Below are 144,179 nucleotides of genomic sequence, written 5' to 3'. Positions count from 1 at the left end.
ATACATTCTCCCACACCTTCAAGAGCGAAGTCGTTGATGATATCGATTAGCTTTGTCGTGCTAGTCTCACAATGCGGCGTAGTACTCGTTTTATCTCGTACTGAGCATACACAATTAAAATCACCGAGAAGAATGAGTATACGATCAGTACTACAATACTCACTAATGCGGCAGAAAAAAATCTAGACGCTGTGCAACGTCAGTTGGAGCATACAAACAAACCACGCGCCATTAATTGCCGGCAAAAACAAACTCACAAACTATAAAGCGGCCCGATGGACAGCTCATAACCGACTGTATAACAATCCCTAAGCAACTACGCACAAATGATACACACCCTCCTGACGTCCCCACCGCATGACTGACGTACACATTATAATGCGCCGAGAACTGGCGTAACATGCCGTCGGTCTGGTCCTCGCCTTGAACTTTTGTTTCCTGCACTGCGATTACATCTAACTCTTGTTCTATCACAATACGATACAACTGATTTTGCCTTCTTTTAGTCGCTAATCCACGTATACATTAATTGTTCCTACGCGCAGGGACCTTTCCAGCAACACAATTTTCCTGCCGGACGAGACCGCCGGCAAGACGCCCTGATTTCCCATCTCGACGCTTTGTGCAGTCGCCATAGTGGCGTCTAATGGTACATTCAACTGAGCCAGCCTGGCACGGTGGCAGTGCAGCGGAAATTACGCTAGACACCGCCCGAGTTTCAAGCTTCGCTCCTGCCAGACAAACGTGCGAGTCACCAAACGGGAGTTTGCGACTGTAGCACCCTCTGCGAGATACCGTATTTTCTCGCATACAACCCGCACCAAAAATTGAAAAAAAAAGTGCTTAAGAAGTAGCGGTGCGGGTTATCTGCGAATATTCGCGAAGAGAGGGGATGGGGGTCGGCTTCACGGCAACGCGCGGCCTGCCGTGCAGAGTCCGCATTGTCCGCATGCCTATCGACATCGACGTGTGTCATGCCAATAAGAGGCCAACACAGGTTATTGCCTGATACACATTCATAGTCTGGTTAGACGCTTTTCGGCATGGAGGAAGAAAAATGCTTTTCGGCATGAGTGTTCTCTGCTTTCTCACGCTTTTCGCACGAGTCAGGGGCCGTTTTGTGTACGCCCAGTTTGCACAGTTGGCCAGCCTTAGGCATCATGAATGTCTCTCGGCGGCAGTCTTTCACATTGAAAGAGAAACTGACGATCATAGCCGCTGCTGAAGAAATCGACAACAGAGCTGCTGCGGGATGGTTCCGAAGACGATTACGTCTTCGAGAGCGGCGATGAAGCCTCGGATGGCAGCAGTGAATCGGACGACAGCTCTGACAACGTTGCGGCGGTCGTGTTGAAATAAATTTGTTTTGAAAACGAAATGATGGCTGCGCGTAGTTGTAACTTCCTAGTCCTAATTTTTCAGGATAAGCGTGCGGTTATACGCGAGGTTATTTTTTTCTCTTTCGTGGAGTTCAAAGTTACGGGTGCGGGTTATATGCAAGGGCGGGTTATATGCGCGAAAATAAGGTACATGCCAAATGCGAAATTAAGCAGACGACGCTCTATTACACAGGCCACTTATCCCTTGGTCTCGCCGCGATTTGCAGACGTGAACAAGGTCAAGCATTTTATTGATGACAGATGCTTGAAATATGAAGTGACGAATGACTCTTGCCATTCGAATGATTTTTGGGGTACTGGGACGAGCCTGCAAACTGCGCTGGCAACCCCTTGCATGTACTCCGACTTAGCCTTAAGTGTTCACCGTCAGCGTTGTGGTGTTTAAAAAAACCTGAAGTGCGCCTTTACGTTCCAGGAATACGAAAAAAGACGGACCTGCCTACCTTGGCCTTGAAGCAAGCAGCTCTCGATTGCTTGCACACTTTCTACTCTGACCGAATCCACATATATACGGATGGCTCTTCCACTCAGACCAGCTCCACCGGCGTAGGGGTTATACCATCACGATCAATGAGCATCACATACAAGACTTCTCACGTGACATCATCGACCACTTCGGAGCTTGTTGCCCTCCGAGGTGCCATTGATTATATTAACAACCAACCGGCTAATCGGTGGGCAATATTATGTGATTCAAAGGCGGCCCTACAATGTGTTTTGTCAGCTCTTCGTCGCGGGTCCTGCCAACAGCTCGTCTCGGAGATACGAGAAATCGCAAAAGGACACGACGTCGCGTTTCAGTAGCTGCCGGGTCATTGCGGTATCTCCGACAACGACCTCGCCGACGAAGCTGCTAGGAAAGCACACGAAGGAGCAAATCTTGTTTCTGTGCCTTTATCGAGGACTGACGCAGCCCAACACCTAAGCAAGCTAGCGCACAGTATGACATTGGAGAAGTGGCATGCAACTGAATTCACCCAGCATCGATTGCATTCTCTCGACCCATCTATGCAGCTGCGGCTGTTGCCTGGATTTCCGCGAAAAGAGGAAACAATGCTGTGCCGCTTACGCTTGGGTGTTGCATTCACCAATGCTTACACGTGTTTCATTGGGATGGCTGACAGCGCCGAGTGTAATGCCTGCGGTGTCGATGATACTATAGAACACCTACTATGCTACTGCCCATCTTTTCAAAACCAAAGACATGACCTCTGCAACGTTCTCAATAGGCTGGATAGAAGACCGTTCACCTTGAGCAAGATCTTGGGACCATGGTCTCGAATATCACAGCTGCAAAAGGCCACAAAAGCACTGCTGCGATATTATTGCGATAGCAATTATATGGACACTCCAAAGCAGATTTCTGCCGTCGCCGTCGCCGTGAGGTTCCGTATGACGCCAACGTGAGGTATGACGTCAACGTGAGGTTCCGTATGAGGTTCCAAAGGTGGGCTTGGTGGCTGTGCTTCAGCGCAGACCACTAATCCGCTGCATTTCGCCATGCAGGTACACGGTTTCATCACCGGACTTCTTTTGCCCGCAATTCTGCCCTTCCCCCAAGCCACAGCCATCCCAGCAACCTGTCCCAGCACGCCGAGGAAGAAGTTAGCGGCGGAGCAGGCGGACGCATCTCACCTCGGCTCCGTATTTTCTTTCTTGAACTGCGGTGTTTTTTGAGTCGCACCTTAATGAAAGTGCGTCGACCGGATGCATGAAGTTGTGCGGACTACCGGGAACCCAAATTCCGAGGTAGGGGACCGCTTTTTCCGAATTTAGAGGACTTTTTTGTGCCCGAGAGGAGCGCCCGCCGCTGGGCCTAACGTCGACTTCGGCCTTGGCCGGGGGAGCGGTAGGCCCAGCCCGAGCCTCGGAGACGCCGCCAGCGGAACATCGAACCATTGGTGATTACGCAAGTGAGCCTTGACCCAAAATGACTACCGCTATGCGTGTAGAGGTGGACGGCATCGAAATTTCGCCGGACCAGTGCACAAGAGCGCAAGGCTGGAAAACTGCCGGCGAGAGAGTCAGGCAAAAAGGCATGGGCAAGCTAGGCCTAAATCCCGTACTTCAAACGAGCCAAGATGGCGCCAAGGCCACGGCTGATGTCAACAGCCGGAGCAACAACCTCGGCGGTGGCGCCCCTGGCAGCGATACACGTCACTCAAGGGCGAAACGTGTAAACAAGGGCAAATTGTTGAAGGGCGCGCGCATGCCAGACTTGTCGCGCGGCGACATAAAGATCGTGTTACGACCACGAGGTGGGCTCCACGTGAGCGAAGTGACCCGCGTTGAACTAAGTCGTGCAATTGCGGCGGCGGCACAGATCCCCGCTAATGAAGCAAGTGAAGACGTCGTGTGCCTCAACCTCCAGCAGAATATCGTCGTGGTGAGCACCTCCAAGAGAGAACACGCCGATCGATACGCTGCCGTAGGAAGGATCGACATACGCGGCACGGCGCACGAAGTAAGTACCTACGAAGCGGCCCCCCACGGCACGGTGAAGGGCCATAAGGGGCATCCCGCTCGAGGATACGGCCCAGGAGATTCAGGACAATGTTGTGCACAAGCATAACCCAACGGCCCTACAGGCAAACCGAATCGGTAAGACCCGATCAGTCGTCATTGCTATCGAAGGGCACAAAGTACCCAATTACGTGAAATACGGCAACCTGCTCACGGAGTGCACGTAGCACAGAAAACAAATCGACGTACACCTCCAATCCCCAAGCCCTTGAGCGATGGGAGACCTTGTTATCCAACCCCGCCCTACCGATTCAGCTCGCACTGACGGACAGGGGCCAGGAGCTGCTGGGACCATATGGGTCCCGTAACTAGGGAACCACCCCGTCTGGTGCCTGTGGGCACCACCAATATATTTTGGGCCCAATAAATGTTTATTCATCATCACCAGCACGCCCGGCGCGAGCCCTTTGCCTGTTCCTGCCACGACCGATTCATCGTATCCAATAGCGCCGCCGCCACCCTCTTTGGATCCGAATTCACCATGGAAAGCGCCATCGTCAGCAACATCGTCTACCACGTCAGCTATAAAACCGCCCCTGTCTTCCCCCGCGCCTTGTGGGCTTGGTGGCTGTGCTTCAGCGCAGACCACTAATCCGCTGCATTTCGCCATGCAGGTTAGTGGAACGTATCATTCTTCCGGGAAAAAATCTAGCAACTATTTTCTAATACAGCTACCAAGCCCACGGTGCTGCGCTACAACTGTTGTCTTTTTCTTCTTTCTGGGGTTTTACGTGCCAAAACCAGTTCTGATTATGAGGCACGCCGTAGTGGAGGGCTCCGGAATAATTTTGACCACCTGGGGTTCTTTAACGTGCACTACAACGCAAGCACACGGGCGTTTTTGCATTTCGCCTCCATCGAAATGCGGCCGCCGCGGCCGGGACTCGATCCCGCTACCACGTGTTCAGCAGCGCAACGCCTTAGCTGACTGAGCCACCCCGGCGGGGGCTACAATTGTTGTCGAACGTGTTCATGCAATGCAGTCATTGTTGCTTTTGTCGGGTGATATTGAAACGAACCCTGGCCCTCCCGATATTGATGACGTAATGACTGAGTTAGGAAAGCTAGCTGCTGGCCAGTCAAAACTAATTACCGAAGTACTAGACCTAAAAAGCAAGCTACTGACAATACACAAAATCTTATCGGACCTAAGTAAGCGCATGACTGATTTAGAAGGACATTATAAAGCAATTTCATCCCTACGAACCGACCTAGATACCATCAGAACAGATGCCTCTCAAATGGCAGGCCAGATCGCTCGCCTTGCTGCACAGATGGATGATGCCGAGAACAGGTCACGTCGTAATAATCTAACATTTTATATTATCCCCGATCCTAACTCAAAATAAACATTTGCAGAATCTGAAAAAATCATCATCCGCCACTGCAATGAACACTTGAACATCGTCGTTGATCCCAATCACATTGAGCGTGCGCATCGCCTTGGACGCCATACAGAAGGCCGTGCTCGGCCACTCATCGTAAAATTTAATCAATTCAAAACTAAAGAATCTCTCCTTTCTAATGGCCCAAAATTTAAGGGAAGCAATTTCAGCGTCGGTGAAGATTTCTCTCAGCCCATCAGATTTGCTCGCAAACACCTTATCGCTTTCGCCAAATCGAAATCCGCACCATTTTCTCTGCGCTTCAACACATTGCACATTGGTACCAGACGATACGTGTTTGACCATTGCACCGAATCTGTTAAAGAAATATCGTAGCAATTGCCAAGTCATCAACATGTGCATTCCCGCCCTCGGCCCGCCCCGCGATCAAACTTGTTGCTTTCCGCTATCTTTACTAACATACGCAGCGTCATCCCAAAACGGGACATTATTTCTAATCTGGTCTCGTCATCTTGCAGTAACATTCTAATATTAACGGAAACATGGCTTACAGTAGACGTAACGGACATCGAAGTGCTCGCTGACCTACTAAATTTTCAACTGTTTCGAAACGATCGCAGGGGCACGAGGAGGGGAGGGGTACTTGTCGCCGTGAACCAAAATATATCCTGCACATCTGTAAACATTGTGTCCGATCTTGAAATCCTATGGCTTCAATGTCATGCCGCACCTAAATCAGTTCTGCTAGGCGTTTGCTATAGACGTCCTCATAGTAATGCAGACTTCTCTTTCAAGCTGAATAACATCCTAAGTGAAATAACGACCAAACACCCCAACATGCATGTAATTCTATTTGCCCTAGCAAAAATTCTAATAGAAGTTTGTATTAGTCTAATACAGTTTTGTATTAGTTGTATTAGACTAATAAAAATTTAATAGAAGTTTGTATTGGTCTAATAAAGTTTTGTATTAGTTGTATCAGTTTTGTATTAGACCAATAGAAATTTCTATTAGTCGTACTGATTTACCTATAAGACCAATAGGCCCTGTGTATTAGAATTATTAGTTTTATGCAGTGTTGCGTGTCTACTAGTATCTCTATTAGGCTAATAGGTCCTATTGGGCTTATACAGATTGTTGCTGGTCTGATACAACATGTATTGCTGGATTCCACAGCTCGTGTTTGCTGGTGAAAGTTGATGAAAAAAAGTAGACTAGCGGACCGCTTGCTTGCATGGAGAGGTGTTTCTATTTAATCACTGAATAATTAAAATCCTGCTGTACAAATGTGCAGCAGACTGCGTTTGCACGTTTGCATTAGTGTCAGCGCACTAAGCTAGTGAAACTGCATCTCTCGGCGACATATACAAAAGCGACGTGCGCCTACATGGTCTTGCCAATTTTGCTTCACTGAGTCTCGTCGTCACGAATAGTCGTTGAGGAAACAGCTAGTGTTTACAGCACAGCGAATACTTCCCCACGAAAAAAAAAACGAAAAAAAGAAAAAAAGACGAATTACCAGCTGCAATCTCCAAGGCTGACGTTTCGTCAGTGTCGTATTTTCTGTTGAAGTGCGCATAAAGTAAATGTTAAACTTTTAATCTAAATTGCTAACTTGATATCGCATATAAAAGGCCGTAATATTTATTGACATCAAAGAGCAGTATCGCAGAGAAGGGAACACGGCGGTTATGACCCTTTTCGTGGCGATCCCGTGGGCGCTGCCATATTTTATCACGTGGTGACGCGTCCATTGCTTGCCTCAACTGCCTCCGTTGCCTCCTTGTTTACAATGGAAGTGTATGACGCCGGCGCGGCTTAGAAAACCTCTGTTTTCGGAGATATCGTAGACGGTGACTAGGTGGACGACACAAAGCTTTGATCACAGCTTGAGAGAACATGCAAAAGCTCTTTCGGAGCTGATTGAGCTATGTCCAAACGGCGCAGGCAGTTTATATGGTGCTTCTTCTAAAAGCGGGGCTAAATATGCATTCCAAGCTTTGCGATTATGAATTCAGTCAGGATTAGTGTGTTTTGCTCTTTGTTCTTTATTCGGCAAATATTTTGAAGCAGTGGCTTGTCAGTTTCTGACTCAGTGAAGTTCCTCGGTGCGGCCACTATCTGATTATTTTCTGCCTAATCGCTCGCGGGTGTGCTCAGTTCCGAATCCGATAGATTTGTTCTTGCTGCGCACAAGGCTTGAAACGTAGCTATTTTGTACATTGTAATACCTTGTAGAAAATATATATTACAGCTAGTAACTTGCTTACTCTTGTGGACCGTCATGAAACATTCAGCTTCGACCATTGGTGCGCCATAGGTGTAGTCCGTCATTTATTGTGTGTATACAGTGCGCATATATTCAAGTGTGCGTCCATTCACTTATTCTTGATACGTCGGCGATAGAGTGGGCGTAAGTTTTCCTGCCATTTGGACAGATGTGTATAGATAACGTGCGCGAAACTTACTATGACAGGAAGCGGCGCTACTCCCTTTGTCATTGTTTAACGAGTGGTACTCACTGTTGCCGACGTTCTGGGGATGAAGCCCGTTCTTTAAAGGTTAGCGATACAAGGCTGGTGGATGAGCAAATTTCTGTATCCTCGAGGAAAGCCGTACATCACGAAGTGCCGGTAACACGTTCGGACAGTTGCAGCAGCGGTCCGCGAACTTCGCCACACAGATTCATTCTATTCCTTAACATAACAGTCACTATTTTTGCAGCCAACTACTGCACGCCTCTTCAATCCACATTATTCAATCTAGCATAATTGGAGCACAGTGTGTTAGCGAAAACTCAGTTGCATTTCCTACAGCTGATCGCACAGAAGCAAGGTAGAATCTGTAATGGTTCGTATTCGTGCGCGGTCGCTGAGGAGAGGTATGACGCGCCGCCGTGAGCGCATCTCGTTTCTCTAAACTCTCCCCTCCGCGCGCGCTTTCCTCTCACTTCTCCTCCGGATTTCTCCTCCTCACCGGGCCGGGGGCGCTGAAACCCTCCAGTGGGCTGCAGCAGATGATCAATGCGCGCTCTTGTTTATTCGGCCCTTTCAAGCGTTGTATGGGAATTTATCCCTTGTGAAACTGTCATGACGAAAGTACGTTTCCGATAGAACGTCGTGACATTTTTTTTTTTTGAGGACGCTTCGATAAATAGAAGCGGAAGCGCTCCGAAAAAATGAGTATCAAGCAGCGGCTGAGCTGTTTACCTCTACGTCGCCACTTGGATAGTCCGTAACGCGGAGGTGTATTGGCTGCATACAATATAAGCAGCGTAGAGTATAAACTAGAATTTGGTTCACAATATTCGCTCTTAAAAGGCTCACAGAAGGTAACCAAGAAGAAATGTGATAGTTTACTTAAAGTGAATTCGCCAAAATGAGTGGGCCGAAAGCCTTTGTACCAATGCCACTGTGCAAAATACGTGCTGTGTTTGCGAAACAGCCAACATAGAACTTTACACACGCGCCTGTATTCCGTCACTATGAAACGACGAGAAATTACATTCCATCACCTCTGGGAGTAACCTAAGTCTCTCTCTCTCTCAAAAAAAAAAAAAAACAACAACAACAAAAGGCTGATTGCTTACACGGAAACTGCTAAGACTGGCACTTGATAAGTAACTTACAGACTTCAAGATGGCAAGTTAATCAGAATTGAGGGAGATTATCAGAAGCGCGTGGCTTGTACTTAATGAGCATGCGCGAATAATACATAATACCACTTATCTACATATATATTGCGGTTCATGCCTTCGCAACATAAAGTACGTAAAGAAAAAAAAATGCTCGCAGTATTGAAACTTTGCAAAGATACAATAAGCACACAATAAGAGTAAAATAGTTCCTTGGCTTCACAAGTATCAGGCGCAAGGATCACACGCACACACACACACACACACACACACACACACACACGCGCACACACATCACGCACACACGCACGCACATACACAAACACGCACACACACACGCACACAACTACAAAATATGAGTTACAGGCATTAACTCACAAATTACATACATTTGAAAACTAACGCACGCGCGAAAACACAAAAAGCTTTGTCACGGCTCGAAGAGTCAACGAAAATTTCAGCCGACTCACTTAAAAAAACTATATGCACAGTTATCGGTGCTCTGTATTGAACTGAACGAAGAGTCCGGCTATGCGAAGAGCATTAAAATCTTCATGCAACTTCATCCGCAAATATGAGGAAAGCTGCAACATTCGCCTCGCAAAGAACGGCGTGCTTAGAATTAAGGGGCGAAATCCCTTCTCCAGATGTTATGGAGCCACTGCTTCCGACGCACGACCTTCCGTTCACCTCGGGGGATATAAAATAAGGCTTGCCCTTTCTCTGACCTGCTGCTGCATTGAAACGCGCAGCAGCAAGGCATTTTCACTTAAAACGAAGCTCAGATTCCTACGAAAGGATGGAAAAACTTGGGAAACACACATTCGGAGCGGCAGGGCGACCACTACTTGGACTGCTCATGGCGAGCGGGAGAAACCAAAGGCGCGCGAAAGCAAGTTCCGCGCAGTTTTCGTGACGTCAGGGTCACCTGACCGGGTAGTCTCGCGCGCCGCAGCCATTCAGCGTGGCGGATGCGCTGCCTCCGCGAAAGAGGGGGAGAAAAGGAGGAGGTTGACCGCGCCGGCGAGGGTGTGGCGGCGTAGATCAAAGCGTGTCGCTACTTTCTAACATCAAGGGGTTTTAATGGCACGCCGCCGTGAGCGCCATCTCGTTTCTCTAAAACAAACTGCTCCGCGAAAAGGGTCAATAAAACTGCGACCGTAGTCAGCCGTAGTTGCGCACAGCACGTGTGCCATGGCGGCTGCCATGTCAAGGCGAGGCGTCACGCGAGGCGTGCGTGTTAGTGAATGAACGAAGTGTTTTTAAAAGCAACCCGTGGTGTTAGCGCCTGCGCAATCTCATTCGTGCAGTAATATATTTGGATAGTTTTATCTATGGATGCTGTTAATACTTCAAAACAACGCAAGGCAACTGTTTTACCCCTGTGCTTCGCGGCTTTGTGCATCTATCAGCGTGCATCGATGTGCAGCGTTTTCCTCGGCGCCGATTTACTATTTCGAGGTAATTATACTTCTTATTTATGCTTCTGTAGTACAGTATGAAGTGTTTTCTTCTTCTTTTTTTTTTTAATCCTGACGGTGGACGTAAGTACAGTGCCGTCGGGCCGATTACTGTGTGCGTTGCAGCAATAACATGCCTGTTTCCGACAACGCTGTGCAAGATTTCTGTCTAGAGTTCCTTATATCTGTCTACAGTTTCGATGGAACACACATGTTATGTTGATTTTCTGTGCTTTGTAATTGTCCTGTCATGTCAGGTAACATCATTGTTTATTATGATAAATATTTTGAACTAGCATATATCAACTGTCCTAAAATATTGGCGAGCCGCATTTATTCTAAGTTGGAAGCAAATATTGCCAGCTTAAAGGTTTCGTGGTAGAACAAGCACCCCTGCTTTCAACTGTCTGTGTATCTATATGTGTGTATTTTTGTGCCCGGGTTTTTTTAACCACTTCATCAAAAGGACGTCCTCTGGTCGAAGTCAACGAAAAGCTCTCTCAATCAAGATTACTGACCTGACGAAGATCTCGAAAGAGGAATCTGTAAAAAGATATGCTGTGCTAATAAATGCTTGTAGCAATTTTACCTGTTTTTCGTTATCTGGTGCATTGCAACATTTTCTTTCACAGCAATAGACCTATTAGACTAACACTAATAGGCCTATTAGACTAATAGACTAATAGACCTACTAGACTAATACACTAATAGACCTATAGACTAATAGGCCTATTAGACTAATACACCAATATCTATTATACTAATACACTAATAGACCTAATAGACTGTATTAGTGTCAATAACCTAATAGGCTATTAGTTTTTGTATTAGAATTTTTGCTAGGGTGGAGACTAATTTTCCCGATATCGATTGGTCAAGCCGGCCTGCACCAGCGGCTACATCAAGGGAATCAAACGAGTTCCTTGAGGTGTGCCTCAACATTAACTTATTCCAAATGCTCACAGAACCAACCCGTGTTACCGGTAACTGCCAGAATATTCTAGACCTTGTCTTAACAAGTAATCCCGAGAGCGTGTCATCTATCGCGTATCTTCCCGAAATCAGCGACCATAAAGTCATTCACGTCGACTTCGTAATTAAACCCGTTTTCCCTCCGACTGTTAAAAAAAACTATTCGTTTGTATGATAAGGGTAATTACGAAGCACTTAATCATGAACTGAAGCAATTTTACCCCTCTTTTGAAAGTGCCCTTCCTTGTCATAACGTAGGCGAAAACTGGCTGATTTTCAAAGAGAAACTACATAATCTGGTTGGCAAATACATTCCCCAAATTAACATTAAATCTAATTCAGCACAACCCTGGTTCAATAAAGCATTGAAACGATTAGAAAACAAGAAAAAACGTCTCTTCCGCGCAGCTAAGTCCTATAACACCCCTGATGCAAGGAATAAGTACAAAGCCACGGAAACTGCTTATTTGGAAGCCATAAGTCACGCTAAACGCTCATTCTTTTATTCTGATGTACCGAACGTGCTTAAGAACAACCCCCAAAAATTCTGGCAAGTCATAAATCCACAGGACACGCGCACAATTACCTTATCCAATGAGTCAGGTGATGCCCTAACCGACGCTGAATGCGCCCACGTGTTTAACACCGCCTTTGCATCAGTTTTCAATCAAGAAACTGAACTGTCATTTTCTATTATGGAAGCGAACTTTGAATGTACCATGCCACCAATTACATTTTTCCCATCCGGCATTTCATCCCTAATAGACAAGATCAAACTTTCATCATCAGCCGGTGTGGACAACATTACGTCAAAACTTCTGAAAAACACTAAACACATTTGTGCAGCATATCTCTGTCTACTATTTTCACAGTCAATTTCAACAGGCATGCTGCCTCCAGATTGGAAACATGGAAAGGTCGTTCCAGTCCACAAATCGGGTAACAAACGCTCCCCATTAAATTATCGCCCCATCTCATTAACCAGTGTACCCTGCAAAATCTTTGAACATATGATCTACACACATATCATGGACTTCCTTGATGCTAACCATTTTTTTCACCCTGCGCAGCATGGCTTCAGGAAAGGTTTTTCCTGCGAAACGCAGCTAGCTATGTTTGTTCACGACCTACATGTTAACCTCGACTCAAACTTCTAGACTGACTCAGACTTCTAGACCCCTCGAAATGTAAAATTACTAGCCTATCAGTCTCTCGTCAGGACGAAACTAGAATACGCATCCCCCATTTGGAACCCGCCTCAAGTATATCTTATCAATCAACTTGAATCGCTTCAAAATCGAGCTGCAAGATTTATTCATTCTAAGTACTCTTACGAAGTCAGCATATCGGCACTGAAAACAGAATCCGGTTTATCATTGCTTGTATCTCGTCGCCGCATTGCTAGTCTTTGTCTTTTTCACAAGTTTTTTTACAGCTCGCTCGGCAAGCCACCATATATTATTGCGATAGCAATTATATGGACACTTCAACCGGATTTCTGCCGTCGGCGTCGCCGTGAGGTTCCGTATAGATAAAATCTTCACCGCGCGCCGTATGCCCGAGCGGAAGCGTGCGGGGACGCGCGCTATCACGGAGAGCGAACGCACTCAATCTCCCACGCGCAAGCAACGAAGCGGGAAGCCACCGCCGGAGGGAGCGGGGGGGGGGGGGCACTTCTACTGTGCCAACAAACGCGCTCGTCGCTCGACCGCACGGTCTCTTATCTCTCCCACGCGCAAGCAAGGAAGCGGGAAGCCAGCGCCGGAGAGAGCGGGGGGCGGGGGGGGGGGGGGCGCACTTCTCTGTCAACAAGCGCGCTCGTCGCTCGCCGCACCGTCTCTTATCTCCACACGGCTCTGACCTTTATGCACTGTGCATTCGCCGCTCAGTTTCTGTTGAAGCGATAGACCGCATATGGGCTTGCTGCCAGCGTTTTCACAGTCGTTGTCTGCAGTCATTCAGTGTCATCTATTCATGTTTGTTTGTGCGCGCTCACACCACGCTTGTTCATTCAGTTAGTAATAGTCGGGCCACATTTTCCAACGCACGCTACACATGTAATGCTGCCCGGATCGGCAGTGCAGCGCTACAGGTGTGTCCCTTCGCACGCGCGCTGCCCACGCGAAGCGCTTCTCATCAACACCACCGTTTCACACGCGCCTTCTCGTGGTCATCGAGTCTCTCTTCATGTCGGTCTACTTACGCCGCAGCACACCTGCTTACTTAATCAGCTCATGTTTACTACAATTCATATTGCTACCAAAGCCGCTCACCTTACTTCGTATGACATTGCTGTGTTGCTATCGCATTCATTGCTTCGCCCTTAGGGCGAAACTGTGACATTTTTCTTCCCCCGGCACGCATCTCCAGTCGCACCGGTCACCCGCAACAAGTTGCGCGCCCGCGTACGCGTACCGTCACTTTTTCATCTTCATTCTTTTTTCGTGCAGCAACAGACTGGAATGGCCTTTCTAATGAAATCACAGTCATAACCTGTCCGTCCACATTTTTGAACACCGTAACAAATTGCCTTGTAATAAAATGCATTGTAATAAAATATGGCTTTCAATTTTTTTATGTATGTACCCACCCCTTAAGTAATACCCCTTCAATGGGGTCTTTAAGGTAATAAAATGAAATGAAATGAAACGGCTATGAAATAGTCGCCGATGATAAGTGGTTCTTGAGGGAAAGGGAAAGGTTGGCGCTATCTTCTGCAGCCCTTGAGGGAGCACGAAACGGCTATGAAATAGTCGCCGCGCTCCGGACGCTGTATGAGCGAGTGAAAGGGCGCGAGGGACGCGCGCTTTCACGGGGAGCGAACGCACGTCGGAGAGCAAACGCGCGTTCTGCGCCGTGCTCCCTGATGGGCGGCAGAAATTTATTTATTTATTTATTTATTTATTTATTTATTTATTTATTTATTTATTTATTTATTTACAATACCCTCAGGGCCTGTGAAGGCATTGAAGAGGGGAGTGGATTAACAAACGAGATAAGACAAACATAACTGAATTGTTTACACGGGTGAAAATAGCGCAGACAAAAAAAAAAACAATGCAGTAAGAATTCACACAGCAACGCAGTAATCCTGTCGTTATATAATATTAGCTAACGCGCTACGAAAAAGTGAGTTATCGTTGATGGACACAATATTGGCGGGAAGGTGGTTCCATTCAGTGGATGTTCGAGGCATGAAGGACTGCAAGAAAGTGTAAGTGTTAGACCTATCGATGCCAACTTTATGATGGTGATCCATGCGATGCGATAAGTAATGAGGTCGAAGAACGAATTCGTTGCTCAGCGTAGAATGATGATACAGTTTGTGAAACAGGACTAAACGTGATATTTTGCGGCGTGACGATAATGATGGAAGTTGAAGGTCGGACTTCATGGCTGTAATGCTTACGGTTCGGCTATAGTTAGAATTAATAAAACGAACAGAGTTATTCTGTACAAGTTCAATGGCGCTAATTAATTTTTCGTGGCATGGATCCCATACAGATGACGCATACTCCAATTTTGGACGAATTAGAGTCTTGTACAGCAATAACTTCAAAGAAGATGGAGCGCTGGAAAAGTTACGGCGTAGATAACCAAGCATGCGGTTTGCGTTTTTAATTACGTATTCTATATGGGTTGTCCAGGTGAGGTTGGATGAAATAATTAAGCCCAGGTACTTATATGAACTTACTGATTCTAAAGGAACGTTATTCAAATAGTATACATGCGGGGTATTATTAATCCTGGCTACATGCATAGTTTTACACTTACTAATGTTAAGTTTCATTAACCAAAGTTCACACCAGTTAGCAATCGCAGTAAGATCAGTCTGAAGAGAGTTAAAGTCGTCAGAACCTTTAATTTCGCGGAAAATAACACAATCATCGGCAAAGAGGTGAATGTTAGAAGATATTTGAGAGGGGAGGTCATTAATGTAAATTAAAAAGAGTAATGGACCAAGTACAGATCCCTGAGGTACACCAGAGTGCACCTCAGTAAGTGAAGAGTTGTGACCGTTAACTGAGACAAATTGCGAACGATTAGTAAGAAAGCATTCAATCCATTTTAAAACATTAGGATCAATGTTAAGATGACTAAGCTTATGAAGTAGTAGTTTATGGCAAACCTTGTCGAAAGCTTTGGCAAAATCTAAAAATATGCAATCGACGAGTGATGATCGGTCGAGAATGCGATGGAGTTTATGTGTGAAAGATACGAGTTGAGTTTCACATGAGTATGACTTACGGAATCCATGTTGTGCAGGTGTAAAGGTCAAGTTAGATTCAAGGAATTCCGTCAGCGGTTTAAGTATGATATGTTCTAGTAACTTACAGCATGTACTTGTTAGAGAGATGGGGCGATAATTATTGGCCATGGCTTTGCTGCCTGACTTGTGAAGAGGAACCACCTTCCCAATCTTCCATTGTGAAGGTAAAGTACACGTGTCAACAGATTGCTGAAATATCTTCGCTAATATGATGGAACTATATGCGGACGTATTTTTCAAAAATTTTGCATTGACAGAGTCAAAACCGGGAGAAGAGTGATAGTCGAGATTTTCAATAAGTTTGGCAATACCACCAACGTCTATGACAATGGGGAACATGATCGGGTAGTCATAATTCTGTGATTCAGGAAGGTGAGAACTAGGAGCAAGGGAGAAATTTTGGACGAACGTATCGTTTAATAAAGTTGGGCATTCTTCGTTAGAAACATGTTCGCCAGAGGAGCCCTGTAAAGTAATTAAATTATCCGATGAAGGGTTAACTACGCGCCAGAATTTACGGACGTTTGTTTTCAACATAGATGGCAAGGAATTAGATACGAAATAATGCTTAGCGCTTTTTAAAGCAGTTATGTACGCGGAAGAAGCTAGTTTGTATATCATCCAACGCGAGTTAGTAGGGCATGCCCTAGCTGCTCGATAGAAGCGTTTTTTTCTGTTAGAAAGGCGTCTGATATGTGCGTTATACCAAGGGGCGTGAGAATTGGAAGTGATGGTGCGGCTTGGAACGTATCTATCAGTCAGATCTTTTACTTTGGATGCAAAGCTATCCCAGTTAGTCTGAAGAGTACGGCGGTGAAAGTTAGTCAAAAACGTGTCTAAAAAGGCAGATAATTCGCTATTGATAGCTTCGAAGTTGGCTTTCTTATAATCTAGAATTAGTTTTCTTTTTTTATTCGGCTTAGGGCAAACCACTCTGAGGTTGAAGTTTAGTAATGAATGATCGCTTATACTCGGTAGAAAAGTCATATCTGAAGCGAGATCAGGTCGATTAGTTAGAACTAAATCTAGGGTATTTGCACCATGGAAGGTGACTCTAGTAGGACGTGTTACCAATTGTGATAAAGAGAAAACAGAACAAACGTCTAGAAATTCTTTAGCTTGGGTTGAAAAGGGTAATAAGGTAGGAAAATCATTGGTCCAAGTAATGTTCGGAAAATTAAAATCGCCCAGCAAGAATAAGGGTGATGAAGGATATAGTGTACAAACAGTGTTAATGACGTCGTGAAGGTCGCTATTAAAGGTAGAAGGATAGGAAGGGGAGCGGTAACATACACCGAAGATCACTTTGACATGACCTAAAGTTATTAAAGACCAGACTATTTCTAGATTAGTGTCGATTGTGATGCGGAATGAAGGAATGTTGCTTGAAATAGCAAGAAGGACGCCCCCTCCACGGCGGTCACTTCGATCACAGCGGTAAATCGTGAAGGCACTTGCATCGTGGAAAATCTCAGAATCTTTTATATGTTCAGGAAGCCATGTCTCAGTTAGTGCGACAATGTTTGCGGAACAAGAGTCAATTGCTGATGATACGGAATGAAATTTATTAACCACACTTCTAATATTAGTAAAAAGAACAGAAACAGGAGCTGCTGCTGAATGGCCACCACCCCTCTCGTTTACCTATGTAGAAGCCCGATTAGACGAGGCAGCATCGGCATTAACGGTGCTTCCATTTGAGTTGCTTTCGTTAACGCTGTTGGAAACGGGGTTATAAGTGTAGCATTTATGATTTAGAAGCAGTTTATTGTACCGCAATTTAAATTTTGGAGAGCCTTCCTGACTGTTGCCAAATTCTATCAGTTTTCTACGTGCGAGACGGGTAGAGGCCGAGAAATCTTCACTAACATTGATGTTGTTAACCTTGAACTCGCTGCGCATAGAAAATATTTTTTCTTTTATTTTGGAGTTGCCGAACTTAACAATGACCGGGCGGCACTTATCAGGCGAAAAAGAACCTAGTCGATGCGCGCGATGAATTGAGTCTGCGGAAAAGGTGTCTAGTGCCGATTTTAAAAACGATGTTACCTTAAATTCAGTATCCTGCCAAGATTCCTTAGCGTCTGGAATACCATGAAAGATTAGATTGTCTCGTCGTGATCGGTCTTCTAGTTCATCGAGGCGCAATTGCAAGTTGGTATTTTGCGCTGATAGATTATGTACAGTAGTCTCAATAGCATGAAAATTCTCGACCACTTTAGCTTTTTCTTCTAGATCGTCTATTCTTTTATGAATACTGGCGATTTTGGTTTCCATACTCTTCTGACTATTCTTAATAGCTTTGATATCTGCGGCAAGTTCAACGTGATTTTTCGAAGTTTGCAGAGAACGAGTGTGTACGTCCTTTAGTAAGCGAAAAAGAGTATTCATTTGCTCAGCAGGATCATCCGGCAGAGAGTCGATTTCCGCAAGTGATTCAGATCGCGTGTTGGGACCAGGGTTGGATTCAATGTCCCCAGAGCACAGTAATAAGAGCGCCATAGAAAAACACTCGCCAACCGTTTCACACAACACCCGTGGGCACGGGAACAGTAAAAGAAAGGGGTCATCGCATTTTCTTGCAAATAATGGAAAGGTTGCACACACCTGCATCGTACAAGGATGAGCATTAGGCATCATGCTGCAAGGTCTGCTCCCGTGCCCACTGAAGGTGTAGTTGACAGGCGGTCCACTTATATCTGTCGTCGAAGATGATGCCATGGTTGATGCGGCTGGCAGTCTGTAGGCGAGCACCGCCAAGGAAATCGGGCTGAATAAGGGCACTGCATCGTTGTTATCTTCGGTGGCGTTCGATGCTCCGAGAGGCGTTGAAACACGTGTCGAAACACAGGATGACGTTGATGGCCAAATCACGAAGAGCGCAAACAGAACCTGCATCGTACAAGGATGAGCATTAGGCATCATGCTGCAAGGTCTGCTCCCGTGCCCACTCATTAAGCGTCTCTTTCCTCCTTTCCATATATAGAGAGCAAACGCAACCTTTTCCGTCGCGCGAAAGGTTGTGGGGGGACGGGAGGGAGGGATGGGAGGCGACGTTTAGCTGCGGCATCAAATACGTATTTATATAAAAAAGCCGCGCGCGTTTGGTGCGACAACAGTTCTGCGCGTTGCTGGTGCTGCTGCATGTCCAAGTTTATACAGCTGATAAAACTACTATCCTTACTCCGTATAGCTCTCTACTAATTTGCTATCGCAATTGGTGCGTCGCCTTTCGGGTGAAACAGCGACAAATTTTTTTGAAAACTACAGGACTGAGTGACCGTCTATTGGATCCCGACTGATTTATCATCAGTGATAGAACTGAGATCTGTTGCTACGTCGGCGATATCAACAGTGGACTTTCTATTCTTCTCTTAATCTCTCTCTCCCCTTTTCCCTTTCTATTCTTCTCTTAATCTCTCTCTCCCCTTTTCCCTTCCCCCAGTGTAGGGTAGCCAACCCGGCTCAGTCCTGGGTAACCTCCCTGCCTTTCATTAAATCATTTTCTCTCTCTCTCTCTCTAGCCTTAAGTGTTACGGAACTCAAAAGAAACAACGGAAACGAATCTTACAGCATCAAACGTAGAAACTGATGCTGCAGCTTCATGTGCAGTGCTCACGGATTAAAACGCGACAAGCAAATTTTGAGTAGAACACTCCTTCTGTGCACTCCTTCTCGAGAGTACCATGCCATGTTGCTTCGAATCTGGTCACGAAAGGTGACGCAGACTCTGATCTAAGCGTACGAGTCGAGATTGCGCCGATGTCACACAAACTATACCGACGGTGGAAACAAAAGCATGCGCATTGGTTAGGCCTAAATTGTCGCGTTTCAATCCGTGAGCACTGTACCTCATTATTGTATGACGCCGCTATATCGGTGATGAAATGGTTCGCCTTCGACGGCTGCTCTCGTCAGAGCTCCTAATTAGCAGCGCAGATCAATTGCGTGGTCTTCGTTGACCGATGAGCTACTGGATTCTAGCAGCGAAAATAGTTTTGCGCGAGACACGCAGAGGCACGGCTTACATCGTATACCGCCTGCTACAAAATGGCGCCTGAACCGAACGGCTCGCTTTTCGTCGTCTGCTGCCGCGCGCTGCTCGGCGGGATCACACCGCGCTCCACCGTCGATCTCCGCGGTGGCACGGTGGCGCGCACTCGTGTCGTGTTCGCTCCAGCCGAACGTGCGACACCGGCCGAGTGCACTGAAAACGGCACGAGTGCCGTCAGCCGAAGGTACCATAAGAGTTCACCTCTTTGCCGCCCCTTGTCAGGGACGACGCGCGCGTCCGCACGGCGCTGCGAGGTTTCTTCTTCACCCCATTCGCTTTCAGCGAAGCTTCGACCTGCAGGCCTCAGACGCTGCTCCTGCGACACCGCAACCACGTCGTCACGGCGACGCTCTGCCGGGGTTGCCTCCGCGCCAATCTTTCCCACAGTACTTTCGTCGACCGCTGGCTTTATGCTTACTGCCTGCTGCGTTTGAGAAAATTAGGAGGCATTGGTTTGAGAGACGCTGGTCGCGTCCGAGGACTCTCCCGTGGGGCTCTCATCCTGGAGCACCGGGCCAACGCCAACCGCGTTCGTTGTAGTAGTCTCTTGGTGCTCCCCGACGCTGGACACCGTCGTGGCCGGCGTCTGCAGCCCCGAGACGTGGTCATCCTTGTGTGCTCCCTGATCGGTTCCGCTCTTTGTCAACTGTCGCGGGTGCCGCAGCTTGCTCTGCCTCTTCCTCGTCCATGACAATAAGCTCGCTTTGGTCTACAACCGTAGATCTGCCCACGGCTTTGGCGTAGCTGCGAGTACATGCCTCCTGTCCATGGCCAAACGCATAACATTCGGCGCACTTCGGTACTCTGCAATCACGCCATATATAAACCGTGTGCTTGCAACTAAGGCGAAGAGGGGCTCGTCCTGGCGCCACAATGAGCACTGTACCGCTGCCAAGCCGCATCTGGTGCGGTATGTGGTCCAGTGCGATACCCTCTTTCAAAAACAATCTCACAAACTTTGTCAAAGAGTCAGCACATTCGAAGCCCTCCGCTTTCCACCTGTCGTTGGTCTCCTCCTTCACTTCACCGCATTCACTGAATGTCCTCCGAATGTTTGTAACATTCAAAGCCACCCAATGCAACTTCAGACGCACCTCTTGCCTGTTGGGGTCGATGACGATGCAAAGACGATCCTTGACGACCAACCATCTTGATTCTATAAGCTTCTTTTTAGCTTCATCCATCCGCAGGTTAACGAGCCAAACGTGGGACATCTGGTAGGCACCTATTACAGCAACGTCCTTGATGACGCCGGTGTCTTGCAAGGGCTTTCGAAAGTCTTCGATGCGATATGGACGACCTGAGATGTTGCAGTGCAGCATGACTGCACGCTTCATAGCTTCACCTGATGAAACGTTGGGCAGAATAATCCTGTAGTCCTTGGGCACGGAAAACGACAGACACCACGTCCGTTGACGACTGCTGTCGCAGCTCGCTCGGAGCCAACCATCCTGCGTCCGCACGCGTCCGTGACCGGGAGCAGAATGAGCCACGCAAGCGCTTGCTATCAGCGTCAGAAAAACGCCCTATAAACGCACCCTAGACAGGCGCGCAGGCGCAGACGACCCGCGCCTCCGCCAGTATGGTGGCGCCATCTAGTTAAGGCGCCTGCAAAAGCCGCATGCACAGGCGCAGATTAGATGCGATTCAGACGAGGCGCGCAATAAACGCGATCCCGATGTGAGATGTGCGCCACGCATTCTCGGTACCTCTTCGGTACACGTTATGACGTCTCCTCACAAAGTACGAACCGCTGCTGAAGAAGCAAATCGTGCGCGGCTACAACCAAGCATCATCGGGTTCCACAGACTGCTGTGCAGTGAGCATTACAAACCGCAGCTCGACGTCGACGCCGGGCGGACAGTTGAGATCGCTCTCGTCAAAACGAGGCGAAGAGATTTTGCCGCGAAGACCCTGTTGTGCGTGGTCGCGAAATTGCTACTCAATTAAGCCGCTCGCTCCACCAGCTTACGCTGTGACTGTGCTGCGTGTGCCGCGCAGGCCTGTGACTTTTTTGTTTATATTTTTAGCAATTTTGTCATTTTAATGTTTCATACTACCTAAGCTTTACAAGCCAAAAATATAATTGTAACTTTTGGAGTAGAATTGTAAAACTTGTGGAAACATTAGCCCTCTGTAGAATCTGTTTTGCAAAGATATGATGCAGTATTGATTTGTACCAATGAAAATACAACTTGCACACCCATGAAACACAGATTCCAAAAGCAAGCTACGGTTATGCAAAACTATGTTTTCACACATTTTTATTCATTTATTCAGCTGTTGCAGCACTAGCCAACAATTTCCAGCCTCCAAGTGCTGCAAGTGAAATGAGATCAGAGAATATAAGATACTCTTATATTCTCTGATCACTTAGCACTGTAAGCACGGAAAAGTTTCCGTGGCGCTGCAAGCAAAAATAACGAGATGGTCACAAAAGCTTGAGAAGCTTACGATCACGCTGCGCATTAGAACGTGTCCATAAACCTACCTTCGTTGGTACCTGAATGCTCTCACCAGAAGAAGAGGAGAAAAAAAAACAGCGGGTAGAATTCGAATTTGTTTTAGTTTATGCTGCATGTTAACGTTTGATGACTGGTTGATATTTCGCTGAGAAACGTTGATGTCTATTAAACAAAGCTAGATGTGGTTCACATAGCTTGAATGAATTCGAGGCCGGTTCTACGTTGGCATTTCCAAACGCATGCAGAAATGCTCAACAAGGGCACCTTCGTGTCTAAAAATCAGAACGAAGTCCGGATTGGTCCGTTGGCAATGTCCAGCACGAATGACCTAAGGACGTCCGCAGGAGAAGTGGATGTTAAAATTGGTCCGATAATGATATCCACTGGATGTCCCCTGGACGACTGCTCTTGGACTTGGACGTCGGGATCTTATCCGGACGTCCGAGGAATTTTCAATGCCCATAGGGGACATGCGGGGCAAGTGGAGAGGAGAAGGAAACGGCTGAACACCTGATACTTTTCTGTAAAGCGCTTCGCCCTGCAGTTCAAAGCAGCAGGATTTTTTTTTTTTCAAAGCATTTGGGTTTAGGGACAGAGGACGCAAAATAGCCTTTAATAGCCAAAATAGCCTTAAATAGCATTTAAGAAATAGCCAAACAATATATATTACTAGTTACGGATAGGTGGCGTAAGCAGCTGCCCGATTTAAAGGGTTCAGCCTTATCCATTCATCAATCACGGGCGGCGGGCGGTACAGACGGCTGGTGACCCAGCTCACGGTGCTTACGTGGTCGGTACCGCGGTGAAACCACGGTCGGCACAGCCCTTTGGGTGCGCTTTTTAAATGTTGGTGCTCAGGCTCTATCTACATTACCTGTCGCCTGTAATGCCTGCAAACATACGCTGTTCTATAATTGAGGTTAATGGCCTTCGAGATTGGTATGCAGGCGTAGTAGTAGATTTCGGAAGCCACGCAAGGTTGCGCCCAGTGGGTCCGCCAGCCACATGTGGCGCTCGCGACGGACACCTTTGAGAGGGAAGGGCAGCCGGTTTTCCGCTCATGCGGCAGGCTTCTAGCATCTTCTAGCCTTTCTAGATTTCGTACCACTCAAGTCGAAGCCGCGTCCGAGACAATCCTTGCTCTGTTTCAAGAGAAGCGAAAACTGGGAAAGTTTGTAGTTTAGTGGTTTAGTACGTTGCAGTCTCTGCAAGGCGTATTGCAGAAAGTTTCCTGCTCTCTTTGGTGAGTGAGATTCCTTGTGCAAAGAAACCGCATATTGTGGCTGTAAACGAATTGTAGTGAATGGTTGGGCGCGCATGCGTTTTGTTTCTATCAGCGGTTGTTGTGACGGCTGTAGACTCGCGGTCGGGAGCGCAATGCACTCACGGTTCGTGCAGGGGTTTTGTTTGTTTTATAGCGGCAGCGTTATGCTCCTTTAAGACAGTGAATGCATTGTTGGGTGTACCTTTGCTTTTGTGATGTTTTGTCGTAATTGCTCAGCGTAATACAAAATCGGCTGTTGACGAACTACCGGTGGGAACATCATGGAAGGCTGCTTTTTCCGTGAACACATTTCGTACGCTAGTCATGAACGTCAGAACCAAGTCTGCTGCCCTGAATTACGTTTGTTTAAATGGCTTATGCGGCCGAGCCTTTGTCGACTGGGAGTTTTTGTACTCCACACTCGGGTCTTTGCTTGCTAATCGTGCATGCTGCAAGGGACGTTTACATAACTGACACAGTTGACATTTCGAAAGGAGAAGCTCTGTTCACATGTTACGTAATTAGTTAGCGGCGAGCGAATGAAAAATCACGTTTTTTTTTTTTTTGATAGCCTGATACGGGTTACCGGAGGATTCGCTGATCTGCTTATTGTTGTTGTTGCTGCTGTTGTTGTTGTTGTTGTCCGAGGACAACAACAACAACGGCAGTTGTCCATGGCCCATACTCAGGGATGATCTAGTTGCTGGGATATGTTGAGGAACACTACTTGAGATGAGTTTTTCTTCGCCCTCAAATGCTTGAGTTGGATATATTGAATTGCCGCTTGCCTTTTATCATCGAGGTGCTTGTTTGATTGCGTTCTTTGACTTGCTTCAAGGCAATCATGTGCGCCGCCGTTGCAGCTGAGATACTCTGTCAAAAATAAATAATCCAACATGCGTGCGGCATTTCGCAAGCATAAAATAGTGAAACTATAATTTGCACTTTGTGTCTATGCGCGTCAGTCACGATGCGTGTGGCACAATAATAAAAAATACAGGTTGTCGTGAGTACCTGCCATATTTGCACTGTGCACGTTTGGGATCAAATGGTACCGGGCTTCTTTTGTGTCCATGGCCCAATGCAAGAAGGGGAAGGAAAAAAAAAATCACTGAAAAGCCGAATTTGTTTTCGCACTTTCAATACAGACTGAAGAAGGGATAGGCGGCAGCACTGTATCGATGATGTTTCCAATGTAAATTTAAAATCTTCAGCTGTCATCCTCTGCCTGCACTGACTGCATAAACTCGAAAATGTAAAAAATTCGGAAAACATTCCTGCTTTATTTCTGTGTGTATTGTTTGCTCACTCACTTACAGCAGGCTGCATGCCACCCGACTAGAAAATGGGAAAGGTTGTTCTATCTGCAAAACAGGAACGCCATGTTAAATTACCGCACCAGCTGCATAATAAGTCTTCTCCGTGAAATTGTGAGCCATTTGGATGCTAATATTTTTTTCCATTTGTTGCAGCATGAATGTCGGGAGGCTCTTTCTTGCTAAACCCAACTAGATTTTGTTCATGACCTGCAAGTAGAACTTGAGCGTAATCAACAGACTGACATTATTTTTCTGTACTGTTTATAGATAGTTTTCGTTGATGTCATAGTGTGGCTGTCATCTTGGGGTAACAAAAAGTAACAGCACAACAATGCAACAGGCGCGTCTTGCACTGAATTACATTTTGATAACAGTGATAATCGAGTAAAAAGCAGTCAACGTCAGAACGCTAAACTATGTACGGAGAGCTCATTTGGTGCACTGACATGATCGTGGCCACCATGTCTGGGTGCTAGCACGGGGAAGAGCTGCGTCTGTGACGTCACATGAAAGCTACTGTAAGGAAGCATTTGACAAAATTTCCTCTTGAGCAATGAACTTCCATTTAATCTTGACATCAGCAAGCAGCACATTCTTGGTGAGCCGGCAGAATGGTCTTAAACACTCGTGCACAGCTGTAGAAAGACAGTGCATTATCTGAGTACTGTATTTTCCGTTGTACAAGTCACACCCTTGTATAAGTCGCATCCCCCTAAGAACAGCTACTTTTGCAGAAAATCTAATATATGTCGCACCTTTGTATAAGATGCACGTGTTTCATGCATTGCGGGTTCACACGCATGCATCCTCGTCACAAAATGCCATACTTACCCGACTCTGGCGTACTTAGCTACTACGCACAGCTGATGTACCGGAGATGTGAGCTGACCAAGACATAAGGTAGCCAATATCAAAGGTGAGCTAGGGACGATATTGGGCGAGCATCTTGCCCTCCGAAAGTTCGCTTGCACTCGGGTTCTCTCGTGATGGGCCGGCACCACGCTTTCGTCAGCAGTTGTCAGCACAAGGCAGAAGTGCAAATTGGAACATTGCCTACTCAGTGATACGGGAGCCAAAACAAACATTCTGAAAGCAAGATGCTTGCGCGGGCCAGAATCATGCCACGTTTCGACGCATACAACTTATTTTGCATTGTCTGCACATGCATAGACACGTAGAACGCTAGCTTGTACGCGTCGCCAAGCTCACATGCTCCGAGTGCTGCCGTGTGACACCTGCCACCTTCAGTAAATTGCATATATGAGTTGCGCCGTTGTATAAGATACAATGACGAAAAGTTTTGGGGGGAAATGTGTCTTGTACACTGGAAAATACGGTATATGGAGTCGGGGATTCCACACCGCGAGGTAAAACAACCAGATGTGGAGTGGTCATTGTCAGGTAGGACATTGTCTTCACGTAGGAGACATGAGGATACGGATGCGGGCCCCTCCTCTCTTAATTAAATCTGGATGCTCAAAAAACTTCACATTCTGTAACCTGCGACGCCTCCTTAGACTTCTGGCGATCGAGTATCGCGACGTCGTCGGGCAGGCACTTCATCAGCACGCACTTGAGGACTACGTTGTATTGATCAGGTGAGACGCCCAAATTGGTCAATGCAGAAACCCGAAACTCGACCTTGTTGTAGAGCAGCAGAATTTTTTCGACCACTAATGAAGACTTGACAGGTGACAAGGCAAGGAGGTCATCAGCATGCTTTTTGATGAGCAAGTCGCATGGACCAAATCGCTCTGTCAAAATCTTGATGGCAATGCTATAATTTTCTTCAGTCAGTTAAATGCCCTCGATGGCTCTCTTGGCTGTGCCAGTCAAATATGATAACAGGTATTTAAATTTCTCTATGGGCAAAAGCTCTGTGTTCGAATGGATTGGGGCACTACAGTGATCCCAGAAGGACTGCCAATTGCGAAGTGCTCTGGAAAACGTAGGAATTTGCAGTTTAGGCAGGACCACTGTGCGATGGCATGGCACGGTCTCGTGACTGGGAGTTATTGTCTCTGCTGATAAGTGAGGTGAAGAGTCCCTGACCTCGTTTTCTGCTGAGGTCTGACCACTACTGGCGTCGGCATTCGATTAAATTGGATCTGGACTTGAGGTACTCGTCACTGTCATTTGCTTGGCAATCTCTCGAAGAAAAAAATGCGCTCGGGACAGCATGTAGAACTCCTTTTGGTCGTATTTTGGTGCTGCCTTGAGTTCTTCCTCATAAGCGTTGTTATTAGTGGCGTCGAAGATTTGCTTGTCGAGGCTGAAGAGCTCCGCATTTTTGTAAATAAAGTAGGTAACTGCGAGTCCAACTGGGAGGCATCGGCAACAGAAGCCTGCAGCTCATCGGTCAGAAGCGTAATAGTTTTCGTGACAATGGCCCTGGCGACGCCACTGTTCTTTCGCAGCCACTCTACTGATGCCATCGAAGCTAGAAGACTTGGAAGGGTTATGACCAGCGGATTTTGGCACCAAAAGGAATGTCGTGTAATAAAGGCCCGAGCCGTAGCCCCAAGCACTTGTGTCTTTGTATTCTTAAAGCACGAAAGCTTGGGAAAGTTTGTGCGACATGATAAAATAACTGTACAACGCTGAAGAACAAGGACAGATGGGACAAGTGCTGTTACTGAAATTAATTATCAAACGGCAAAAAAAGGAAACCACCGTTAGTTTAGCGCACATGTGCGTCCACTTCTGCAGACGCTTGAAATTCATCCGGTTATGGTACCAGATTTTTGCAGCAGATTATATTCACTAGCTAGCAGACCCAGTAACGGTTGGCTGAATGCCGCCTTTTTCTTTATTAAGAAGGCTTCCATAGTCTTCCGTGTTAGCTTGTTATCGTGCCTGTAAACTGTACCGAGGCATCCAAAAGAACCGATTCACACCCGCATACATGGAAGTGCAGTGTAAAGTGAGAATACGCGGTACCCTTTAGCGAGCTATGGTGCTCTCTGAGCCTAATCTTTAAACTACTCAAATGTTTTATTCTATTGCTCATGCCTTTCCTCTTCTTCCTTGCCTCCTCTTCCTCATCGCCACCTGTCAGCAATGATCTTCGACACTGATTATGCGGTAATGTTTTGCAAAACACTAAACAATGCTGGATGGCCAGCTATCTGAAGATTTTTTGCGTGACATTGACTGCCACAGTGCAAGAGATCTGCAATTTTCTTTGTCAGTTGGGTTAAAGCTTTAAAAAAAAATGTGATGATCCCATTGAACTTTGTACAGGGCATATGAAATAACCTGAATGCTTTAGGACTCTGTCATTTTTTTTTTGTCAAACTGAAATGTCTCGGTACCCTTGTATATATTTTGCCTATCAACAGCCTAAGATTGGAATATTGTGGCATGCTTAAATCTCGTAAACTTAGCATAGGACTTCTAGTGGCCAGTTTGAGTAAACTTGTGGAAAATCTTCCTGGTCGTTTTCAACTAGAGATTCAACTAGGGGATGTCTAATGTTGTATAATTTTCATATGATGTCATTATTAATCCATAAATTAAAATAACTCCTTGGAACCCCAGTGGACACAGCTGCCATTAATGCACCTGTCAATTGGCACTTTTCGAACTTAATTTGCAAACACAGAGATGGCTGCAGTTTAGCCGCACACCTCCGAGTTCAAAGCAGGAAGGAGATGATGTGAAAATAAGAAGCTGATGAGGAACTACTCCACCTAAGCTTTAAAGTGGGAATGCTTTTTGTGGATAACGCAAGGCCTTTTAATGGCTATTAAGCATCATGCTGGTCATCGCAGTATGCATTGATCATTTGTTGACTGCGTGTGTTTGTGGGCTGCAGGAACAGCTTGTGGGTGCTTCAAGACATGCGGCATGCAGTTTCCACCAGAGCTGAGAGGTAGCCAGCCCTTTCTGACCTCAGGTGAGCTTTTCTGTAGTGTTTGCAGAAGCAGCAACTGGGTGGGTGCAAGCCGCATTATTTATTTTATGCTGTGTTGTATTGTTCACATAGTCTTTCCAGAGTGTGTTTGAAAGAAAAAGATGGGTTATCAAGCTGGAGAATATGCTAAACTGCTTGATGCCCAAACCACAGCGTTGATGATGTGTGTTGGCCTCTTGAGGCATATATGCAGTTCTCCTCTTCCTCACCTACAAATGTTGACGAGTTCTTTCCAAATGTTTTAATGCAGTTTTATTCTTGGTTTAATTATCCACAATTAACCAGCGTTGGCCAGACATTACCATGGCCTGCAGCTTTTTTGCTTATTAGAAGCAGGCAACTCCCCCCTCAAGTTCTCACTTTTGTGACACTTTCTGCCTCGCCAAGTGTTTGCTTTCACTGAAAGCAAGCTGCCTGCTGTTTACAAATCCAATTCACGAATATAACTGTTTGAACCCAAAATAATGTGCCTCATGAGCCTCGGCACTAGCCTGCTTTTGCACCCTATTTCAGGAAAAATGAAGATGCAGCGTGTAAGATAGGGGTGGGCTAATATTCGAATTTTCAATTAAAAGTTGAATATGACGCGCTAACTATTGGTATTTGTATTCGGAAATGAACTACATATTCGGTATTTCGAATATTGGAAACTAACCAAGTATTTCGCAAAATTACAATGTTAAAGTGTGGTTACTGTTCTCCATCTGCTAAACAAAGTGTTGCAAGTTATCAGAAGTGAAACGACAGAAGTTTTCGAAGTAATGCATAAAAAAAATGGGTAATGCAAGCTTTGTTGTTAGTTTCGCAGTAAAAGCTTGCATGAAAAACAGTAAATTTCTGTCATTTAGTGTTTTTGGACTTCCTACAGTCATGTCACAGTTTATGCTACAAACCTTGGTGTCTTCCTTGCAAGGGGTCCTTTTGCATGTGTCTACAGTAAGTCCTTCAGCAGCTTCGTTGTTTCTTTGTCCGCAACTTCTGATCTTTTTTTGGCAAACAGTTTTTTTAGCATTCTTGGAAAGGTAGTCATACAGCAGCCATTCATTCTTAGAAAGCTTGTTTGCAGCAGGGCTCTAAAGATGTTGAGAGGTTATTGTTGTGGCTTTTTTAATAACAGCTAGTGACTTTGTGTTTAAAGCTGATTGTGATTGCTCCTAATATAAGAAAAAGTTAAATTATGGGGTTTTGCGTGCCAAAACCACGATCTGATTATGAGGCACGCCGTAGTGGGGGACTCCGGAAATTTGGACCACCTGGGGTTCTTTAACGTGCACCTAAATCTAAGTACACAGGTGTTTTCGCATTTCGCCCCCATCGAAATACGGCAGCCGTGGCCGGGATTCGATCCCGCGACCTCGTGCTCAGCAGCCAAACACCATAGCCACTGAGCAACCACAGCGGGTACCCCTAATATAGAGTAGTCTTCTTTTTTTTTCTTTGCTAGTCGGTACAAGCAATGCCTAATTATTCCGAAGTAAATATTCCAGGTGTAAATCTATCATCATCAGTTTCTAAATTGGTAATTTAAAAATACATTTGTACAGGATGAGTGTGCAGTTGGAGGTCCCAAAGTTAAAGCTCTCATGGGACCTGCTAACAAGAAGTAGTCAGGGGATGAGTACGTTAGTCAGCAGACAATTGCAGATTGTGCGATAAGAAATACATTATACAAGATATGCATGATAATTATGGCAACAAATAACAATAATTACAGGTCATTTAAAACAACGAAATCATAAGTAGGAACACAAAGATATCTAACCGATAAATTGTCGAATAAGTCAACCTTAAGATGTCGACAAAATGAGTACAGTGTACATGATCTTAAATCAGAAGGCAACATGTTCCAAAGGGACATTAAAATCTTGCTTTCGCTCGGTTGTAATTAGTTCATACTTTAGGTAGGAGCAGATTATGGTTTGAGGAAAACCTGTTGTTAGTATTCACAAGGCTACCTAATATTAGTAAAATGACCTGCCGTGGTTGCTCAGTGGCTATGGTGTTGGGCTGCAGATTAGAGGTCGCAGGATTGAATCCCGGCCACGGCGGCCGCATTTTGATGGGGGCAAAATGCGAAAACACCCGTGTACTTAGATTTAGTTGCATGTTAAAGAACCCCAGGTGGTCCAAATTTCCGGAGTCCCCCACTACGGCATGCCTCATAATCAATTATCATGGTTTTGGCACGTAAAACCCCATAATTTAATTTTAATATTAGTATAACTCGAAATACACAATCCATGATTTATAGGATGATGATCAGTAATTTATGATTAACTATTGGCATAGAGATAACATGTTCAGGTTACGAAAAATGGGGGCTGAAGGAGATGAAAATGAGTTGAAGGTGATCAGTCTTGCAGCTTGCTTTTGCAGACGTTCAAGGTGGGACCAATACGTATTGCCTCAAGAATAGGCAGTACGACAAATGACTATGAATAAATGCGTGGTATAAAGAGACCAGGATTTCTGTTTGAAATGAAAGTGAGACGGAGTTTTTATAATAATGTCACGTAGTAGTGACGCTGAAGTAAACAGTCGTAAAACTGTGTATGACGAAACTGATTCTTTATTGGACGAACCTGTGCCCACAAAAGCAAGCTACACTCAAAGCACAACGAAAGCGGCGAACACAGTCGGCGGTCGTCGAAAATCTGATCAGCGGTGAAACGCGTCGGCTTTTATACCTGAGTCATCGAAGGTTCCAGAATAATCCCTGGTACGCGCGTGTCTTCCAGAAAGTTCCAGACAATTCGCGTCGCTCATACAATCAGATAACATAAGCGTCGGTGAAAACAGGCAACAGAAAGAAGCATCGATAACGTTCTAGAAACTTCCGTTATCGCTCGGCGTCCTGCGCCGAGCGATAACGTTTAACATTTGCTACCCGGTGGAAAGCGGCCATCGGCGAAAGATAAACATGTATACGTGTCAATAACATGAATGCCGAAAGAAGCTTTAGACTAAGTAGGCTCATGGAAATTTAAATATTTATCTAAGATGACTGCAAGAAATTTTGTAGACTCAGATGTATGAACACGGTGTCCATTAAGTGTCACCACTAAGGAAGAAATGGTTCGCAATAACTGAAGTGAATGAAATACCATGAAATTTGTCTTCGATGGATTAATATGTAATGCGTTCATTACGCACCATGAGTAAACATTCTATAAGTCAACATTTAATAGATGTTGAAGCGTAAGTGAATTCCTATGTGGCAGTAAAAATTGTGGTGTCATCAACATAAAAGAGAGAGTATGTTTTAGTCTAAGTCGTAAATTGCTAATGGCTAACAAGAACGAAAGGGACGCCAAGATGGATCCGTGGGGAATGACTGTTTTAGTGATTTTTTTTTGGTGTTGAAAGACAATCATTTACCTGAAGAACCTGCGTCCGATTAGTAAGATAGCTTCAAATCAGTTGTAAAGGTGGTCCAGATATGCCTTAACAATCATGTTTATGAAACATGATGTGGTGATTAGTTCTATCAAATGCTGTTGTATCAAACAGCTCCAAAGAGTAGGCTCTCTTTTATTGCTTATGTAACTCTATCAGTGAAAGTGATTGGTGTGACTTCAGTAGAGAAGCCTTGTCAGAAACCGAATTGTTCATCAGATAAGTTAAATTTAGGTAAGTGTTTCATGAAACGGTTGTAGATTTGTTTTTCGATTACTTTACTAGAGAATGGTAAAATGTGAATTGGGCGATAGTTGTTAATGCATTCACAGTCACCTTTTAAAAATGGGATATATTTTTCCTGCCTTCAGGCTTTTAGGAAACACAGCAGCGGGAAAATGTTTGTTGATTAAATTGGCCAAGATTGGCGAGAGTTCCTTCGATACAAGTTTAATTTTGGAAGGGGCAATTTGATTGACCTGGGCCAGTATTCTTTAGTGATGAGATAATTTTGTTAACTTCCTCTGGTACTGTGGGATACAAAAAGAGGGACTCTGCGGAAGACTGGGCAGTGGAAGTTCTGACTGAGTGGTTTTAGCTGTATCTGCTGGGGCGGCTGAAGTGAGAACTGAAAGTGTTACTATGTCATTATGATGCATGTAACTGTTTTATTAAAGGTTATGTCGGTTCCAAGGGTGTGACTAAGGTTCATTGGTGTTAAGAAATGCTTTCATTGCTTTTCAGTTCTGTCTCATATTGTTACCGTTTTCCTCAATGTTATTTTGATAATACTTGCATTTAGTGTGTGTTTCAGGGCAGCACCCAGTATATTACTATAAGTTTTTAGCCAACACCTTAGAGTATTGTTGAATGGTTGTGCTTTAAGCTTCTTAGCGAAGATTTTTTTTTTATCGAATGCATTAATCCTTTAATGATTCAAGGATTCCTAGGTGTACAAAACCATTGCTTCACAGTAGTTTCAAAAGAACACTGATACATTCACTTATCTTAGCTGAAAAAAAAATCAAGTCCTTTTTTTTTCCTGATACACATTGTTCCAGTTAGTCTTCCGAATGATACCAACAAATTTTTTATAGTAGTCAAAAACAGTATACACATTATCTTTAGTATGGTGACTGTGTTTGGAGCCAACACATTTACAACATTTGTTCACCATAATGTTAGAAAAATTATCAATGATGCAACCTGAGTAACCAGTTGGATAGCTTGCCCAATTGACGTCAGTACCCCAGCTACGTAGATTGTAATCAGGGTAGCAGCCCCTCTGCGATGGGTAGTGATGCACATTTTTAATATCTTATTAATATCTTATTACACGCTTTATGCGGAGCACTTAAATGTGTCACTTAATGATCAGAAGGACCTACCCTAATGACTCGGTATGGTTGTACACAATCGTCAAAATCCTTTGCCTTGAGTCTAGTCCAGTGATCTTCATATAGTCCAGAGCAGCCCTTGTAGCTGTTGTTGCTTCTGTGCGGTCACACATTGAAGACAAAAATGTAGTACTTTCAGAAAATGTCAGCCTGCCAATTGCCTGCTAGTGCTGGGCACAGCAAATCAGCCAGAAAGGTGAAGGAGGGAAATTGACATGTGTATAAGTTGATACACACAACCAGCATGCATTGGTCAGTTGGAGACTACAGCGTCTGTAGATTTGTACAAAATTGAAGGCGATAATTAGGAGCAGTCGGACTGCCACAACCACTGCTGCCAAAGTGATCAAAGTATCTGAATATAATATTTAACTGATCAGCATCTGGTATGTATCTGCATCTTACTATTCGATGGTCAATACTTGCTATTTGTATTTGATTTATATTTGAAAAAGTGGATATTCTCCCATCCCTAGTTCTAAGCATGTTACCCTAGTTTTCAGGTCCAGGTTTTATCAAAAGGTACTTAAGAAGGTTCTGTGGTATGTTTTAAGAAATATGTGGACTATGCCAGGCATTAAAATGCACTAGCTTAGAAATCTTTCCTAAGCAAAAGCGTTCTAATGCACCTTGTTTAGGTGACGACGAAACGTCTTCAACAAAGAACAGCCTTCTCCTCCTTTTTCTTATTCCTACTGTGTTACGCTAGTGCAAAGCACTGCCTACAAAATCACCCCCATTATCATACAGAGCTTTGGTATCAGTGCTGCAGCAGTCGTATAATTTATCGCCACGAGATGTTCCCACTGCCTTATCCGTGACGAGATCTCTCCGTCATGTTTTGTTAGGCCTTGCTGTAAAGCCTTGCTTGTTTTGAATAAATGATGCCGTCACTATTGCTAAACATTACATCTTACACGTCACAGTACCAATTTTTACCTATACTTCATTTGGCCATTATTGGGCCAATTAGTGACCAACATGGGAAATGTTAACATGACCCGCCGCTGTGGCTGTAGTGTGCTGTTGAGCTTGAGGTCGCAGGCTCGGTCTCGCGATGTGGGCAAAATGCAAAAATGCTCGCATACTTATATTTAGGTCCACAATAAAGAACCCCAAATGGTAAAAATTTATCTGGAGTCCCTCACTGTTTTGGCACGTGATACCCCAGGCCTTAAGCAATATTAATTTAAGTGGTAAGACCTCAGTTTTAGTGGAGACAGTCCTGCAACGCTTTCACTGAAGCCACATATACAGAAAGTACTAAAGCACGTAAATGCACAGGAAGCTGAGTTATGTCCTTCAAGCAGTGCTGTGGCTGTAGACTCAGTCAAACTGGTTATTGTAGGCTCTTGACGGTGAATCCTCCCGATACTTAGGTAAGCAAAGAAACATGGATAGATTGATTCATTGCTTGCTAGCTGTGTGCCTTTATTGTGGAGGTACAGCTGCTTACTGTAAAGACCCAAATACAAGGGGAAATTTGGGGACCATGAAAAGTAAACAAAAGTTTATCTGCCTGTAGTTACTTTCAGATATAGTGCAAATAAGTATGCTAGACTAAGTTCATGAAATATTCTAAAAAACGTGGAATTGATTGCTATTGTTAATGATATCAGAAATAGTAAGGGGAACAGTCTGAAGTTTTTCTTTCCCGCGAAAACACTTAAACACTTAAGGTAGATGTTCCTTTATTCTGAGCAACGGGTGGGTTTGGCAAAAGCATGTCAGTTTTTATTGAAGAACTTAAAGTCACTCATGGTTGTTGATCCTTTCCGTGTAAGAAAATCTTAAGAAGTTGCTGATTGTGTGAGACACTATGACGGTATAGATTATGGTTTGTTGGTTGACGTTGAGGATTTGTTTTACTCGGTACCTCAAGATAAGCTCTTAGTTGCTGTTAGGAATTGTATTGAAGAGAGTGGCGAATGGCCATTTCCAAAATTCTGCTTGCTTGTCGATTCATCATAGTTTTATCTTAGTATAACATTTGTTGTTTTTAACGGTCAGCCTTTTCTGCACCATAGAGATGTGTGTATTGGTTCTTTTGTGGCTCCGATTTTATGTGATATCTTTTTAGCGATATTGACAGGGCGCTTGATTTCGCTTTTAATGCTGAGAAGGTTCTTAAGGTGTTTAGGTACGTCGATGACTTTTTAATTCTTTCAAAGAGACAGGGCAGTTTCACTTGCCCTGGAAGTATTTTAGATGTTTTTATGCAAGTATGGCAGGGTTTGAGTTTCACTCATGAAGTGCCGAGCACTGAGGGGTTCCATTTCCTGGATCTCAAACTGAGATTTCGCATAGGCCATGTTTGCTGGTAGTACCTCCCACAGGTCAAGAAGGGTCTTTGAACTCTGCCCACTCAAAAATAGTAAAAAAGGGCATCGCATTTCAATGCCTGCATGTTGCGCTCCATAAGTCGTGCCCGCATACAGTACAGCATACCTTCAAAAATCACATTGGTGGCCTGTTGACAGCGAGATTTCCTGAGTTGCTTGTTGGTGCAGTGGCTGAATCTCTCCTGTAAAGTTAAAGAACAGAGCTGGAGCAAAAAGTGTTGAGACCCAGCGACAGACGGCGAGACCCTTAGTCATGCCTTATATGCATAAGCTTTCGCACAACCGGAAGAAGGTTGCCAACAGGCATCATATTCCTGTGGTCTTGACGGCTTCTAATAAGCTTTCTAGCCTCTGCCCTCAAATTTGCGGTGACAGCAAACCAGGCATGATCGCTGCCTTATAAGTCGTACGACAGGAATGGTATACTCCGCTCCCTTGTTGTGCGGAAATGTGTACATCGGCCAAACCGAATGGTGCATCAACGATCGGCTCAGGGAGCATGCGCTAAAAGTTATGAAGAAAGATGACAAATATGCACATTTGGTTGCCCATATCACCACGTGGGGTTGCGAGGCACGATTTTATGAGACTACCATCTTGGGCAAATCTGCAAACTACACGGCTCGAGTGGCTTTAGAAGCATTCTTTATGCACAAGAATTTAGCTATATAAATAAGCGAAGCGTGTATTCTTTTGCACAGTGCCAAACTGGACTTCTTGAACTCACTTGTCTAAGGCAGTATTGTTCACCTTTTTAGGTTTGTTTTTATCACCTTTGCATGGGGGAAGGGGGCATGACACTTGTGCACGTGGTTCACCTTATAGATCGGAGGGTGTGTCGATTGTAATAAACAGTTGGTAGTAGCGCTCGTCCACGTCTGTCGTGTCTTCTTCGTGTGTATGTACTTATTTGTGCCATATCTGAAAGTACCTATAACGTTAGACCAACTAGCCCAACAGACAGTCCTTCAGAACACTTGCAGCACTTTGATAATTTTTCTTTTGTTGTTGTTAAAGGGGACTGACAACTGTCCAGGTGTGTCTAGAGAGTACTGTGCTGATTGAAAGATTGTGACTCACAGTGATAAGAACAAGTGTTATTCTATCCCTTAAATAAGGAATGATATTTTTAAACAAGCGCTGAAAGCCACGCAAAAATGACACAGGTGATTTCTTGCGGTGAAACATTGTAATAAACCCTTGAAAACCGTGTCCAATCAAAAAAAAAAAAAAACATACAGAATTGCCGCACGATTGGCTGCTCGAGGCACTTTGCGTGTATTCGCTGGCTTCTTTCATGCTCGGAAAAACGCTTATGGAGCATGTATTGAGCAATGGAAAGCTGTATCGGGAGTTTTTCATGTTGCTCTACAACTTTCTCATTGACACTTTGATAAATAGGACAGTACTTCTCGAGTTAGATAATTAATTACAATTAATTAAATCTCAGTAACGAAAAAAATACTGGCGGTGTACTAGAAACAATACGCACCAGGTTTGCTTTGCGTAACGCTGTTCCTCTTTGTTTAAATCGTGCTGCGTGATAGCTGGGATACCCTGTATAGGTAATTCGATATATAAAATAAAAATGGTATACAAAATTTTTCAAGGGGATTTCACTGCTGTCTGTTATATGTGGGTTCGATATATCCGAGTTCGACTGTATAACAAAGGAAATATAGAATGTGTCTCCCTGATACCAGCACGTAATGAATATATTCTTATAGGGAATATTGGGCATAACAAAGGTATGGTCGTGCTGGATGCATCATGTTCAAATGTTGAATGATGTTCAACTGTACTGGCAGCAGGCATTGATCGGTAGCTGTCGCTATGCTCCTGCAGGTTTTCAGCAGCCGGAGCAGCCCTGGGGTGCTCCATCTACACTGCCTGTCACTCATGGTCCACCATCAATGCCACCAACTGTGCCGGCAGCACCAGTGCATAGCGGGTATGGCCCTCTGTCTAGTGGTGGCTGAACTGCATGGCATCTCTTCCTATTTAAATGCATATGTTCAACCCACTGTTGCCCAGATCATTTATTGTTTGTTTGTTTGAGGAGAAGCATTGCATTTCATGAGCACTTGTGTATGCGGTTAGGATGTCCAAAATTTATTTCTCGTACTATTTGTCTACTTTTTACAAAAAAAAAAAAAAACTAAATGGGTGTCTAGTGTGAAAGAATGCTTTCGTATGCACATTTTCTCAGTCAAGTTCTTTGACTTCCGAACATCTCGCAGTTGGTGTTGTATGAGACGACAACTGCAGTGTGTGCACCCAAGTGGATGCAGCCGTTTAAGTGTACGGTCTTGTTGGATGAGCAGCTCATTATTTTCCAGATCAGAAATGGCGGCAAGCGAACATGTTTTTAATGTGATTGGCATTCTTTGGGCACTTACCCTGTTTGTGGTATCTTTGGCTAACTGCTTTCACGCCAACGTGGGTAACTGGAATAGTCCATGGGCTAATGCATCGGGCTGCTGTGCCGAGGGAACCGGGAGCGAAACCAACCGTTGGACCTACTTGCGTCACTAAGGTCCATCGGGTATGTGCTGCTCTTCAGTGAACTTCTTTCGTGCCAATTTAAGTCAACTTGATTATTTCCCATTGAGGCAGGCCCTTTCATCTGCGTCTCCCAGACGGTGACAGTCCCCGACACCGACGAGACGGGCAAACAAGCACCCCAACTCAGCAGTGCGTATTCTTTGGGTGCCTCCCCCGATTCCACCCCCTTCATCAGCGGCCGCCTACTTGGCGACGCGGCCCGACATCGGCATTGACGTTCGGACAAAGAAGCTCACTTAGAAGCGACCGACCAAAACCGCCACTCTTCGTTAGAAGCGGTGATTAGCGTGAAGGCCATTCTCCCGACCCTGGCAAGATGACCGTCGGAGGGCAAGAAACAAATCACCGACTTTCTTGGAAGGAGTGTCAACCCCCTGTTTCCGGATTGCCTTGTCCTTGCTTCGAAGGTGCAACATTAGAGGCAGAGTTTAGTGAACAATACGACCCCTCTGATTGGCGGCATCAAGGTCATCTGATTCCCTAGTCGGGTCAACTAGGGAAGACGAATGTTTTATAAGGAGACACCCTGCGTGCAGTGGTATGTAAAATGTAAATATGTAAAGTAAACCCTTTTTTCTCTCGCTCTTACTCCCGGACGTACTCATCCCTCTGGCTGAAGGATCACCGGCCTAAACGCTACCAGAGTCTCAACAGGAGGCAGAGCGCACGTATGACAGCAATCCTGAAAATAGTTTAGGGTCGGAATTTCAAGGCGGTGTTGCTACCCATCTTTCATTTTTGTGTCTTTTCTGCTGACCACACGTCTTCTCACGATAAAAGTGACTTTTTTTTGTTATGCTTGAAAGGTAATTCACAAAGACAGCTCAGATTGTTCTCTTGCTTTAGTGTTCCTTTAAATGCATAGATTGCGAAAAGCTCGAAATGAAGGGATAGCTTGAAAAGTTACTTCGTTATAACTAATGTTTACTGTACTTCTGTTTCCTTTTAGCATTCTTATTATCGTAGCACTGCTGGTAGTTCTTATCACTTCGTGATTGTCATCGGGCTGTTTTATATGCCCAGTGCAGGTCAAAGGCCTCTCCCAGCAATCTTCTTTTATTTACCCTTTGTTGCAGCGGCAGACTTCATTTTACTCCTGTAGGTTTTCTAATCTTATCACCTGACCCACTCCTGCCCTTCGCAGCCATTCCGTCGCTCCAACAGACTAACCACTTTATCTGCTCCATATAGTGACAATGACATGAGCTGGTGGACCGTAGGACGGGCACTGCCTCCTGTGAAATTGCAAGAACAAGGGCAGCTTCACCTCTTGTCCGTCATTATTTATAAAATAGCATTTGTTTTGCTAGCCTCCATCATCTGCCTACATAAAAACATACCTGCCAATGTTTACAATTTTATTGTAAAATGCCCAATTTCTAGCACTCATTTACGGTTGTTGTATTAACAAAAATATTTTCAGATTTTTCATTTGTGTACAGTTTAGGGTAAAACCTAAATTTCAAGGAGACTAATACAGTTGCTGAGCGATTTCTTATGGCCCAATTTTTGGGCCCATCAACTACATAGAGCAACCCGTGTGGCAGCAATGTCAACTTATAGAACCAGTGTATAACAACAACCAAATTGTCGACAGCTGTTACATGAATATTGCGTTAATAAACTTCATAAACATTTTTGCTCGTCTCTAGCGCAGATCATTGTTGATGCGACTAACAGCAGAGTGCCAGTTCACAACCCTACCGAACAAAGTCTGTGAACATTTACTAGACAGTCAACATATTGATTATCAAACAGTTTTTAGTACTATTTCTCACAAAGTTTTTGTATTTTCAGGCTTTCAGTGTAGTGTTTCAAATTCTAAGTGTGGCAGTTCTGTAAATATATTGCATAACCTGCCCAGATCCACTTCTTAAAGGGACTCTAAAGACAAATGTTAGTTAACCTAAAGTGATAAATCAATGCTCGAGAACATCTAAGGCATCAGTATTATTGCGATGAAAGCTTTAGTAATCAAGAAATTGAGGTGAATGCAGGACACAATTTGAGACTCCCCCGCGAAATGTACTAGCCCGATGATGTAGGCACTCCTCATTATGATTTTGTCACTACAGTTAAACCTGCTTATAACAAACCTCCATATAATGAATTCCTGGATATAACAAAGTTTTTCTATTCCCCGCCGTTTCTCCATAGAAGCACATGTATTTGAAACCTCTACGTAACAAAGTGGCAGCGGGAGACTCCCTCGAAATATCGAATTTTCCCTGCCGACAACCTAGAGATTTCACCCCAAATTTTGCCATTTTTGCGCAAGCAGCAACCGGAAAGCACCTTCTCCGCCGCAACGGAACGCGTGCTTTGCGCTTGGCGCGCTCCAATTCACGGCAACTGCGAGGTGAGAGCACACGTGTGCGTGCGTGCGAGCGTGCGCGAGGCGGGCCTGCATCCCTCGATGTCACAAAAGAGCGTGTAGTCAGGGCGCGCGTGGCGTGTCATGCTAGCCAGTGAAAGAACACGCCGGCCCCGCGGCAACTTCAACAGAGGGGGAGAGCGCATACGCTTCAAACGGGCGATGCGACCAGCGGCGCCTAGACGTCTAAGCGCCTGACGCCGTACGCGCCCAGGCGCGATGCGGCGCGTGCGGATGCTTTCCAACGCGTACGTCTGGTTGGGGCTTAAAAAATATTGACGAAGCAACGGTAACCAGAGAGAGATACTGGGCGCGCGGCGTGTGTCACGCAAGCCAGCGAAAGAACACGCCGGCCCCGCGGCAACCTCAACAGAGGGGGAGAGCGCATACGCTTCAAACGGGCGACGCGGCCAGCGGCGTCTAGACGTCTAGAACATCGACGAAGCGATGGTAACCAGAGAGAGACTGGGCGCACACAGCGTGTCACGCAAGCCAGCGAAAGAACACGCCGGCCCTGCGGCAACTTCAACAGAGGGGGAGAGTGCATACGCTTCAAACGGGCGACGCGGCCAGCGGCGTCTAGACATCTATGACGAAGCGACGGTAACCAGAGAGAGAGAGAGCGCAGGCGCCGAGCACCGTGGCGCCGAGGCACCCTCTTACCCGGTGAGTCGAGAGATAGAGAGATTAACTAAAGCGTGAGCTACGCTACGACGCACTCGTGTCGCTCGCTCTGTTTCCGACGCCTCGTGCTTGTGCGAAAAGACACGAGTTCCAAGGATGAGTGCTACGAAGAAACGCAAGACATTGACTCTTGAGGACAAAATGACCATCTTGGACGCCGTTTTTAGAGGCCAAAAAAAAGAAAGTTGTAGCTGCCAAATTTGTCATCCCAGCTAGTTCTTTGTCAACAATTTCAAACGCGAAAGATGCGATTCGCAGCGCTGTGACGCATGGCACGGACGGCAAGAAGAAGAAGTTGAAGTCATCATCATACACCGACGTCGACAAAGCTGTGTTCACGTGGTTTATGGACATGCGGGCACGAGACGTACCCATCAGCGGCGCTATTTTGCAGCAAAAAGCAAGGGATTATGCTTGCATCCTGGGCTGCGATGATTTAAAAGGCAGTAACGGGTGGCTCGAAGGTTTTAAACGCAGGTACGGGATCGTCGGGAAAGTGATCAGTGGTGAGTCCTCCTCTGCGGATAGCGATGGCACCGACTCATGGATCCAACACAAGCTACCAGGTATTTTGGAGCGCTACGAAGCGTCGGATTTGTACAACGCTGACGAAACGGTGCTTTTCTACGAGTTGCTTCCGAACCATACCCTTACGCTTAAAGGTGTCTGTCTGCCACGGCGGTAAGCAGAGCAAATGCCGTTTGACTGTTTTACAGTGCGTAAATTCGGACGGAAGCGACAAGCGAGTCCCGCTGGTCATCGGCAAAAGTGCCCGACCTAGATGCCTCAAAGGAACGCACAGAATGCCTGTAAAATATGTGGCGAACAAGAAAGCTTGGATGACGCGCAACATATTTAGTGAGTGGCTGACGGAGTTCAACAATGACGTCAAGAGGCAAGCACGCAAGATTTGTCTATTCATAGACAATTGCACTGCACACCACGTAGATGGGCTCGAGCTCTCCAACATTGAACTGCAGTTTTTATCCGCGAACTGCACATCGCTCATCCAGCCCCTTGATAAAGGAATTATTAACAGTGTCAAGTGCTCATATCGTCGGCGACTAATCCAAAGACTGCTCCTGAACATTCGTCTGCAGCCAGATACGAAGGTAGACTTTCTACAAGCAGTTGAGATGCTTGAAGCGTCCTGGCGAGAAACAAGTGCTGAAATTGTTGCGAACTGCTTCCGCAAGGCCCGTATATCAACAGAGGTTCAGGTGGTTCAGGCTGAGGGAATAGACGCCAGAGAGGAGGAGCCTTCATGCCCGCCCGATCTCGCGGAAGCTTGGATCTCACTGCGTACGAATGGAGGAGTCCCGGACGATGTGCAGATTTGCGATTTTTTATATGCGGACAACTGCGCTGTCACAATGGAGGAGATGACGGATGAGGTTCTGGCAGAAACTATCCGAGACCGCAGTGACGACAACGGACCTTGGGAGGACGATTCCGCAAGCGCAATGCCCTCCGCGACGGAGGTGCTGGACGCCATCGATCTTTTACGCCGCGCCGCGGGCTCGCTGGACGATGACGGAGCAGCATTGTGTTCGTTGATGTCGTATGAACGGTCAGTGCTACCGTTTATCATTAACAAACAACAAAGCAAAATCACGCAGTTTTTTACCGTGAAATAAATGTTTTGGGTGAGCTCTGCCGTCTGTTACCCTTTTGCTTACTTAAAGCGTTTCATTTTCGAATTTTCGTGCCGAACCTGCATATAACGAAATCCTCTTTATAACGAAGTTTTTTGGGAATTTGTCAATTTCGTTATATCCAGGTTTAACTGTAGTACTCAATGACTTGTCATAAAAAGATCATTGCATTGCATTATTAGACAGAAGAAAATGCTACTTGTCCAGTTCTATTCAATTTTTAGAAAAGGAGCTCATTGACGTTACCCTTGACAAAGATGCGGGCAGTTGAAAGGTTTAATTTTCGCTTGACACTGCGCTGTCTGCGCTTTCACGTTTCAGTACTTTTGTTGAGGCATAGTGCTTCACTGGTATTGCTGGCTCGCGAAACTTGCACAAACTGGAAGTAATAGAGAATACCACGTCCATGTGATGTTGCGGGATGCCCGAACCATCCACACCACTTGAGCAGCTGCAGCGGCAAATCTAGAACTCTGTCATAGCTTGGCTTCTCCATGGCCGTCTGATTGCATTTTGCATGAAAAACCGTAGCGTCGTCTGTCGGGCGCCATTTTACTTACCGATAGCATTAAAGGGCGGTGATGGTGTTTGCAACGTCATCACTCCCCGCTCAGGGCGGGCGATTTGAATTGCTGTAAAGGTATGCACTTTTTCTGAAATGCGACTTTCCCTTTTCAGACGCAATTTTCTCATAAACGAAGTTTTTTTCTTGGTACAAAACAAGCGCTGCGAGGTTTCAGGAATTATATTTTAACAGTCCATGTTGACTTAACATTTTCATTTAGTTTCCCTATAAAATCCAACTACCATGAAAATTTTGACCTTGTAACAAGCCCATTTTCAGATTGTATAGACTTTCAGGCAGTGCCTATGCAAACATTTACTTTTAAAGGGGCCCTGAACCACTTTTATTTGAAGTGGAGAAATACATTTGAAGTGAAAATAGGCTATTTCAGAAATACTTTGCCACAAAAAGTACTTCAATGCGTTCAGCAGAAGCGGAGTTATTGGCAATCAAACACTGCCTCCGCTGTGCTCCCCTTCCTTCTTCAATGTCTTGCACTGCGAAGGCTACGGCGGAGTGGGGCGGGGCCACAACACTCCGCCTTGGAAACCTCACCGTGGCGCGCAGTTCAAATTTCATTTTGGACTTGTGATTTTGGTGCCTACGAACCACTAAACGTAAACTAAACGCAGTTGTCCTCAGCGAGCCGCACTGTGCTTAGCCACTGGACTCGTGGCGGCACCTCGCGGCGGCCGCAGTGTAGCCCACCGCAGTGACCAACAGCAGCCATGTATTGGAGTGTGCTTTATTACGAAATAAAGCATGCAGAAAAGAGCGAGGATCATGGGGTCTTTTGAAACGAGAGCGTTTGAGAGAAAGGTGACTTCGCGTTCTGCTTGCGAGCTCCACGGACCGCTTACGACAGCAGAACTTGGCTGAGATGTTCACGACATCGTATGCTACCTGCGGACTTATGTTATTTCACCAAGCCCAAGGAGTGGTTCAGGGCCCCTTTAAAATATGAATAGAGGGGTCACAAAAAGCTAGCAAAAATAGATCTTTGATGCTGAAAGAGCAAGAAATGCTGCCATTACTGCTCGCTGGGAATGACACAGAAGCTGGTACGCTGAGAACCAGTGGGGCTCCTCGGCATGACCTCCGAGATTAGGCGGCGCTTGTGGTGCGCTACACATCTTGGAGTCAATGTCCTGGGATTTGTGCCACATCTGCTAACTACCAGGTGCAGGCGTTCTCTGCTTAGATGTCATTTAAGGGCTGCTCATAGGAAAATTAGGCAATCACCAATCCTGCAGCTTTGCAAGGACAGCTTCAATAGTGTATCAGTTTAGCTAAAATGAAGGTTCGTTACAGTTGGCCTTTAATGTCCACTGTAATATCAGCTATCTGCAGTTGCTCTTTGATCCACAGATGTCTTTCCGTCTCTTAAACATTACAGCTATTATTTTTCATATCAACATTTGTCCAACAGTTTAGTTTTCAGCTTCTCAAGTTGTTTGCCAGCCTCAGGTTTCTTATGCTGGCATTCCAGAGATGGGATACAGGAAAGCTGTGTTGTGTGTCCAGGTTTCCCTTGTCTGCCACGCCACCTGGTACACTTCCACCGTGGCCATCATCCTCCCCTCCGCTGGCGGCGTTCACCACTGCACCCACCCCATGGGTGCAGACAGTGCCCGATGCCATGCCATGGGGCACCTACCCGACTCCTACCGCTGGTGAACTACAGGTAGGGGGGCTGCTCAGCTGTGCAGCATTCACCAAAGAATGCATTAACCATTACTTGATAGAAAAACTCCCCTGTATCCTCGCTGTGGATGTTTATGAAAGCGTTGCAACCGGGGATTACTCGAATGCAGTCAACTTAATTCAACCCTGATGGGACGAATGACACTGGTTGAGTTATCCGGCAGGTTGAATTAAACTTGAGGCACAAAAGAACAACACACAGATTCACCGCTGATTAATGTGGCAGTATTTGCTTGATTCTAACACGCTATAGCAGGGGTTCTCAAGTACGTTCATCCCAGGGAACCCTGCTAAGCTCCATAAAGTGCCAAGGAACCCCCCCCCCGAATTAACCGAATGTCGAATTATCGAGGGTATCAAGAAAAAAATAAATGCTTCACTACGCCAACACGCTTTTATTTACTCAATGAATCGTGAAATCTTGTTTCTATTTAGCACAAGACCAGTGCGGAAGCTGAAATTGTCTTCATCTCATGACTGATTAGCGCTAGCAGCGGCGAAGGCGTCGCGACATCCTTCGCGGCGCGCGTTTTCACCTGAGACGCGCTTTCCACCAACGGGCGCACATCCCGATTATTTTTTCGCCACTCAGCTGCTGGCCAACAAATTGTCCGTCCATCGCGATGTAGCCGGTGATTTTTATCTTCGACAGCTTTGCACTGAGTCAAAGCAAAACTACTGCTTGCCGCAACCGCTGCGGACGAAACCGCGGCTGCTATCGACGCGATCATGGACGGCGACCTTGCAGTTCAGAAGGCAGGCGGCTGACGCATGCACCAAGTCAAAACGAAACTACCGTTCGCTGCAAGAAGTGCGGACGAAACCGCGGCCGCTATCGACGCGATCATGGACGGCGACTTTACGGTTCAGAAGGCAGGCGGGCGACACACGCACCAAGTCAAAACGAAACTACCTTTCGCTGCAAGAAGTGCGGACGAAACTGCGGTCGCTATCGACGCTGCCATGGGAGGCGACTAAGCAGTTGGGAAGGCACGCAGCCGACGCGCGCATCGAGTGAAAACGAAACTACTATTTGCGCAACCGCTGCAGACGAAACTGCGGTGGTTATCGACGCGATCAGAGATAGCGACTACGCACTTACGGAGGCACGCGGCTAGCCGCCAACGCGGTGTTACGCGCGGCGATAAACGCAAGAATAAAGGCTTTAAAGGCTCAATTAGGCACGAAGCGCTTCGGCGTTGCTGTCAGTCACGTGCCGCGTACGATAGCCGCTGAGGACAACGGCGATGCGGTCTGGCGATTCGGTTGGACGCTACGCCGTTCTTGCTCTTCTGCGGCGCGCATTTGCGGTGCTCCGCGCATTTTTTTTTATTCCTCCAACGTATAGTTCGGTGCGCACGTTATCGGCACCTACCCTATCTACAAATAGGAGAAAGGCGCATGGTGGTAAGCTACGGCCTCTGAGATTCAAGTACGAAAGCTTAGGCGTGCTGCCCGTTCTCAGAGATTGGATGGCTATAAGCTGCTTGCGTATTTATTACGCAGTTCGTGCGTTGCTGTTACGCACTGTGATGTGCTTTTGGACACTCGGGCATCGGTAATGAAGGTTCTTTGGATAAAGCGCACCTCGTGTTCGCCGTTTTAGACGCTTGTCAAGGGCGGGACCAGGGAAAATATATCAGTGGCTCGCGGAACCCCGAGCATGGGCCTGCGGAACCCGTAGGTTCCGCGGAACCCACTTTGAGAACCCATGCGCTATAGAATCACACAAGCACAAACTTTTTATCTGTTGAACATAGAAAACATAGAAATTCCATTAGAACTTGTAAACAAGGTAAGAAATCATAGGTGCACCCCCCCCCCTTTTTTTTTTAAGCAAGAAAAATGTAGCATGCCCCCAATTCTGGCAGTAAGAAGACGAAGAAACTAACAAACTTTACCTTTAGAGAATTAAAATTTATTTACACTTGTCACAGACATCACTTTATCTGTTAGCAGGCTGTTTCATGCATTTATGCTCAGTGCTTTATGAATGACTGAAGTGCCTTTTTTTCTTTGCCTGCAGGTCATGCGATTTTCAGCTGGGGAGGCTCCCACATGGGCCGTGAATGAGCGGCGCTTCCGTAAACGGCACCTTCCTCCTTTACTGGGTGGTGGGTGAGTCACGGTTTTGTATCTTTCGGTGCTGAATGCATGGCACACTCTGCTTACTTGTTGTCTTTTTTTATGCAGTGCATTTTTTTGCCAACTTTAGATACTTTGAGTATATCTGTCTAGCCCCTTACACTGATCCAGTGACCTAAGTTGTCCATTAGCTTGGTCCACAAGGTATGTGCTCGTGGTTTCCTTAATTTGGATATACTTTATCAGGATATGCACGGCATTACACACATGACATTAATGACATGACATTAATGACAGCTGGTAACTCTTTGCAGAACCCCATATGATGCTGGATAGCCAGCTACTTGCAAAATGCTTTGCATAACATCAGTTCCCACAGTGCATGGGATTTGCTTAATTTGATTAAGCGAGTGCTTTCTTCATTTCCTTTGGCCGTTTTCGTCGTTGGTGGTCGATAGTTGGACTCTGCAAGAAAAATATTTGTTTTTCCCTTTCTCGCTCACTGGCTCCTTCTTTTTCTCGCCCACTCGTTCGCTTGCTCTTATGTTCGTTCTGGGTATCCATACACAATTTTTTTTTCCTGGGTTCTTGAGCATTACATGCAGCAGCAGACATTAACTGCAATAACATCTGCTTTCTTTAGATGTCATAGCATAGCATCTAACTGCCACAACTTAAGGTTTTATTGTATGAGAATTTCATCATCTTGTGAAGCCAACAGACAATGAGGTGCTGAGAAAATTGAAGTTTCTTAAAAATTTTACTGCTAAATTACTGAAGAGACACGTTGAATTTGCAATATTGTCGATATTTCTGATAAAGGAAAATGGAAGGGAAGGAATAGAGCACGTGGAAGTTGAACCCACAACCTGCCTTACCAATTAAGATTAAGCAATAGCTGTCACCTTGTCTTGGCCCGCTTGTTGTCACCCTTTGTGGTGTACTTATGTACAGTGGAATCTCGTTGATGCGATCTTCACGGGAATTGGAAAATAAAGCATATCATCCGAAAATCGTATCATCCAACGTATTATCCAACCAAATTGTATTATCAGGAAAAGAAAGAAAAATGTATCATCCTGAAAAACGTATTACGCAGAATCGTATCAGCGAGGTTCCACTGTACATGTGTTCATAGCCTAGCCTTGGGAGTGTTAGGCAGCACTGCTTGACGCCATGGTGGAAGATGTGAAAAATCCATCAAACTGCCCTAGGCCATGCACGATCTGCATTTGTCCACGCGTTTCTGGTAAAACAGCAAATGACGAGCTCAGTTCAATGGTGGTGCTTTTTATTCATTTGTAATTTTGATTTTCTCACTGGTAAGGAATTTTTTTTTCTTGTATAGTGCTGTTAAGGTTTATTTTTGCCATGAATTGTGAAAATTGCGTTTTAGTAAATGCTTAAAAGCTTGCTTGCTTTATTTATTCATTTTGTATTATTTTCTTTATTTATTTTATTTTTATTTATTTTTTCTGCGGGATTTTGCAATAAAAGAAATTTGGCCAATCTTGGTCAGATTTCAGGATGATGGGGCAGCAGAGCAGTGGCTAAAGTCAAATCCTAGGGGCTTGACCAAATATCAAGCTCCCCCATTCCCATTGTTTTTCTTGCCAAGTTCATGTTTAGTGCCGTTTGAGGGATGCTGGTAAGCCTTAACATTTATAGAGAAGTAAAATTGTTGCACAGAAGTGAAACTTGGCTGTTATGCATTATTCCTAAAATTGAGTCTACTTTTCCTACAGACCTAAAAATAGTTAGTGCTGGAGCAAGGAAGCCACTGGGTTTGCAGTACAGTGGAATCTCGATGATACGAATCTCACGGGGTCACGAAAAATATTCGTATTAGCCGAAATTCATATCATCGAAACACAATTAAAACTAGCTAAATTAAGGGGGGACGCGGGGATCAGATCGCGAAAATTGCGAGAAAAATCGATTTTTGAAAACCATGTGTTTGGGTATCTGCAACGCCTAATCTACGCTGCATCAAAATGGTTTGGCTGAAAACACACTGAAAGTGCCTGAAAAAGTTTAATTCGTCAGTGCGCAGGGTGAGAAAGCAGCTTTAAATTGCGCAAAATCACTGCAGTTCACGAAGCCATATCTCGTATTTCCCGCCACCGAGCGCCGCCATCTTGGTATCATTTGAAAGCTCAAAGTTTCGCCGTTCCGCTTCTCAATTCGTCCGTCGTCACCAACTTGTAACAAACGCACAAACACCAAAGAAGCGCGGGTCTGCGATAGGTAGTCACACGGGCCCTCCGATAAAAGCGGGCCTCCGATTGGCTGCCGTGCTGAAAGGCATCTCTCCATTGGTTGCTGCTGTGGCAGGGGCAAGATGGCAACCGCAGTTGTCTGCTTCGTAAACCACGCCGGCGTCTTCACTTGACACACAGAATTCGGATTACTGAGAGCTCCCAGGTTAGTGATGGATCGTCGCTCGTTGGCGAATAAACTTTGGACGAAGCACGCCTTCGGAATACGGAAGCGCTCCTACGGCAAGAAAAATACGGCGATTAGCGGGAGAAGCGGAGGAGCACCCGACTGAACGAGCGCAACCTTGCACCGTGGATTACGTGTCGCGCTATCTTGCACCGTGTGACTCCAGCAGCGAAACCCACAATCGCCCTGTGCCATCGGCACCGATAACGCAGCCATCGGAAGACGCGCCAACGGAGGCTCCCGAGCCTCGGCGTATGGCCGCGCGAATCAGCTGAGATCGTATCTCGATAGACATAGCTCGCTACGACTAGGCAAAATGGCGCAAAAAAGAACGCGGCCCGAAGCACGGCAGCCACTCCGCCCGATGGCACGCGGAAAAGGAGGAAAAGCACAAAAGCAACAAAAGCGCCACCGCTTCGAACTCTTCGCGTCCATTCGCGGCCTCCGTGCTGTCTGCCGTCGCGTCCGCGCCTCCGCACCGAAAGAGAAAGGGAGAAAGCGCGTGACTACGCGCTGTTCTCTTTCGCGGCCGTCGGTGGGGCGGCATTTATTCGTATCAACCGACGCGGGTCGAAAATCGATTCGTAACAACCGTTTTCTAGCACGTTGCAAAGTAATGGGGCTCGGCCGGGACCGCAGAAAAATTCGTATCATCCGGAAATTCGTATTAGCCGTGATCGTATCATCGAGGTTCCACTGTAGTTGGCGCATGTTCACAAGCAGGAAAAGACACACCATTCAAATGCTTCTCCAGCTTTAAAAACGGATAAGTTTTTAGCTGCTAAACTGCTGCACATTGCAGCCAAATGCAGTGTGTTGTACATGCAGTGGCAAGTGTTCCTCAAATGTCAGCCCCAAATAAAAACCACCATCGGAACATTGTAATATGAGAAGGCAAGTGTACTCGCACTTGGTTTACTTCCACGAAACCGTAGAGAGCAGTTCATCCAAAGCCAACGAATTCCATGTCTTTCTTAAGTGGAAATGATTGCAGAATTTGGATAACATGTTGCCACCAGCTTAGTATGTCAAATGCTCATCTTTTGAATGAGCTTTTGTAATGAAAGTAGTGCATCATTGTTGCAACATTACAAACTATGCGAGAACTTGTTCTGTTGCTTGAAGTAAAACTGTTTTAAAGTAGCATGTACAAAGTGAGACACAGAAACACTATGGAGACAAGCGTAGTATTGGTGTCTCCCTTTGTCCACATTACTTTGCGCAGTCTTACCTGAAGATGATTACCAAGTGGCCCAATACAACATATTATTAATGCGAGAGCATTCTTTGGCTACCCTACCCAATTTTAGTGGTATGGTGGCTATGTTGCCGTGATGCGATAGCCATGTGAAAATAATTAACCTTTTAGCTCTTGCATAACTTGGACAATCATCATAGATGGGTTCTAACGGAATTTTTATTCAGTTACCTTATTGACTCTTTTCCCGGCACTCCCGTGGGCGCTGCCATGTTTGATCACATGGTGACGTGTCCATTGCTTGCCTCAACTGCCTCCGTTGCCTCCTTGTTTACAATGGAAGTGTATGACGCCGGCGTGGCTTAAAAAACCTGTTTTCGGAGATATCGTAGACAGTGACTAGGTGGACGACACGAAGCTTTGATCACATCTTCAGAGAACATGCAAAAGCGCTTTCGGAGCTGACTAAGCTATGCCCAAACAGCACTAGCAGCGTATATGGTGCTTGTTCTAAAAGCGGGGATAAATATGTATTTCAAGCTATCCAAGCTTTCTGATTATGAATTCAGTCAGGATTAGTGTGTTTTGCTCTTTGTTATTTATTCTGCAAATATTTTGAAGCAGTGGCTTGTCAGTTTCTGACTCAGTGAAGCTCCTCGGTGCGGCCACTATCTGATTATTTTCTGCCTATAGTTATATTCGTCTGCGGGTGTGCTCAGTTCCGATAGATTTGTTCTTGCTGCGCACAAGGCTTGAAACATAGCTGTTTTGTACATTGTAATACCTTGTAGCAAATATATATTACAGCTAGTAACTCGCTTACTCTTGTGGACCATCACGAAACATTCAGCTTCGACTATTCGTGCGCCATAGGTGTAGTCCGTCATTAATTGTGCGTATACAGTGCGCATATATTCAAGTGTGCACCCATTCACTTATTCTTGATATGTCGGCGATAAAGTGGGCGTAAGTTTTCCTGCCATTTGGGACAGATGTGGTTAGATAATGTGCGCGAAACTTACTATGACAGGAAGCGCGCTACTCCCTTTGTCATTGTTTAACGAGTGGTACTCACTCTTGCCGACGTTCTGTGGATGGAGCCCTTTCTTTGAAGGTTAGCGATACAAGGCTGGCAGACGAGCAAATTTCTGTATCCTCGAGGAAAGCCGTACATCACGAAGTGCCGGTAACACGTTCGGGCAGTTGCAGCAACGGTCCGCGAACTTGGCCACACTGATTGCAGCCAACTACTGCACACGTCTTCAATCCACATGATTCAATCTAGCAGGATTGGAACAGTGTGTTAGCGAAAACTCAGTTGCATTTCCGACAGCTGATCGCACAGAAGCAAGGTAGAAGCGGTAATGGTTTTGTATTCGTGCGCGGTCGCTGAGGAGAGGTATGGCGCGCCGCCGTGAGCGCAATCTCGTTTCTCTAAAACAAACTGCTCCGCGAAAAGGGTCAATAATCGCAATGGCAATGGTGCGGGCTCTGATGATCGGCTGTTGCATAGCCATTGATGTGAACGGTATTTCAGGGGGCATTCAAAGACGGTGGAAGTTTGTGTTTTATTCGCCTAACATTTTCATAGTGTCACTTGTGAGAGTGGTTGTTGAGTTTTAGCTTTTTCTCTTTCGCGGCAGTGATTTCCATGCTTGCCTTTCTAGGACTTTATTGTGGCAGTGATTTTGTTGCACTGAGCTCTATGGAACATTGACGATAGAAAATGATGAAAACTTTATTGTGTCACAAATTTTGTTGAAGCGGTGTTCACTAGGCAGTGATTCGATTGTATCAACATTACCTCAATGAGATGTCTTACCGAATCTGTCATGCAAAAGTTTTTTTTTTTTTTAGGTGAAGGTCAGAACTATTGCAAGAAAAAATAAAGAACTCGCTAAGAGTATGGCCCTCAGTTATGTGTTGCTTTTTTTAGGTCTATAAGTGTATGCGTGCCAAGCTTTTGCTTTTGGCAGGTTCCCGCCGAGGAAGCAGATCATCACTGAGGAGAAGATTGCGGCACAGATGAGTGACCTCAGCCTGGACGGGTAAGGCAGCACCTTCTACATTCACTGCAAACCAATCCAGTTTGCAGCCATTTATTACGAGAAACCTCTAAAGCTTTTACAGTCACCGACCGATTTCTCGGACATAGATGGGGCGGCAGAAATGTTAGAATTGGGCAGGCTGATCAAGTGCATTTCAATGGTAAAATCAATGTAGTTGTGTTTTCAGAACGCTGGCACAGCGAAAAATGTATTTACATTTTTTCTCAGTGTTGCCCTTCATTAAAGTCATATTTACTTAAAATTTCATTATAGTCGAGGCCATGAGTGCATTTTGCATTCTCACATTGCACATCCCCGAAGTGCTTTGATTGCAAAGTACAGGTAATGGTACGTGACGCAACATTATCGCTTTAGACTGTACTGCACAGAATCAGTTTGGAGCTTTATGGGTTTTATGCCCACTCGCAAGCTTTATGCCCACTCGCAAGCGGTCGTCATTCCAACCTGTGCACGTGACTTCACCTTCGATCTTCTGTAGCCTATGGATATGTATCGGAGGCAATATTCCTGCGATGGCTTGCCACCCTTGCCGGCTAGGCGTAACTAGCCCCACTTTGTTGTGAATCGGCAACTAAAGTTGTGATTTGGCACCGAGTTGACGAAAAAAAACTTTTTCAGCCATCGTACGGCGCTCGAAAAGCCGAGGAATTACATTCACGTGTGGCAGGGCATGGGTGACAGCCTGAAAGGTGGCAACACTGTGGCCATTATGTTTGCAACATGTATGTGTGTCCAGATGAGTCCAGAAAAATGGAGTGACACACCATGTGGGGTTAAAATAATCAAGCAAATCTGGAAATTAAAGAATCAGTCTATGACCATATAGATTTGTTAACCCTCGATATAATGGCTGTTACAAAGTTATGGATATGAAGAAAGTGAAAAGGGAAAAAATACAGCCCTAAAGTGACTTGGTACACAGAGAACTACACAGAACAAGTTCAGAGTTTCAGCTAGCTGGTTTGTTGAATGAAACGCTGCTCTCGTTCTCAAGCGGTGCAGAGCGTGATGTAGCCGAGTTGCCTTCTTAAAGGGAAGCTTTTACGCCTGCTTCCCCGCGATTTGGCGTGTTGTCATCTGTCTTGCTGAGTAGACGCTATTGCTCAATAAAAAGAAGAAAAAAAGAAAGAACATTGTGCAAGTGGTTTTGAACTTGGTTCTCCCAGAGTAGCAGCCCGATGCTGTACCCACGAGGCTACAGAAACATGCCTATAAAGAACAAAAAAGAAAAAAAACTCTTGCCAGCTTCCCCCATGCAAACCACAACATTCAGGCACTTGATGCATGAGTTGCATTACGTGGCAAATATTTCCTTGTAAAAGTGACAGTGCATGCTCTTCTAGCTGACAATGACAACAAAAGTTTTATACCTGAAAAAGAAGCCCATGCAGCTGCACCTTCATTCGTTTGAAGCCAGATATTCTGCACCTCAATTTTACTGTGTCAGTGGCACAACAACTGACTGGGATTTGGAGGTTGCTTTTAGTGAAGCGGTTTCTTTGTGGCCTGCTTAGGTGCTGTGGCCTGTGGTGTGTTCCTTCCTCTAGCGTGTCTTGATTTGAGTGTTTTGAAGCTGAATAACACTTTGCTTTGCAAGGTCCGCAACCGTGGCTGAGGACAGCTACGGAATAAATTTGTCACCAAAGTTATTTTTCATTGTGCATCTCTTATCGTGATGTGGCAGTTTTGCCTTGCTGGCATATCAGAGCTCTGCTTGTACGGATTCCCACAGTGCATGGGATCGGCACGATCATTCTGTCTTCTTTCTTGCCCTGGGCCGGTATAATGTAAAACTATTCCAATCTGTTTTTATTCCAAATTGGCCATTAGCCCTTCGCGATTGGTCAAAATTGCTCGGGCTCTGCCCATTTGGCCGTGGCGCCCGCCCATATGGGCTGGACTCGGAACCATTCTGACCTATCGCAGAGCGCTAACGGCCGATTTGGAATAAAAACAGATTGGAATAGTTTTACATTATGCCGGCCTTGCTTTTCAAAACTTTTTTTTTTTCATTATTTTTTTTTACCTCTACTCGCATATGTTGTTTTCCTTAGCCTTTGGGGATGAGAACAGAAAAACAGCATCAAAGGAAGAAAGAAAAACAAAAATAAAACGAAGACCTCTCACTTACATAGGCCTGTGCCACTTGGAAATTGAGAGAGATGTCAGTAAACCTACTGGTTAAAAGTCTGTGGACGAATGTCTCATGTTGCTTGTCCCATATCATTTCTGCACAGTACTGCAGTGAGAGTACTTTAGTGGCTTACCCAGCATATTCGTTGTTCTCTGCTTTGTTCTTGTTTCTTTTTTTAGTTCAAATCAAGGTGAAGTAACCTCTTGTGATTGTATGAAACCTAATGTATGTCTTCGGTGTTATATGATGTTGTATGACTTTGTCTTTCACACTAGTTCTTTTGTGTCTTATTCCGGCAGCTTTATAGCTCTTTATCTGTGTAGTACCTGTATTCTGTAAAATTGTTTCGTCATTCCTTTCTGTAGGCCTTTGTTGCAACTTAATTTGTTCTGTTAACGTTCTGAAGTCTGATATGAATTCATTATTGTGTATAGTCACAATCAGCCTATTTTATGTCCACTGCAGGACGAAGGCCTCTCCCTGCGATCTCCAATTACCCCTGTCTTGCGCCAGCGTATTCCAACTTGTGCCTGCAAATTTCCTAACTTCATCATCCCATCTGGTTTTCTGCCGACCTCGACTGCGCTTCCCTTCTCTTGGTATCCATTCTGTAACCCTAATGGTCCACCGGTTATCCGTCCTACGCATTACATCACCTGCCCAGCTCCATTTCTTCCGCTAAATATCAACTAGAATATCGACTATCCCCGTTTGTTCTCTGATCCACACCGCTCTCTTCCTGTCTCTTAACGTTAGTCCTAAGATTTTTCGTTCCATCGCTCTTTGTGCGGTCCCTAACTTGTTCTCGAGCTTCTTTGTTAACCTCCAAGTTTCTGCCCCATATGTTAGCACCGGTAGAATGCAATGATTGTACACTTTTCTTTTCAACAACAGTGGTAAGCTCCTAGTCAGGATTTGGCAATGCCTGCCGTATGCACTCCAACCCAATTTTATTCTTCTGTAAATTTCTTTCTCATGATCAGGGTCCCCTGTGAGTAATTGACCTAGATAAACGTACTCCTTTACAGACTCTAGAGGCTGACTGGCGATCCTGAATTCTTGTTCCCTTGCCAGGCTATTGAACATTATCTTTGTCTTCTGCATATTAATCTTCAACCCCACTCTTACACTTTCCCGGTTAAGGTCCTCAATCATTTGCTGTAAGTCATCTCCATTGTTGCTGAATAGGACAATGTCGTCTGCAAATCGGAGGTTGCTGAGATACAGTATAGACCGCTTATAACATAAGTCGCCAGAGTCGCGAATATCCGCACTATAAGTGGTACCGCACTATAACCAAAGCAACAGTTTTCAAGGCCCGCACATATGCAAAACGTGTGCACCGAGCCGCCACGCATATGCGACAGTCGAGGAATGCGGCTAGAACGTTTGCATTCAATTTACAGTCGAATCTCGTTAATTCGAACCAAATCACGCAGCGGCGCCTCCGACCGGCATTGCTCCGGCACCGACATTGAGAGACCCCTCAATGTCGCACGCGAACGAAAAAAAAAATGCAGCGGAAATTTTACCCTCTCTCAAATGGCAAGGTCGCCGATTCTGCGTTGCGCCGGAACATGCGTGTACGTGCCGACGTCTCAGCCACACTAAAGTAGCCACGTGTAGAAAATGGCAGTGAACCCTTCTTTCTCCTTTATGCTTCCTCTACTTTCTAGTCACGTGTTGACCCTGCACGCTGCGGCTACGGCGCAGAGGGAAGCAGCGGCGCTGTCCCAGGCCGGCCAACGAAACTGCCCACGCCGGCAAACGCCCGCTTCCCGATAAATGCAGAAAACGAAACTTCGGCGAGCTGGCGCCAGGCCGGCTGGAGCGGCGGCGTGTGCACGGCGGCGGGTGCGCACGGTGACAGTTGAAAATGAGGGAGCTACGAGGGAGGGCGAGGGGAGCCACCGAAGCGGCGGAGTTGCCGAGGCGAAATCCGCTTCCCTGCCGCCCTCCTCCCTCACATTCCACGGTCTCCGCGTGCGCCCTTCGCCGTGATGTGCCGGCGCCGCCCGCTCCCTGAAGTTTCGTTTATTGCCGTTATCGTGAAGCGAGCGTTGGCAGTTTCGTGGCGCTCGCTCGCTATGCGCGCCGTGATATTTCACGACTCGCACTCAAGATTCTGGTTTCAGCCTCACTGGCTGTTCGTTCGCACTGCGTGCCCTTCTCCTCCACTTCGTCTCTCTTTCTTCCTCGAGCACTCCTTGGGGCGCCCGTTTGAGGGAAGCGTTCGCCGTCTCCGCTGACTTCCGCACTCCCAGGCAGCCGCACTGTAACCGGTATTTCGTTTCCCGCAACTGCACTATAAGCGATACGTGTATACATGGAGTGCTATGGGAAAATTAATAGGAGTCTGAAAAGACCGCACTATATCCGGTCCTGCACTATAAGTGGTTACATAATAAGTGGTCTATACTGTATTCGCCGTTGATCCTCACTCCTAAGCTTTCCCAGTCTAAAGGCTTGAATACTTCTTCTAGGCATGTAGTGAATAGCATTGGAGAGATTGTGTCTCCTTACCTGACCCCTTTCTTGGCAGGTAACTTTCTACTTTACTTGTGGAGAACCAAGGTAGCTGTGGAATCCTTGTAGATGTTTGCTAAGATATTCACGTATGCCTAACATTATTGCTTGATTACGCAATGCCTCTATGACTGCTGGTATCTCTACTGAATCAAATGCCTTTTCATAATCTATGAAAGCCATATAGAGAGGTTGATTGTACTCCGCAGATTTCTCGATTACCTGATTGATGACATGGATATGATCCATCGTAGAATATCCCTTCCTGAAGCCAGCCTGTTCTGTTGGTTGGCTGAAGCGTATAGTATTGTACCCTAAACGCAGTGCTGCCTGGGCTTCCTTCAAGCTGTCTAATTACAGCTTCTAGATCGTCATCCGGACCATTCCTGTTGAAATAAAGTGAATGGTGTTTGTTGCCTCCTCCCAGTATGGTGGCCAGCAGCAGCAGTGTCGAGGCGACGGAGGAGGAGAAGCGGCTGCACGTTCTCTACCCTGACCTGGAACCCTCGCCCGAGCCACTGCTGCCACGGCCTGTGCTCGAGGACCTGTAAGTGTAGTCAAAGGAGGAGTCGAAATTGACAAGCTAGCATACTAGCTGCCAACTTTCACGATCTTATCATGAACTGCCTGATTTTTAGAGCTTGTTTATGATTGTTGCAATAGCACCAATAAAATTACAAGTTTTTATTGAGCAAAAGAGGCATTAAAGCCTCACAAATTCATTTGCTGACCAATTTTTCAGGGCCTGATTTATTGAATCCATTCAAATATTATAATGTACACACAGCAGCACCACCTACTGCAGAGAAACAGTGCAAAACTGCATCAGTTATTTTGCCCTTTATTGTATGAATATTTCATGAGGTTGAACTTTGTGAACACGGTTGATCTCCCTTTCTTCAACTCTGACGAGGCAGGCGAAGTTATATGGCTGATCAAAGCAGGAAAAATGTCAAAACACACTGCTGGTTCATTTGGCAGTGTTTCCCTATTCTACCATGCCGCTGAATCGAATGTGCAGCCACTTTTTATGTAAAGTAGACGACTAACATAGAAATGGCATTAGAAGGAAGGAAGGAAAGAGTGGAGGAGGAAAGGCAGGGAGGTTAGCCAGTTTTGCACAACCAGTTTGCTACCCTACACATGGGAGCGGGATGGGGGAGAATGAAAGATCGGGAACTTGTAAAACAAACTAAAGATCTAATGCGCATCCAACTTTTTAACAAGAAAGATGTAGCGTGTGACCATCTCCTGTAATCGGGAAAAGTCGAAACTAGCAAACTTTACCTTCACATAGCAAAAATTTATTTACCTTTAATGTCAGTCGTAATTATATCAGGTAGCACTTTGTTGCTGTCTTTGAATCGTGACACGACATCCTCCGTACAATCCCTTGCGCATTTGGTATTCTCCATTAACCAGACGGCTCCGCAGCACTCGCGAAGGGGATAAGTGGCCCACGCTTAGACTAACCACTTTGCTAATTCGTCCTGCAATGCATGCAATTCTCTGTAATCCCAAAAACACATGATGTGATTTTTTGCTGCTAGCTTAACATGTAAATTAATTTATCTTTTTAATGAGCATGTGTAATCGAAGATTGAAAGCAGTGCATCGTTGTCATGTTATGCAGGAACTGCTCCTACTATGCACAGATCATTCTGTAGTTGCAGCTACAGAGCCACAGTGTCTCTTCAGAACAAAGACTGAATTTTGAATGAGCATTCAGTGGCTTAACAATTTTTGATAGTACTATTCTTACTTTTTTGCTTTGACTAGTATTTTTTGAATTTCTCGAGAATGACCGGTGGTTAGGAAATGGCTTTGTTCCAATCTGTGTCTTGGGATGAGGTCGTGGCTCCTTTGCTCATTGATTTCTTGGTGGGCCTTGGCTTACGGAGGCTGCTGGGGTGTTTGAAGCTGATGCTTGTGGTGTGGTGTGTGGTCGTGGAAGTACTTGAAGCTCCGTTGCGGTTTGCAGTCCAGCCATCTTAGGAGTGGGGAGCACCTTGTGGGAGCTAATGGAAGGCCTAAGCAATTATGATGCCTGTCCGGAATGTCTGGTGCCGAGATAATGTCCCACAGACTTGGCAGTACAGGGTGCCTATTGACATAATGCTAGAGCGTATCTTTGATTGGCATTAGGAAGGGTTAAAAGGGCACTTTACTTCGAGGCCAACTTCTAATTTCAAATTCAAAATTTAAATTCTGTTTCAAATTTCAAATATGTGTGAAACGCAGAAATGCTTTTAATAGAGAACCGCTGGGCTGATATGAATTAAATTTGTTGCATTCAAGAGAGAAAATTTAATTATGCCGACTGTAGGAACCAGAATTTTGATTTAGGTCCTCATGCTCTTTACGAAAATTGTCAGAAATTCATAAGCAAGAAAATATTATGCAGGAAGTTCACCAGTCAATAACTGCATGAGAAAGGAAACAATGCAGTTCTGTAAACTTATCGGTTCTCTTGTATCTTTCGCAGGCAAGTTTGATGTGTGAGTTTAGAACTTCTGTAATTGTTATAATGTTTACGAGGGTTTTGCAAAAGTCCTACTCAGAAAATGGAGGTGTATTTCAGAGCTGCGCATAATACGTTGATTTGGTCCACTGTAGATGTATCATTAGTGCAGTGATTGGAACGCTCTTTCCTATCCTGAACCTTTTTTTTTCCATCCTTGGTTGCGTCTTAACATTACGGAATAAGATGAACCAAGTAGCACAGCAACAGGTATTGATACATCAGTGCAGTTTACAGAAATGTGATATCGTTTTTTATTGCCGCGCTGTAAACTTAATATTTGAGTTTCTTGGAATTTTACAATTTTAACAATTTTGGCAAGAGAACTGGTGCCCTAAATGAAGAACTTTCTGCCTATGGTCAGTGGATTCGAACTTTTTCTCTCTTCCATGTTCCTTCGTTCATAAAGATTGGTGCAGCGAATACTGAGCTAGCAGTTTTTATCTGTTGCCATGTATTTAGACGCAAACCTCCTGAGTCAAAGCTCTTTCTCAAGTTCATTGCGCTCTCGTTGTTGCTCTGTAATGTTACACAAAGTGGAACATAACATCACAAAAGCCAGGACACTGAAATAACCAGGTAGGGGTACTTTCTACAGCTTTGGTATCGGGACACTTACCCACGAAATTTTAATGCACAAATTGCACTACTTCGACTAAAAGGCTGAACTGGCATATTAGGAAAAATTTCAGTGATTTTCGCCTAGCTTGTACCAAAATGGCTTTTATTAATTTATTGCTATTTTTTTTTTCAGTAACGACACAATAGATGCCTGAATTATATTAATCTGCTTATTTTAGTGCAGCAACCAAAAAAAGCAAGTGCACTTGAGCTAGAGAAGCAAAAGCAAGGAAAAAGTGCCACCATTGCGATGCTGTTATGCACGGTGGGGAATCTCACTAGGAGGGCCCCTTGTTTCAGAACTTGTACATCAACAGGCCGAGAACCAGGCCACTTTAGTTTTCTTGTGTATCCTGTGAGTGAGAAATGTGCATGCTGAAATACAAGAACCTGGCGCAAGGCCTCTCCTATGGTGTCTTGCGTAGTCTTACTGTTGCTTTTGGGCATTCCGTATCACAGGAATGAACAAAAATGGTACCAAATTTCCTGGAAATGTGGCATGCAGGCAGCCACACTTCCAATGCAAGCATTCGAGCAGGTCTTAATAAACACAAAAACTACACACGATGCCTCTGATGATGATTTTTATTGGCAATCCCTTTGAAATGGGGCAATGACAAATAATCACTTAGGCTGCTTGATTTAATCAGGTTTTACAGCCTCTAGCATTTTATCTCTCTCTCCTTAATCTTTTCCTTCTTCATGAAAACCTCTTATGTTGAGTAATAATATTAATGAGTGCTGCCACCTATGTTGACAACTGCAACTGAAGCAAACTGATTAATATATTTCGAGGTGTGTTTTCCCATGACAACTGAAATCGTGATTGCCTATATTGGTATAAAATACTGTGATGACTATACTCATTAACAATAGCGAAAGTGTTAACACAATCAATGAGTCAGTCAAATAAAACGAATGAATGAAGTGTACGAGGCTCTCGCTTGTAGCCTTCCCAGCCCTCAAAATAGCCTTGCAGATTCGCGATTGTCCTGTGTAACACCATGTGCAGCCGCAAGCGGACATCCATGGCCGTGGTGCTATGGCAGCCCCCCCTGGGGCACCCCTCCGTCCAGGATGGAAAAAGTAAGGAGAGCAGCTCGGACGCCCAAGAACAAGAATTGGGGTGAGGGACTACACATCCCCCTACTGGACACATTCCCGTGCTAGCACGTGTTAACCACAAAGGCACACCAAAAGGTGCACGAAAGCATAGAGTTTCCAACTAAAATCACTAGAGGGCAACTCTGGCGCTGTGATCATTCAGCTACCTGTGTCAGAATGATGGTTAGTGAGTGGATGTGTCTTATTTGTGTACTTGTGGATTCAGGCGTATGGCTTTCTTTACTATCGTTTATGGCTTAAAAGATACCTAAAGCTAGCGCCTACTCCGCCTTGTCTACAAGACATTCGTAAGACTGATCCTGGAATATGCCAATGTAGTTTGGTTCCCTCGTACATTGACTAACCTAGCAAAACTGGAAGGAGCCATAAAATGTATATACATAATAAGTACAGGTGCACGAACTTAGACACTCATTTTCTAGCTGTCTCTAGTCTAAAAACGCCGTCAGGTAGAGCAGAAGATGCACACCTAAAGTTTTTATACCAACGCCTTCATAACAACTTTAATCTAGACACGTCGAAATACATCTCGTTTTCCGAATCTCTAACCAACGTCAAAACCATACAAATAATCCAGCTGAATATTCCTACATCAATGAAACTTTTAAGCAATCTTTTTTTCCACTCACTATACTAGAATGGAATCAACTGCACCCGTCTATCACAAGTACCAAATCATTTTCTGACTTCGCTCGTACAAGTGAAGGTACTAGAGGAGTAGAGTTGTCCTAACCACCTGCTATGCCACTTCCCCAGAATCAGTGCTGGCTCTTTTATTCTTTTTTTTTTTTTTGCTTTTTTTCTTAAGCAATGTGAAATAGCTGTGTTTAATACCTGAATGCACTTGAATCTCCGCCGCCAGGTACACTAGTGTGCTGGCATACACTAGTATGAAAAATGCATTTTCTATACTTGTGTAACCAGTTTTTTTTCCTGCATTCAGTATACCCTGGCAAAGTGCTTATAAAAGTGCCGAGCCTTGGGTTTTTAAGACTTTACAATAGCTGCTAGCCACAGGACTGGTTATGGATGTTAAATCGGTTGGACAGAGACAGGTACAAAATTTGAAAGCCATCGCTTTCTTTGTCTACTTTCACGAGTTTCGTGGTCGTCGTCGTTCGGCATATGTCGGCTGGGAGAGATCGAATAGGCACTGCAAGGGGGAGCAAATTGTGCTGTGGAGCTGCAATGTGGTGGCATCAGTTTGAGTTGCGACAGCATGCGTGTCTCTCAAGATCATGCCACCTGCTTCCCTGATCTGAGTGCCCTTTGTTCTGAATTGTTCAGTATGTTTTAGACTCTGTCTGAGCAAAAAAAAAAATTTTTTTGAAAAAGGTGTGCGTCACTTGTTGCTTGTATGAAGTAAAAGTTTATTGCAAGTCATAAACAAAATAACAGAATTTCACATGAAAAATCTGTATATTTCTTTGCGCTTGCAAAAGAGGTAGTTTAAAGGGGCCCTGAATCACATTTCTTTGAAGCCTCAAAACTTCTTTAAAATGAGTCAAAAAGTCCTAGCATGAGCGTACATAATTCAAGCACAGTATTTGCCTTCCCCATTCGCCTTCAACGTCCTCTGATCCGAAGGAACAGGAGCGCCAGTAGCGGTATAGTAGTAGGGTCCCGTGTACCAACAAGCAATGCGTCCTATGGTGTTACAGCCCATTGCGGTGCCCCACAGCGGCCACGGTATTTACATGCTATGCAGCAAAAAAAAAAAAAAAATTATGGGGTTTTATGTGCCAAAACTACGACATGATTATGAGGCACGCCGTAGTGGGGGACTCCGGAAATTTGGACCACCTGGGGTTCTTTAACGTGCACCAAATTGAAGTGCACGGGTGTTTTCGCATTTCGCCCCCATCGAAATGCGGCCGCCGTGGCTGGGATTCGATCCTGCGACCTCGTGCTCAGCAGCCCAACACCATAGCCACTGAGCAACCACGGCGGGTGGGTAAGTGGGAAATCTGCGGTACTGCCCCGCTGTCTCTGACGGCCGCTGACGCAATCAAAATTCTCATCAATCCAGAGAGGGCAAGCGAAGGAACGGAAAAGCGAGCTGTTTCAAAAGCGAGAGTTCAAAATTTCGCTGAGGTGTTCACCTTGGCGTATGCTATTCGTGGAATGCGTTTTTTCACCAAGCTCAAGGGGTGGTTCAGGACCCCCTTTAAAGGGAGTGTCAGCCAGCACAGATCTATAGTGCTTATTGTTAGTTCTACAATATGGCATCTGCAATCGCCTCCAAAATTCTCGGCACCGTGTGTGGCTTGAAAAATTACACGAAGCACAAGGAATCTCGAACACCGTAACTATTAAAAAAAAGATGCCTTGTTTGAACATTCAAACCAGTTTTGCAAGTGCTTCGGATGACATCCGTTACCTGAAGTCTGAAGTGTTCATTATATGTTGGACTGGTGGTTAAGCCTAAAAATGAAAGAAAGAAAGGGGGGGGGGGGGGCACGTTTCGTTTGTATGAAGTCAGTGTTGATGGTGCTTCAGCAGTTATTTATTGAAAAATAAGTTCATTTCTAGAAAGCAATAGGAAAAGCAGAAATTTTTGATAAAGTTGCACTATTGTTTTTCTCCAACATACAAAAGATCTATAGATTCCCAAAGGTTTCTCACACAATCATAAAAATTTGAAGAAATCAGTAGACCTACTGATTAATCGATAGCTGTGGCAATACTGCTTTGTTGCCCTTGAGATTAATTTACATTAAAATAGCTCCAAAATGTGTACTTAGTCCTGCTGAGGTATTCGAAATGGATACCTCAAATTAATATCCATGGGACTCGTCGTGGGTACACACCCGAAGGGGAACTGGGGAGGCAGCTTCAATCTTCTGGCAGATGATGTGCACATTATTGTCGGTAAAGTTTGGAGTAAGGCGACATTTTGCTTCTTCAAAGCGTCGGCATTCATTAATGACGTCTTGCACTGTGGATGAGTTCTCAAAAACCAGGAGTGTAAATGCGTCATCCGCAATACCTTTAAGGATGTGGGCAACCTTTTCCGCTTCTGGCATCTTGTCATCGACATTGCGACAAGCGCGAGCACGTCCTGAATGTACGTCACGTAGGACTCGGTGCAAGTCTGAGCTCGGCATGCAAGTTCTTTCTGTGTAGCACGACGGCGGTCCGATAAACTTGCCGAACAGATCGATGAGCTTTTACTTACATACCTCCCAGCTTGTAATTTCCTGTTCGTGGTTCAGAAACCACACTTGTGCCATGACCGCCAGGTAAAATATGATGTTTGTTAGCATCAGTCGGGTTCCAGTTGTTGCTAGTGCTCACCCATTCGTACAGTTGAAGCCAGTCTTCGACGTCCGTGTTGTCAGAGCCGGAAAAGGCGCCTGGGTCCTGCGGTTGTGCAAAGATGACGGGGCAGTTGGGTGAGGCGCGTTTGGTGACCTGCCCGAAGCATTCTCGTCCTCGCCTTGGGCTGGCATTGTAGATGCAGCCAAGGAGCGTCCGCTTCGTAAATCTTTCTTGATACTTGAAAAACCCGCACGCTCCACCAAAATGTTACGGGGGAAACGACGCTTGACAATATATTTACACGATACTATATACAACGGGCAGAAGACAGGCATACAAGATGAAGCTTGCGCGCGTGACTATCGGCGATCGTCGTCTTCGTCAGTCCAGTCATCATCGTTCGCTACTGCAGTGCCTTGTAGCAATATTAATGATATAAATGTAAACGTAGCTTCGTAAATTAGGACCTTTGCCGACGATTGTATAGGTACTTTATAATAAAATATGTACTGATAATGACAATTGCAAAGTTCAAAATGATCTGAACCCAATACAAACATGGCATAAAAAAATGAACAACACTAAATTTTAACAAAACATTATGTGCTAGGTGTTCAAGAAAAAGAAAAAAATCTCACCGGGCTCTCCTACTTACACCCTAAATGGCTTTCGGACTTCATATATCTTGGCATCTGTTATGCTTCCTTTTTATCCTGGCATAGACACGTTGACTATACTGTTGCTAAAGCATAGAAATCCCTAGGTTTTCTACATCTACATCGAAACACGTTTTCATTTTCTCAGATTTCAAGAGACCTTTTATATAAATTGAACGTAAGATCAATCCTGGATTACTTTTCTACCGTGTGGGACCCTCCAACCACTGTTGGCAAAGATAAGCTTGAGAAAGCACAGTCCATGGCAGAATATTGCGTTTTAAACGTGTCTCCTAAAGACACTAGTTTCAGTGCCACTAACTCGAGGGTAGTGTTGAGTTGGTAGACACTAGAGAACCGCAGAGCAACACTTTGTTTAAACCTATTGCATGGTGTTTATTACTCAAACATCGGTATTTCATGCCAATCTTAATCTTATATTTTTGTACCCCACTATATTTCCTGATGCGTTGATCATTGTAATAAGATAAGGAAATATAAATGTAGGACTACAGTTGCACTTTCTTTCCGGAAACTATTTTTCGGTAGAATCGACTGCATTCGACCATTGCAGCCATTAATATCCCAGCACATTTTTGCTCCTCTTTGAAAATGCAGGCAAAGTACTTACACGAAATATGCTGTGATGGCAGGTGTTCTGCATGCCTTTATGCTGATGTACACCTGTAACGGCTGTCCTCTGTACCATTGAAATATGCAATGTTCTCACCTTCTTTTTCGAGGTTTGTTTGCATGCATGCTGGAACTTTCAATTCATACTCAGACGCGTTTTGATCTTTTTTCTTAGAGGTAGCCAGGATCACCTTGATTTTTGTTGCTGCATTCCTGATGTTTTTTTGTGCTTCCTGCTGTTACTTTCTCTTTGTTTATTCCATTTTACATTTTTGCGTGTGACATATATTGTTTGTGCTACTTACATCTGCTACTATGTTTGCACTCCGGGCAACAAAAAAGAAAAAATCTGAGCCATTGACAAAAAGTGCAAAAGAAAAAGTTGAATTATTTGTACTTATAAAAAAGAAACCCTTTATTGTTCTGTATTAGATGACGGACAGTAAAAGCATTGTTGCTGAAGACATTTCTATTTTCTCTTGAAGCACCTGCATGTCTGGAGAAATCCGGCTAACTGCGATCATTTTTGTTGGACCGTACCATTGAAATATGCAACGTTCTCACCTTCTTTTTCGAGGTTTGTTTGCATGCATGCTGGAAATGGCAAGAACTAGGAAAAAGTAGAAGGGCAGTCTGCGCTTAGTGAAATTGTAAAATTCCTGCCGTGTGTAGTAGAAAATCTTTGGCTCAGCTGTTCATCTGTCTGGTAACTGGGCCAGTTTACTTCTGTTCAAAAAAGGTCCCTCTAAAGCATGATGCGTGCCAAACAGATCGAGTAACGAAACTCTCTCTTGCAGGAAAACAAAGAGAGAAGAACAGGAGGACACCAACATGGATCTATGACAGCCATTGCCGCTCCTGGAGAAACCTTGTGGCATACCAGCGGCGACATGCTCTGGTCTTGCCTTGACAGGTGTAGCATGGCAAGGCTTTTGCAAGCCAGTCACCACACATACAACAAGCCAACAGCATACATCATCACCTTTAATTACTGGCACAAGTTGTTGAAGCCATGACAGCATACTGCCAACCTGCTTGGTGCAAGGAAAGGCACTTAAATTCAGGTGTACTGACTAAACATTGCACGCAAAAAAAGGAATAAAAGCAAAATATTGAATAATACTGTGGTTGCAACACGATTTCCTGATGCATAACCCTCCTCCCTCCATCCAGGAGAGAGTTCCACAACATGAGGAAACCAGGTACAGACCACAGACAACTTTTATTGAGTGACAGATGTCTCGTAATATGGCCTCTTTTCATGCATGAAATGTGGGCCCACAGGCTAGCAGCGCACTAACCGTGTGCCAGTCAAGGTAAAAAAATAGGCAAGCACCCCGCCTCTGTGATGGTGATAAATGAAATGATGGGCCACTCGGTTGGCAGAGTAGTTCTTGAGCAGGCTTGGTCTGGAAAGGAGCTGCTACCACAGCATCCACTCTGCTCACTGCACTAACAACACTGCTCAGGCAACAAAGTCGTGGAATGTTGGTGCCAGACAAGGTGGCTAGGCAGGTGGTGTCAGTGCCAGGACTTTTGGCCGCACACATACAAACATTGCAGCATTGTGAATCCGAACCTCAGAAAAGAAAGAAAATGGCGGCAGGAATCACAGAAACAAGTGACTTGGAGAGTGTTCACGACGTCTCACGCTAGGCTGGTGAGCTTAGGAGCAAATGTATGCACCACCACTTGCACAATGGATTGGCATAAAAGCCATTACAAAGCCTCATGAAGACAGCTATATACGTCAACTACCACTGGCGAGAATTACACCAGGGCGGCACTTGAAAAATCACCGAAATCTTACATCGTTAGTTTCTCGCCCGCATTAGGAGGGACGGGCTCTCGCTTCAAAAGGTCTCACTGCACTCCTGCAACGACCATCGGGCATCATCCCCGCAAGACTCTGGTTGTGCTGCCACCGGATGTGGAGACCTGTCCACGGGAGAGTCTTGAGCGCGAGGCTTGTCGTGTCGCCATGCACTGATCATGGAGTGGCCATGCCAGTCGTACTTAGGGTCCCTGCAGGCTTTGAGCCAGCAGTGCAGCCAAGGCCTGGTCACTGTTTCCGCTGGCCTGCCTCAGGGCAGCGACCACCTTGTCCCTCTGAAAGCCCAAGGCGATCAGCTGGTCCACCGTGGCTGCCGGAAACTCTTCGCTACCACCTGCATGAACCCATGGGTTGGTCAGCCACGATGTGTTTCAAACCTCCCAATAGACGGCATCATATATGTGGCAGCAATATCTCTGGTCTTTTTGCACTTGAAAGTTTGTGTAAGTGAACTAGTGCTGCAGAGTTCAGTAAGACACACAGTTATCAAAGACAATCATATGAACAGGACTATACCCCAAAAGAACTACAGTTAAACCTGGATATAACAAAATTGACAAATTCCCGAAAAACTTCGTTATAAAGAGGACTTCGTTATATGCAGGTTCAGCACGAAAATTCTAAAAAGAAGCGCTTACCGTATTTACTCGATTCTAACGCGCCCTCGATTGTAACGCACACCCGTTTTCCGTGACGAAAAGAGAGGGGAAAACATCCTTTACAGTATTGCGCAGCTCGTGCTTTCATACAGAAATACAACTATCGCTCAAGATTTACTCCCAATACACTAAAGTTGCGATGAACAAGAAAGTCCCAGTTTCACATGTTGTTTCGCAGAAGCGCGAGGTGTCGAAAACGAAGAGCGAGTGAGACGATGGCGTCGTAGGATCGTATAGTGTCACCTAGTGTCAGGTGAGTGAAGTGAAGCGCAGAGACTTGCGCAGTAACCAAAGAGTGGCGCTGCCAGCGCATTGTTTTTCCTTCGGCAACATTAACTGGAAAAGGAGAGTGCCGGCTTGGCGGGCTAGGCGAACTGCAGCAAGCGGCGGGATCAGGTTTCAATGAAGGGAGGGGGAAAGGTCACGCCTGCGGCAGCAAGATCGCAGAGTCGAGGGATGCAGGCCCGCCTCGCGCACGCTCGCCTCGCAGTCACCGTGAACTCGAGCGCACCAAGCGCGCCGCCGCCGCTTCGTATTCCGTCGTGGCGGAGAAGGTGCTTCTGGTTGCTGCTCGCGCAAAAATGTCAAAATTCGGGGCGAAATCTCTAGGTTGTCGGAGGGGAAAATTAGTTATTTCGAGGGGGTCTCCCTCCCGCTGCCACTTCGTTATGATGAGGTCTCAAATACATGTGCTTCTATGAAGTAATGGCGGGGAATATAAAAACTTCGTTATAAGCAGGTTTAACTATTATAGGGGTCCTGAACCACCGCCTTGGCAAAACCCCACAGTCGGTGGACTGCATATGGTGCTATGAACATCTCGGCCAAACTTTGCAATTGTACATGGTGCGAGCAGCTGACCTTTTTCTCAAATGCTCTTTTCAGCAGAAACCTGCTCCTCATTCTATTCTGGACGTGTTGTAATACAGCAGATTCCCACACGCGGCTGCTATTGGCCAGTAGTCAAGCCCTCAGTGTTTGGATGGATTTGCTTCTTTCTACCGTTAGTGTACAAAAATTTTTCGAATTTCGGAAGAAGCCGACTATCGTCTGCTCACGTTTGGCCCCGGCCACTTGCGTGGAAATTCAACTTTGGCCTCCCTGCTTATCGGTGTCATAGCCGTTGGGTCTTGGTAATTTCGTCTAGTTTTGAACACTCAACTAGCCTCAAACCACGCGAAACTTGATGATGCACGGGGTTTTTGTGGTGCAAGGGCCAGGGATGACCAAAGAGTGCCAAGAAATGGTATGGGGAAATCGATGAGTAAAATGTAACAAGGCTGTATAGAGGCCTAAAATTTTCCTGTAAGTATGTAAAATACGCAAGTATTAAAATAATGTCAAGGATGAGTGATGTGAGCTATTACCATAAAATATATTCTAAAATGAATAGGGCACAAGAAAAATGGGCCTATTCACTAGAACTACCACCTCGCGGAGACCATTGAGCGAAACCCGAGGTCAGACCACACGCACGCTCACTTCTGGCCACTCCTGGTTAGACGTCTTGGCAGACTTTGCTTCGCATTGAGCTACTAATAGTGCTTCCAAATGTACAAGTTGGATGTGGCTACTATCCCGTTGGTCAAGCCGGTGCAGGACAAAGCCAGTCTGCACCATGTAGCACTGCCAGACTGGAGCTATGAGTGCGAGCGTGCACTCAAGCCCTGCCGTGCACAAAGCAAACGCTGCGCATACACACTACAGTTACATGTAGCAGCGGTCTGCTACGTAGCATAGATACCGCGACCGCTGCGACGAGTCTGCTGGCTGAGAGCACTGTGGCTTGCCGAGGGCAACCGCATTTGGCGCATCATAGGCGCCAAAATCGTAAATAGTGGCATCTACATGATCATCCAAAATAAAATTTGAACTGCGCGTCACGGTGACATTCAGGAGGTGGAACATTGTGGGCATGCCCCACTCTGTCGTAGCCTTTGCAGTGAAAGTCATTCCAGAAGGAGCGGAAGCACCATGCCCCTTGGGGGGGGGGGAGTTTGATTGCCAATAACTCCACTTCTGCTGAACGCATTGAATTGGTTTTTGTGGCAAGGTATTTCTGAAATAGCTTATTTTAACTTCAATAAAAGGTGATTCAGGGCTTAGTATATAACCTACAGAGAATATAACTGGCTTGTGTTCGAGCCTGGATTTTCTTGCTCGTCTTCGTTTCTTACTTCTCGGGAACCTGTGACCTGCCTCTTGAATAATATACATATCAGTTTGCACGCGATCCTGTAAGAGTGATCGTCCTTCACAGCGTGCGACGCTGCAGCACAAGCTGAATTATTCCATTTGTTTGGCAGATGGAACATTGGGCACAGAGCGAAGCCGACAAGAGTAGCTTGTAACACTGTGCACTTAGCCTGAGCTTCGAAACCAGTGGCAGTGGTGCCTGTATATTTACAAGTGCTGCCCAACAATCATTATGCATAGTAGACAATGGCTATTTTAAACCGGTTCTTCTCACACTGTAGCCCACGAATACCCAAGGGTCGTCAAGAGAAGGAAGGGGTCCGACCACCGGGACTGCCAGAGCACCCTCGAAAGAGTGAGGAAGGCATAAGGCATTTTCAAGTGCTTGTCACGAGTCCTTACTTAGCACATGCCAAATTTTGTCAGGCAACTAGCCCAGCATCATAGAACTGCTTAGAAGGACTGCATTCTACTAAACATTACTTTTTGTGGTAGTGATTATGGATTGTGAGATACATAAATGGAGCCACTTGAGAAGTGGTTAATTTCAAGCCACATAACGTTTGAAGACGCCCTCTTAAATAGTTTGTCAGCACCTGGACAATGAATGTTCACACCAGTGGTCCTGTAATGCTTGCTAATTCCAAGGTCATTTGTCTCTCTTACCAAAGCCCACAAAAATAAGTTGCATTTAGAAAGCTAGCATTCCCTTCTACTCTTTGTCTACGTGCTAGTATATCTATATCATATGGAGGGCTCCATTGACAATGAATATAATCGGGAATCTACCATTCCACAAACACTACACCTCCATTGGTCTCGACATCAACTGCACTAATCTTCACGGCAAGCATCTTGTTACATGCCAGAGGCTTGAATATGATGTCAACACCTTGACGAACTTGTAAAATGCCATTATCAGGTCGACACTACTTAGAACAGACCTCAATCACATATTTTTACCAATAAGCGAATGTGCAATTTATTAGCAAGCATAGACCGCTTACAGCATAAGTCGCCAGATTCGTACATAGAAGGTTTTATTCAGTTGAAAGACATATACAGTAGAGCCGAGCATTTCATCTGAGCCCTTAGCATTACTGCTAGTCATGGGCTCGTGCAGTTTATATATATACAAATAGAATAACTCACTATATATAACCGTATAGCATACTCCCCACTATAACCAAAACATTTTTCAAAGGCTGCACAAGTGCGAAACATATAAACCGAGCAACTACGCGTATCCGAGAATAGAAGCATGCAACTGGGATGTTTGCGACAGTTTACATTTACGAACATTGAAAGGTTAATGTTCAAGGATCCGCGGTCTTCGCATGAAACAGACCATGTAACAAAAATTTTAAAAGAAAAAAATACGACACAGAGGAATGTAAGTAGGCAACTAACTTTTCAAAGCCCCCTGCTCGATTATTCAAAATTCCCAGTGGCCATGCCGCTAACTAATGTAGAACAGCAACGGGAATTTCAACACAGTACAGTGTCTCATTCGATTTCTCGTACTGATCAGCATGCACGCAATGTCGAAAACATGGTGACCGCAAATAGTGACCAAGCTCCCGCCATTCAAGTGTTGCTTGTGCCACTCGTGCCCTCACTTTCGTTATCAAGGTGGTTGCTCCATTTTCCAAGTGCTGTCCACTGCGACCCGTTTCGTTGATTGCCTCGGCACCTAACCGCAGCTTCGGTTGCCGACTATCGATGAGGTGCGCTCGTTAGGCCTAGCCGGTGGGGGTGGCGAGCAGCGTGCCGTCGTGAAAAACTCACCCTTGATATGTTCATACCCGTAGACGATTATATCTTAGAAAGAGCTGGCATGTGATGTAAATAGTCACGGCTAGGTGGTGTGTGCCACCACCTGATTTAAAGGGTTCAGCCTCATCCATCCATCCATCGTTAAGGCTCTTTAGGACCCGTGGGCTTCCTCTGCTGTGAAAGCCGCACCAAGGCGGTAGGCGTCAGCTACGAGCCTGATATTTTGGTTGCTATTAGCCAACATCGTGATAATTAGGGATATATTAAGTACCACATAGCCACAAAATAGTACCGCAACGACTCACCGCACAGGGAACGCGTTTGCCGGCTGTGAATACGGGTATTTTGTCTATATCCTTCTAGCTCACTTGGTCCGCGCTTACGTGGCTGTTTGAGTAACGCATTCCACGCACCTACTTCATTTAGTTATTTGTGGAATGAGCAACGTGAACGTGCTGCAGAAGAAAATAAGCTGGAGATTGCGATGACAACCAGGAGAACATGGAATAGATAGCTAGCTCATGCTAACGCTTTTACACTCCATCGTTCCTTTTCTTTTATTTCATGCATTCGTTTTGTTTTATAAGACTGCCTCCCGCGCTTTGCTGTTTCTTTATTAAGGCGAAATCCAGAACTGGCTCTTAGGAAGCGGAATGTGTCCGTCGGCGGGGACGCGGTACCAAAAATAAATACAAACCATGTAATTCTCACGTCTCGTTCACTTGGCATATATACCTAAGTATAGCGTGGAAAGGCACAAATGTACCTGTGACTAAGATGACTGATGGGTCATCGCATTAGTAACTCGACATACTTGCATTCACGTCACGATTAACAATAACAATATGACGTGTGGTGCAAACCTGCATTCTTCGGCCAGAAATCCCTCTGATGGTGCGGGTGTGACGATAAGAACGTGTTGAATGCCAATATCGATCTCAACGTATCGAACTTACCTATATATCATGAAGAACTGAGAGCACAGGTAAAGGGTAATAATAGTAATGATGATTTCTGGAGTTTTACATCGAAAAATCACAATATGGCTATGACAGATGCCGTGGTGGAGGGTTTCGGTAATTTCGACCACCTGGAGTGCACCTAAATCTATGCACACGGGTGTTTTATGCATTTTGCCTCCATCAAAATGTAAGCCACCGTGGCCGGGAATCAAACCCGTGTCCTCGAGCTTAGCAGTACAACCTACCAAAGCCACTAAACTGCCACGGCGTGTATAGGTAAAGGGTACGCGAGAAATATACGCGGCAAAAAACAAGACAAACCAAATTAAATGAAACGCTAACAGTGCAACATTGTGTATGTATGCCTCATTTCATAATTATGAGCGAACGTCAGAAAACGAAGGTGATGCATTACGGATGTGCAACTCGTCTTTCGCCTTCTTGTGTTGCAAGAGCGCAAACACTAAGCGAATTTTAACATGAAAGTAACTTTAGGAATATTTATTGCGTATGCTCGCTGGTTCGTACACAGCGAATATACTTACTGATCAATAATTACATACTTGTAGCTGCATAATGAAAGAGGCAATTAATCACCAGAACATAAAATTTGCATGTCTTACTGTTATTGAAGGTAACTATTTTAGGGATATGTGGAATCAATAGTGATATTTGTAGTGCATCAAAGACAGTAATTTACAAGACAATATAATGCAAGCACAAACATTGTCATGTGCCATGAATGCTCGTTAGTTTACATAAAAAATCACAATTCAAGCAATAACTATGATATCATGAGAAGTTACATGATGTTGGTAATTTCAGAGGAGATTCACGGCTATTGCAGCAATAACTTTGACAAAACAAATCAGTAAATGGCTGGGCCAGTAGTAGCTATCTATTCAATTTAATGGAGAAAAAAGATATATTTGTTTACCTATTTTTTATGTTTGTTTACCTATTGGCTGTTAATGGCTTTACCTATTGGCTGATTAATGGCTTTTATTTCGAATGTCTGAATTTGAAACAAGCTTTGCTCACGGTGAACCTTAAGGTACGTCGTGTGCAAAGTTTGTATTAAAGAGATAGCATACAGCAAGAATTGTTCGTGTACGCTATCTCTGAAGAGAAAGAAGCCAACAATATTGAGGTGTAAGGGCCGTCTCTGCTCTTTCTTGTTTCCCTTACACCTTCTCACTGTGCTCTGTTCATAATAAAGTATTGTCGAGGCTAAAAAATTGTCGAATAAATAAATATGCATGTGGCTGTAAACCATTACTGACCGCGAGTGAAAAGTGCTGGTAAGCGAAGCAGTCACTGCACACACGTAAGTATTTCACTTGACTGTGCGAGTAATTACCTTTTTTCCTTACTCTTATTCTTGCAAGCATAGTGCTATTGCTTGCGTACCCATGCAAATACCGTTTTTTACGTTATTTCCTTGCACGGGCTCATTTAGCGCGTTTCTACACAAGCACAGTTACCACATTACTGTTCCCCAACTCTAGCACCGGAGCTAGGCTGCGCGGATGAGTTTGACACGTTAGTTTTTGCATTCTCTTGCTGCCCAAGCACAAAAACAATGCTCAAAGATGGGTAAGCTCCACGCAGAACGACACTGATGAAATTAAACAGACTGAACGCAAAAACTTACAGTGCGTATCAGATGACCCTCGCTTTCCGCGTGCTTCGCGAAAAGCTTACAGGTCCGGAGCAGCTGCGGCGTGGCGCAGCAGTTTTTAGAAAAAAGCCCTCACCGGGGCAGGCGCTTTGGACACTCCCCTATATTCCAGGTCACTCTCACCAGGCCCGTGCCGTACCTCCGCCATATCGTGTCGGAGCTGTTGACGCGGCCGTACAGTGAACCACAAAAGTTTACGAACCACGAGGTCTCAAAAAACGTCCAATTCCCCAGCAGCCTGTAGCAGTAGCCAGTAAAACTGTATACGACAATGTTGTTAGCATAGTCTAGTCAAGGCCCGAAATGCAAATACCAGGCTGCCTTGTGAGACTGCAGAGATATCCAGCTTTTTCTCAGATTTCATGGCCCGCAGTATTTCATAGTTGACTGTACATGCGCGTGCATTTGTCAGTGAAGTGCGGTCACGTTGCCTGGCGATTGTGATTTCCACAGTACTGGCAGGTGTTCGCTAAGTTGACTTTTCGGGCTCGCGATGCGAGATTGAAGGCGCACGACACTTTTTATCGCTAAAAATACTCTGTCATGCCCATTTTCTGCGCACCTTTGTGCACCAGCTCAACGGTTTTCAAATTGCACCTATGTCTTAGATTTCCCCGCGACTCAGAACGCAGAAGAAAGTCGAGAAGAACCTCGTTCGTCTAAGCCATGATGCTTAAATGTGTGCCTTCGTGTGAAACTGTCCTCAGTGAATTTTCTGACGTACTACGCGTTTACCGTTTAAGTCATTTAATCAAGGAGATGAGAAGACTGCTCAAAACCAATGCGTCATTTCCAACAATCGCATCCGCTGAGCAACCAAATCTTAGAAAAATGTTCTTGGGGAGTTTTCTCTTGTTGCGGCTCAGCATTTACATTTACACTGATTATACCAGCCAGGCGTAAGAGGATGGAATAAAACCAGCGCAGCTGTAAACTTGTATTGATATGTTTTCACGTTTATAAGAAGCATATGACTTGAGCTTTGCTTTGTCAAAGCTATCATGCTGATGTGCATGGCCTCCTGTGGCTTCAGGCAGGTGAAAGTGTTGGTGAGCTGCCTTGAATTACATCTCGGTTTCCAGGCTGTCTTCGTCTAGTGTTGATCAAGTGACAGCTATATATTTTGGCAATAAGCATTCCGTTTCTTTTGGCGAGGTGTGCCACATGCTACATCTTTCTAAAACTGCTGTGCTCATCTATGGGTCATTACATAACAGAACGTAATTAAGGCAAATGTGTTCTTCAGGAAAATATTTATTCACTGTACTTATACAAGCAGGAACTACAGAATTGAATTCTTAGGTTTTACGTGTGAAAAACACTCCCCACAGGATCTTGACTGTGCCCCCAATGCATGGGACATGGGCGTTTTTGCATTTTGCTCCCATCGAGGCAAGGAATACTATACTACAGGCAGAAAATTTTCACAAGCCAAACGCACAGGCCTATACTTTAGGCTAGATGGCTGCAATATCGGTGTTCATTTATCAGTGTTTAAAGGCCGTAGATTGTGCCTTGCTATTGCTTGTCACTTATTTTTTAAAAAAGTGTGGTTTTACATGCCAAAACCACGATCTGATTATTAAGCATAGTGAGGGACTTCAAAATAATTTTGACCACCTAAGGTTCTTTAACGTGCACCTAAATCTAAGTACACGAGTGTTTTGCATTTTGCCCCCTTTGAAATTCGGCAACCCTGGGCGTGATTGAAACCGCGACCTCGAGCTTGCTTTTTGACACTTGCAGAGCGGGTTGTGCTGAAGTAAGACTGTTTACAGCCCACGTGCTCTTTATCATTCTTACCTTTCACATGCACTACTAGTATCTCGATGAATACAGTACCTTCACTTATTGGTAACGCTGTTGTATTCACCTCGTTTTGTCCTATATATTTTCAGGTCATTACGCAGCTATAGTTTTACAGTCAAAAGTTGCATCAGCCATTGCAAAGGACAATCCCTAAAACCTAAAGTATACACCATATGTGTCAACTTTGTTGACACATATGGTGTATACATATGACACAGTAAGAACAACCAGTTACCTGCTGGGCTCACAACTTATTCTAGTACTGCTTTACTGTAACGTTCCACCTCCGTTTGAAAGGCGAGATGTGAATATTGCAATGCATGTAATCGTGCCAACTGCGAAAATTATAACTTTTTACACTGGCAACTAGCGCAGAACCTAAATTTTGCTGCCGTCAAAGGATGCCTTTAGTGTTCCGACACAATATGGGGACGCAACCGGACGTGTCACCACCCTGTACGGAGAAGCGTGGTATCGAGGCACCCTAGGCTGATGATGATTGATTGGCATCCCCTTTCAAACAGAACACTGACAAATAGTCACCTAGCCTGCTTGATTTAATCTTGTGTGCTATACATAGTTTTCATTGTAGCATTTTTGTATACATCTTCTTAATTTTAGAGCGCAGCTCTTAGGCGCCCGTTCCTGCGTTGAGCAGTGGCATCCCCCGTCAAAACCGAGCTAACGAGCACAGCAAAGGATGAAAGAGCGAACACTAAGCGCAGCGGGGGATGAAAGACGGCGATAGTGAAGATAGCCCAAAAAGGCGGGTGCAGAGGAACTATGCAGCGGAAGAGGAGGGTATGGCAAAAGCGCGAGAAGAAAAGCGTAGCGCCGTGCAAGATGGCCCTTGTGGCGGTGACCGCAACAAGATGGCGCCAGAGTAGCGCGCCGTCGTCTGTTCATTGATGACGCCATAAGGCATGCGGCGAGCGCGTCCATCTATACTGTATATTGAAAGAAAGTGCTGCATGAGCGGAGCTCTGTCTGCGGCAGTTGCTGTGAATCGCGCCCACGAGTCACCCATGTGCTGCCTCTCGCGATCTCCCAATTAGCGACGCAGTCGCGCCACACTTCGCTCCGTTTGCAATGTGCCGCACGAGACATTGTGCGCGCCAGCCGCACTACTCACAGCATTCTCTTCCCGGTATAAACTGTTAGCATATCGCTAGCGCCCTCGCTCGGGAAGCGCTCTTCATGTAGTGCACTAGTGGGCCTAACGAAGCTTGGGACCCACGTAGCAGTCGTCTGGTCGGTGAAGGAAGCAGACGTGTGGCTATGCTGGTGGGAGTTCGCCTGTGTGGCAAAGTCAGCCTGTGTGGCCTTGTAACTTTCTTTTATTCTTCCATTAAATCACCCCTCTTCTCCTACAACTTGCACCTGCATCACTGACGGAAGACAACATAATTCAGAAGTGGGATTTCATTCAGTATTCCCGTCACCACCGAAGACTGAATGTGAGTTGGGTTGTTAACCCTAATGGAACGCTCGGCGGAAAGAGTCCACCACAATGGCGGAGGAGACCCGGACGCTGACCAAGGTCCCATTATGCATGTAGGATAAATCAAACCTTAATTCGCTGTTTTCCAGTTGTCTTTCTATGCGCTTAAAATAAAGCGTGAACAACAATGGAGACAAAGCACATCCTTGATTCAGTCCTCGGTGAACTTCCACTTCATTACATTTCAACTTTCCCATACAACTTGTACTCTGTTTTCTTTACATATCTCCCTCAGCAGCTCCACGAAATCGTCATCTGTGCCTTCGTGCTAAATATGCCATAACAATTCCCTATCTACGTTGTCATAGGCTCTCTTAATACAGTAGAACCCCGCTGTTACGTTCCCGGGTGCTAGGTTTTCCCAGCTGTTACATCGTTTTCGACCGGTCCCGGCACAGCTCCCATAGAACCCAATGCATTGGTAACACCGCTGTTACGTCGCAACTGTGGGACCGTTCCCACATCATACGTTGCGAACTGCCACCCCACACCGGCCCGAGCGGCCATTTTGACTTTTCATGTCGCTTGGCTTGATTGCTTGACGATGGCATTGGCCACCCAAAGTGCCGGGGGCGCCACTTATGACGTATTTTCGGTTTCCGCCAGCAAAAGTGTGGTGCTTGAGATCCGCATTTGCTATCTAAAGATCGTGTCCATGACGCATTGCGGCCCTAAAATTGGTTTTGGCTCATAGATGTTCCGTATAAAGTCCGAGGGCGATAACGCCGTCTCCACACGCCATATGCTGTACGTGCGAGTGAAAGCGTGCGAGGAGACCGACGACTGCGTCTAAATCTCGCGCGCGCAAGAAAGAAAAGCAGGAAGGGAGCACGCCTTCTTCCGTTGCGCTCGAGGCACCCGAGGCACCGGCAAGGGAGCGAGGGGGGAGGGATAGCTGACAGCGTTGTGCTCTGGCATCAACTACGTACTGTGCGGCGGCGCGCGGTCGCGCGGGCCGTATCTTGAAAGCGATCTAACGTTGGGGGCAGAGTCTACGCAGTGTAGGTGCGTCGGTGGCTCGTAGCTCTGTGCGTGCTATGTGTTCTCGGCACTCAGTTTGCGTTGAAGCGATAGACAACAGCACGAAGGTCACTTCACTCGCTTCAGCAGCGACGCTTAAATTCCTCACGCCAGCGTTTGACAGCGCGTGTTCGCGCTCATCGAGTGTGATGTGTTCATGCTTGCCTGTGGGCACTGACACCATGCTTGTTAATATAGTTAATAAGCGAATGTTTACAAGTTTATATGGACGATAAAACTATTATTCTTACTTTGTATAGCTGTCTACTAATTTGCTATTGCAATCGATACTTCGGCTCTCGGGCGAAACTACGACTTTTTTTCACACGTAAGAATTAAAATAATATTGTGTGCAGTTCAACACTACTCCCATTTCTCAATATTTTCTTGTTTCCCGGCTATTGCGTTTCCCGGCTCTTACGGTTTTTTTTTTACGGTCCTGTGAAAAACATATCAGCGGGGTTCTACTGTATCTAGAAATGCTACTCATAAAGGTCTATTCTGAGCTACTGAAATCTTTGTGCACTGAGTTAGGAGAAACGTATACTTCAAGTGTCGTCCTGGCCTGAACCCATTCTGCCTGAACCCATGACTCGCGTAGAGTTACTGTATGTATAGAACTCTAGGCTGATGAGGATGATAATTTAATGGCATCCCCTTTGAAACGGGGCGGTGAGAAATAGTCCCCTAGCCTGCTTGATTTAATCATGTATGTTGTTAGTAGTATCCGTGCTTGACTGTATTGTCTTGCTGCTGTCACCACAAGTAAACATCACTTGATGTCCCATTAGCACCGATAGAATGCAATGATTGTGCACTTTTCTTTTCAACGACAGTGGTAAACTCCCAGTCAGGATTTGGTATATAACCTGCTGTATGCACTCCAACCCGTTTTTATTCTTCTGCAAGTTTCCTTCTCATGGTCAGGGTTGCCAGTGAGTAATTGAGCTAGATAAACGTACTCCTGTACAAACTCCAGAGGCTCACTGGCGAGCATGTATTGTTAATTTCCTTGCTAGGCTTTGTCTTCTGCATATTAATCTGCAACCCCACTCTTGCACTTTCTTGGTTAAGGCGCTCAATCATTTGTTGGAAATCTCCAGTGTTGCTAAACAGGACAATGTCATCTGCAAACCGAAGGTTGCTGGAATGTTCGCCATTGATCCTCAACCCCATACCTTCCCAGTCTAATAACTTCAATACTTCTTCTAAGCATGCAGTGAATAGCTTTGAAGAGATTGTGTCTCCTTGCCTGACCCCTTTCTTGATAGGTAATTTTGTCCTTTTCTTGTGGAGAACCAAGGTAGCTGTGGAATCTTTGTGGATATTTGCCAGGACATTCACGTATGCTTCCTGTATTCCTTGATTACGCAATGTGTCCATAACTGATGGTATCTCTACTGAATCAAATGCTTTTTCATAATCTATGAAAGCCATATAGGGAGGTTGATTGTACTCCGCGAATTTCTCTATTACGTGGTTGATGACATGGATATGATCCATCGTAGAAAATCTCTTTCTGAAGCCAGCTTGTTCTCTTGGTTGATTACAGACAAGTATTGCACTGATTCTATTGGAAATTATCTTAGTGAATATTTCATACAATATTGAAAGCAAGCTAATCGGCCTATAATTCTTCAATTTTTCTATGTCTGCAAATGAATATTCTTGGAGCTGTAGCGCCCATCTACCCAATTGTCCCACGGGGTCTTTAAGTGACGAGAGCCAGCACAAGGCGTGGTGATCGGCAACCACGGAAAATGTGCGGCCGCACAAGTAGGGGCATAGCTTGGCTTGCACTGGAGGCACAATGCTAAAGAGACAGCGGAGCTGATGGGCACCTAGCTAGTACTGGCTTTTGGGCTAGGCTAATTACTACCAAGTCATCCCTAGCATTTTCCGGAATTTATTGAGTAATGATCAATTATCGATTAGCTATTTATTGGCTATAGCAAGGTATTTGCCACATATTTAGGCTAGGATAAGCACTACCAAATCATCCCCAGCACTTTCCGGAATTTACTGATTATTGATCAATTATCGATTAGCTATTGATTGGCTACTGCAAGGTATTGGCCACGTATTTGGGCTAGGCTAAGCACTGCCAAGTCATCCCCAGCATTTTCTGGAATTTACTGATTATTGATTGATTATCGATTAGCTATTGATTGGCTATCGACTGGCCATCGATGACTGACTAAGCTTTAGTCCCAACCATGCTTAGCTAAATTTAGCCAGGTTCAGCTTCTTTAGTTTACAGGAGTATGTGCCATTGCATTTGGACCCTTTCTGTACTACCGCCAGGATCGGCCCATATTTTCTGCTTACGAGTCACAGATTTACGGCCGGCTTAACAGCTCCGCTGTTAAAATTCCTCTCGGCGGGTGACAGGAGGTGGCTGGCGTATGCAATCCCGCGCCCTGCGTTAAGTTGCCATTGAACGAGTACAGCCCAAATTCCATGGCCACTGGCATCCGTGTGAAGTTCAGTGGGAGCAGATGGATCATAATGAGCAAGTAATGGTGGAGTCGTGAGCAAGCGTACGAGGGCGGAGAAGGCTTTGGTCTGAGCAAAGCCCCATGTGAAAGCAACGTCCTTCTAATGTAAGTCGGTGAGTGGGCGAGCAGTGTCGGCGAAATTCTTGATGAAGCGATGGAAGTACGAGCAGAGTCTGTCAAAGCTTCGTACATTGGCGGCAGAAGATGGAACAGCAAATTCTGGACAGCGCGAATCTTGTCAGGGTCGGGTTGAACACCAGCGGCACTGACGAGATGGCCAAGAACAGTTATTTGACGACGTCCGAAGTGGCACTTGGATGTTCAACTGCAGGCCAGCGTGACGAAAAACAGTAAGAATGGCCGACAGGCGCGTTAGACGACTTGCGAAAGTGGGTGAAAAGACTCTCACATCGTCTAGGTAACACAGACATGTAGACCATTTAGAGTCGCGAAGTAAGGAGTCCGTCATTCTTTCGAAAGTTGCCTGGGCAATACAAAGACCGAACGGCATAACTTTAAATTGGTAGAGGCCGCCAGCTGTTACAAAGGCAGTTTTCTCGCGGTCCATGTCAACTACAGTATAGACCAGTTATAACGTAACCGCTTATAGTGCAGGACCGGATATACAGACTCCCGTTAATTTTCCCATAGCACTCCATGTATACACGTATCGCTTATAGTGCAGTTGCGGGAAACGAAATACGGGTTACAGTGCGGCTGCCTGGGAGTACGGAAGTCAGCGGAGACGGCGAACGCTCCCCTCAAACGGGTGCCCCGAGGAGTGCTCGAGGAAGAAAGAGAGACGAAGTGGAGGAGAAGGGCACGCGGTGCGAACTAACAGCCAGTGAGGCTGAAACCAGAATCTTGAGTGCGAGTCGTGAAATATCACGACACGCATAGCGAGCGAGTGCCACGAAACTGCCAACGCCAGCCAACGCTCGCTTTACAATAACGGCAGTAAACGAAACTTCAGGGAGCGGGCGGCGCCGGCACGGCACGGCGAAGGGCACACACGGAGACCGTGGAATGTGAGGGAGGAGGGCGGCAGGGAAGCGGATTTCGCCTCGGCAACTCCGCTGCTTCGGTGGCTCCCCTCGCCCTCCCTCGTAGCTCCCTCACTTTCGACTGTCACCGTGCACGCCCGCCGCCGTGCAGGCGCCGCCGCTCCAGCCGGCCCGGCGCCGGCTCCCCGAAGTTTCGTTTTCTGCTGTTATCGGGAAGCGGGCGTTTGCCGGTGTGGGCAGTTTTGTTGGCCAGCCTGGGACAGCGCCGCTGCTTCCCTCTGCGCTGTAGCCGCAGCGTGCAAGGTCAACACATGACTAGAAAGTAGAGGAAGCATAAAGGAGAAAGAAGGGTTAACTGCCATTTTCTTTGCGTGGCTACGGTAGCGTAGCTGAGATGTCGGCCAGTACACGCATGTTCCGGCGCAGCGCAGGATCGGCGACCTTGCCATTTGAGAGAGGGTGAAATTTCCACCGAGTTTTTTTTTTCGTTTTTTGTTTTGTTCGCATGCGGCATTGAGGGGGGTCTCCTAAGCTTTTACTCTATGGCGGTGCCGGAGCAATGCCGGTTGAAGGCGCCGTTGTGCGATTTGGTTCGAATTAACGAGATTCGACTGTAAATTGAATGCAAATGTTCTAGCCGCTTCCTCGACTGTTGCATATGCGTGGCGGCTCGGTGCACATTTTTTTGCATATGTGCGGGCCTTGAAAATTATTGCTTTGGTTATAGTGCGGTACCGCTTATAGTGCGGATATTCACGACTCCGGCGACTTACGTTATAAGCGGTCTACACTATACCAAGATTTGCCAATAGCGTGATCGAAGATCTATAGATGAAAAGTACTTGGCTCCGTGCAAGCAGTCCAAAGCGTCATCAATACGCGGCAAGGGGTAGACATCCTTGCGCGTGATTTTATTGAGGTGTCGGTCATTGACACAAAAGCGACAACTGCTGTCCTTCTTGACACGGAAAACAGGGGACACCCACGTACTGAAGATGGCTCGATAGTGCCTTTAGTCAACATCTTATCGAGTTCTTCTTGTATCACTTGGCGTTCGGCATGTGAAACACGGTACGGACGTCAGAGTATCGGATTGTCGTCTCCGGTGTAAATACGATTGGTTACCACCGATGTGTGGGTGAAAGGGCGGCCGTCAAAGTACAAAATGTCGTGGTAAGTTCTCAAGAGACGGTCGAGGTCAGCAGCTTGTGCAAGAAGAAGGTCAGGTGCAATAATCTTGCTAAGATCGTCTCTGACACGAGCAGGCGAATCGGAGATGCCTGTAGAGGGCGACGGAATTGCTGCGTCAAAAGCCAATATCTCGCAATCGTTGACAGGCAAAATGACGGCCAATGACATGCCTCTGGAAACAATTTGATGCGAGCTGTTAAAATTAAGGAGAGGGAACGAAGTCCGAGTGCCTGTGATAGCACGGTATGGCGAACGGCGAAATTATTTTCAAGCAGCAAGTCAGTGGTGAGACATAGCACATAGACACCGTCAGGAACAGATGGAAACGACATGAGAGTGACGTACATAGTGGCTTCAGGAGACAGGCAGATGTTTTCGGGAGAACATAACCGTGGCTCTGTGACAGGTGGACTATAGCAGCCGTGGGGCAGTTCAAGCTGAATGACACTAGACGCGCAGTCAAAGAGGGCTGAATAGGACGACAAAAAGTCTAAGCCGAGTATAACGTCGTAGGGGCATTGTTCCAAAACAGCAATTAACACAGTTCTTAGGCGCCCCGCGATGCCAATGCGAGCAGTGCACAACCAATAACGGTAGGCGTTCCTCTGTCGGCAACACAGAGGGTGCGTGATGCAGTGGGTGTGAGAACTTTGTTCAGGCGTTGGCGCAACTGGGCACTCATCCGGATATCTGCGCGCCAGTGTCAATGAGTGCTGGGACACAGACGCCATCGACTACAACGTTCATCAAGTTCTGTTTGGTTGGCAATATGATCGATCCAGATCGGTTAGCTTAAATTTCAAGACCTTAATTGATTTTTTGAGTGATTCGACCTGTGCAGTTCGTTCTATTTCAAGAAGGTGCATACATAGTAAGATCAGACATTACTTTTTATATGCTGTTTTGCTGTTCCTTTATTGCAGCCATTTCTACTGCTAGTTTATTTTGCCCTGCCAACAATTCCTTCCGCATTTCTGCAGTTGAAGGGCCTGGGTTAGTCTTCACATCACCACACAAAAGTAGTGCATACACAGAGAATACATCAGATGCAATCATAATACACTGTTTTGAAAAAGATCTATTTACAATATATACAAGAGCAGCAATGATACATAAACAATATGGCTGTCGAGACTGATTCCACGTCCACGTCAAATTGTCTTCTGACTGGCGCCACTTTCGGTTGGACCGTTATATGTTTATATTTATATATATGTATACACACACACACACACAGTGGAACCCCGATTATACGATTTTGTGGGGACCACGCAAAATCGTCGTATAATCGAAAAACTAAGACTATAGGCAATGACGTAATCTTGTCCAAAAAACGAATACAGACCACCTGAATGAGCCCGCGGCGCAAACCTGCACTGCTCCAAGGAAGGTAGATTAAATTATAAAGAAAATTACCATATTTATGCAATTGTAACACAAGCTTTTTGTGCGTTTTTTTTTCATAATTTTCTATGCTTGAACTTGACCCGCACGTTACATTTGAATAACAGCAAAATTCACCAAAATTCACCAAAATATTCTAAATCCCGCCATTCTTGGTATTTTGCTGGCAACCTGTAACTTTACATAGACAAGTCGACCGAAGTAAGAACTTGTTTTTCGGTGAAATCAATGCGGTTTCCACTGTGCTTGTGACTAGTTACGATGCTGTAATACCCTACAGCCTTCTGCACTTCGACCCCGTTCATTCGCGACATTCTGGAGACGCAGCGCATTTGGTATGACAGCCACTTCCGAGAGACGAGCAATTTTGATGGCCAAGGAGCTGGGAAAGTTCGCCGCCGCTCGGTATCTTGACATCAATGATTTGCGGATGTCGGTACCAGCGGTAGGCCCTCTAAATGCAAGCCCAGTCGGAAAGGCTCTGTGGAACTTGAAATGGCCTGGTACTGACCCAGAATGAAATGGCTGTGCAGTTTTGTAAGTACTTAAATCTCAAACAAGCTTGATGGCACGGAAGATGACTTTATTCTCGGGCGATCACTTTTGGAGATAGTTTCGCTTTTGCAAAACTCTGTTCGTCCTGGTACCGAACCCCTCGAAATATATGGTCGACAGTGCTCTTGGCGCTGATTGCGAGCTTAGGACAGCTCCAGGAACACTTGCTGGGGACGCTTTCAGTACAGAGTCACACGGAATTTAGCGAAAGTAAAACTATCTACGAAAGTGATCGGCCAAGAATGCCGCCCCATGAAAGGTCTATCTCCTCTTCAGACGACCACGATGAGTGAATAGAATGTGCTCGAATTGTGATTCCTTGATTCAAGGTACCATTTCTTTCCCCGTTCATCTCGTGTTACACTAGCTGTTTTATTTTAATTCGTGTGACTGGACAGTCATCCCTTGTGTTACACTCGTGTAAACACTGTATTGCACACTCGTTATCAGCCGGCTGCAGTGAGCTCACGCGCCAGCCTGCATATGCTTAGGGCTTTATTTTTTTTTTTTCTCGGACGCTATAGAGGCGCCGTACAATGTGGGTCGGCGTAAAATTGCGTCGTATAATCGAGGTTATTAATACATTATTTCTATGGGGGTTTTGCCGGGACCAAACCAATTCGTCGTAAAATGCGGGTCGTCGCATGGCCGGGGGATGTATATATATAAGGCACGAAAATGCTTAATTTTGTCGTCATTTTGGTACGGTAGTTCTTGTGACCAATCAGAGTCACTTGAACTTTTAAAAGCCACAACTCCTTCGCAAATTATTCCATAGTGATCAAACTTGGCACCCGGCCCTATGCTACTGCTCTTGTAGCGAAGAAGAGCTAAGCCTCGTAACTTAGCTTGGGAAGCAATAAACATGCTTCCAAAGTTTTATTGAAATTGAGCAAGTGCTTCAAAAAGTCACTTTCGAGGGCTGTGTCGCCCTTTTTAACATCACATCCGCAGCCCTTGAGCAAGCATGTTAAAGCATTTCAGCATGTTAAAGCATTTCAGCATGTACAGTTGACCACAAAAGTTTATGGACAAAAGGATCTGAGAAAAAGCAGAATATCTCTGCAGCCTCGCAACACAGCCTGGTATTCGCATTTCCCGCCTTACTAGTATATGCAAACAACACTGAAATGTATGATTTTACTGGCTACTGCTACCAGGCTGCTTGTAAATTCAAACTTTTCAGAGCTCCCGTGGTTCGTAAACTCTTGTGGTTGGCTGCAGACCAGAAACGACCCGCATTGGCCAGAGGAGGCAAAAGATGTCAGCATGGGTGCAAGTGTGTGCAGTGTGCAGGAGAGGAAAGAAAGAGGCAAGCAGGGTGAGGACTTTATGTGCAGCCAAGGAGGTTTCAGAGAAAGGACTGGGAGGATCGGTGGCGGGCATTACCGGCCCTCGGGGATGCCTCGCTGCCCAGGGTGGATCCGCTCTGCGAGGCCGTCAGCATCTGCAGTCGCGCACACTCGGGAAGCTCCCCTTCCCCGAGAAAGGGCGTCTCGGTCCCTGTGGTGCCCATCACCAAGACGTTGCGCTTCAGGTCAATCAGGCACTGCAACAGCACAAGGACACATTGCAGACGATTTCACTCGCACAGGCTCCCAAAACATATACGCATATTCACATGCATAAGGCCCGCACCTTTGTTGATATTTTTACAGAATGCATGCCTTACACGAGAGGCAGGCTTACGGTAACTCACTAAAAAACTAAATTCATGGGTTTTGCATGCCGTAACCATGATATGATAATGACACATGCCATAGTGGATTAATTCTGACCACCTGGGGTTTTTAACATGAACTTAAATTTAAGTACTGAACATTTTTGCTTTTCACCCCCACCAGAATGCGGCTGCTGCAGCTGGGATCGTACCCTCGACCTCGAGCTCAGCAGCAAAACGCCATAACCACTTGGTTATCGCGTGTTTGGTTACTCACGGAAGCATGGAACTACAGTTAGATTGCTATGCAGAATGATGCAACCATTGGCAGCCGACCATGTGCACTTTTATTCAGTTTTGTCCCTCGTCGTTTGACAACATCGCCCTATCGCCACCCTTCCAAAGCATGTCGTCCCCTGTGCCGTCCACACTGTTCCAAGGTTCCTGTCACCCTGAAGCTCTTGATGACGGTCTCAAACGAAGCCACATGCCTCACATTTCATATCCCTGCCAACACTTTTTAGCAGCGATGCCTTCTTTGTCAACCTGAAAGCACGATGTTTACGATACGATTGAGCCGTAGCATAGTCAACACTGCTGAAGTCACTGAATCCTCATGATACGGTAATGACGATGTCATCGTCAACAGGACAGTAACTAATGCCATCTAGTAACTGCCTGCAAAAATTAGCCAGCACATATGTACGCACATGATGCATTGAAACTTTCTTTCCGTACATTTGCACTCCAAGTAAGGGTGCCGGCCTTACAGAGGAGCATGCCTTAAGCGAGCACTCAGTGAATGCTATGCAGGGAGCACATGTGGATCAATCAGTATATAGCTCTCAGCAGATGCTGATTGGCTAAGCCAGTGGGATACGAAGCCCATCAATCTAGTGAGGCACACCTTCAGAGGTAACATCACGCAAACATAAAACCATTCTGAAATGTTTTCATGAAAACGCAAAAGGCTTGTCAAAATATATTTTTCTTGGTTCAAAGCAAATTTGAAATGAATAGACATTAGTGTCAAATAATTCCAAAGCAAATGGTTCAAATGGCACTGAGATTTGCCTAAAACCTTGACAAAAGAGACAGAAGTTGGCAAACCTGAAAAAAATTTGGGGGAAACGATGACTGTCGAAGTTATGCGAGAGCATTCATGTGTATGCACACAGACAACCTCTATTAGGGTTGTGTGTGTGTACGACTGTAGGTACAGCAAGTATACAAGATCGACAGAAGTAAATGCACACAGCGCTAAAGTTTGCTGAAAGTGCGTCTACTCCTGTTCGTCTTGTCTTCTTCGTGCTGTACCTATACAGTCGCCGAGCGATAATTCTGACTCAATGGGTACAGCCAACGAGTCTGAATAATCAGGAGTCCAAAATACTGGATTCGCCAGAAAATAAGTGACTTTATTCCACAAGTGGCCGAAAAAGATGTGCTGTAATCTCGGACTGTCACTTTCGGGGGTAGCTTCAATTTTGCACGACTAGCGCAAGAGGCACCAGCATCTATGAGCGACAACATTCTTGGCACAGGGCCAAGCACACTATTTTATCACAGTGTGGAAAGCGTGCCGCCCATTGATGCATCCGGGGCTACTCCTGTGAAATATCATGAAAGAGAAAGTATCTTCGCAAATGATTGTCCGAGAATACGGCCCAAGTTTAGCGTGAGACACATGGTGAGATTTTGCATGCGATCCATCGTACAAAGTGTCGGAGTCCGACTTGCCGCATACGAGATTCGGGACACATGGTACGAACGAACGTGCGGCACGTAGCTCAGCCCAAAACCAGCGCCCCTGCATGGACGCTTGGAATACTGCGTAACTTCGCAAAGAAAGTGAAAACAAACGTCTTTGCACAGTTCTCTCATTCTACACAAACAAACGCAATAAAAACGCGTCTGTGTGAGCAGCGCAGACATGTTTTCGCGAGGCCATGTTCGCAGTGTCGGCTCCGTTGACAGCCGCCAATGGCTAAGGGCCCGCAAGCCTAGCTCGCTGGGCCGTCGAATCCGAGACCGGTGTCGTTTGCGACACGACCGCACGCAGCTCGTAATAGAGCACCTATGTTGGTCAGCACAACGTTACACAATTATGTCACGCTTAAATTGCAATATGTTTGATTTTATTGACGCCGACGGTAGCTAACAAGCATGCCAGGCGAGCTTGTGATCGCTGAGAGGCAGCATAGGCCTAGCTCGCTGGCTGTCGGATCCGGGGCCGATAGCACTTACGATCTGTCCACAGCTCGTAATAAAGCACCTATATTCGTCAACACAATCAACGTCTGTCTCTGTGATGCAGGTTTTTTTTCTTTAATGGTTCAGACGGTTCTCCGAGGCAGAGCCTCCAAGAACCCAATTGAGGACAACGCCATTTGTTGTAAAACGCACACAAACTTTTTAATAGAACTAGTGTAAAAAAGAAACACCTAAAACAAACACTCAACAAAATACCACAGCAAAAAAAAAACCACTTAGGTAAAATGAAGACAGTATCAACAGTACGCGAGTCTGGGCTGATCAAGAGTGTGAGGGCATGTAATAGTTCGAAGAGGATGGGAGGCGGCAAAACGATGAAAGACGTGGTGGCGTTTGTCTCACCAAAATGACGATGGGGTCAGCGGATGAATGGGCAACCAGAGTGCGATAGCTCCTGTCTGAAGAGGGTACACAGGCGGCTTGGCGGCACTTGAAGATGGAGGTGGCGTTCTGGCCAGGCAGCTGGGCGTACAACTCGGGCCCATAGCCCGACTGCTCATACTCTGCCCACGAGCGCAGGAGTTCGCCGGTCTCGGGCAGCAGTCCGTGATCGGGTAGAGTGGTGACGCCTGGGAACAGGTTGGCAGGAGGCCACGGTCGGGCGAAGTCCTGGAGGCTCGTGTCCGGAACACGATGGCCCGTCTTCAGCTCCCGGTACGGTGGCCGCCCTTCCCCTGGCGTCGCTTCCTAGAACTCCCCCTCTCTCTGCCAGTGGGCCTTTCTTTTCTGCCGCTCTGGCCGATTTGTCTTTGATTGGTCCCTGAGAATCCGTGGCTCTTTCAAATTGGATTCCTTTCCTATTATTAATTTTTATTTCTCTTGTGCCGCGCGGTCTCGTGCCGGACGCTCATCGACGTCATTGTCTTCCATTCAGCAAGGAATTCCCCTCCGCTCACGCACTCTTTAGCGTCCTCTTCTTTTTCATCACCAACCATGGTACTGTCTCATGCACACACCTCGCGCACTACACACACCATAGTCTCAGCCAGGGGAAAAAAACGCACCCGGACGATTGAGGCAGCGAGCAAATTGCTTGCCGGGTCTGCCATTTGACCATGACATACACGCTAGCAGCACTGTCATTGGCTGTGGCCATTGACCGATGCGGCAGTCGTGTGACCACATCCAGCAAGTTAGTCATGTGCGCCGCATGCAATCTGACACCGCATGCGGCAGAACCTGTTGAGTGCGACTGCCGATGCAGCGCGTCGTACGACGGGATAACACGCAAAATCACACCATATATCTCGCGTTTTTGTCAACACAGATTGTCTATGCCTTTGGCATAGACAATCCGTGGCCACTATTTTCTAGCCGTGCCTTTTATGCTATTCTTTTCCACACTTTTCATGCTTTGTCAGTGGTCAGAGCGATGCTCCACCTGTGATATCAATGCGATCAGCCAGCTATGAACGGGTTAATTCCTCACACTGGTATTCTTCTCACTTCCTTATTTATTTTTCACATGGTCATTGTTTTATGTAGTCATACCAAGCCAGGCCAAAGTGGGAGGGAGTAGGCAAATCATGCTCTGACAAAAGGAGGCAATTACTTGCACAGACGGAAGCAGTTTTATTTCTGGGAAGCTTTTTTTTTTCAAAGCTATTAAAAAAATTTGGCAGCACCCATCTCACGATGACTGTTCACAGTAATGCGTTTAGCACTGAATCCATATAGCCAACACAACATATTGCCACCATCTAAAAGAGTTAGGTATGAAGCGTGTATTGCAGCAGGACTCCTCTTTCGTGCTTCCCTAAGGACACTCAGGAACACTTCAATGTATAATTTGCGGGGATGCTAGGCTCTCCCGCGTCCCCTGATGTTTTCCCCACATGCCTCCTGCATCTCCTATAATTCAGCGTGCCCACATAGCTGGGCCCCGTCAGCGGTCAGTGCCTTCTTTCTGGGGTTTACGTGCTAAAACCAGTTCCGATTATGAGGCTCGCCGTAGTGGAGGGCTCCAGATTAATTTTGACCACCTGGGGTTCTTTAACGTGCACTACAACGCAAGCACATGGGCGTTTTTGCATTTTCGCCTCCATCGAAATGCGGCCGCTGCGGCCAGCGGTCAGTGCCATTGCAGATTAGCAAGAGATGGCACGAGGGTTGAGCTGTGAACGCCACTTAACGGTGCGGCTACTAGGGCACAAAAGGGAGTAGGCTGTTCCTCTTTGGTCAATGAGCGGTGTGGACATTTCGTGCGCTCGCCCACTGTTTATGAAACCGTCCTGCGAAAAGCCTAGGAGCAGGACACCGGAACAGAAGAACACGATCGTTCAAAGAGCCACCATTCACGTAACTGTACACACGAACGATTAGGCACTGGTGTCCAGCATGGCGCGAACATATTCGCTCGCTATTCAGTCCTGGCGAGTCGGACTTCCTTGATTTGTCACGCGCCCATCGACATGTTATATGGGTAGTAATTCGGCTAGCAGGCATTAGTGTATCAAAGGTGCAATAAGTACCTTTTTGATTGTTTGTACTACTGTGTTGTCGTTCCTTTGTCCCAAGAGCACGTTTGAGACCCTACAAATTGAAGAATACATACGGTCCCCCATCACACTCGCCCCTGTCCACTCTTGGTATGCTTCACAGCAATACATTGTGTATGCTTGATCGCAAAACACCACTGTATTGCAGCGCAGTTGACTTCCGAGAACCGGCATTATGCAACAATGGTACTTTCCGCCATACTTTCCGTGCTTCGAAGCGATCGACGAGGATGACAACGGTGGAGTTGGTGCCACTGCTGACAGTGGCGAATTCTGTCAATTAAAACCACTGCACCGAACAGCAGGACGCTTGACAGCGAATGGCAAGCACCTAGGCCTAGTGTTACCGCAGTGGCTACTGCTGCTAGCGTATCTGTGTGTGAGAGCACTGGTTTGATGCTGCGAGTTAATCCAAATGGCGCTGGTGGCGGCTTCTATTCTTGCCATTTTGAAACTGGAGTCAAGGCAAAATGTCCGGAAAGTCGGACGACGAAGAGTTTCAGCGTCCGAAATTTCAGACATCCTTATACATTGGTTCTATGGAGTACATGGCAGTGCTACGAAGCCGTCCGAATTATCGGGCATGTGCAAATATTCGGTCGTTGACAGTATACACTTCAAAACTCGTTTCTTTCATATTAGTCTGAACCTGCTGTGGTTGCAACTCACTGCACACCACAGTTAGGGGTCACAACTCTGACTGCTAGGGCTGCCATGGGTGTGCCAGCAAGCGACTTCCATTCTGCCAGTGCGGTGCGATCTAGAGAAGGGTCAAGTCTGCATGAGCAGATTTGAGTAATACAGTACATAAAATCAGTGTTGCCAGGTCCGACGAGGCGGTGTAGCCAAATACTAGAGGTTGTAGCCCAAATGTAGCCAAACACAAAAAAGTGCAAAAAGATTTCGTAGCCAAATATAGCCATTATTATTTGCAGTTTTATTTGTGTAAACATTTTCACATTCGACTACGGCAATCCTTTTTTTTTGCACAACCCGGTGTAACAAAATGTCCTTGCCGCCATTACGGTCGACCGTTGTGTTCTGTGCAAGCGACATCATGCTTGCACAGAATACTTTTTTGTTGGGCCTGGAAGCTCTTAAGTTCCAGCGAATCGCTGCAGAGGGCGAAATAAGTGCTTCTATTTTATGACAGATAGTACTAAGGTATTACTTTTAGTTATTTACAGATATTTACAGTAATAATAACTACAAACTCTGGTATTTAGCTGTCGTGAACGCAAAATAATGTTTACCATAATCGATCTCTCACGACATCTCTGCCTACGGCGTAAAAGTTCAACTGTCCAGCGATCTGCGACGTGCTCACGGCTTCTTTTTTTTATGAGCTAAAACAAGTCTTTCGTGCTATGATATCTCATGTTATCTGTCTCACCGTCCTATCTTGTTTTCACTTTTTTTAATTAGCTTGGCCCGGGTTAGCTGGTACATGATCTATACACTGTTCATTTACATCAACCTGGCCACCATCTTAAGTCTCTAGCACGGCAAGAACATGCGTTAAAATAAAGTGTCAGACAACAGAAGCCACTCGCTCTCTGAATCGGTATAAGCAAAGCTTTAAAAGATTACTGCGCAAAACGGCACACCACTGTAAGCAGCGCGCAGTCGTTTTCGGCGACGCGCACGTCCCGAACATAACTCGCTTGAAATGGTAAAAGCCACGACAGCACGCAAAGAGCAAAGGTAAACAACAAATTGATAACAGTGTTTATGCTGTGAAAACCAGTTACTGTCCAAAAGCAAATCATGTTGATGTGCTAATAAAGTTTTAGAATAGGGGCCCCCAACGTTTGGGGCCCCAAAGAGCTTTGCGGGTGTTAGCGTTGGGTCATAAATATTAAAATAAAATATAACATTTTATGATAAGAGTAATTTAGATTTACGTGTTTAATTACAATTTAGAACTAATTCTATTAGCAGCAAGCAACTTGTTGCGGTTAGTTTTGAGTGACGAACTTTACGACCTTCACAAGCCAAGTCTATCCGTGTTAGGCCTACGAGCCATGAATTCGGAATCAGCGGTGTCTAACGAATCAATCCTCATTACACATGTTAGTTGAGAGAAAGCGATAACCGCCATCACTTGTCCTAGTTTACGAACTTCACGCGTTACCACGAATTGAGCCCAGTTGGGTGCTAGGTTAGAGTCGTTGCTTCGATGAGCGCTGCCATGTTTGTTGACAAAAGTTTTTGAGGTATCTTTTGGGGCTCCTGCTAAATCGCTGAAAAAGCGTGCCTGACGCAAAATCCAAGCACAGTTTACGTCTTTCGCATGTGCAGTGGCTTCGACGATATTTCTTTGGGGCTCCCAAGAGTTTGAGGCCCCTATTCTAAAACTGCTGGAGTTTTACGTGCCAAAACCACGATATGTTAGGGAGTCATGACACACTGGTGGACTCCAGACTAGAGCACTGCACGGGCCGATTTTTGCGGCCCGGGCCCGGCCCGGGCCCGTTTTTACATTGGGCTGCCCGCCAGAGCCCGATCAAAGCTTTTATGACGAGACCCTGGCCTGGCCCGGACCCGGAAATAATCTACGTTACCCGCCCGGCCCGGCCTGCCACCCCTTTACCTTAAGCCCGAGCCTGGCTCGAAACCGGCTCGAACCCGGCCCGAGACCGAAAAATACACGTTTTTCAGAGTTCAGAAGCCTGAGAATAACTCGCAGAAAGCCCGAGCCCGGCCCGGGCCCGGGTCAAAAAGTACACGCCGTGCCCGAGCCCGTGAAAAAACTGCTCTACCCGGTCCGGCCTGGGCTTTCGGGTAAGCCCGAGCCCGTGCAGTGCTCTACTCCACACTAATTTTGGCCACCTCTGTTTAACGTACACCTAATTCTTAGTACACGGGTGTTCCTGCATTTCGCCTTGATCAAAATGCGGCCGCCGTGGCCGAGAATCAAGCCCGCGTCCTCCAGCCAGCAGCGCGACACCGCACAAGGTAAGCTACCACGGTGGGTGAAGTTCATGTGGCGTGGTGCACTGATGTCATCGTGGCAAACATGTTTCAATATTATCAAAATGAGTATCTGCATTCGTGACATTACGGGAAAACCATCTAGAAGTAAAAGCACTTTTGCTTCATGGTCTTGCTCCCATTATTTTTTATACGTTCTTGCATACTTGTCCCACTTCCCCATGTTTGGATTATCCTCTCTGAGGAGGATCCGATCTTACGTCCAACCTATCGAAATGAATCACGAATGTACGCACGAACAAAAATTCATCTAGCAGGTGAAGGAAAATGGATGTAAAGCTTCGCGCGAGATACGTGGAGTAGGTCGAAAGCTGTGCCCGGCGCGATACTTCATCCAGAATTAAGACATGGCCATGAACACACACACTGGGGCGTGTCATCCACCCGTGCTTCCATTCTTTCATGTCAGCGCCCCGATCGCCCGACGGCCCCGACCCTATGTTATCGCTCTCCCTTCCTGAGCATACCCGTGTTAGTACAGTGTACTGTGGAAACCCCACTACTCCCACGTTCATCCCCATGCCCGGGGATCGGGTGCATAACGGTCAAGCGGGGTGTAAGTTTAAGTGCCTATCAAAGATCAAAGCCACCGGCTCAGACAACGGCTCAGAGAGGGAAGGGAAGGGGAGCAGCGGTCATTTCGCGCACGCACACATGAACAGCCACGTGGCCGGCTGAGCCAGCTAAAACAAAGCCTTCAATATTTGCTTCTACCCGATCAAAGCGACCTCTGGTGCGTGGATTAGGGCGCCACTTATAGCCCAAACAAAGCCAAGTCGCAGATTTTCAGTAGCCCAAATATAGCCACATAGCCAACTCGTTCATGTCGACGCCAAAAATTTTTTCCTGTAGCCCAATTTGGCTATATATAGCCAAACCTAGCAACACTGCATAAAATTTGTTCACAGTTTCTTGCACAGTGTCATTGTTAAGGCTAGTGAATGCCAAAAAACAAACAAGTGTTTTGCATTTTGCCTTCGCACCGCCCGATTTGTGCCACAAGCCATCAGGAAGTGCAGACGTCATGTGCAACCTCTACTGAGTGACATCAGCAGTTTGCTGTGTTGCACAAATTCGGCTCGGTGCTTTCCGCACACACATGGGCTTGATTGACTCTTTCCGTCCAGAAAGGACTCATATAAATTGGTATAGATTGTCGCCGTTGTTGAAGCTGATCAGCCATGAACCCAAATGCTGCTTTTAGGGCCCTCAGTGTAACTCGTGCATGTTATTGCACGCGTATTACCCGTGAGCCACTCGTAAGAACACATCAGCGCATAAGCAAATTTCTTGTCATTGTTTGCCATCTGCCACAACACCAGCCAGTGCTGCCATGGCTGTTATGTCAAAGCAGTGTGCTGCTTTGCCGGGTGTCGATGACCAAAATTACAGTTGAATGCCAAATTAATGTAGATCTATTTGCAGAAGCTGCACAGCTCTGAAAGTCATGAAAGTATGAAAGTCATGAAATCACCTGCCTTGCATCAGTCAACTCCATCCCACACCAGCAAACTTTCTAATCTCATCACACCTCTCAATCCTCTGTTGTCCATAGCTGTCTTACATTCATGGACTACTGGTTATTTGTCTACACATTATGCGGCCTGCCTGACCTCACTTAATCTAAACTACAAGATTGGCTGCTCCCTTGCCTCAATGTTATGCCTCAAACAGGGAAGTGTTGAAGAGATTCTCCAGTATACTTACTCTGTCTTGGTTTGTAGCAGAGACTGTGCATTCGCTATTCCACAAGATTACCCTCCAATCTAGTCGGGCTCGATTTCCGTCTTTGAAAATGGATTGCTAAATCGAATCAACCCGAAAAACACCTCTTCCCACCTGATGCCTCTTGAGCATGTCAAGTCCGAGGAGCATGTCCATGGGCTGCTCCTCCAGCACCGAGAAGGACGAGGTCAGGAACACTCCTTCAATCTCAATCTGCACTGCGCTCGAGGAGAGAGAGAGAAGGGCAGAGGAGAGACAAGTAGTGCGACAGGTCAGTTTGATTCACACTCGAAAACAACAACAAAATCCCTGCCAGGGATGGCAACAGGATAGTGATGAGACTGACATTGTTCAAAATAAAGGATCAGTTGTGACAGGGAGGCCATCCTGCAAAAATTACTCGTGGGAACTGTGGTGCTAGCGTCTGTGGGAACTGCAAGCACGGCGGCAGTTCAGCCAGCATTGGGAATTGTGGTTAGTACACACATTTGCCTAAACTTCATCCTGATGGTTTCAAATGGCTGTGCGAATTGGCAAATAGACCATGTTCGACAAAATACTGCACAATAAATGCAATGCTTCGCCACGGTTATGCGTGTCCGCTGAATCTTATTTTCTTCTACATAAAAAAAAATTATTGCTTCAAAATTTAGTCTAATAAAGGCCGATATAGTCGCGCCCAAATAAAACGATTCCCCTTAGAGTGAACGTTCGGCCTACTGAGAACAGTTTCTCAGCAACCAAACTGTTTCACAACGAGTTTATCAGACAACTGTCCGCATATAATGGGAGGTGCCGTGCTCAGTTCGGTTACAGCGAACGGAGGGGACCGCAGCATGGCAGTGTCTCAACGAGCCAGGAATTGGTGCCAATGGTCTTCACATAATCTGTCTTAAGCTTCATAGCTCCTCAAACATTTTGTATACACCAGGGGTTTAGTCAACGACTACATCGACAGCTTCACAAACATGTACAGCAGTATTTTAGGGTCAAAACTACTTAAACAGAGCTCCATCACCAATTTACATGTAGTGCGCATCATTTTTGCAATCAAAGTGTCTCTTCTGAGCCTCGTTAAGTTCTGTATCTGTAGTTCTGAGCTCTTTGGACCGTATTCTTGAACGATCACTTCTCATTTCTGATAAATTTTGCGTGACTAGCACCGAACACATCGACAGGCGGCAGTGCTTTGGCACTGTGATAAAATAGCGTTCACAGATTGCCAATACACCTTGCGCTAGTCACACGTAACATAGCGTGCTTGGCACTGTGCCAAGAAAGACCTTGCTTGTAGACGCCGATGCATCTTGTGTGACACGGCACACGTTTGGCCACTTGCGGAATAAAATTGTTTATTTTCGGACGAATACAGTACTTCGTACATCAGAGCCAGAGTTGACACTACTAATTTTAGCAGGATATCATGATTGAAGCGCCTTGATTTACGGCAAGATTGGAGCCAGCAAGTTAATGAGAAATGTCGCAGTCACGTGGGCTGGGAACTAGAAGCAGCCAAATCTGTTCAGAGTGGAAGGAAGTTCAGAGTGGAAGTCAGTGGCGCACCGACGGGGGGGGATTCGGGGGTTGGAACCCCCCCCCTGAGGCCGACTTAACCCCCCCTTTTGTTTAACCCCTTTTCTTTCCTTACGCATTTGAGTACTGCAATTAAGATGTAAGATGCGCAATCGTCTGCACACTCGCAAAAAGCGAATTTTTTGATAATTTCCCGTGAAGAAATCGAAATTAGTGCTGTTTAGATGGTATTGGCAAACTGTCAACCCCCCCCCCCCCCCTGGCAGAGATCCTGGGTGCGCTACTGGTGGAAGTGCGATCAGCTCGCAGCGACATTATTTGCTTGGACGTGGGTAGTTACCTCGAGCTACTCACCCAAAGTTACCATGTCTCTCTTTGCCTTGATTTCTGCCCAAAATTCACCTGATGATGATGACTGCATCGACAATGAATGCCGTTTCTGCAGAAGAGTTCTACACTTGGGTCAGAAATGAGAGATAATATCGTTGAGGATGTATTGAAGTTATAGGAAAACCTCTGCGTTTATAGGCATCTGCATGCATAGCAGCGAGTTCATGTTTATTCGTGGTGTGCCGAAAGTGAAGTTACGTAGTCTTACTCGAACTTCCCTTATGGGCTATAGAAACCTCAACTACAGAGTACTCCGCTCGAACCTAGTTATAACCAAGCTGAACAGGAAAGCCCAAAATACTTCATTATATACATTATTCCAATGGTGTGCACAACTTTTAAAGCCTTTGAGGGTTTTTGCCACATATGTACAGCGCCGCTGATTCATCCCACATGGTTTTAAATCATGTCCGAACCCGTTTATAACAAACTCGATAGTTCCGTGAAAAGTGGTCATTATATGCCCGACTCATCCTTCAAGAAAAAAAAAAGTTAACACCGCAGCTGGTGTCAGCAGTTACGATTCGACACCACTTTGGTCCGAAAAGAGAACTTTCAATACCTTCATTTTTGTTCCCCACACTTTTGCACATCTAACTGCAAGTTTCTGTTAAAAATGTCCTATAAAGAACGAAATGCGGCGTCATAGATCCTTCGAAACAGCGCACAGCCGGTTTCGGTCACCTGCCATTCCGAAACCAAGTGCATCTGCCGGCAATTTTCTTCAAGAGCTTGCAGTATATTTTGCTATGAGTGGAACAAGAGTAGATTTTGCACACGATAACGAAGCATTCTAATTGGCTGGAAGAGAAAACCACTGCAACATGCCAGCATTATTGCAAAAGTCTTGCCGTTACGTCTGCAGCATCGGCCACACGTGCACTGAAAATAGCGAAGCTACATTTTATTATGTCTCTTTGTTCAAAAAAAGTGTGAAGTTTAAAAAGTAGAATGCCATCGCAAACCGTTATCAGCAACAACGCAAACAAAGCGCCAACAAACGGTAGCCGCCGACTCATTGAAACTTTGCGTGGCCGCGGTGCGTCATGCCTACGGAGGTTCGAAAAAAATCTGCCGCCATTCCACCCAGCGAAAGAGCATGTCCAGCGAAGCTGTTGCCGACATTAGACAAGCATAACCAACGTTAGACAAGTATCAGCACCCCAAATGACGTAAGACGACGATAGACAAGCACCACCACCACAAGCGACGTTGCACAACCACAAATTGCTAATGTAATACAGTCAAACCTCGACAAACCTTTTTGCTGCAAGTTGTACTTGCAGCAAAAAACTTTATATCGAGAATTTCGTTACATCGAGGTTTCATTAATTCAATAGAACTAAGATGGGGAAATAAAAATAGTTTGTTACATCACGAATTTCGTTAAATCGAGGTTCATTATATTGAGGTTTGACTGTACTTTTTTCTTTTCCCTCTGCCATTGTTTGTGCTCACACTGCTCTCCGGCAGACCTACGTATACAGTGCAGTACACTTGCAGTTAAACCTGGATATAACGAAAATTAGCGAAAAATTTCATTATAAAGAGGATTTCGTTATATGCAGGTGCGGCACGAAAATTCGAAAAACAAACGCTTACCATATTTACTCGATTCTAATGCGCCCTTAATTGTAACGCGCACCCGTTTTCCATTTTCGTCGAAGCACTCATCCTTGGAATGTGACACCAAGTACCGGATGCGTGGACGCGTGTCGTTTCGCACAAGCGCGAATAATCGGAAACAAAGAGCGAGTGCCACGATGGCATTGTAGCGTCGTATAGTGTTACAGTAGAACCCCGCTGTTACGTTCCCGGGGGCTGCGTTTTCCCGGCTGTTACGTCGTTTTCGGCCGTTCCTGGCACAGCTGCCATAGAACCCAATACATTGGTAACCCCGCTGTTGCGACGCAACTGTAGGACCGTTCCCGCATCACATGTTGCGAACTGCCACCCCCGTGCCGGCCCGAGCGGCCATTTCGACTTTTCATGTCGCTTGGCTTGGTGGTTTAACGATGGCATTGGCCGCCCATAGTGCCGGGGGCGACAACTATAACATATTTTCGGTTTCCGCCAGCAAAAGTATGACCCTTGAGATCCGTATTTGCTATATAAAGATAGTGTCTATGACGCGTTGTGGCCCTAAAATTGGTTTTGGCTCAGAGATGTTCCGTATAAAGTCCAAGGGCGATAACGCAGTCGCCGCGCGCCGTATGCTGTATGTGCGCGTGAAAACGTGCGAGGGGAGCCGAAAGCACGGAGGAAGCGCGCCTTCTTCCGTTGCGCTTGAGGCACCAGCGAGGGAGCGAGGGGGGAGGGATAGCGGGGCGGCGTTGTACTATACTCTGGCATCAACTGCGTACTGCGCGGCGGCGCGCGGTCGCACGGGCCGTATCTTGAAAGCGATCTGCGTTGGTTGGGGCAGAGTCTAGCAGTGTAGGTGCGTCGGCGGCTCGTAGCTTTGTGCGTGCTGTGTGTTCTCAGCGCTAAGTTTGCGTTGAAGCGATAGACAACCACGAAGGTCACTTCGCTCGCTTCTCCAGCGGCGCTTCCACACGCCGCCAGCGTTTGACAGTGCGTGTCCGCGCTCATCGAGTGTGATGAGTCACAGCATGTACCAGCGCGTCGGCAACATCAACTGGAAAAGGAGAGAGTGCCGGCTCGGCGGGCTAGGCCAGCTGCAGCAAGCAGCAGGATCAGGTTTGAATGAAGGGAGGGGGAATGGTCACGCCCGCGGCAGCAAGATCGCCGGGTCGAGGGATGCAGGCCCGCCTCGCACACGCACGCACGCACACATGCGCTCGCTTCGCATTCTGTCGTGGCGAAGAAGGTGCTTCCGGTTGCTGCTCGCGCAAAAATGACAAAATTTTGGGCGAAATCTCTTGGTTGTCGGAGGGGAAAATTCGTTATATCGAGGGGGACTCCCGCTGCCACTTCGTAACATGTCTCAAATACATGTGCTTCTATGGAGTAACGGCGGGGAATAGAAAAATTTCGTTATATCCAGGAATTCGTTATAAGCAGGTTTAACTGTATAACGATATCAAAACATCAACTGCGTACTGCGCGCCGCCGCGTAGTACGCAATTGATGATGTCTACACTCTTCGAGTGTGATGTGTTAATGTTTGCCTGTGCGCGCTGACACTGTACTTGTTAATATGGTTAATAAGCGAATGTTCACAAGTTTATAAGGACGATAAATCTACTATCCCTACTTTGTATAGCTGTCTACTAATTCGCTATCGCAATCGATGCTTCGGCTTTCGGGCGAAACTGCGACTTCTTTTCAAACGTAAGAACTGAAATAAAATTGTGAGCAGTTCACCACTACTCTCATTTCTCAATTTTTCCGATTTCTCGGCTCTTGCGATTCCCGCCTCTTACGTTTTTTTTTTTTTTTTTTTTTACGGTCCCGTGAAAGACGTGTCAGTGGGGTTATACTGTCTTTGAATACGGATGTGTTTGGTGGGACCCACACATATCTGAGCTTATAAATAAATTAGAAGAAATCCAGAATAGGGCAGTTAGATTTCTTCTTGGTAACTACAGCCGGCAGCTTAGCATGACAGAAAGCAAACTTAAATGGCAAGAGCTGAAGGATCGTAGAAATTGTCAGATTAAAATTTTTCCACTATATTTATTGTTCTAAAACGGACATAAACCACAAACATATATCCATTCACCACACTACATATCTAAGTGACTGGACCACTGCTTGAAGGTCAAGGAATTTTCTTGTAGGGGTGACGTCTTCCGTTATTCCTTTTTTTTCTTAGAGCTGTTCGAGATTGTAACAGTTTGCCATCTAGCATTGTATACATCAGGGGTTCTCAAGCATGTTGGTCCCAGGGAACCCTGCTAAGCTTCAAGTGCCAAGGAACCTCACCCCTAGTAAAGATGCTAGGTGCAGCGTGCAACATGTTTGGGGCCAACGATGGTGGTGGACAGGCTATTTTGATGGGGGTGTGGAACCCGCGTGGTGCGAACTGGTTGCACTCGTCATGACCCATGACAAGACAGCATTGCAACCAAGGCATGCTGAGAAACCACGAGTTTTCAGTGCATACTGCACAGGGAGACTTTATCACCTTTCATCACAAGGTCTTAGAATTGGTGCCAAATCTACTTTGCACACTGTAAAACCTAGTTCATTCGGATTTCATGGGACTGAAAAAACAAAAACGGTATGAATTAACCGAATGTCGAATTATCGCCGGTATGAACAAAATAACAAACAATTAAATGCCTGCTACGTCAACTCGCTTTTATTTACTGAATGAATCGGCAACTCCTGTTTCTATTTTGTATAAAGACAGTGCGGAAATGACAATTTTCGTTGTTTCGTATCTGATTAGCGCTCGCAGCGGCGAAGTTCGTTGACTTCCTTCGCAGCGTGGCCATGGCGCGCATCTTCATCTGAGGCTTGCTTTTCACTACTGCGCATACATCCCAATTCTTTTTTTGCCAGCGAGTTGGTCGCCAACAAATTGCCTGTCCATTGCGATGTAGACGGTGCTCTTCATCCTTAACATCTTTGCACCGAGTCAAAGCGAAACCACGGTTTGCCGCAACCACTGCCACTATCAACGGTGACCTCAAAGTTCTGAGGCCGACGCACGCACCAAGACATTATGAAACTACCGTTTGCTGCAACGACTGCGAACGAAGCCGCGGTCACTATCACCGTGATCATGGATGGCGATTACGCATTTTCGAAAGCACGTGGCCAACGCGTGCACAGAGTCAAAACGAAACTACTGTTTGCTGCAACTACTGTTTGCCGCAACTGCTGCGGAAGAAACCGTGGGCCGCTATCGGCACGATCATGGATGGCGACTGCGCAGTTATGAAGGCACGTGGCCAGTCACCAACACGGTGTTACGCACGGCGATAAATACAAGAATAAAGGCACAATTAGGCATGAAGCGTTCCGGCATTGCTGTCACGTAAGATTTCCGCTGATAACTATGGCGATGCGGACTTGGCGAGTGCGGAACCAGTGAATATTTGTCAGTGGCTCACGGATCCCAGAAGACGGGCCTGCGGAACCCACTTTGAGAACCCATGGAATACATCAATTACATGAAATGGTACTTTTTTCCACGCATTGAAATAATTTGTTCATGTACCTAGTTCATGTACCTCCCTGCTGTAATGCACGAGGCGATGTAGGTGACTAACAAATAAAAGAACAGCCCTTCCACTGGGGTGGAGATGGAAGACCAGCGAAGCTGTACTATGGTGGGAATTTTTATTTCCAATTATGGACTATTAAGATGTGATGGTGTAATGGGTTATTTGAACTATTAAAGAATGAGAAATATATATGATCGGGTGGTTTTCATTTATTTAGTGACCACAGGGACCATGGTCTTATGGTCGCTACGGTACACCGCCATACGGTGTACGGCAAAGGTTGGCATGTTCTTCATAAACATGTCACCAACGCCGCGTGTGTTCGTTGTGAACATGGGCAAAACGCCGCCGCCATCAACAGTTGTGCACGTTGTTTGTGTGACCGCACACAACCGCTGTCAAAACGCTGGCTCTGTGATGGCCGGCAGGGCTGCGTGCATGCGCCGCAGTGGGAGACCGGACACACACACGCAGTCTGGGGTGCCTCGATGCCCTCCTCGCCCACCGCTCCCCTTCCACTGGGAAGTCGTGTTTGCTCTTCGCCGTGCGTTCGCTACCCGTGAAAGTGCGCGTCCCTCGCCCTCGTGTGCTTTCACTCGCACATACAGCATACGGCCAATAAGAGTTTTTTTCTATTGCCAGACGCAATTATCGAAGAGTGAGCCCTTAACAGCGTCGCTGTAAAAAAAATACAGTAGAATCTCCTTGATACGATCATGCATGATACGAATTTCAGGACGATGCGAATTTTACAAAAGTTGCGGCCCGAGTCCATTAGCTTAGAACGTGGTAAATTTCAAATGTTGTGAACCACTTCTCATGCCACTGTGGACGATATGAACAATCGAACCGCCGTGCGAACCCCCGCAAAGCCAGCGAGTCCCGGCGTGACGGTAGCGCCCGACACTACTGGCTGTTGTCAGGCAATGCGCGGTCACATTTCTGCTGCCAGGGCAACGTTACTCTACCCCCACCCCCCTCCGCCCCCCAAAGAAATAGTAAAAAGCTTAGGCTTTGTGCGGTGCCATGCAACTTGACGGTCGTTTTCAAACACCTTGCAAATTTATCAGAAGCCGGCAATCACACGCAATCCAGCAATGCCACATCAGCAAGATATGCAGCATTTACTTCCATGGGTCGCCTTATCTCTGTATTCAACGGCTTCTGTAGTCTTCAGCACCCGATGGTAATTTGAAGCTTTTCTACCTTCGCACCCATGAGATCACACGTGCGACAAGAAGTAGCTGCGCCGCTGCAAAGCAAAGCTGTCTTATAACCATCGAGCAGCAGCTAGGACGCAGCAACGAAACAAACTCGAGACAGCCAGGCAAATCAAAATGTCGGCCTCAGAACATGGGATGTTCGCAGCTCGCTGTTGCCAAAATATGCGCAGAACAAGCATGCCTGCGATTCAAATTCCTGTCAGCCAAAAGGAGTGCTCTCTGGCACCACGTGACTGCAGTAACAAATTGTGACGCTAGTTTTCCCTTTTTGCACTCACTTTTGTTGATTTCATTTCTGCATAGAGTCGAGTTGTGGCTATCTGAATCTCCGCTCTCTCATATTTACGGCGAAATCAAGACGGTGGCGCTCTGTCGGCGGAGAGTCACGCTTGTGCAATCATCAGTACGGTAACACCTCCCGAAGCACTGTTTTCTTCCCGATTTCGAAGGCAACACACGAAAGTGCAATTCTCTCAAATTCTTCAACATAGATGTTCTAAATATTTCACCATGATAAAGAAAGATCTCAGGATTGCGGGGGAAAAAAAATATCTGAAATTTTGTGCAGATCGCCTGTTTCATTGCCACGCTCCCTTTAATTTTCTAATTTTCCTAATTTTTTAAACGTTTTTGGGCGACATGCATTGTGGGTCATACAGTCGCGTCTCGCTACAACGAAATTCTCGGGACACGCGAAAAATTTCGTTGTGGAAGAACTTTGTTGACGCGAAATTAGTATGTACAGTTAAACCTGGATATAACGAAATTGACAAATTCCCGAAAAACTTCGTTACAAAGAGGCTTTCATTATGCCCTCATATTGGCTAAGCCTATAGCGCAATTCAAAAAAGACAGGGACGTGACAAAGACACAGGACAGCGCTAACTTTCAACTGACGTTTATTGAAACACAGAGGCAAATATATTGCGAAGTAGGTATGAAGGATACCAAAACAAAAGATAAATCACACTCTACGCATGTGCACGTCAAATACCGCCCAGGAACGCGATTTCCTTGTCAGAAAGATTAACTGATGGTGTACACACACACCACAGAAAATGGCAGCGATTGTGGTGATCCCTTGTAGTCTCGCACAGGCGCATGGTGGCTATGAATTGCAGTGGCGTAAATCGGTACTTTCAACTTCTTTCGTTCGTGAAAACCTCGTTCAAGCAGAGATATGATCGTCACAGCTTTGGAAGGGCCTTCTAATTTCACTACTTGGCAGTTCCAACTTCAATTCAGTACCAGTTTCGTTCTCGAAAAGTTCGTTGAAGCGGAAATACCGAATAACACGCCTTCGTTATGGAGAAAAATTTTTTTTGTAATACAGTTAAACCTGAATATAACGAAATTGACAAATTCCCGAAAAACTTCGTTATAAAGAGGATTTCGTTATATGCAGGTTCGGCACGAAAATTCGAAAAAAATAGACGTTTACCGTATTTACTCGACTCTAACGCGCCCTCAATTGTAACGCGCACCCGTTTTCCGTTTTTGTCGAAGCACTCATCCTCGGAATGTCACACCAGATACCGGATGCGTGTCGTTTCGCACAAGCGCGAGGCATCGGAAACGAAGAGCGAGCGTCACGATGGCGTCGTAGCATTGTATAGTGTTACAGTAGAACCTCGCTGTTACGTTCCCGGGGGCTGCATTTTTGCGGCTGTTACGTCGTTTTCGACCGGTCCCGACACAGCTCCCTTAGAACTCAATGCATTGGTAACCCTGCTGTAGCGTCGCAACTGTGGGACCGTTCCCGCATCATACGTTGCGAATTGCCACCCCGCGCCGGCCCGAGCGGCCATTTTGACTTTTCATGTCGCTTGGCTTGGTGGCTTGACGATGGCATCGGCCGCCCAAAGTGCCGGGGGCGACAACTATGACGTATTTTCGGTTTCCGCCAGCAAAAGTATGGCCCTTGAGATCCGTATTTGCTATATAAAGATGGTGTCCATGACGCGTTGTGGCCCTAAAATTGGTTCTGGCTCATAGATATTCCGTATATAAGGGTACGGCCACGCTAGCGGCAAAAAAAAGAAGCGCGCATCATGCAGCGAGCGGCAAGTTGCCGCGCGTCAGCGCCTTGCCGCGAGCCCACCGTGGCACGCGCGTCTCGCCGCGCGTCTCGCCGCGCGGCAGCGCGATAAGATCTCCCGCACTCTCCAAACGGGCGAGCAACACCGCGAGCGCTCGTTGTTTCATGCGAGAGACGACGGTCGTCGATTGAAAACCCGGCGTGAACCGGCAGCATTCCGGTTGTGATGGCTCCGTGACGTCAACCTCGTCGCTCTTGGTTGGTTCTTCATATCGCGGCACGCGGCATTTGCCGCAGAACCCATTTCGCACAGCACGCCGCAAGACACCCGATTCCTGCCGCGCGCGGCATGACGCGTTGCCACGCGTTTTTGCTGCGTGTTTTTGCCGCTAGCGTGTCCGTACCCTAAAGTCCAAGGTTGATGACGCAGTCGCCGCGCGCCGTATGCTGTATGTGCGAGTGAAAACGTACGAGGGGAGCCGACGACCGCGTCTAAATCTCGCGCGCGCAAGAAAAGCAGGGAGGAAGCGCGCCTTCTTCCGTTGCGCTCGAGGCACTGGCGAGGGAGCGAGGGGGGAGGGATAGCGGGGCGGCGCGCGGTCGTATCTTGAAAGCGATCTGCGTTGGGGCAGAGTCTAGCAGTGTAGGTGCGTCGGCGGCTCGTAGCTTTCTGCGTGCTGTGTGTTCTCGGCGCTCAGTTTGCATTGAAGCGATAGACAACAGCATGAAGGTCACTTCGCTCACTTCTCCAGCGGCGCTTCCACACGCCGCGAGCGTTTGAGAGCGCGTCACTTCGCTCACTTCTCCAGCGGCGCTTCCACACGCCGCGAGCGTTTGAGAGCGCGCGTACGCGCTCATCGAGTCTGATGTGCCACAGCGTGTACCAGCGCGTCGGCAACATCAGCTGGAAAAGGAGAGAGTGCCAGCTTGGCGGGCTAGGCCAGCTGCAGCAAGCGGCAGGATCAGATTTGAATGAAGGGAGGGGGAAAGGTCACGCCCACGGCGGCAAGATCGCCAGGTTGACGGATGCAGGGCCGCCTCGCACACGTGCGCTCGCTTCACATTCCATCGCGGCGGAGAAGGTGCTTCCGGTTGCTGCTCGCGCAAAAATGACTAATTTGGGGCGAAATCTCTAGGTGGTCGGAGGGGAAAATTCGTTATATCGAGGGGATCTCCCGCTGCCACTTCGTTACGTAGAGGTCTCAAATACACGTGCTTCTATGGAGTAACGGCGGGGAATCGAAAAACTTCGTTATATCCAGGAATTCGTTATATGGAGGTTCGTTATAAGCAGGTTTAACTGTACTTTCTATGGGCAGCTGACGGGGAATCGTAAAATGTTCGTTGTGGCTGAAATTTCGTTGTAGCGGCATTCATTGTCGGAGGATTTAGCTGCAAAAATTATTGCGCCGTCCTCACAGATTCGTACGACTGAGGTTCTAGTGTATTTACAAACACACTGCCCGTCTAGACGCAGCATTTGTTTAGCTTCGCAATGACTCGGTTTGGTGGCTCTACCACAGGGCAAAAATTCCAATAACTGCTTGTGAACTTTAAAAGCAGAGCTTACCCAGGTGAATGCGACCAATGATGCGCTGGGTTCCCACTCCTTTGGCAACACCTGCCCACCGAGGGTCCACGAGTCGCATGATGGCACATCGCTCAGCACAGGCCTGGCTCATGATGGTTGTCTGCGCACCTGCAACACAGGCACACCCATTTGTTGGAGGAACACAAATGACAGTATGGAGTGCAAATACAGTAAAAGCTCGTTAATTCATATTTCACAGGGACACTCAGTGAATTCTAATTAAATGAAATTTGAACTAATGAAAGTGATGAAGTGATATTTGGTGATGAAAGGAGTGGAAGCACCTCTAGAACAATCACTTATTATTTGCGACAGAAATCCGTGACCATTTGCTTTTTTTTTTGTTCCTATAAAAGCGATCACTATAAGAGCCTGAATATGTTGGAAAGAATCTTTCTCATTCTCTTCAAAACTGAAAAAATAGTGGCAGAACCCACCTCCCAATGACTGCCAATGCATTTGCACTGAATCAATGTAGCAACACACGCTTCCCTAAGCACACTCGGCGCCATCTAGCAGCGCTGCTGCAAAGCCTGTGCGTGGTCTCCAAAATGCAAGGCACACCGGTGTGTGCGAACGCCCAGACATGTGTGATGCAGCAATGGATTGATTGATTATTGTGGTTTATTGACGCAAGGGCCAGATATGGCCAAAGAGCGCCAGGACGATGGTAATGACTTGTTAGTGGTACATGAATAGTGAATTACATGAACATTAGATGTGGTATGGTTGTAAAGGGGCCTAAAAACAGTCGCTGCAAAGTGCGTAAAATCTATACGTAATAAGATTATGGCAATGACTAATTATGTGTACTATGGGCATGAACAATGCATTGCGAAGGAATGATACCACTTGCAAAATAAAGTGTAGTGATGCAGCAATGGGGCTCCTTCTCTGGTGCTTCTCTCTGGAATTGCTGCGCCGTCTAGTGACACTGCCGAGAAGTCCGCGTGCGGCCTCCAGGACGAGAAGCGAGGTGCGCCAGTGCAGCGAGCCCCGAAAATTGTTCCCTCGCTTGCCGCACAGTCAGTGGCACATAACCAAGTTATCGAGCGGTTCAGTGAAGAGCGGCACATGTACCCAGTGCATTCATGGCGCAGCTCCCTAAAGCATTGGTGTGAAAGGCGTTCTTTGAAAAGCGGTACATACCCAGTGCATCTGCGATGCAGCCTGGTAATGATTTCGGTTGCTGTTTTTGAGGATAGCCTGGCGCATACCCAGTAAACCAAGTTGGAATCAAAGAGGTTCATTGGAGGCCAGCACAGACCGACTGGCATATACCCAGTACTCCAGGTCGGTATCAATGAGTTTTTAGCGCGTACCACTGCGTATCACCCCTGTGCCAACGGCATGGTGGAACGCCTTCCCCGACAACTGAAGACCGCCCTGTCTACCCACCTCAATTCTGCCACCTGGGTTGACGCCTTGCCCCTTGTGCTCCTGGGTTTACGAGCCGTCCTCCGGGCAGACCTACAGTGCTCAGCAGCAGAGCTAGTGTATGGCAGTTCTCTGCGTCTCCCCGGAAACTTCTTTACATCGACGCAGCTACCAGCCCAGCCACAACAATTCCTACAACGCCTCCTGGACTGTGTTAAAAACCTCCGGCCCACTCCACCCCGACCTGGCCACTTCAACATACGTTTTCGTGCACCGCGACGCCGTCCGACCGCCGCTAACCCCGGCCTACGACGGACCATTCCGCGTCCTCCACCACACCCCAAAAACAGCCACTCTCCCTACAGAACGGCCGGGAAGAGACAGTCGGCTTGGACCACCTTAAGCCAGCTTATGTGGAGACCGCGATTGAAAGCCTCACATCGCCGCCTGACCTCGTGCTAGAGTGCCATCGCGGGCTCTCATCGCAGTTTCGACTTCCAGTCTAGACGGAGGGCCCTGTTGTGCCCTCCTCTGGGCGGTGCGTAGAACCAGGATGGCGCGTGCTTGCACGAGGAGAAAATAAAGACGGCGCCTGGCCGTGGCACGTGAAGCCACGGCTGGCTGTTCTATTCTGGCGTTATTTCGGGTCCGCCGTTTCTTTCCTTCGCTCCCGAGGCAAAAGCCTTCAAGTTTCTTGGATGGTGGTATCTACCCAGCCCCACGTCTATAGTGACCTATGTCGATGAGAAAGAGGTTCATTGAAGAGCAGCATGTAAGTACTGTAGTGAAGAAGAGGGACGATGCAGTAGGGCATTCTTACCAGCGCTGTCTAGTCGGTCAGTCTCTCCAGCGCATCACTCGGACTACGCCGCTCGCGCTCGCGATTCCCTGAACTGATCCAACGTGTTCCAATATATAACGATTGAAATTTTGCTTCTGGGCAGCATTTTTCATGCAAAATAATCGTGAAAATTGCACTCTTACGTTGCCCTTAACCGAGACGGGGCAAAAAGTTTGCCTACGTGCGTTCGTATCTGCCGCCATTACCGCACAGTGCATCCCGCCCACGCGCCGATTTCGAAAGCCACGGAGAGCATCGCAAGTTGGTGCAGCGTGCACAAAATGGCGCCAGCTGCTTCGCCCCCGCATCACCGGCGGTCGCGCGAGGAGAGGGCGGAAGAAAGGCAATAAGCGAAGGTAACGCCTCCTCTGGCGAGGGGTGCCTGCGCTCCCTGCCGCGCTCTCTCTCAACGGAAAAAGCGGCAGGTGCGCCCCTTGAGAGGAAACCGATTTTGCAAGAGGGGGAGAAAGCGATAAGCAAGCGGCGCCTGCGCGGCCTACGCTCCCTTTACAATCTCCCTCTCTCAGCGAGCGCGGAAATGCACCGCGGAAGCAGCGGGAGGTGCGCCGACAAAGCGCAAAGCTGCGGAGACGGAAGCTGCAAATTTTGAAAAACTCGAAGTACGAGCTCGCTCAGTGGATGATATCGACGATTATGAAAACCGGGAGCGCCACTATCATGAAGGCTAGAAGCAGTGTCCATGCCGATCAACGGAAAAGGCAGGCTTCGTGCGCCACGACGAAATCCCATGGGTGAAACCAATACGGTGGTGTCCGAACTCTGGGAGCACGTCGCTGCTGACGATGAAATAGGTGGTGCTTCGATGAAGGAGCTTCTGAGTACGAATAGTGCTGCCTTGTTCTGCGAAGAGAACTCCGACGGGGCAATCGTTGTTGCGACAGACGGCGGCATTGTGCGACGGAGGCGACGACAGTAGCAGCAGTTACAACGAGACTGACAATGGCCAGTCTTTGACACCAACCCCGAGGTTCAACCAAAGTGCAACGTAGTCGATCCATTGAATTCATGCACGCTAAATTATAGCCGCCAGTGTTCGCGCGGCAGATGGACGCGATGCACACGGCGGTTGTGAATCTGAAACTTCCGCGAAAGCAAGTGCAGATTTCTATTTCAGCGTGCCTAACGATTGAGACGCTATTTAAAGGCATAAATAAAAGTTTTATTTTTCACAGCCTACTTTCTACAACGTCGATTTTTTTATCGCAAGTGGCAGTTTCGGTTTCGGGACTGCAAAGGTATACAGTGGAACCTCGATGATACGAATCTCACGGGGTCACGAAAAATATTCGTATGAGCCGAAATTCGTATCATCGAAACACAATTAAAACTAGCTAAATTAAAGAGTCAGAGGTGAACTCAGTCAGGCACATGCACGTAAAAAGTATTTACAGTATAGATCACATAACATAACCATTTATAGTGAAGAACTGGCTACAATGCGGCCTTTTCCGACTCCCGTTTACCCTCCCATAGAACTCCATGTATACGCAATACCGCTTACAGTGCAGCCGCGTGAGACGAAATACCGGTTATAATGAGGCTTCCGCGGTAAAATCTCTCCGACAAGGGCGGTAGCGAGCACGCTTCTCAACGAGGTGCGCCCACCGATCGGAGAGGAGATCAACGAGGGCGATGCGGAGGAGGAGCATGAGACGTGGAGCACGAGTCCAAGAGCGATAAAATCGTCGCTGCGCGCCGTACGTGCCAGTAAAAGCGCGCAGGGTATGCGCGCCTTCACAGAGAGCGAACGCACAGCGGAGAAAACTCGACTTCCGTGGTGCGAGAGGCCGTGGGGGTGAGGGAGGGGGGGCATGGCAACGCTGTGCTACGTCACCAAATGCGTATCTTGCAACCGAGCGCAAGGGTAACTGGCGACGCAATCTCCCACGCGAAAGGAGCAAAGCGGGAAGGTAGCGCGGGAGGGAGGTAGTGGGGGGGGGGGGGGGGGGGGGGCTTTTACTCTGCCAACAAATGCGTTCTTCTACTTTGCGCCTGTGCCGGCTGTCAGTGTTGTCGCGCGCACCATATCTTGAAAGCGATCTCCACACGGCTCTGATCTTTGTATGCGCCGTGCTTACGCCGCTCAGTTTCCGTTGAAGCGATAGACCGCACGAGCCTTCGCTTTCTGCGGCGGCCGCGCGTGGGGAAGAGCGGCCGCCGCAGCGAGCGAAGAGACAAAAGGAAAAGCACAAAATCAACAAAAGCGCCGCCGCTTTTGCTTCCGTGCTGTCCGGCGCCACGTCCGCGCCTCTGCACCAAAGAGAAAGGGAAAACGCACGTGACTGCTCGCTGTTCTCTTTCGCGGCCGTCGGTGGGGCGGCGTTTATTCGTATAAACCGACGCAGGTCGAAAATCTATTCGTAACAATCGTTCTCTAGCACGTTGCAAAGTAATGGGGCTCAGCCGGAACCTCAGAAAAATTCGTATCATCCGGAAATTCGTGTTAGCCGTGATTGTATCATCGAGATTCCACTGTATTTGGCATTTTTTTTTCCGGCAGTCAAGATATACAGTAGCCGACGGATTTTTCGGACTCCAAAAATTCGGACTTGTTGGATATTCCGGACTTCATAGATGTACCGGCAGGATTCCCATAGAGCATGGGTTCTCAAAGTGGGTTCCGCGGAACCTACGGGTTCCGCAGGCCCCTGCTCGGGGTTCCGCGAGCCACTGATAAATTTTCCCTGGTCCCGTTCTCGACAAGTGTCTAAAACGGCGAACACAAGGTGCGCTTGATCCAAAGAACCTCCATTACCCATGTCCGAGTGTCATAAAGCACATCACAGCGCGTAACAGCAACGCGCGAACTGCGCAATAAATACGAAAGCAGCTTTTAGCCACCCAACCTCTGAGAACGGGCAACGCGCCTAAGCTTTCGCACTTGAATCTTGGAGGCCGTAGCTTACCGCCTTTCTCCTATTTGTAGATAGGGTAGGTGCCGATAGCGACTGACGATAGCGTGCGCACGTTGGAGGAATAAAAAAAAAAAAATGCGCAGAGCACCGCAAACGCGCCGCAGAAGAGCAAGAACGGCGTAGCGTCCAACCGAAACGAAGCGGCGCAGTCTGCATCGCCGTGGTCCTCAGCGACAATCGTACGCGGCACGTGACTGACAGCAACGCCGAAACCCATCGTGCCTAATTGTGCCTTTAAAGCCTTTATTCTTGCGTTTATCGCCGCCTGTAACACCGCGTTGGCGGCTAGCCGCGTGCCTCCATAAGTGCATAGTCGCTATCTCCGATCGCGTCGATAACCACCGCAGTTTCGTCCGCAGCGGTTGCGGCAAATAGTAGTTTCGTTTTAACTCGATGCATGCGTCGGCTGCGTGCCTTCACAACTGCGTCGTCGCCTCCCATGGCAGCGTCGATAGCAACCGCAGTTTCGTCCGCAATTCTTGCAGCGAAAGGTAGTTTCGTTTTGACTTGGTGCGTGTGTCAGCCGCCTGCCTTCTGAACAGTAAAGTCGCCGTCCATGATCGCGTCGATAGCGGCCGTGGTTTCGTCCGCGCTTCTTGCGGCGAAAGGTAGTTTCGTTTTGACTTGGTGCGTGCGTCAGCCGCCTGCCTTCTGAACCGCAAGATCGCCGTCTATGATCGCGTCGATAGCGGCCGCGGTTTCGTCAACAGCGGTTGCGGCAAGCAGTAGTTTCGCTTTCACTCAGTGCAAATCTGTCGAAGATAAAGAGCACCGGCTACATCGCGATGGACGGACAATTTGTCGGCGAGCAGCTGAGTGGCGAAAAAATAATCAGGATGTGCGCCCGTTGGTGCAAAGCGCGTCTCAGATGAAAACGCGCGCCGCGAAGGATGTCGCGAGGCCTTCGCCGCTGCTAGGGCTAATCAGTCATGAGATGAAGAGAATTTCAAGTTCCGCACTGGTCTTGTGCTAAATAGAAACAAGATTTGACGATTCATTGAGTAAATAAAAGCGTGTTGACGTAGTGAAGCATTTGTTTATTGTTTTCTTGATACCCTCGATAATTCGACATTCGGTTAATTCGGGGGGGGGGGGGGGGGGAGGGGGGTTTCTTGGCACTTTATGGAGCTTAGCAGGGTTCCCTGGGATGAACATACTTGAGAACCCCTGCCATAGAGCTAATGCATTTTCGCGACCGATTTTTCGGACGAATCTAGGTGCCAATGTTCGATTTTCCGGACTAAATTGCTCGCTCCGAGCCGCGTTACCCAATCTTGAAGGCCGCCATGTTGGATTTTCCGCTGGCTTGGCCGGGCTTGGCTTCCAGTGCCCCCCTGTATAGCCTTCAAGATCAGTAGACACACGCTATCCTCTCGTCTGTGAGGCCATGCCCGCGCTTCCTTGGCCGACAAAACTTCCAAAAAAGCGGCACTTGCCTTTTTTTTTTGCTTTTTTTTTTTTGGTCAGCTCGGCACTATCGTCATATCACTTAAGCGGAATCCGGGGGTTTTTTTGTTTCTTTCTTTTTGTTTTTTAAGTTTCGGTTGCGCCGTACGCTGTGTGCGGGTGAAAGCTTGCGAGGGTCAGCCGGCAACCGCAATTAATCTCACGCACGCGAGAGAGGAAGGCGGCCGGAGGCGCGCGCGGACTTCATTCGCTCGCGGGGCACGGAGAGAAGGCGGCGGAGATGGTTGCATTCAGCTCTTGCGCATTCAGCTTTTCGGACTGCTCGATTTTCCGCACTATTTTTCAGTCCCCGCGAAGTCCGGAAAATCGGTCGGCTACTGTAGCGATGATCGGTTATAACGACCGGATTTCTCGTTTTTCTTGATATCGTTACAAGTGGACTGCACTGTATACGCAATTTAAGGGGGGACGTGGCTTTGAAAATCAACTTCCTGATTTCTTCATGGAGTTTGATGAAAATTGGCACAAATGTTTAGAATGTCTCCCTGATACTGCCATAAAAGTTTCAGAGTGATACCTTGAGAACATTTTATTGAGCAGAATTTTTCTCTCTTGAACTTTCTGGAGGGCCTGGGGAGCTTAAAAAACATGATGGAAGGCTCGTTGAGTATTGACTGCATAGCTCAATGCGTGCTGAAGGTCCCCCCCATGACAGTCTTACTTTTTTTTCTCGCAACACAAATTTTTTAGATAGTCATTTTTCAAGTTACCTTCGCACCAAGCACACTTTCGGGGTGAACGAATAGCCACGCCATAAATTTATAAAATGTCGAGATAAAAATGCAAGACTGTCTCGACCTGCACTGTAGTCCAAGGAACGTGACAAAAAAAAACAGAATTAAAATAGGCTAAACGGTAACGAAGAAATCAGCTCCAGAAACTGAGCAGAAAGGCGAAAAAACAGTTATGAGAAAACGGCTCTCAAAGTTGCACCTTCTCTTCAGTTCTCTAAAACGCCCCAAAGTTGTAATCTTTGATGTGTTTTGTGACGTGGGGCTTCTTGGACATGTGGCCTCTGGTCTGCTGAGCCTTCGTTCTGCCTTTTTCATGTTTGTATGGCATTTTTTACTGCTCTACAAAGAGCATGGTGCCTGGGTTTCAAACCAAGTGAGGTGCAGAACTATGTGGGCATAAATATACAGTAGTTCTAGCGTTGTACCTGCAGACTGCCTCATTGATAGCAGTCTCTAGTGCAGTCAGTGAGACATTGTTTTCTTTTGGTAGAATCGACCATGTTACTGAATGAAGGCTCTCAGCAGCCTTCTGAATCATCTTCCATTGACAATGGCTATGGAGGTTAGGAGAGCCACTGATACATAGGCAGCAATGCAGCTGCTAGGTGCTTTCCAGCCTGTACTTTTGTATGATGCCTCACTTCTGCAGCCAGGTGTCTGTGCCAGCCCAAGTGGCCTAGTGAACAGAGCTCATGATGAGGTTCTCTTTAAGAAGGGGTGGTATGATAGGTATTATTACTAGATATCGTGGCATTACGATAACAGAGTCGGCACGCAATGTGCTAAGTCGCGGGTCCGAGGTGCCGATGTGCGAAATGCCTGGTCGCGAGTCCGCGGAATAGACGCTCGACGAGCTTAGTCGCGCAGTCCGAGGTGCCGACGCACGAAATGCCTAGCCGCGGGTCCGAGGAATAGACGCTCGAGGTGTCGACACTCCATGAGCAATGTGCCGACACGCGAAATGCCTAGCCGCGGGCTCGAGGAGTCGACGCGAGGTGCCGACGCGCGAAGTGCCTAGTCGCGGGCCCGAGGAGTCGACACTCGATGAGCGATGTGCCGACGTGCGAAATGCCTAGCCGCGGGCTCGAGGAGTCGACGCTCGCGGTGCCGACGCGCGAAGTGCATAGCCGCGGGTCCGAGGAGTCGACACTTGTTGAGCGATGTGCCGACGCGCGGAATGCGTAGCGGCGGGCTCAAGGAGTCGATGCTCGATTTGCTTAGTCGCACAGTCGGAGGCGCCAACGCACGAAATGCTTAGGCAAGGATCCAAGCAGTCCGCACGCGATTTGCTTCATCGCCGAGTCGGAGACGCCTACGCACGAGAGGCTTAGCCGCATGTCCGAGCATTCCGTGCCCGAAGCTCGGTCGCGAAGTCCGCGTCACCGATGCTCAGAATGCTTAGCCGCGGCTCTGAGACGTTCAAAAAAGCGGGATCGGCCACGCTACTGTGATGTCCGCATAGCGCCCGCTTTAACACTCGTCGAAATTACGGAAACTGTCCGGAGCTCGCGAGGAGACCGCAACAAGCGGAGCAGACGACGCCATCACGGAGCGAGCACCGGACCAATGGCGAACCGCGCTGGAGTCACGTGGCGGGCGCGGCCAATCGGTGGCTCCGGCACGACCTTCAATCATTTGCTTTTTGTGTGCTTGTTTCTGTATGGAGGAGATAGCTGAAGCGGCAGATTTGAAGACGGAGAAATGCGCTTTCCAACGAGACCAAGATGGCGGCGCTCGGCTGCGCCGTTCCGGAGATATCGTGGCTTGAAAAACGCCGTTCTTTCGCGATTTCCGCACAATTTTTCGGCACCTTGGCTGATACAACAATTTCTTTAGAGCACTTCTACTTGGTTTTCAGTGATGATATTTCAGAATGAGATAGAATAAGAGTTACAGAAACGGAAAATGTGATTTTCAAAAAATCGATTTTTTAGCCATTTTTCGCAATGCGAAAGCCGCGTCCCCCCTTAAGTGTGATGCAAAGGCATTTGAGCGCATTTTGGAGTCTGCTGACCTTGCCCGAGTAGATAATGTGTGGGAAAACGTGCCGTTAATTTTCGTTGTTGCGGGATAGCAGTTTAGCAACATTTCATTGTCGAGAGGTACGAAATGCATTGAATCCTACGGACGTTCCCTGGGAATACGAAAAGATTTCGTTGTCGCGAGAATTTTGTAGTCATGGGATTTCGTTATCGCGGGTTTCGACTGTATGCACCAACCTCAGAGCTTCTGAGAAGTCTGCAACACTCCACGCAAACATAAGTAAGCCCCGTCCTCTGTACCTGAGTCAATGAAGGCCTTGACTGGGTGCCCATTGACACGGCAGTTGATGTACAGCATCACCACTTGGCCGAAGCTCTCTGGGTGGTACTCCATGGCTGCCTCCATGTTGGAATCAATGTTCTGCTGCCTGCAAGAAGCAACACCAACCTTAATTTACAAAAGTGCAGCACACCCAGAAAACACACAAGAAGCACTAACTTCCAGGTGAACGTTCTTCAAGCAGAACTGCCCCCAAAAAGGCAGACTTAAACACTGAGCATGCCAATGCCATAGGTTCATATTTAGAAATGTGTGCACCAATCAATGTAATCAAAAGCCCTAGTGCACATGCCGTAGCAGATAAGTACAGCATTTCTTGAAGGAGTACAGTCAACGTTCGATTTTTTGGACTCTCTAGGGCTTGAGAAAATGAAACAAGATCAAGCAGTCCGAAGAAATGAATGCATGCCTTTTACTGCCCTCAAGGGCTCAAGTCACCACAGTCGCGTCCGAAATAGCTCTGAAGGTCTGCCAGTACACTTGCCAGCATCTCAGTGAATGTACTGTGATAGGAGATGGTGGGTGTGCGCGTTTGTAATTAAGGATCACATACTATATTCTTAAACAGCAGTTTCGACTCTTCAAATACAACGGAACGCACTGCATATGCTTGACCACCTAACACCACTGTATTGTGGAGAAGCTGAATTTTGGAAACTGGCACCATTTGTGCCGTGCTCTCCATGCGTTGAAGACATCGGCGGGGATGACGAAGGCAGAGTCGGCACCTTTACTGATGGCTCGAATCCTTTCAATATATGTCAACAGCAATCAGCGAAGCTCTGATTGTATAACATCCCAGCTACCGGTATGAAATGGCCACATGCACTAAGATATGCTTCCTCATGCACCAGTTTCACCCACTTGAAAAGCGAAATTGACCTGTTTACTACACATATAGCAATGAGCATGACAGATTTCACGAAAAACAGCAAGAAAAGCAAGTATGTGCGGCTGATCGCAGTGCTTCTCTTAAAAACACAAAGACTAAAGCTACAGAAATTATACCACTTGTGAAAAACTTGCATGATGGCACACAAGGCATCAATGTAACAGAAGCAATAGCTCAGTGCACAATATTTGCTGCCTGGAACGTGCAAAGTATGCAGAAGCACACGGCGTCTTTCACAACATGGCATCAAACACAACAGGCATCTTTTAGCTGCTTGCGCTTAAGTGAGCAAAAATCTGCTGACAGCTTTGGGAGTCCGCGGATAGTTCGTGGCTTCCAGTCCATGAAAAATGAACGTGATTCTGGCAGCTCTCGAATTGGTGGGCAGAGCTTTTGAAGCTGTTTGAGAAAATCAAATGCAGGAAAGCAAAAATTAAATTAAATTATAGGGTTTTACGTACCAAAACCAGTTCTGATTATGAGGCACGCCGTAGTGGGGAACTCCGGAAATTTGGACCACCTGGGGTTCTTTAACGTGCACCTAAATCTAAGTACACGGGTGTTTAGATTCACCTTCACTCGACATGCTGAGGCATTCAGCGGCGTGCGAAAACATTCGTGAGATCATGTGCACGCACTTTTACGCCTTCCAGAAGGCGATCATTGACGATTTAGGCTAGAAGAAAACACACACGGATAGTAGAACTCCGTTTTTCAAGGGACCGTGAAAAAAACAATGCAGTTTCGACCGAAAGGCGAAGCAACGATTGCGAGAGCAAGTTAGTGAAAAGCTGCATGAAGTAAGGATAGTAGTTTTATCCGCCGTATAAACTTGTAAGCATAGGCATACTAACTAAATTACGGTGTCATGCACGCACAGGTAAACACGAACCCATCTCGCTCGAAGACAACGCTGGAGTAAAGGGCCGTTTATAGTTCGAATTAACGCGCGCGCACGCTACGTCACGTTGGCGAAAACGAGGGCGCACCGGCGCAGCCAATATTACCCGCGGCTTCCTAGTTCCGACGCGCCCTGACGGGCCCAGCACCGAAATGGCTCCGACCCATTTGTGCATCGGAGGCGATGGCACCGTCAAACCACAATGCATTGCACGCGAATAAAAATGCACCCACGCCGATTCGCTGACATTCACAAATAGCCGTTCAAAGCGGCGCGCAGCTTGAGGATGGTTCTGCGCATGCTCCGAAGATAGCAGCCGACAGATGGCATCTCGGCTGGCGCAGCACAACTGGCGAAGCGTGACTAACCATAAACGACGCTCGCCCGCCGATAACGTCACGGGCCTAGGCGCGGCAGCAGCGTTTGTCTCTCGCTTCAACGCAAACTAAATGTCGAAAGCACAGCGCATACTAAGCTATCGTGCACTAGGCGCACTTGGTCAACATTCCAGATCATTTTGAAGATGACGTGCGCGCGGGCTCGCACTACGTGCACGTCACAGATCGCTTTTAAGATACGGCCATGTGATGCGGCGGCCGCGCCGTATCGGCAATGTGCCGGCCACTTGTTGCAACGTGGCAGTTGCTTGTTGCAACAAGCTGGCTGCACCGCTAAATTTACGTGACCGCCACATTCAAACACAAAGTAAGATAAAGGAAAATTACAGATTATTACAAATTACATGGAAGTCAATGTAGTATTTAGGTCGGGACCGCAAAAATACGACGTAGCAACCAGGAAAATGCAGCAGCAAGGAAGGTTTCAACGGGGTTCCACTATTAGGAATTTTTTCTGGTAAAACTAAATTCATTTTTTCTTGATTTTGTGTATGTTTTGATGATACGAATTTTGGGTGATACGAATATTTCACGGGACCCCACAGAGATTCGTATCACCGAGGTTCTGCTGTATCCTTACTTAGCATACCTGTCTGGTAAATTGCTATTACAATCGATGCTCCGCCTTCCAGGCAAAACTGACTTTTTCAGGCGAAACTGCAGCGGTTGTGGCAAACAGTAGTTTCGGTTTGGCTCGGTGCGCGTGGCCGCCGCGTACCTTCGGAACTGCGTAGTCGCCCGTCTATGATCGCACCGACAGCAGCCGCGGTTTCGTCCGCAGCAGTTGCGGCAAACGGTAGTTTCGGTTTGACTCGGCGCACGCGGTGGCTGCGTGCCTTCAGAATTGTGTGGTCGCCGTCCATGATCACATCGATAGCCAAACACTAGTTTCATTTTGACTCGATGCAATGGCTGCTGGCGCAATGTCACAAACACAGAGGAAGATGTCAAGGATGAAGAGCGCCGGCTTAGTAGAGAAAACAATCAGGATGTGCGTGCAGTAATGAAAAGCGTGTCTCGGATGAAGACGCACGCCGTGGCCACGCTGCGAAGGAAGTCGCGAAGCCTTAGCCATGAACTTTGACGTGCAACACGACGGCTGCAACAACAGTCCGACACCTGTTGTGGAACTGCCCAAAGTTTGTGGTCCTCTGACGGAACCACCGAGGCCAAGGGGAAAGCTACGAAGAGTGGATCCTTCCGTTTACGGAAGCCAGCAGTGTTCTGCAAACGCTATATATCTTTGCGGTGGAGTCGGGCATCCTCCGCATGGTGTGGAGCGGTGCACCTCTCGCCTGCTCGCCCACTTCTTTTCCGAACCCCCATATCCCTCTACCCGCCAATGAGCTACCTTAGTAAATAAAGCTTGGTCATCATCCATTTCAATGACTCTGCACCAAACAGCAACTTTGGCCCCGAACTCCTGACGAGACAATGCTGGTTAGGCCCAGCCGGTGGGAGTGTCGAGCTGCATGTCGTCGCGGCAAGCTTGCCTTTGATATATGTTTGTGCCCGTAGACGAATACACAGATATCTAGCTCGAGATGACTCACACAAGCTGCACTGGCGGTAGCGCACGTGAAGCGGGTTTACGGGTGATCAGCAGGCGACTACCACAGTATAGCAAAAGTATGTGCGCATACTGGTATTAGCGGTGAAAGCTCATGTGTGGACAATGTTCCGAACTGATTAATTTTCAGAACACTTTAAACTGACTGTGTCTTGGAGTCAAGGTCATGATATCTGCACTTTCCGACGAAGTGCATCGCGACGGATAAATGCGAAATGCACTCGTGCCCTCAACCGCTTTTACCGCAATGCATTTGATTTTAAATTGATTTTACTGTCGAAACTTGTTTTTTGGCCTGCCTGATAATGCAGACATTTTCACGACTCCATTTGTGCCCAAAAATATCAGTCGGTGAATGTACCGTATTTACTCGCAAAAATAAAAATATGCGCCAAGTTGGTGGGTGCACTTATTATGCGGGGTAAAAATTTAAGTGATTCTTTTTCCATGGCCACCTCTAAAAAAGTCAGTTTCGCCCGAAAGGCGAACCATCGATTGCAATAGCAAATGCATCGACAGTTATACGAAGTAAGGATAGTAGTTTTATCGACTGTATAAACTTGCAAAGTAATTTAACCAGCATAGTGTCAGCGCACACAGGCAAACATGAGCCAATCACACTCGCTGTCTAAACGTTGACGTGAGGAAGCGCGGCAGCAACAGAGAGCGAAGCGACCTTCGTGCCGTGTATCATTTCAACGCAAAGTGAGCGGCGATAACGGAGCACGCACAAAGGTATAAGCAGCCGTCGCACCTAGACTCAGCCCCCGATGCAGATCGCTTTCAAAATAGGGCATGCGCAGCCGCGCAATATGCAGTTGCTGCGCCGCCTCCCTCCCCTCCCACCAGCCGCCATGCGCACGATGAAATACGGCGCATTTCCTTCCCGCTTTCCTCCCTCGAACGCGGGAGATAGAGCCACGGTCATTGGGGCAGACGTCAAAAGTGCACCTGGAGTGCCCATATGATTCCTATCGCAATAAAAGTAGGACACACAGGGAACAATTCGGTGTCCGATACAATCGTACCCGCCGGATTCATTACGTGGGTAAATGCACTATTTTCCACACACAATCTGAAGAGCCAAAAAGCACATGCATTCGGTGCAGACCACACACTGATAACAGGTGGCTAGAGCAAACAGAGTTAACGTAACCAACTCTAGAGAAAACGCTCCCCATAGTACTCATGCATTTCAATCGGTAACCGCAAAAATAAACACCATACAAATTTGTCAAGCGGACAATCGACGCAGGACGCGCAGCCTAGCGTCCAAGCGACACTACGGAAGCACTTCCGCATCAAATTAACACTTCTGTGCCCACTGCGGTAGCTTTGCAGCTGTGGCATTGCACAAGATCGTGGATTCGATCCCGACTGCAGCAGCCACATTTCAACAGGGGCAAAATACAAAAATGCTAGCGCACTTATATTTAGGTGTGCATTAAAGAACCACAGGGGGTCAAAATTAATCTGTAGTCTGCCACTATGGCGTGCCTCATAATCCGATTGTGGTTTTGGCACGTACAGCCCCCCCCCCCCCCCCCCCAATCGTGAGTACAGTTTCACACTTCTGTCACGATGCAATCTGCCGTGCGAGGCAACAACAATGTTAACCTTCTCTGGGGTTATGAGCAATGGCTCACAACAATGCCTCAAGCGAACACGTTTCACAGTGTGTTTGGTGTACTTCACAGACAAACAGCAGTGGAGCACACAAGTTAACATTCACCGTCAACTCACAATTCTGATATTGCACAAAACGGTCATATTGCACATTCGCCGTCAACATCACTGCTAATTATCATCAATTAAAGGAAATAACAAAGAAAGCTTCACTTACGTCGATTCCCACAGTGTGCGGGATCCGCATAATTTTTCTTTTCTCTCTTTTCCCACTTCGTTACATGTCAGTTGGCTTGCTCCATGTCCCCTCATCCTCCTCCCCACCGCACTCATCACTCTCCCCTCGGCTGGCGCACCTCATTAAGAAGCGCACTGCCTTGCTTGCCTACGGGATTTTCCAGCAACTACATTATACAGTCGAATCCCCCTACAATGAATGCCACTACAACGAAATTTCCGCCACAACAAAGATTTTCCGATTCCCCGCAAGCTGCCCATAGAAAGTGATACAAAATGTCCCTACATAATGAAAGCGTTTTATTCGGTATTTCCGCGTGAATGAACTTTTCGAGAACGAAACTGTGACTGAATTGAAATTGGAACTGCCGAGTAGCCAAATTAGAAGGCCCTTCCAAAGCTGTGACGATCCTATGTCCGTTGGAACGAGCTTTTTGCGAATGAAATCAAATTCAAAGTACCGATTTAAGCCACTGCAATCCACAGCCACGCGTGATCATCACACACCTGCACAAGACTGCACGGGATCACCACAATGGCTGCTGTTTTCTGTGGTCTGTGTCCAGTCGAAATGGCTACATCAACAAAGAAGCGTAAATTTCTCTTTCTCGAGAAGGCAGAGCACATATGATCGCCGAGGTGATCATATGTGCAAAGTCAGGAAAGACCACATTATACTGCACACACAGTTGCGTCACTAGTGGCCAACTTCCCCCTGAATGGCGGCGAGCGGGGTAACAGATTTTTTCCGGCACTTGCCGCAGGGGCGCTGCATGTCCAATTCGAAAAGAGCAGCCACGAGGCAGGTCCTGCACTATAAGCGATAACGTTATAAGTTGTCTGAGCTGTACATTCAACCTTTGCCAGCTTCAAAGAAATGTTCTTATAGCCACTGTGATATCTATACACACAACAGGAAAAAGAAGTTTTTTTGTTTTTTTTACTGCACACACAGGTTTGCGTCACTAGTGGCCAACTTCCCCTCTGAATGGCGGCGAGCGGGGTATACAGATTTTTTTTCCGGCACTTGCCGCAGGGGCGCTGCATGTCCAATTCGAAAGAGCAGCACACGAGGCCTATACTACTTGAATTTCATAACAGTGGTGCACGGAGGGTCATTTCGCAATCAGTCACCAAGCAGCTCAATTTGGGTCGCGCGTTGCCGCAGTCCACAGAGCGCTGATGCCGCATGCAACCAACTGGGCGGCGGCGCTAGTTTAGGCTCAGTACTTTCTTCCCTACATGCGAGCTTGACCCATTCCATCCAGTAAGCGCACAGACAAACTTTATGCTCACTGTCGTTCACAACTTGGTACAGAGGCAAGGCTTTTCTTTTACATTCTTCTAATGCCTCACCATAATTTTTGTAGTTTACAACTGTAGTGGCTTGGGGACCCACACGCCACTTCTACTGCCCTCAGTCTATCCCATGCACGTAATCTCGGGTGTAATCAGCGTTCAGCCACTCAATAACGGCAACAAGCGGATTGCATGTTTCGAAATTCATATTTATTTGCTCCGACTAATTTTAAAATTCCGAGTACTGAAGTTCGATTCAAAGAGAATACCAAATAGCATAACATTCAATTGAATATTAAAAAATATTGAATATTCACCCAACCCTACATATTGCCTCCAACAAATAGCATTGTACCAGCCAATTGTATAGCCACTCAAGGGGCAACAGCCACGACAAGACCGTATACCCATCTCAAGCCCATACTGTTTCCTACGCTTCCTTGTTCTTCATCCAGACATCAAAGGACTGGAATAACCTTTGCACCAAGGCTGTGCTTCAGTCAACCCTGACCTCTTCAAGTGCACCATTGTAGAACTAATGTATGAAAACAGGCCACCCTCAAGCAAAACAACACCTCAGGGACCTTTGTCATACTAGAAATAAATACATACTATAATAAGATTCCCTCGTTTTCCAATAAACTCAGTTGTAAGTGTACACGTATCTGTTCCCTTTCTTACCTGGTGTCCATCTTGTACCAATGCACCTTATAAGTGTTTGCCAACCTCGATACTCACTAAGCGTCATCCTGTTACGTGGGGTATAATATTTACCATATTAAAAATATGTGTTGGTGCCCCTTTAGGACATAAAATGGCCCACATTAAGTCACGAAGGATGTTCAGTGCTCACCTGATCTCTTCGGCAATGAGTCGTTGCGTCTCGGGGTCAAAGGGGTCGGCGTTCATCATGCGGATGCGCTGCCGGTCCCTGTCAGACTTCTCTTTCTGCTGCTCCCGAAGCACCCGCGTGAACAGCTCTGCACGAAAGCCATCAAGACAACAACACTGAGGAGAAGAGCAGACTCCCATCACACAAGGCCTTCATCCCAAGCAAGCAAGCAAAGCAGGGCGACAGGTCTACTGAACTAAGTGAAGTTTCCGTACAGTATAGTTAGCTGAGCACCGGATATCACGCATGTGTGATATCCTGTGTTACTTAACCACTGTACTACCGAAATAAACTTTAGATGCGAGTCAGGGCTCATTTTGTCTTCTTCCACTGCACCTTGTCGTTTGCACTACAGTTAAACCTGCTTATAACGAACCTCCATATAACGAATTCCTGGATATAACGAAGTATTCTATTGATTCATTGATTGATTTGATTGATTTACTTCATTTGTCTTTTCAAGAAAGAGAGGAGCAGTCACAAAAAGCTACTGCAATGAGTAGCTTGACGGGGTGACAGCCCCCTTAGAATGACAGCAACGGACAGTGCGCAAGACAAAAAAATATAAAAAATGAATAAGATCGGAGAAAATGAAAAACAATATATACACAGGAATAATTATACATGTTGGTAGAAGATTGTTAAACATTAGTATAACAGGAACCTGATGTAAAGAGTTTTAGCTACATTAAATAAATTATTAAATAAGGCAACATAAAGAAAACGCGGGAACATTGGAAGGATTGGTGCAAATACACAGTCGAATGAAATCAAGTAATGTTACAGAAAATTTACAAGAACAAGTCACGAAGCTCTTGCCATGTTATGTTTGCTATTTCGACATAATTTTTTTTTGTAACCGGTTCAACAGTGAAGGTAGCTGGTATCGAAGCATCTGTTTACCATAGTTAGTACGATTTCGTGCTACCTCCCACTGTTCCGGATTACGTGTGTTATATGCAACTGCGTTGATTGGCTATGTTTTGCAAAGCGTTGTCCTGTTTTTTTGTGCATAATTTGTAGTGGCGGAAAAGCCTGTATTCGTAAAGTGATGGAACCCTTACTATGCGTAATTTCGTAAACAATTCAGCTGTATGGGACAAGTAGAGCACCTTACAAGTTAATCTAATAATTCGCTTTTGCAGTAAAAACAATTTCATAATATTAGCGTTTGTGGTTGTGCCCCATACAAGAGCACCATAGTTCAGAGTGGAAGAGAATAGCGCGTTATAAAGAAGTAGATTTGTGTTAACCGGAAACAGTGAACAATTTCGCTGCAGGAGTCCAATAGTTCCGACGCGCGAGAGGCCGTGGGGGAGGGGGAGGGAAGGGAGGCGACGTTTAGCTGCGGCACCAAGTGCCTATTTATATCAGAGGCTCCGGCAACAGTCACCAACGCCGCACGCATTTTGAGCGAACGCGGACAAAACGCCGACGGCGTCGACAACAGTTCTGCGTGTTGCCGGTGCTGCTGCATGTCCAAGTTTATACAGCTGATAAAGCTAATACTATCATTACTCCGTATAGCTCTCTACAAATTTGCTATCGCAATTGATGCTTCGCCTTTCAGGTGAAACTGCAACAACTTTTTTAACCAGGAAATCAACGTGTGCATCCCATGACATGGTGGCAGAAAAAAAGACGCCTAGAGTTTTGAAGGACTCAACGTATTCAAGCGATATACCATTAATAAATAGCGGATGCATGGGGCACACCTTATGACGCGGATGAAACATCAGAGCTTTCGTTTTTGCAACATTTAAACCCAGGTGTTTTTGTAGAGACCATTCGTGAATTGATTCAAGAGCCATGTTTGCGCGATTTACTAAATCAACAGCGGAGCGACCAGAGAAGAAAATGCTCGTGTCGTCAGCGTAGATAATGTACTTTACCGTCTCATCAACGCTGACGATGTCGTTGATGTATAAAAGAGATAAAAATGGGCCCAGGATGCTGCCTTGAGGTACACCTAAATTAATCTGTCTTGAGGAAGATGCAGTTAATTTCTACATATTGTGAGCGGTGTCGTAGATACGATGATATTAAGCAGTGTGCGTTACCCCTAATACCATAGTGATTAAGCTTCTGGAGAAGAATGTGATGACTAAGGCTATCAAAGCCTTTGTGAAGTCTAAAAACACACCTAGAACTAGGTTGTGATTTTCGAAGTTTTCAAGTATGTAGTCTTTTTGTGCAAGAAGTGCTAGTTCTGTTAATTTATTTTTTTGGAAACCATATTATACTGGGTTTAGAATGTTAACGAAGGATGCGAGTCGTTTAAGTATTATTTTCTCTAACCCTTTTGAGAAAATTGCCAGGATGGAAATAGGATGATAATTGGAAAAATCGTTTCTGTCACCTTTCTTGTATACAACAGTAACTTTCGCACATTGCATCTTACGTGGGAACACTCCGGTTGTAAGGCACATATTAAAAATATGAACTAGACAGTTCGCTATGATATCAATAACGTATTTAATTGGTGTAACTTGTATTCCTGATGGATTGAGGGACTTGCTGTTATTTAGCTTAATAAAAGACTAAACAACCTCGCTTTCACTCACCGGATCTAGGAAAATGGTGTGCTCGTTATGATATTTTATTGTTGGGATATAATTATTTGTGGACAAAGGGGTGAAAGAGGCAAAAAAGTTATTAAATGCGTTAGAAAGCTCCGATCCTTTAACTCCATTCCGTCCTTTACTAGTTTCGTAAGCGGTTCAGGAACATGACCAATTACCGATCTTAATTTTTTCCAAAGCTGTTCAGAACTCCCTTGAGAAGAGCTGAACAGATCGGTGTAATATTCCTTTTTGGCTAAGCGAATATTTTTGTTGACGCGGTTTCTGAATGCTTTATATGTTTTCAGTATTTCGGCAGACTTTACTTGAACAAACGATCTGTAAAGTTGTTCACGTTTTTGTATTTGGCTGAGCAGTTCATAATTCATCCATGGTTTCGTACACTTTCTTGACCTACCAGATGTTTTGTAGGGGAAACATTCATCATAAATTCGCATAAATTTGCGTAAAAACTTTTCATAGGCTGCATATGGGTCGTTTTCTTTTAAAACATCGTACCAGTCTACATTAGACAAGCAGTCGCGGAATTTTAACAGCGTGACAGGGTTTATTTCACGGTACACGTAAGAGTGCTTCTGCTTTTTTAAAGTGTTAGTTTGAGACAGTGAAATGTAAACAGGCAAGTGATCACTTATAACATAATTAATAACACCTGCCTTAATGTAAGAGCTGTTATAATTGGTTATGAAGACATCTAATGTTGTGGCTGTGTTTTCAGTAATACGTGTAGGTACAGTTATTACATTGTGACATAAGTGAACGTTTAATAATGATTCCAAGTCAAGTTTCATGGCGCTATCAGCACAGAGATTAATGTTCAAATCCCCTCCGATGATTACTGTACACTTGTAGTCATCAACGAATTGCAAAAGTGCATCCAAGAAGGATAAGAAATTGGATATGTTTTGCCCCGGTGGGCGGTAGCAGACGCAATACACAAAGGAACCACATTTTAGGGTAATCACTTCGTAATCGGGCGTAACACATGTAAACACTGAAAGAATTTCACAATTCATTTCCCTAAGCGTTAAGATGCACACTCCACCTCCTCGCCTACTATCACGGTTTAGGCAGTGACAATTATACGCTGGCAAATAAAAGCTTCCGCATCACTACAAAACCACGTTTCCGTAAACATAAGAACATCAAACGGGAAACGTATATCACTGAAAAAATATTCTATGTCGTCATGTTTGTTCCTTCCAGATCACAAGTTCAAGTGAAAGCAGTTTATTCTCTTGTTGAACTCGCTATAACCATGATATGGTTATAGCGAGTTCACCACTCGGGGCAAATTGATGCATTCTTTATAGATTTTAGCAGGCGTTTGACAAGGTGCCGCATACAAACTAATACATAAGCTGAAATTAACCGGCCTTCCCTGCTACTTAGTGAAATGGGTTGAAGCATACTTGCATAGCAGAAAACAATTTGTTGTAGTGGATGAGTGTGCGTCTGATCTGCTCCCTGTTTCTTCTGTGTGCCCCAGGGCAGTGTACTCGGACCCTTGCTTTTCTTAGTTTATGTAAATGATCTGATTGAATTTTTGTCTGATACAGTGTGTATAAAACTTTTTGCTGATGACTGTACCATATACAAGGAGATATTGTGTGAGAGTGATCATGTTGTATTGCAGAACCATTTTAAGGCTCCATATGGGGACCTAAAGCTAGCTCCAAATAGGTCATCTTTACTTCTGATTACAACAGCACGTGCACCCTCTGCTTCCGAACTAGAACTTTCCCATTCGAGTGCCAGGTTAAAACGATAGTCGTTTTCAGCCGCCATGTACGCGTGCTGCGGTAGAGGTCCCTCTGTTGTTTGGCCATATTTTCAACAATGGCCACTGCTAATTTTCACGTTTTTTAGGACTTTCTAGCATCAAGCCATGCGTCACGTGCGCTGCGCACAAATCGAACCACGGTTGCCAGGCTCTTTCCCTGGTTATCAGGGAGCCTGTGAACAGCGTCGACGTCATTTACACTCCATTCAGGAGATTAGCGGTCTTTGCGATGCCATTAGTTTTAAGAGCAGGTTTCATTCGGAGTCCTCGGAACACCATGCACTTCCATATTATGCTCCTGCTGTGCATCTCGAGATTATTTAGGAATGATTCCAGTTCTTTGACTTGTGCATTGTCACAGCAGGGTTTCTTTTCCAGAGTTTCGACGCGCTGTCTTAAGCTGCCGATTAAGACAGTTTCCCACCATTACTCCATAGAAGCACATGTATTTGAGACCTCTACGTAACGAAGTGGCAGTGGGAGACCCCCTCGATATAAAGAATTTTCCCCTCCGACAACCTAGAGATTTCGCCCCAAATTTTGTCGTTTTTGCATGAGCAGCAACCGGAAACACCTCCGCCGCAACAGAATGCGAAGCGAGCGCATGTGTGCGTGCGAGCGTGTGTGAGGCAGGCCTGCATCCCTCGACCCAGCGATCTTGCCGCCGCGGGCGTGACCTTTCCCTCTCCCTTCATTCAAACCTGATCCTGCCGCTTGCTGCAGCTGGCCTAGCCCGCCAAGTCGGCACTCTCTCCTTTTCCAGTTGATGTTGCCGACACGCTGGTGCACGCTGTGACTCATCACACTCGATGAGCGCGGACACGCGCTGTCAAACGCTGTCGGCGTGTGGAAGCGCCGCGGGAAAAGCGAGCGAAGTGACCTTCGTGCTGTTGTCTATCGCTTCAACGCAAACTGAGCGCCGAGAACACACAGCACGCACAAAGCTACGAGCCGCCGACGCACCTACACTGCTAGACTCGGCCGCAACGCAGATCGCTTTCAAGATACGGCCCGCGCAACCGCGCGCCGCCACGCAGTACGCAGTTGATGCCAGCCAGAGTACAGTACAACGCCGCTCCGCTATCCCTCCCCCCTCGCTCCCTCGCCGGCGACTCGAGCGCAACGGAAGAAGGCGCGCTTCCTCCCTGCTTTTCTTGCGTGCGCGAGATTCTGCTCCCCTCACACTTTTTCACTCGCACATGCAGCATACGGAGCGCGGCGACTGCGTTATCGCCCTTGGACTTTATACGGAATATTTATGAGCCGAAACCAATTTTAGGGCCACAACGCGTCACAGACACCATCTTTATATAGCAAATACAGATCTCAAGCGCCATACTTTTGCTGGCGGAAACCGAAAATAGGTCATAGTTGTTGCCCCCGGCACTTTGGGCGGCCAATGCCATCGTCAAGCCACCAAGCCAAGCAACATGAAAAGTCGAAATGGCCGCTCGGGCCGGCGCGGGGTGGCAGTTCGCAACGTATGATGCGGGAACGGTCCCACAGTTGCGACGCAACAGCGGGGTTACCAATACATTGGGTTCTATGGGAGCTGTGCTGGGATCGGCCGAAAACGACGTAACAGCGGGGTTCTACTGTAACACTATACGACACTACGACGCCATCATGACGCTCGCTCTTCGTTTCCGATGCCTCGCGCTTGTGCGAAACGACACGCGTCCACGCATCCGTTACCTGGTGTGACATTCCAAGGATGAGTGCTTCGACGAAAACGGGTGCGCGTTACAATTTAGGGCGCGTTAGAATCGAGTAAATACTGTAAGCGTTTCTTTTTCGAATTTTCGTGCCGAACCTGCATATAACGAAATCCTCTTTATAACGAAGTTTTTCGGGAATTCGTAAATTTCGTTATATCCAGGTTTAACTGTATTTACTTCATGTAAGTGGAAGCTTTATTCTCAAAGAAACTTGAACTGACAGCACAGCACATGTGCACTTGCAGAGGCAACAGGGAACCAACGAAGAAACAATTCTTTTCACTATGGTTTTGTGGCCATACGATTCTTCAATGAGCAATAATAGCAGACTGTTGCTTGTTTATACAATTTTCACACACATTTTTTTGGAGAAAATGCACATAAAAAAATGACATGCACAATAGATTCGAGCACGAAACCAAAACTACATTAGCAACAAGCTATCATCATTGCATTATTAATTTTTTTTAACCCAATCCACACAACATGGCACACAGCTGCAGTAGCTTTGTATCGACTCAGTATTTGCGTGAGGTTGCCACGGTCTGCAAGGCATTTAAGAAATGTATATCTAGAATGCCTAGATGGCACCAAAGATCAGATGCTCAGGGCTGTTAAAAGAGATAAGGAGGCCAGTGACGGGGACAATCAGTGATGCCTGGTCCACTGTAAATAGAGTGCAAGAAATTTTGTTTTGTTATTTGGAAGTGATAACAAATCATCATTACTATAACTCTTTTGAAAACTTTAGTGGATCTGTAATCTCCATCACAGATCCACTAACGTTTTAGACAGGAGCTTCCAACCACCTTTGTAAACTCGCATGTAATATAAATTTTTGCCATTTTTTAAGCCCACCCTCTTTGTAACACCCGACCGGCCTTGATAGAAATGAAAATCTAGTATGTGAACAATGGGTGACCAATATGTTCTTTTATATGTGTAATTATTATTTGCAATGACCACACAAGGTGAGAAATAACTGAAGCACTTGACATAAATAACAGAAGATATCAGACAGCCAGTGTTTGCACTGTTATTTTCCCGAAATTTCACGTGTGGAAAATTTACTTGTACGGCACAATTAACCTTCAGCTGTAAGTTGGCACCTGTGTTCCCTCTGTGCTGTCCTAGTGTGTGCTCCCATTTTTCATCATCAACAAGTGAAGCCACACCACGCTGCCTGGCTCAAAGCAGAGAGTTCAATCTCACCAAGGTCACCCGACAGCAGGGCATCAGCGAGCTGTGGGTTGTTGTGCTTCAGCAGGGCAAGCTGGTCGGGGCTTTTGAGGATCATATCTCGGATGAAGGCCGGCTCCTCTTCCTCTGCCCCACGTGGGCCCAGGCTCATATCTGTCTCTGGTTGGGAGGGGGAGGGGGGGGTCACTCAGCTTGCAACAGACAACTCCGCAAGATCAGTGCAGCCCCTTCACTGGCGAAAACTACTAGGTATGTTCATAAAGTTCACAATATCTGCATCCTAAATTTGGAACAGTCATATACGACAGCCACCAGAATGGCTGCATGCCTCTCAAGTTTTAGCGGAATTTGAAATGCGGAAAGCAGATCCCCTGCTCATGCTTCCAACAACTTTCCCGATGGACGCTGCCATTTTTGTTTTCATGCTGTAGCGGTATTCCGCAGTACTATCGAGAGCACAATTTTTATGTTCAGCTAAAGCTGGAGAGACGTGCATTCATTTTGCTCACTATCATGTGTGACACTTCCAAATTTATGGCACTGATAATAAAAACTTCATGAACGCCCTTTCTTAGCACTCCGGCTGCATTTTCTGTAAGCCAAACTGCACAAGAAAACCAAAAGCAGGCTACGGTATACACTTGTCCCACTGCCTCTCGCCATATTTTTGTGTCGCTGTGGTAATTCCTTTGGAAGCAGCCACCGTCCAGCTTGCTCAGCTGTGCCTGCCAGTTCCTAGCCTACACGCACTCTGCCAAGTGAATAAAAAGACAGGTGGACCAGAGCACTGTGGTCCTGCAAGCCTCCAGCAACAGGATGTCGGTTTCATTTCCCAAGACAAACTAAGAAAAAACAAGAATAGCAAGAACACCCTTCTGTCGAAGGTACTTTTTCTCTTGTGGCTACATTTTTGTGATACTTATTTGCTCTGTCATGCGTTCACAGTTACTGACGGCCAATACATAAATGTATTTCGGTGCCAAAAGAAGCGGCAGCTCTCATCGCAAGTCTGCTTTCATTCTGTTGAGGTTTCAGAATAGCTATGCGTGGCCGGCTTGCTTCTCGTTAATATTTATGCGTTGGTCCAATGTCGAAACTGTTCCATAAAGCAACACTTTTAATCAGAAGAGAGCACTTTTCCCAAAGTCTTTCTGCATTGTGCAGAAGATATGAAATTTCAATGAATTCTAGCTATTTGATGGGCATTTTGCTGGTACGCCTAAAAAAAATATTTGACAGGCAGTTCAAAGCCCTTTGCATGCTGCCAGAGGTGCACCAGAAGCCTTCATGCTGTCATTATCTCTGGCACTAGCACTGTTTCTTTTTTAAATTCGAAAGTGTGGATTTGCATTTTTGGGTGGTTAATGCCTGCCATGTTTCCAATAGCACGCAAGACCTTCACTATGCCGATTTTTCAAATACGGAAAGAAAAGAGTTTCTGAGGCAGTGCTCGGCCATTCCACCAGAACATTAGGCAAAAACAGTGGCAGTAACTGCCATTGATGCACACGGCAGTTCACAAGAAAAATGCAGGGCATATGGCGTAATCAGAATGTTTTGTTGTCAATTTAATATGTTTAGAGTTAATTAAATTTCTTCTTTATAGTGCACACATTTACTTAACATGTCTTTTTCCTGCATACGTGTTACTTAGAAATGTTCAACGGCTCACTTGCAGTCAAACTCTTCATGGGCCAGTGCCTTGTCAGGCTGCAGTTTTGCAGCTTTTACTTCAATGCTCACACACTTGTCATCGAGAAATAAAAGTTCATTGATGGGTTGATTTACACACTAAGTTACTTTATTATCTTAAGTTAAGTATTCTTTCAGCACTCGATCTTCATTCATTTATCAGTAAAATCTCTTAACAGCAGAGAAAATAAAGGCCGAAACTTCCAATTCACTTTAGCAATAGTTGGTGGGTGCGACATCACTAACTTCAAGGTATTCTCACATGTTTAGAACATTTTCGTAAAAAAAAAAGTTTTGAGATTTTACTCGGTTGAGTCCGGCTTCCTTGACATGCAATCAATATGTTATTAATTGTTAATTAATTATTATTATCAATATGCTCTTAACTACTCTCATTTGATCAAAAGAGCTAAGACGAGAACTTGAAGCGCATCTTTTGTTTTTGATTTTTGGTGACTCGCATCTCACTCCCACATTTCTCTCACTCAACACAACCGACAGGCCTTGACGAAGCGCAAGTTCCTCTGCGAGATGCATTCGATACATTTATTTGTTCACAATCACACAGCACGCTTTCGTTTTCTCAGTCAAAGCGTGCTATGCCCAGCACAATGGCTGTGCAGTTGTAGAGCACAGTAGTACGCTGGCAAGCGTCATGTGGGTGCCGATTGTCTGGTTTAATATTTCAAAAATGCACAATGGATTACAAAGGATGCCGTAATGGGGGGGTCTGAAAGTGACTTCAACCACTTCGGGTTGCTTACAGTACACCTAAATGTATGTACTTGAGTATTATTGCATTCCATCACATCATACGCGGCCACCACAGCCATGACTGCCACTTTCTTCACTTTTTCTTTATGGCCTCTGTGCATGTATGCCATCCTATTGTCAAGTGACATGGCAGAAATAACACCCCACAGCTGCAAGCCATGAGGTCTCCAGGTCACTGACTCATTTATAATTTCCGTACTTTGCCCATAGCAGCTGGTCGATGCTGAGCTAGTTAGTGGCGCAGGGACAAAAAAGTAACGTAACTATATGAACTGCTGCGGACTTTTTATTCATTTGTGCAATCAACAGTAGCCATTAGGTTAAGATAGTTTTGGGCTCGTGACAAAATCCGCAAGAATGCTAAGCACCTCCACAGGTGCTAGGAGAATTGCATTCAAATCGACTTAGCCCCGTATTCATAAATGCACCTTAACTTGAAGCTACGCCTTGACTTAGTCAAGTCCGGCTCAAGCCAATGCTCCACATGAACATGCCCAAAGAAACACAATGAGCATCTTGGGCATGTTGAGATCAGGTACTATCTTGAGCCAGACTTGACCAAGTCAAGCAGTGGCTTCAAGATTCATTTCTGAATACAGGGGGTCAACCACCACAAAGAAGCTGACAATATTAATCTTGGGGTTTTATGTACCAAAACCACTATATGAATATGAGGCACACCTTAGTGGGCAACTCCAGATTAATTTTGACCAGCTGGGGTTCTTCACTGTGCACCCAATGCACAGTACGCGGGTGTTTTTGCATTTTGCTCCCATCGAAATGCAGCTGCCAGAGCGAGGATTTGATCCAGCACCGTCGGGTTTAGCAGCGCAACACCACCATGGTGGGTGAAGCAAACTCACTGGTTATATTTTAAGACTTTTCACTCAGTTTCAATTTTGTCATTACTGCCTTTCTCTTGGTGCCATCCATAGTGGGGAGCCATTGTTACAATAAACAGCAGTTTCTGCAGGTGATACTATGGGTGCACCTTGGCCAGCACCATACGTGCACATAATACACAACCAGAACAGACTACAAAAAAAAAAAATCTCAGCGTAAGCATTATTTGTGCAGTTACATTGTGTGTTTTTACACAGTTCTCATCCTCCCGCTTTCCTAAAGCTACGCCAGACAAGATTTATAACCATCTCTAGCCAGTCAGTTTCATTACCTGCCAGAGAATCTGCTGCCAGCATATATTTTGCCCCACAAGTGAACCCTTACGTTCAATGTGGTCATTTAAAACATTTTGCAAACACTCCAGCTATTTCGGAAAACATTGCCACCACTACATGGTAATTGAACACTGCTCTTGTACGGAGGTCGAGAAACTTGTCTAGAATGTGCCTATGCAGCGTGAAGACAAAAGTGTCATAAAATGAACAGCACAAGGAATGATAACTACGTATGTAGCAACCACTACAACCATGAGTTGCAGAACATTAGCAGCTGCATCCATAACACAGCCATAAAAGCTGTCACCATGAAGTCAACACATTGTTTTCATGTCAAAGTGAGCTCAGTAACACTTTTCAGCAAGAACAATTTCACTACACAGAGGTTAGAGGGTTACAATGCTTAAATAACATCATGAACAGCAGCACCAAAGCTGCTGTGATGCATGCAAGAAAGTGTTTTAGTCAAGCAGGTTGCCAAAGAAGTCAAAAAGGAAAGTGGTTGCTAGTAAAAACAGAGGTACACCAGCTAGACATCTTACCTCCAATCAATCAACCATGCATATCATGAGCAATGGGCAATCTCGCAGAAGGGTGTTCCACTTCCTTAATTCGCAAAGAACTTTTAAAGGTGACGCGCAAATACAGAGTCAAGTTGAAATAGCTGGAAAGTTTTCCTCTTTATAGAGTAGATATGAATTGCCGAGATTAGTTATTTGTTAACTATTTTACAAATGGCCCTTAAGAAATGGAAAAATTCAAGACCTTTTTCAAAGAAGCAATATTGCTAACATGCTTCAAAGTGAACGCTGCCATGCAAAACATCACTGCATTTTATCATGTTAAGCTACACTTTTTTCCACTAATAAAACTTATAATTTATAAAGCACATTCTCTGAGAAATAAACACAATGACTGTTTAAAAGTACCTGAAGCGAAGCCTGAGCAAGTATTTGCCTACAGTCTCTTCTTCACCTTAGTCACCTGCACTTGCCAAACTAATTTTGTGGCTAACAACCCGCTTTTGAAACCTGCTAGGCTCAGGAATTTTGCATTGCCCTAGTATGTGCGACCAGTAACAGCAATAACCAGCTTATGTGCTTATCTTCAAATCAAAACAGTCTTTATCTAATGTGTGACAAGGTTAGCATCAGCACTTTTAGTCATTGGGCATCTTATTCGCCATAGATTTGTCAATTCAATACTGTTCAATGTACTGATGGAAGCAAGGCCAAATAAATTGGATCGTTCGCAGCACGTGCAGCTATTGAATAAAAGCAGCTTGCTCTCTAAGAATCCATGGAAAACGCCAAGTGCCCCTAAACAGAATTTGCCTTTCCACCATTTCGAAATGCATTAAGCAATACTCTCATTCAGGTTTTTATGCTTTCAGCACTTAATGATCATTCTGTTGAACTTCACAATGATGATAAACATGACACCTCACTGCGTACTCATTCACAATTTGGAATAAACAGTAAAAGAAAGCTTAGCCACTGTATACAAGCGTAGAAAGAATATAACAGCTGTAGAGATGAAACAAACAATCTTCAGCATGGCGCAGCTTCCTTTCTTTACTTCAATGTGTTGCTTGTTTCAGCTGTGTCATGCTTGTTTGGCAATAAACCAAGACAAGCCGTGACACAGCTGTTTTGCAATCAAACACACTTATTTTTCAGTGCTTCCTTTTGTCTGCTACACAACTACTTCCTGCAACGCTCCATAGAGTAGCTGGATATACGTTGCGCTTTCATGATACGAGGGCGAATTGATAAAGCAAGCAAGTCGCAAGCAAGAATGCGTTTTTTTTTTTTTTTTTGTTTTCCTCAAACCGAACTTGTAACCGTGGATCGCTCCCGAGGGCATAACACCAAGGTGCTTAAAAACAGAACGCGGTCCGATAGTCTGCCAAACAAGAGCCAATGACAACCAAGGCCTTCGATACCGAATCACCACTCCGATTCGGGCGCAGGGTATCTGCTTCACAAGACTGTCTCTGATACTATACACGTACGACATGAGATATGACCATGACACGTAATGCAGATCAGTTTCGTGCATCGGCGTTACTTCTCGACTGTGGTCTTCGTTAGAATGTTTTGCACAAAACGTGTGTGTCAGGTGTCGAGTCGGGCGCGGATGGGTTATTACGCAAGCGTGGTGGGGAACGGCCCAGTCATGCTGCCATGCAACCATGTCCAGAAAAAGGGCTTGCTACCTGAACTTTGGCCGGCCGTCGCCGGGACAGGGATACGACTGAAATCTAGCGTCAGGGGCGGTCCATCACCTGTAAAGAGGACGCGAACGTAGAGAACGCGGCTTGCGACCAAGGGCCGCCTCACCAGAGCTAGTGGACGCGTTGGTTGCGGGCACCAGGTGCTGAATGAGCAGCACATCGCCCTCCTTGATGGAGTGCGACTGTGAGCGAGCGCTTCTCGTCCAGCAGCGGTCGGCCTTCGTGCATGAGCACCATTTCCCTGGCGGGCACGCCGGACTCGAACTCGCAGAGCGCCTTCAGCCCCTCCAACTCCATCTCGGCACCCACGTCTAACATGTACAGCTCGCCCGAAAGCGTCGTCACAGTTAGCTTCATCGCTGATCGGGAAGTCGCGGTGGTAGCACCACCACAGAGGACGCAGCAGCAGTAACCACACACAGCAGATACGGCGTCTGCTGCGACCACGAATGACTGACGCCGACAGCAGCCTGCCCAGCCGCGGCGGAACGCGGCTCATGTCGATGACCCTGGCGCTCATTGCTCAATCGCCACACACGCAGCGCACGCGCCGTTACTAGCCGTTACAGCCAGCATTTCGGGGGCCGCCAAAAATACGTTCTGACTGTTTGTAAACAAAGACGGCGCTCATATGACAATAAAGTTACCGACGAAAGCGCTCCAAACACTGAACTGGACGATATTTCATTTTGAAATTCGCTCGATTTCATTCTCTAGTATTATTTGAGCCCGAACTATCCAAACGACGGATGGCAGCGCAGCGCACTGCGCATCGACGAAGGCGAAGATGAAGAATTAGACACAGTTTTCTATGGATTCTTATAGAAAACAACATGAGAAAAAATTTCTTCCCCCATGACTTCATGACTTCCAGCAGCTGCCATCCTTTTTGGCACAGCATAATGTGTGCAATCAATGGCCTCGGAGATTCGAAACAAAATTGGTTAATATGTTTTTTTTTTTTTTTTTTTTTGAGGGGGGGGGGGGGGTCTGGCGGTCATTTATAATTCACAGAACGGGCTCCCCATAACTCTGAACCGTAGAAATTTCTCTGGTGTGGTCTATAGCCCATAATCCACCACCACTGAGTGCCAGCTTCCTGTAGCTCCCTGCATTATTTTCTTGCAGGCATTATTTTTCTCAAGTCCTTTTCTGTCGGTCGGTCTCTTGCCGAGTAAAGTGGACCCATCCCAGTGATATGGTGCAACCGTAGCTTTATTAAAAGATGCCTCTGCTAGGGTTCCTCGAAGCCCAGCGCCGCCGTCCAGGGTGGAGACAACCCCGCTGGCGCCGCCATATTGAGTCACACGAGCTCAGACTCAGCTACGCTTGCGTTCATAAATAGTGTTACTCGCGGCGCACTTCCAAGTGCTTTGCCTTGATGAGGATTTTTTTATCGGTATCGCATCTGCACATCTTTATAACCAATAGCCGTTAACTCGTCGAAGGTCCAAGACAAATGTATGGCGCCGGGAACATGCCCCAAGTTGCCTAATTCAATTTACATTTAACATGCCGTGTGTATGTTTGAAATACGCACTATTTTTTTTTTTTGCGCTTCGATGCTTGGTGTATAAGGTTTGCGACCCCCTGTGTGTGGAAGTTTTTCTTTTTCGCTGTTGTATTTTGGTTTACACGTCACGCCTCCTTTACCGTAGCCAGCCACTCGCGCACGGCGGTTAGTTTCCCTTGCGTTGCGCGTGCTCTTCGCGTTCGTTGCAATTATTTGACGATATCTACGCGCAATTTTGCTTTTTTTTTTGCCCACAAAACTGTGTGCTGACAGGATTAAGCTGGTGTAAAAATAACTGCGATGTGAAAATAAGGTTTAGTTAGTGCTGTAGAGAAAAATGTAACGTAACTTGTCTGTGTCAATCTTGCGTAGTACACATAAGAAACCAAACGATGCACAAAATACATTTACTTAGTAATGTCCTAGTACAGTCAATCATGAAACATGAAAAATTATATGTACTGTGTGGCGCCTGAAGGTTATGTTGAAAGACGAGATAAAAAAAATCGCAAGGTAGGCTCGACACACAAATCGAGATAGTGAGAGTTTTTTTTTATTTATTCATTACTACATGGGGGGGGGGGTTCAAGTGAGTACATCAACCTTATTACACACAATATAAATAGAAAACAACAATGCAAACAAGAAAACACAACCGCGGGTAATATTAATCAAGATATCCAGCCAGAATACATCAGCTACCATCGAATACGTCGTATCAGCCAAACACATCGATGGCGAGTACAGAACATTTTATAAATAACCATTAGAACACTGATATCTACATTGAAAAAATAAACAACACTGCATACATATCGCGTACAAAAACCGTAAATGAAACTAAGACAGTCAAATACAGATTAGCAATGTTTTTCACTTCGAAAATATAGTCCATAATGATGTAGGGCTGTTGACTTTAACAGACGGCGCCCATCCTGTCGATTTCCCTCGTACTGGTCCTCTTCAAAGTGTTTCTAAGTACAAGTAAAACAACAAAAGTGATTATTGATATGAAAAGTTGCCTTGTAAATACAGAGAACCCATTACAGTGCTTAAAAATAAATTTTCGCAGAAGTAATGCTGTGTTACCTCGCTTCACACGTTTCGAAATGCACAGGCTACAACAGATTCCATGCCAGAAAGCGCCGAAACATTTTGGTCCCATGATGCCCCTTAACTCTACTGCACCTGGGCATATATACCGTGCACAGGCATTTAAAGACCGCCACAGTACCCACTACGATCGAGAATGAGCACGAATGACCATCGGCTTACGAGCACCACGCTACAAATATATTCGTCGAAAAAATCAGCTATATAACGTAACAACCTGAGATCCGCAAGATATCTGCTGAGAATAGAGAAAATCACAATGCTTCGCTTGTCACGTACACAACAGCCGCTCTCCCCAGAAGAAGCACTGCGTTCTTTAGTCCCAAATAACCAGTAGCGAAAAAAGAAACTGAGGGGAAAAAAAAAGAAACAAGAGACACACGATGTGTGCTTCCCGTGAAAAAGTAAAATAGGTGGTTTAGATGACGATTTGTAGCTAATGCAAGGCTATTTCGCGGCGAAGCATTTTCGTGAGTTCTTAAAATAAGGGTACTACTCGCATAGACTGCGCTGATCAAAACGGCAAAAGCCTATGCGACGCGCTCTTGCAAACCATAGGCTACTCAGCATCGGTGCAGTGCTTAGTTCGTGAGCGAACGTAGGTACGTGAGCGAGGATCAGAGAATACTTTCTTATTTATGAAAAACACGATGCGATAGTCTAAACTTTCTTGACACTTACCTCGCAAATGTAGGAGGTATCCGTTGCCTTCCAGTGATACCGCTTTACTTGGGCTTCCCATCTCTTCATTCGCTCTGGGTCCTGGGGGAAGCGTACACTCTAAGAAGTATTCCGGGGAAAACGGGAGTAACTGCACAGTTAGTCCAAAAAACGGCACTTTCGTCCCTCAAGGGAGTAACTGCAGGAGTGTGGGTGGCGTGTGCAAATTTTGGAGAGTAAGTGTACGATCCCTGGTCTGAAAGAGAGCAACGGCGAGGACGAACTGCAACAGTTACTCCCCATGCACTTTGCTGTTTTCGTTCGTCTCGTGGAGTGATGCGGCGAACGCGGTATTGTCTATATATCATGAATAGTTGGAAGTTCGTGTACTGTCTATCTGAACTAGATGTAAAGCAGCACTTTGCATCTTCATGAGAAAATTGCCTGAAATTTAAAAGGTGGAATCTGAAGAGCCGTGCACTTCGTGTGCGTGCACACCATAAGT

The 144,179-nt window shown here is 46.3% G+C and overlaps 2 protein-coding genes across 3 annotated transcripts; one reads left to right on the top strand and one right to left on the bottom strand.

The window, feature by feature from the left end:
• The first annotated feature begins 23,205 nt into the window (after window positions 1-23,205).
• LOC119445327 (uncharacterized) lies at window positions 23,206-67,683 on the top strand. 2 transcript variants are annotated; one of them, XM_049663214.1, is made up of 9 exons: window positions 23,206-23,371; window positions 28,531-28,605; window positions 37,604-37,709; window positions 45,126-45,285; window positions 47,332-47,423; window positions 53,010-53,081; window positions 58,190-58,309; window positions 61,917-62,030; window positions 67,377-67,683. In XM_049663214.1, exons 2-9 carry the CDS (start codon window positions 28,557-28,559, stop codon window positions 67,420-67,422), a joined length of 759 nt encoding a protein of 252 aa, XP_049519171.1. In that variant the 5' UTR covers window positions 23,206-23,371; window positions 28,531-28,556; the 3' UTR covers window positions 67,423-67,683. The 2 variants fall into 2 exon arrangements, with proteins under 2 accessions (XP_049519171.1, XP_049519170.1); XM_049663213.1 differs by having other exon boundaries at window positions 23,207-23,367; window positions 28,525-28,605.
• Window positions 67,543-140,889, bottom strand: LOC119445326 (protein DDI1 homolog 2-like). The gene is given in 10 exon segments (XM_037709638.2): window positions 67,543-68,747; window positions 88,059-88,218; window positions 97,935-98,038; window positions 109,713-109,841; window positions 119,371-119,498; window positions 127,187-127,313; window positions 134,521-134,667; window positions 140,371-140,439; window positions 140,495-140,573; window positions 140,575-140,889. Coding segments are annotated over 10 exon segments (1,266 nt in total). The 5' UTR covers window positions 140,746-140,889; the 3' UTR covers window positions 67,543-68,595.
• Between the last annotated feature and the right edge of the window lie 3,290 nt (window positions 140,890-144,179).

Source organism: Dermacentor silvarum, chromosome 3 (genome assembly GCF_013339745.2).
Source record: "Dermacentor silvarum isolate Dsil-2018 chromosome 3, BIME_Dsil_1.4, whole genome shotgun sequence".
In the NCBI taxonomy this organism is placed as follows: Eukaryota; Metazoa; Arthropoda; class Arachnida; order Ixodida; family Ixodidae; genus Dermacentor; species Dermacentor silvarum.
This window is presented reverse-complemented; position numbering and strand designations above follow the sequence as displayed.

What these genes read in the sequence shown, in the direction of transcription:
- LOC119445327 (XM_049663214.1), top strand. Translation starts at nt 28,557, where the DNA reads ATGCAGTTTCCACCAGAGCTGAGAGGTAGCCAGCCCTTTCTGACCTCA. An exon ending in CCAGCCCTTTCTGACCTCAG is followed by an intron (nt 28,606 to 37,603) that starts GTGAGCTTTTCT and finishes ATGCTCCTGCAG; the next exon opens with GTTTTCAGCAGCCGGAGCAG. An exon ending in CCTCCTTTACTGGGTGGTGG is followed by an intron (nt 47,424 to 53,009) that starts GTGAGTCACGGT and finishes TGCTTTTGGCAG; the next exon opens with GTTCCCGCCGAGGAAGCAGA.